We start from the raw sequence: 140,479 nt of genomic DNA on the forward strand, positions 1-140,479 counted from the left end.
GCACATAATGCGCAGGAAAGCATCTGGTGCATACGTACATTTAAAGATAAAATCTCTCCCAGTCAGCTCCCAAATAGAAGAACCTAAAAGATTTTTTTATAAAGCAAATTCCTTATGCATTTTCTGTTTCTGCATGTCAAAGAAAAAAAGAAAAAACATCTGGGCTCTTGCTCAGGCTGTTGCCTAGCACTGGCTGTTTGCGTCTCTCGCTTCAGGGCAGTGTCTTTTCATGAGGGCCACCAGACCTGCCTGGGAGAGGAGGGCAGGGAGGGCAGACACACTCAGAAGACAGAAAATGTGCTTTTATTGTGGCCATGAAGCGCGGGAGACCAAGGGTCAGTCTGATGACAGAAAACATGCTTTTATGGTGGACATGAAGTGCAAGAGCCCAGGGGTGGCAGAGCTTCAGCCGGTAAAAGGAAATGGGCACCTGTGAGGACAGAGTCAGAAAGCACAAAGGCAGCGAGAAGCACGGCTTACTGCCCCTTCCCTTGGGGAACATTTCTGACAAGGGATGGTTTACGGCTAAGTAGAGAGAGCGGTTGCAGGCACAGGCTGCCAGAAGGCTCTGGCACCTTACACCACCTTAAACCTCTCCACTCATCCTCCAGAAAGCAGCGGGAGCAGGCACGCTGGTGGCATCGCATCAGGCAGAGGTATAGCAGATCCACAAACCCCGGACAGCATGTCTCGCGGAGGAGGGTACTTCCTGATGGATCCGAGTAGCTGCTGTGCCTCTTTCCAGCATTCCATCTCTCATGGCATTCTGTGGGTTTGCCTTTTCCCCCAGAAGAAGACGTTACACGTAGAACTGGAATGCGTTAGGCACGTGCTTCATCACAGACATACCTAGCAAACACCTGCAGAAAGACAGGTTTGAAAAGCAAAGCCTCCTGCCGCGGAAGGCAGTGGTGCACCAGAGGGATATCTGCAGACTCTGTCTCAGGAGTGTGGAAGAAACTCTGGCAGGACTCAGCTGGCAATCCTTTTCTTGCCTGGACAGGGACATCAGGCAGCCTGCAGAATGCCCCCACACCCGCCTGTGTGAACATTGTCTTCCAAAGTCAGGCCCTTGGTAGAAGGGCTAAAGCGAACCAGCCAAAGGGATCTTCTCTGGGGAGCTGAAGCAGCAACTTGCCAGGCTGTCACTTCACTACCCCAGGGCACCCCTTGCCACCTGCTAACGCTGACATTTGTCGCTTAGGCACCTGCCGCTCTGCTTCCCGGCACCACAGAGACCTCGGCAGAGTTTGTAGAATCACAGAATCATAGAATCACCAGGCTGGAAAAGATCCACCGGATCATCGAGTCCAAGCATTCCTATCAAACACGAACCCATGCCCCTCACCACCTCGTCCACCTGTCCCTTAAACACCTCCAGGGAAGGTGACTCAACCACCTCCCTGGGCAGCTTCAGACCCTTTCCCCAAAGCACGGTGACAGAATCAGACTCTCTCCCTCTGATAAACTTCAAGAGAAAGTTTGTTCATTGACTCCTGCGAAGGTGTGATGAACCTTTGAAATAGTTTGTTCATTGACCCTTGTAAATAGCGTTTTGTATTTGCTCTAAGTAATGGACCCCGCTTTGTGCAGCATTTAAGTTAAAGGTAAACATGATGTTTTAGAATCATAGAATCATAGTATAACCAGGTTGGAAGAGACCCACTGGATCATCGACTCCAACCAGGGCTTTGGAGGGGAGGAAAACCACAAAAAAGAAGAAGAACATCATGTGACTTCGAGATAACCAATATCTGCTGAGGAGGTGAAGGAGAGGGCCTGGCAACAAGGAGAGACATGCACAGAGGAACGTCCTGTGACTTCGAGACAGCCAATGTCTACTGAGGAAGTAAAGGAGAAGGCCTAGCAACAAGGAGAGACACGCGAGCCTATAAAAGTCGAGGTCTGCTGGGGTGAGGGCGCACTGTGGAGAAGCGAAGGGCTTCCCCAGTCGCCCAGCGCTGTATTTGCCTGTCTGTCTTCTTGCTAATAAATTCTGATTCGACCTAATTGGACCAATTCCTATCTTTTACTGGGCTAAATTTATAACACTCCCCAAAGCACGGTGACAGCTTCAGATCCCCTCCCCAAAGAATGCTGGGGGCTGGTTTCCTCCCTCAAGGCATGTTGGGAGCTGGAGTCCCTCCCCCCAGCCTGGATGGGTTTGTGGTCACACTGCCATTTTCTCTATTGGCTGCCAGAACAAAGTTCCCTTAAGTGACCCAGATCAGGAGGATGGGGTCATCTTGTGGAAAACAGATGCTCGCAAGTCCTCCCTTTTTAATCCTATCCCAGACCCGAAGGCTTCTCCTGGTGCCTGCGTAGTCTGTGACTGCAGTTTCCCATCTCTGAGGGAAGAGGGGTTTGGCTGCCTGTTTGTAGCGCTGTCAGATTACAACAGACTTTGGGATCACAGAAGAGAACTGGACAGGGACAAGCAAACGCTCAAGGTAACTGCAAAACAGAGGTGGGGCAGTCTGTAATATTCCTGTCAGGATCAGGATCTGAAGTTAAAGGATGTTTCCATTTGGAGAGCTGAGTCCTCTGGGAGCTCCAGTCTCCAGAATCCCAAACCCCCCCAGTTAAACAGAGGTCAGCCCTGATGTTTCTTTCTGCTCCTCTCTAACAGAGTTTCTCTGGTCTCTTTCTTTGGTTGGGTTTTAATCTCTGGTAGGTGACCAAGCTCTTTTCCATCAAACCACTCACAAACCTGCCCCTTGCCCGCCTTCTGCTGGGGCCAAGGCAGAGGGATGAAGCCTCGTGCTCCAAGCAAGCCTGAAGCAAAGTTGAAGTGCTGAGAAGCTCCCCTGGTGAGCCCTGAGTCGGAGCACGCTTATCGAAGCCGTGGTGAGCTGCAGGAGCCCTGAACGCTGTTCATTGACGGAATGTGGTGGAAGATGGCACAGTGTATGTGGCAGCTGGGATTCAGGGGGTCCCTTAGCTTCGTGGCTGGATCGTTACTGTCCTTGCAGAGGGATGCTGGAATGCCCTGAGCGGTACAGGGGCGATTTCTGATCTGCAGCAGCAAATCTAATCATTAGGGGAGACAGAGCCTCCCTAGGTGGCATCTTTTGCTGGCTCTCCATCACCTTGTCACTGGCTTTTTGGGGCCCAGGCTGGAGGGACCCATAGGACGTGTGATGAGAATTCCATTCTCGATTTAATCAACCGGTCTTTATAGTTTGAAAGTGCACTACCTTGGTTTGTAGATATTGAAATGCTGTAATGGGATGAGGCAGTGCTTTTTTCCTGGACACTTAACTCCTGTTCATGCTGCAGTAAAGAAACACAAGGACAGCCTGGCCCTGGGAAGAAGGACTTGGCTTCTGGGAGGCTCAGAGCTGTCGATGAAGGAGAAAGGATACATCTGCAATTCTGTACTTTGCATCCTCTCGCCTCAGTTGGCATGGGAAGGCTGTGGACTTTTGTGCCTCTGGCTCAGGGCTCTCCCGTGGGCAGAGGGTTTTTCCAGATAACGCCCAGACAGCAAGAGATGAGGCTGTAGAGGGGCTGGAGTGACCTGGGCAGTGAGCGCCCTGCCAGGTATAGGATCTGGGCACGTGAGCCCTGGCCAGTTCTGCCCGCTGAGGGCTGCGTGCGAGCTCTCAGCCAGTCCCAGCTTGGCCTCCCAGGGTGGCCGCAGCTCCTTTCCGTGGCCGGATCCAGCTCAAGGGCAGTGGTGCTGGTGCTAGGCAATGATAGTGATGTTGGTAGTGGGGCAGTGATGGAGGTTCCCATCCTGCTGGCGTTGATGCCAATCAAGGTGGTATCACCCACTGGCACCCGCCACCTGGAGAGATGCCCCATCTCCCCATCCTCTCGGGGCATCTCCAGCCCAGCTAAGGTACCTGTCGGGTGGGCAGAGGCTGCGGGAACACCCACTCCCTCCCACTGTGCAAATGACCACAGGCAGAGAGAGGCGCTGCCAAGCAAAAACTCAACTCTTTTAATGAATTCAGGAAGAAATGGGGGTTTGGGAGAGGGCTGGGCTGGAGTGGGAGGGTGCAGGTCCTTGCGTCTGCATGAAATACACTGGGCCCTGGGAAGGGTGTGCAAGCAGTGCAGCTTTCCCAGGAGATTCCTTCCTGCTCTCTAAAGGGTCGTTTCCCTGTTGGGATGACCATAGGGAGCTGAATTTCCTCTGAGCTAAGCACGACTGCCGAGAGCACTGCTGCCTTTTTCCAAGGGCTCATTCTTCCCACGAGTCAGTATCAGGAAAACCCTCCTCTGTGCCAGGAGGGGCTCTGGGGGGAAGGTAGGTGGGACAGAGTCTGGAGAAGGAAGTGTAGGGTCAGCTGTGGGTTAGACAAATGGAAAAGTGAGTGCCAAGCCTGACAATATTCAAGAAGCATTTGACCAAAGCTCTCAGAGAGGAGTTGGATTCAATGATCATTGTGAGTCTCTTCAGACTCAGAACATTCTATGATTCTACACATTAAACCACTGATTGACCCGACCCACATGTAGGACCTTTCACTTGGCTTTGCTGAATCTCATGATGTTCACAGCCTTTTATTAATTTTTTTCTTAAAAATCTCCCTGCATAAGCTCACTCTGTCCTGTGTGTCTGTGAAGTTAAATGCTATGATCCAGCCCCTGGGGTCTGGCGTTTATGGGTGCCAGTTGGTGAAGTCAAGCAGAGTGTGTACGGAGCCCTGGCTTGTTGTGTCAGGAACAGGTGTGGGTCCCAGTGCAGCTCCTGGAGCGATTCAGGGTCGGTGTTTCTCAAAAACCCACCTCGTGTGGGGCCCCAGGCTGAGTGAGGCAAGCGAGAGGCTCTGTGAGGGTCTGCACCTTGCCCAGAACTGGTGGGATGGGCTGAGCGTGTGCATACAGCAGCAAGCCTCAGTCTGGCCAGCCGGGCTCTAGGGGGCTGGGGTCCGCGCTGGGCTGTCAGGTGGCAGAGGGTCCGTGCCGGCCCCTGGGGAGATGGCCGAGTGTGGGGTGCCTGTGGGAGAAAGGCGTGAGGGCTGCTTGTTTGCAGGGAGCACCAGGACGGAGCAGCCAGCGAGCAGGGGACCCGTGGGGTGGGCGAGAGGGCTGGGATCCAGGCAGGGGCACCGGGGGACAGAGGGGCCATGCCAGCGCTCAGGGGATCCTTGACCATGGCTGTGCTTGTGAGCACCCGAGAGTGTCGTGGCTGCGCCTGCACTGGTGACCTGGCTCTGCCACCCCAGGCAGGGATGTGGCTGTCTCTGAGTTTTATGTCAGTCCTGCAGCTGGGCACTGACTGAGCCTTTGGAAACTCTGCTCTGCTCCTCTCCGTCCGACACCCTCCCCTCCTTGGTGACCTGTGTGAGAAACCCTGCCAACTGTGGCTGAACCTCCAGATGACTCGGAGCTTGGGCCTCATTCCAGCCAGCACTGTCCTGCCAGCTCATGGTTTGTGCTTCCTTTTCAGTCCAAACTCTTTCAGCTGACATTCTCGCCATTTTCCTTCTGCGTGACACACTGCCCGGGGTCTCCAGGCAAAGTGATTCCTGAACTAGACCTTCTCCCCTTGCTGGAAATGAGAAGGATGCAGGCTCGAGCCAAGGGGGCCAAGCAGTCCAGCTTCTCGTGGGGCCAACACGGTGTGAGCAAATTTAGGGCTGATGCGCACAGAGCAACATCTCTGGCATGGCCACCCCCACCCCAGGGACACCCTGATTCCCTGAGCTTTTTGATGCATCCAATAGGAGGATGAAAACAAAGGTGCAAGAAGCTGTTGACTGCATTGGCTAAACAAGATGGTGTCCAGTGACATGACAAGGCTCGTCACACACAACATAGCTAATTAAAAAATCCGATTAGTTTCTACTGTGTGTGGTTTGTTCTTCAAAATAAGGTCCTAATTAATAACATGCCTGAATAATAACATTTTTATTAAATGGGAAAAAAAAAGTGTCCTGTATCACTGAGATTAAAGCTGTTATAAACTTAATCCGACTGGAATTAAATACAAGGGTCTCTGTCCACAGGAAGAATCCTGCCTACACCCCAAGCACATGGTATATTTTCTTGTCTTGTCCCAAGTGGTCAAAACCAATGTGGAGAAAAATGCTCTCTGGTTACTGGAGAGTGAAGGCAAGCACCAACAAGCCAGCCCTTGCAAAACTGCTCGTACCGTTCTGTATCGTTACATTCCTGTTCTCTGTATCTTTCCTTTGACAATGGATCTCTAAACTCAGCAGCTCTGCCACTCTGAGCTTTCATATTGTGTGCTGGAACTTCTGCATATCTGTTAAAATGATTCCTCTCTCCTTCCCCTTGAGGTCTTGTTCATTGAGGGTGAGAGTGGCCTCTAAATAGGGGAGACCTTGGCCGTGAACGGTGTCTTCTGTAGGGGGATGACCTTGATCTTGAACAGGGATCACCATGGGTTCTGGACCTGGTGCCAGATTTGTGACCTTTACCCCTGCAACGATACAGTGGAGATGGTGAGTTGGAATGAGATTCGGAACAACTGAAAGCTCAGGAGTAGGAGTGACTGCAGGGAGAACCTGGTCTGAACTCAGAGCAGGAATATGAACCTCTGGAGAGAGATGAAATGCTGGAGGGAGACTTGGACCTTAAAAAAAAAAAACAACAGACAAAAAAAAAAAGTTAATTCCAAAGAGTTCCTCTCCTCATTTTTTTCCTCCCATGTTTCATCTTTTATTCTCTCCATGTGGCTCTGTGAAAGCTACTGACGTAGCGCAGCTGCCAACTGAAGAACTCGATAACATTTCAGTTTCTGCTTACAAGACACAGCAGCAGAGAACCACGGGAGATAAAGGGAGATGAAGAGGATTTCTCTCACGTGATTCCTCCAAAGCACTTTGAGGTCATAGGCAGACACAGGAAATGCATCAACTGCCCCTGTTCAGGTTCCAGCTATTGCTAGTTGTTACAGAGAAGACTCAGGAAAAGAAGATTCCTGCTCCTTAACAACCGCTGCCATGTTCTAACTCTCTGTCAGCCGTCATCTGCCGCGTTTGAGCTGGCAACCTCCATAGGAAATGCCTGTCCCTGCTAATCCCTTGGATCATCCACTCCATCTCATGATCGAGAGGCAGAGTAGGGCTCTTCCTGATTCTTCCAGAAACTCTGCCTTTCTGTTATGGACACAGAAAGTAGTTACCTGCAAACTTAATGTTTCCACGCCTTTGGAATCTTTTCATATTCCATTGGTTCCTCACGAAACTCATTTGTAAATTTGTCAAGTTTGGACATCTTTGTTTCCCTGTTAAAACAAGTTGGACCTGTATTACAAAAAGCCACCAAGGAAAAAAGCCTGGCCAGTATGAGAATGTGTTCCCTGCCTGCAAATGCCAAAGGGGAAGATCCTGTTTAAGCAAAAACAGTTTAGAATTCCTACCACTTTTAGGGAAAGGTTTAGGATAACAATTACCCGGTTTCAGTTTGGTATGTTTACCCTCTGCAACAAAATAATTTTGGGAAAAAGACTGAGTTGCTTGTGCTTATGTCAGACACATGTTAGTGCAACTGCAGCCCAACCCGCTATCAGAACACAAAAATGAACAACAACGCAATTTCATTTGGAAAAATACATCCTCTTCTTTACGTATCCAGTGTCCTGTCACTGGAGAAGGAAGGGAAACAGCATCCTGGCTTGCATCAGCCACGCTGTGGCCAGCAGGACCAGGGACAGGATCCTCCCCCTGTACTTAGCATAGGGGAGATCACAAGTATATAAAGAGATAAACCAGACCCTCTGTCTCCAGGGGAGAGAAAGCACCTTAGCCATTTGAAACAGCTGAATTGAAGACATTCAAAAATGTTCGTAAAAGAACAGCATAGACTTTTCCAAGTATCTGCTCAATCGGTATCAACCAAGTGATTGATCGGGAGATTGATATCTTCTGCCCTATTGAGCCAGTATTCAAAGGCGTGGCTTTCCATCTCATCCTTTAATTATAGGTAGTTTTTATAAGTAATGATGTTTTCCTCAAAAAGCCTTCATTTTCCAGAGCCCTCCTTTCAGTCCTGCACTGGAGGTTTAGCTTGAATACTCTTACTGCAAGCACACCTTCTCTCTTTGAAAGCAAATTCCAGTTAAGCCATTTAAAAGTTAATCACCACTTGCATTCTCCACAACTGTGCACAATTATTCCCTTGTAAATCAGCTGTGGCAGAGGCTCTGTCTTATGGCCTCCTGTCACAGGATACAAACAGTAAGAGAGTGAGGGTCTGTAGGTACTCACGGTTCCCAGCCTGCTCTTCCACCTGCTGGGCACCTTCTCCTGCCTTGCTTGGGATGAGCTTTGGGAAGAGGAAAAAGAACAAGATCTCATTCATTTGAACTGAAGATAATGTTTTTACAGCAATCCTGCAGTGATGGTCACTCACCAGCTGTGGGCATGGATTGTCCTTGGGGGCCTGGGAGAACCGGTGCTGATGCTGCTGGTTGGAGTTGGACAGGAGAGCCCTTGAGAATAAATGCACACAGTTGGAAAACAAGCTCTGCTGAAATACAAGAATAACTGCATGTGTTGAAATAAAACTTCTATGCCTTTCCAACTGACCGAGAGGAAGATGGAGAAAGTCCAGGGACACTCACCAGAGCAGCAGGAGGTCTGAAAGCCACGAGGGCAGGAGGTGGAGGTGTCAGCGGTGGCTGTTCCTCTGGAACAGGATCTGAGGAGGTGGAGGATGGCTCCACCGGTAGCAAGGGAGGCTTTTTCTTCTTCTCTCTGGCATAAGCTTCCCTGGAGGAGGTGGAGGAGGAAAAAGAAAAAGGTTCTAGAGAGGTAAAGGAAAACTTCCTCAAGCTCTGCATTTATCAAAGGAAGAGAATGGATAGAATTCTAGTCTCTCCACATCAGCCTGCAAAAACACAGGCAGTCAGCTTCTCCTCCTCTTGTAGAGCCTAAGCACTAGAACATGGAGCCAGGAACTGTTCTCCCTCTGCAGAACTCTCCACCAAGGAGAAGCAAAAGCAGTTCAGCCTGTTTCAATGTGGGATCTGACAGAAGCCAGAGGGAGAGGCAATCTCAGTCCAGTAGCCCTTTGTTACATTTTGCAAGATGCCTTTGAAACACCAACCAGAAGTAAAATGCACTTTCCCAGAGAGCGACTGCACTGTGAGCATCACTGGCATGTTTTGCAGAAATAATCCTCAGTGCTCCACGAGTTTACCCAGCACCCAGGGCAGCCACAGCAGCCCCTGTGCCTGTAAGATCAGAAGGTGTCCCAGGTTCCCAGGTTAAGAGACAATGCCAATGCTTCCTCCCCTGCGATTACAGACGCTGGCCAGCTCGGGTGTGTTCCCACTCAGACATTTGCACGTTGTTTCTCTCCTCCCCTTTTGCTCAGTCCAATCAATTCCCTACTTACGCATTAAGGATTGGGATGACGTATTTCCCAGTGTTTGTCAGCATAGCCCCCTTTGTGTTGGGATCCTCCACCTCCATCAGGAAACTCCTTGGAATTCCTGTGCACTTCTTCATTCTGGGAACAGACCCAGGATGTCTGCCCTGTTCAGAACAGAAGTGCAGACAGATCTCGTCTTATGACTCATGCTGCCAATGATATTTCAACGATTACTGCCAGCAGCAAAGGCCCTTAATCCTCTCCTTTTACACAGCACAAGGGTTGTGAGACTGAAAGACCTCTTTTCCTGAATGTAGTAACAGACACGACGTTCCCAAGGCCTGAGCAGTGTTTTGAACTCAGTCGAGTTCCTTGGCTTAATGTCATGTTCTTAAGGGTGAAATATTCCTCAGCTCATCATCCCCTCAGAGCAGAGACACAAACCCGCTCCTCCTTCACAGCGCAGTTCTGAGCAAGAGCTGAAACCGGGGCTCTGAATCCGTCCCTGGAGGGACTGATATCCCCCAACTCTGTACGAAGGCTGAAGTCACACCTCATGCATTTGCAGTCAGTGACTGATGTGCAAGGGCACCAACACTCACCCAGAGACTTGGGTAATTAAAACATGCAAATATTCAGTTCACGGGGTCAACAGAAGCATCTTGGCTTTACAACAAATATTAAAACCCCTGAAGTGTAATTAAAGAGGTAAAACCAGACATATTTCCAGGAATATGGAAATAGATTAAGAACCCCATGAAAGCTCACAGAACGATATGTGGAATAAAGGTTCAAGGTATCCCTTGAATTTTGAAGGGCTCTGCAGCATCTCTGTGTAACCTCTGTCCTCAACCCCAGGAGACACAGTTCTTACGAGAACAGGTCATGGGTTTGTTTCCTCCCTGCCTGGGTAAGAAAATCCAAAGCTCAGTGACCCCAGAAGTGCCCCGCAGTCTTACCCCATCGTCTGGGCCGTTCCTGATGGAGTGGCCAGGTTTTCCACAATGGAACCAAGTATTTGATGACAGAGGTGTCTTCACGTAACTAAAAGGTTAGGGGAAGAAAAGAAAACATGGCTATGTATGTGTCTGTTCTCATCAAACAAAGATCTCTACCATTTTTACATCATCTTCAAAGGACAGATTGGACATTATCAACACCTACTTGATGGGGTCACAGTCCTGGCAAGACTGGATCATCATCGCTTTTATTTTATCTTCTTCAGATGCGTCAGCGCCGGCTAGGTTGGCCGTCTGTGAAATAAGGAATCATTGGACACACGTTAGAGACACATTTTAAACCCACACGGACAAAGCCAGCACAACTCACCCCCCCCGTAAAGAGCAGCACAGCGTGAGATGAAGTTGTGTGGAAACAGCTGCTGACATACAAGAGAGATATCCTGAAGATGTTCTGGGAGCCCTCAAACCATTTCATGATGGTTCTATTTCTGCTCACCTACGGGCAAAGAGAATCCTTGGACACTCAGGACCTCAGGCTGGGTTTGCCCCATCCATAAAGACTTGTGTGACTAACCCTGGTTTCTTCCAAGAGGACTGGAGCTACGTATGGAGAACATGATACCATCCAGTACTTTCACACTGACTGTTCAGATCCAGACTGTCTGAGGGAGCAGACATCCACTGCACCATTTAACCCAGAAAGATGCATGCAAGTGTCAGTATTTACATTTTGCAGCATTCAAAGGACACAACCGAGGAGTCGAGGGAGTCGTTTCCCTTGCCAGAATTCAGCTTCAGACATGGCAGCATTAAAAGGAATCAAACATTTTACAATCCTCAGCAAGACAAAAGTTCCTTTCAGTAGAAATTTGACCAACAGGTGCTGCAGGCGGTGCACATCTCCTCTATGAACTTCATCCTATTCAGTAATTTAACTACGGACAACAGAACCTGGCCCGTTTCCAGCTGAGTGTGTCCTTTTCACACACAAAGCGTAACAGGAACCTTACGCAGATCTGGGTCTTCCACTTGTTGAAGCCAGCTGGTTCCTTAAAGGCTTATGTATTCAAAAGTTGTTTTTATTACACACTAGTCCAAGTACAAGCAGGGTCTAAGGGCGTGACTGCGTATCAGCTGGACATTCAAATACCGCTCGTTCAGACCCACCACTCTGGGTTTTGTTTCTGTCTACATTCACTCACAAAAGCAAGCAACACCTTTCAACATTTTACACCTTGTTGGTTCATAGACATTGTTTTCCCTCAGCAGTAACAGAATCCAGATCAACATCTATGAAATCATTCCAATAACACTGACAGGAGTCCTTAAAGGTACTTGACTGATGTGTTTGAACAAAAAAGGTTTACACAACACATCTAAACCCATAAAGAATAACTAGGAGTAGACCCACATTCAAAGCTGGCATTGAATAGAGAAGAATAGAAAACAAAAATCTTGTAACAGAATCACAGAAACACTAGATTGTAAATGACCCACAGGATCCTCAAGTCCAACCATTTCTATCAATGACTAAACCATGCCCCTCAGAACCTCATCCACCCATTCTTTAAGTACCTCCAGGGAAGGTGACTCAACCACCTCCCTGGGCAGCCTGTTCCAGTGCCCAATGACCCTTTCTATGAATTTTTTTTTCCTGATGTCCAGCCTAAACCTCCCCTGGTGGAGCTTAAGGCCATTCCCTCTTTTCCTGTCCCCTGTCACCTGGGAGAAGAGCCCAGCTCCCTCCTCTCTACAACCTCTTTTCAGGGAGTTGTAGAGAGCAATGAGGTCTCCCCTCAGCCTCCTCTTCTCCAGGCTAAACACCCCCAGCTCTCTCAGCCGTTCCTCATAAGGCCTGTTCTCCAGCCCCTTCACCAGCTTCGTTGCTCTTCTCTGAACTCGCTCCAGAGCCTCAACATCCTTCCTGTGGTGAGGGGCCCAGAACTGAACACAGGATTTGAGGAGCGGTCTCACCAGTGCTGAGTCCAGAGGGAGAAGAACCTCCCTGGAGCTGCTGGTCATGCCGTTTCTGATCCAAGCCAAGGTGCCATTGGCCTTTTACAACCCATTGCTTCCTCACTGAGCCAGCTCGTGCTCGAGAGGGCAGAGGCACTCACAGGGTTTAGCTGCTTTATCTTGCGCTCCTATATTTTTCTGAAATAATTAATTTTGTTCTTTTCCCCAAAATGTACCCCAATTCATTTCTGCAGTGAGAGAGGGAAGAAGTTTCCAGTGGGAGGAGATTTCTCAGGCTTGGAATTAACTTTCTATTCAGCAGGAGGAACACTCCTCTGCATTGAACTCTGCCTTCTCCCATCTCTGCAACCCGACAGACTCGTCATTTAACGTGCCAGCCCTGCGCCTGCTCTTGCAGAGCGATCACTGGTGCTGCCCCAGACAAAGTCACACTTGGTAGAGCAAAAACCACAATTGGCTGCACAGCAAAACTCGGCTGCTGTCACATTTGCTTACGTGCCACACACACACTGGTGCATTCCTGAGAACAAGGAGGGACAGGGACACCATTCAAAGAGTGCACGGCCACACAAATCCCATTGCCTTGTCTGCAGTTTGTGTCCTACAACTGATGAAATCATGGCACATTCCAAGAAGGGATCTAGAACTGTCATGACTAGAAATTCAGAAATAGCCAGGCCATTGTCCAAGCTCCAGCAACGCTTCTATTCTGGCTGGGCAGTGTCCCTGCCCCCAAAATGTCCATCACTCACACCAATTCAATTCTGCTGTAACAACTGGGCTCGTCTACAACGCAAAATCAATGAAACTAATGAAGACACAACATTGAGGCTGAGAAGGTTCTCCCCCTCTCTCTTCCCAGTTTGGGAACTGCTTGTTACAGGGCAGGATCAGAACAGACACTCATTGTAAAGGTAAAACACATAAATTTAATCATAAAAAAAGTTTTGTGCACATTGCAGTAGTTCTCAGTGACAGAGCACAGTATCAGATCTAAAAATATGAAGCAAAACCTCTTTTTTTAGCCTTTAATGAGAATATTCTCTATGTACCTTAATCAGTTTGGCCAAAGCCATCGGTGCCAAGGAGTCATAAACCTGTGTCAAGAAAATCAAACACAGAGTCAAATTCTACTACGCAAACACAGCCACAGAGAACCTTTGCTCTGCTCTGAAAGCCTGCATTGTATCCTCTGCGTGGGACTGAAAGAGGCATTTCCAGCCTGGCGTCATTTGTATTTGTTCACAACAAAGCCCAAACCTCTGGCAGCGTTAAGAGTGCTGTGAGGTTAATAAGAAGAGGCTGAAATAAGCACACCAGCTTCAGATCAGCTCGTTGCTCCACAACAGCTCAGAGAGGGATGCCTTTCAAATGCTCACAGCAGCATTGGAGTCGAAGGGGAGAGGCAGCTGCCAATTTTCAGCTAAAATGTATTTTTAAAAATAGTTCCGTTTATTTGTTTACAGACATGGGATTGGTGTTTCAACACACGCTGGTGAACTAAGGCAAAATAGCATCAATGCAGCAAGAACTGCTCCTCTGTGGGGTTTGTTATCCTCTTCAAAAACCATCATGCAAAAGTAGTCTTGAAAACCAAAAGCTGAGTGATACAGTGTGCAAATGGCAAAAGACCACTCCAAACCATCTGAGTGGCCAGGAAAAAAAGAACAGCAGAAGCTGTACAGACAGACAGATGCAGACAGACAGACGCAGAGCATGGGACTGTGTTCAGCTGTGCAAACCTTGAACCTGCAAGACCTAAACACAATTGCACATTCCCCATGTGACATAGAGCCATACAAGGAATATTCCAGCATATTCTGGGTGAAATACAATGCATTGTCACATTGCCAGCCACAAATGCCACTATTCACATGTGAATGGTGCAAATGATGGCGTTTCTCCATTTCTGCAGTGCTGAATCCAATCTATTCTATTTACAACATATTCTGTGTTTTACTGGAAAATATAATAAGTTCATGCTTGGAGAATTCCTACAAGGCTTCATTATTTAGAAATCAATGCGGAGAGAAGTGCGAGGCTGTGTTTTTACATACTGCTTTTGGTGTTCCACGTACTGGCTCCGTTCCACTTCTAGAAAGAAGAAAGAAAGGAGATCAGATCTTAAAATTAAGTACACGCTTGTACCCAACATATAGCAGTGAATACCCATTATGAAACCTGAGCATCAAACACTATGTTCTGATGATTCAGGGAATGTGGAAATTCATTCACATGCAGAAACTGTTCTCTCTTGGTGCATTCAGTGCAACTAAAAACCAAAACAAACCCAAGTGCCATTTCTGGCTTTTCACTAATGGCTCTGAGACTGACAGACTCAGAAGACAACAGTGCAAGAGGAAGCCCTCCAGTGTTTTCTCTCTGCTACATTAATAGCGAAACCATGAAGTCTCTATGACAGCTTGTGTTCTCAAATCATCAACCATTACAAAGAGGTACCAGGCAGAGCCCTTTAGTTTCTAAGAAGCAGCAGTGGTGGTCTGGACACTTCCAAGTGCAAGTTTGCTACGTGAACAAAGCCACTTTTGATGCCAGCAGCGCCTCTTCTTGCATTTTAGGGCAGCACTGCAGGACCCGGAGAGAGACCATCCAACCAGACCCAGAGGATGCACAGACAGGACAGCGCTGAGTACGCGTGTTGAAATGAACCCTAGAGCCAGGCTCTCTTTATAAGCAAAACACTGCAGTGTTGAGATTTCCTAGGGAGTGCCTGAAAGCCTTGCAACAACCACTGCAGTGACAGGCCCCCAGTTTACATCCAGAGACCAGCATCTCTAGAGTTCATTGATTGAGAACCGACACCACTAAGACATGGCAAAACCGCAAGCTAAAATTATCTCCCGGCTGTGCTGGAAAGGGGGGATTTGTCAAAAGGCTGGGAAACAGGACCATCCAAACCCTGCTGGTGTCGCTGAGGTAGAACCGGGCTCTGTGAATGCATCACTGACAGCAATAATCTGATACTCAGTCCTGAACATCTGTAATTGCAATCAATAACACAATTCTCTGTCCTCCGTAAATCTCAGGAATAAAGAATTAAAACCTGGAGCACAGATGTCAGCTCAGGGTAAAAAAAGTCCAAGGAAGATAACCAGGAGAATTTGTCAAGGTGCTAAACTGCTCAGTGATTTTCAAGCTCGGACAGAATTCCCTACTCCTCTATCATACTGGCACAAAAGGCAAAAGACTTAAGGATGATGTTTCTTTTGTCTAAACCATATTGTCTTTAGGGAACTCACTGGAATGCCTTAGGAATGAAACTTTGTGTTTGCGTTGTTCACCAGCTGGCAGCCCTTGGTCTTTTCTCTACTCCCCTGCTTTGGGGTGTAGGAATACCCTACCCCCTCCTCCTGGTGCAGAAATAGCCAAACACGACTATCAGACTCTTCTGAGATGGGAACAAATAGCAAGGAGGCACTCAAATGCCATCCTGTCTGTACTATAAAAGCAAGAAAGCCAAGACACATAATAAGGAACCCCTCCAGGCAGAGGAAACAGGATCTACCAATTGGGTCTCAGAACAACCAATCCCAAGAGCCAATCCAACACAACCATCTTAAAAGTCACCATTGATGGAGTTGGCACCCCATGCCCCAGCAGGACTAAAAATGTAAGTCTGCTTTGGGAGAGATCCATTAAAATCTACCGCATAACAGCAGCAATTAACCGCAGCTTTAAAAAGAAAGACATAGTGTGAGCGTCTCTGGAAACTAATCTCCATACAGAAAGGTAACAAGGAAACCACTACAAAGAACCCAAGGCTGTAGGGAAACTCACGGAACAGAGGGCTTGCTGGCAGCTTTAACTCCTCCAGCAGGGATTCTTCTAACGATGACCGATGAGTTCCTGGGAACCAGGGTGTTCTCATCTGTGTATTCTGAAAGCAACATAAACACAGAGAAAAAATCAGTCAGGTGGTACGAATGTCTATTATTGTGCAATTCCAGAGCATGGCAGAGAACCCCTTTACTGACAGAGAAGCACAATTTGATGCCACCTTGGGTGAGTTCTATGAGCTTCAGGCAATCAGCTGTCCCAGTTAAACACCATGAGTTCTTCCCGTTCACATTTTGCAGAGCAGAGAGAATCAAATGCAATCACTGATGTTGAGAGCCTCTAAAAGCCTTTAGGGAATGGTGTGGGCCTGAAGCTCTGCAGGATTTGCCTTAGCTTACACCACCTTCATCTCAGCACGAGGAAAGCCTTTTGACAATATTTACACAGAGCCCAAAGAAAACAACAGCCTGAGACTCTTGGACTTGAAACTGCTTTGGCTTGAAATGCAAAGCGCACTCCAGAAGAACAGTTTTTATGCTGCAATCACACGGGCTGGATGTGATGGAATATTTAAAAGCACCGTCAGCAGCCATTCCCTGGGATCTGCTCCACTGTTTGGAATACTGAAAGCTCTGACCTTTGAACGCTGAATCAGAAGGAAGGGCTGAAAACCAAAGGCACCATCTCTCCAACCAAGCTGTTGGGGTGCTCTTGCTTAGAGATCACACACAAAACACGAACATTTCACAATTTGTACCCCATTTTTCAGTACATTGTTCTTACAAGCAGGAACCTCTCTCAGACCAAAACACCCTGCACAGAAGACACCAGGTCAGCACTGAAATGCACATTTCACTGTCAGTTCCATATGACAGAGTGCTTCTTCAGAAAACTGAGTAATCATTGAGATGAAACCATTTCCTGCTCTTCCCCCTCAGGAATCACACGGCAGCTGCCTATGGACTATAGAGAAGTTCCAAACTCTAGGAGAAAGGGCGGTGACTGATGGGAAAAGGAGCAGGTGAGAGGACTCCCAACAATCAGAACAAGTTGGCCTCTTTCACCCAAAATCCATTTGGTTTCCTAGGTCATCGCAACATCTCATCAGGTCTCCTGCAAAGACAAATTTCTAAAGAACCAACACTTTACGTCCACATGTAAGAATTCCAAACACCCCATGGAGGTAGAAATTCCTGGTCTAGTTTTTTCTTCTATCTTTATTGCCAAAAACTTTTGTGAACAATCCCCGTCGCCCAGCATCCACGTGTTTTCCTATGCCTGCCCTGTGTGTAACGGAAAGATCTGGAGATCAGAAGAGCAATCAGGAAAGAACAGCTCTGCGAGGACACAGTACAAGTGACAGCTCCTGGTCATGGCCAAATCCCATCATCACTTCCCACCACACTTAATCCCCAGCACCACTTGCCCTCCCGTCCCCTTCCCCTCCAGTGGGATGGGCCCCAGGCTGACTCACACTGTCTGGGGCTGACCCACAAAGAGCAGAGAGCAGCTCCCACAGCTGTGGCTGCTGTGGGGCATCTGCAATGCTGCCAGCTGGGGGTCTCTGAGCCCTGCACCCACCGCCCAACGCACCTTCTCCAGTCTGCGCGTTGGAGACCTGCAGGTCAGACCTGGACGCCTTCAGCTTCTCCCGAGACATAATCTGGCGCTTGAGGTCTCCCAGGGAGATGTCAAGGCCGCTGAAGGTGACGGTATCATAGTTCAGCCTGGAGAAGAACTTGTAGTGGACGCACGGCATGGTCAGGGCCAGGCGGTGCCTGTTCTGTGCCTCTAACCCAGCAGACTCGGAGCTGTGGGGCTCTGCTCCTCTCTCTGCAGCAACTCCTGATCCGGAGTGTGGGATGCACGGGCTTGTGGGCCAGTGGCACGCTGGCCACGGGCTACGGCCTCTGTGATATCATCCTCTGTGATGCTGACCTGTTGCCTTGGAGACATCTCTGCTGTCAAGGGCAAAGCACACTCTGGATTCACTCTCCAGGACGATCTGGAGGACGCAGGTGGTCTCGCCACTGGGAGCTGCCTGCACCTTTCTCAGTGCGTGAAAACCAAAGCATTTTGGCTGTGGTTTTGCTGTTGCAGTGCCCGGTGCCAGTTCCACTGGAACTGAAAGTCTGTCTCCGTGAAGGGTAGGTCAGGTCTGCTTCTGTGCAGTCATTGCTCGATTTTTAATCTCCATGGAAGGGCCTCTATTTCTTCACAGTGTTGTCAGCTCTTCTTTTCCTGCTTTCTGGATAAATTCTGCTGGGAAACATCCAGAGCCCAGAGGCTTCCCCTTCTGGTTTAACTCTGCCAGCCTCGCCCGGTGCTCCCTCTCCCCGATCGTATTTATTTCCCAAGTGCTGCATTGCTGACTGCAGGGTTTGTACGGAGGCATCCTGGCCTGGCAGCTGAAGCTCCATTCCAATTTAGCTGCCTGCTTGTTTGCTCTGTGATCCGTAAGGATGGACTTCAACTCCAGCCTCGACTGCTACTGCTTCTGAGATTTGACAGCGCAACCTTTCCAGGGAGGAGGCAGAGGAGGCAGGGAGCAGCAGTGCTGCAGGGTCTATCCATGCAGAGCATGGAGGCTGCCACTTGGGAGTTGTCCTCATCTCTCTTCTGTTGGAGACAAGAAGCAGATGGTCCCCAGAACAGACCGTCCTGGGTGCAGGAAGCCGGGAACATCCAGAGAATTCACAGAAAGAAGGGGAAATTGGTTCCAGCATCAGGGTGAGGTGAAGTGAAAGTGATGAGTACCCTGGTGACCAGTGTCTAGGGATCGCTGGAGCTCTTTTTGTGTGTTCTGCTGGGAGAGCAGATAGGAATTACCAGAGAGGATGGAAAACCATCCTGTTCATGCAAACAGAAATACCTGAAGGCATTTATCAACTTTAACCTTCCTGTAACCTTCCGCATGATTGTTTGACCACGGTTTCTGTTTCTCCTTCCAGAGATCAGCCCAGGGTCTGCAAAATGCATTTCTGCTTCCACGAAGTGGTGCTCGATGCTGTACCTGCAGCAGTGGGACTTCTTGGCTGCTGCTGGATCTACTCTCATAAAAAGAAGCAGGGAAATGGTCATAAAAAAACCTCCCTGCTGTCAGCAGAATCGATGATGTCCGGTTCCCACAGAGAGAGCAGGAGGGAGGAACTTGAAATGTGTGAGAAGGAGCTGGTGGTGATGAAGCCTCACCTTGACCAGCAAAATGAGCAGCTCCACAGAGCATGGCCAGACTTCAAAAGGGATCAAGAGGAGCTGCAGCTGCAGAAGGTCTCCTTCCACTTCGATCTGGAAAGGCTTCGTACAGCCTGGGAGGAACTGAAGAGGGAGAAGAAACAATTCCACCTTCAGTGGGAGCAATTCCCTGAAACGCATCAGGAGCCTGACCACATTCAGGTAAATGCTGCTCAGGTCGGTGCCCTGCAGGGAACTCCTGGGCATGCCCGGGCCAGCTGCGTGCCAGCAGCAATCGACTAAGGCCAAGCATAAGGTCCTACAGCTGGGTTGGGCAATCCCTGATTTCAGTACAGGATGGGAGATGATGTGATAGAGAACAGCCCCGAGGAGAAGGGCTTGGGGGTGCTGGCTGATGAGAAGCTCAACATGAGCCAGGGAAAGTCATGGAACAGGTGATCTTGAGTGCGATCATGAAGCACATGCAGGAGAACCGGGTGATCAGGCCCAGTCAACATGGGCTCATGAAAGGCAGGTCTTGCCAAACTAACCTGATCACCTTCTATGACAAAGTGACTCGGCTGCTGGATGAGGGAAAGGCTGTGGATGGATCTTCCTGGACTTCAGCAAAGCCTTTGACACAGTTTCCCACAGCATTCTGCTTCAGAAACTGTCACCTCTGGCCTGGACAGGCGCACGCTCTCCTGGGTGGAAAACTGGTTGGATGGAGGGCCCAGAGAGTGGTGGGAAATGGAGTTAACTCCAGCTGGAGGCCAGTGACAAGTGGTGTCCCCAGGGCTCAGTGCTGGGTCCAGCCCTGTTCAGTGTCTTTATCAATGACCTGGATGAAGGCATCGAGTGCACCCTTAGCAAGTTTGCAGACGACACTAAGCTGGGTGGAAGTGTCGATCTGCTGGAGGGTCGGGAGGCTCCAAAGGGATCCGAACAGGCTGGACCACTGGGCTGAGACCGACGGCATGAGGTTTAACAAGGCCAAATGCCGGGTCCTGCACTTGGGGCACAACAACCCTGAGCAGCTCCAGACTAGGAGAAGTCTGGCTGGAAACTGCCTGGAGGAGAAGGACCTGGGGGTGTTGGTTGACAGCGACTGACCATGAGCCAGCAGTGTGCCCAGGTGGCCAAGAAGGCCAATGGCATCTTGGCTTGGATCAGAAACAGCGTGGCCAGCAGGTCCAGGGAGGTTCTTCTCCCTCTGGACTCAGCACTGGTGAGACCGCTCCTGGAATCCTGTGTTCAGTTCTGGGCCCCTCACCACAAGAAGGATGTTGAGGCTCTGGAGCGAGTCCAGAGAAGAGCAACGAGGCTGGTGAAGGGGCTGGAGAACAGGCGTTATGAGGAGCGGCTGAGAGAGCTGGGGGTGTTTAGCCTGGAGAAGAGGAGGCTGAGGGGAGACCTCATTGCTCTCTGCAACTGCCTGAAAGGAGGTTGTAGAGAGGAGGGAGCTGGGCTCTTCTCCCAGGTGACAGGGGACAGGAAAAGAGGGAATGGCCTTAAGCTCCACCAGGGGAGGTTTAGGCTGGACATTAGGAAAATTTTTTTCACAGAAAGGGTCATTGGGCACTGGAACAGGCTGCCCAGGGAGGTGGTTGAGTCACCTTCCCTGGAGGGGTTTAAGGGACGGGTGGACGAGGTGCTGAGGGACATGGTTTAGTGTTTGATATGAATGGTTGGACTAGATGATCTGGTGGGCCTCTTCCAATCTGGTGATTCTCTGATTCTATGATTCTGTGAGCTGACAATGTGTGCTTGCAGGCCAGAAAGCCAACCGTGTCCTGGCCTGCATCAAAAGAAGTGTTCTCACGGGAGGTGATTCTGTCCATACCCATCGCACAGGGGCTGGAACTAGATGGTATTTAAGGTCCCTTCCAACCCAAACTGTTCTATGAATCTGTGGTTCTACGATTCCTTGGCCTTCTGCCCCTGATCCTTTGCAGGAACGATGCAGGGTGAGCCTTGGCCTTGAGATCTAAGAGAATATTTGCCCTTAGCTTGTAGGAGCAGAAGCAACTGGAGCTTCACAGGACAACCAGGGCGATTTCACAAAGGAGGTTCCTCAGGAGCTTTGGGCCCAAGTGGCTGCAGGTGAAGAGGACGCCTATGGCAGCACCTACTGCCAAATGCATGTGGTGTTGAAGATGCAGCTCATGGAGATGAAAATTGCAAACACCCACCTGGCTGAAGAAAATGCTCATCTCCGTAGCCAGATGGATTTGATAGATGAGGTTCTTGCTGAAAATGCTGACCTGAAAATGAAACTCATGCAGGTGGCAGGGGTGCTGGAAGAGGCAGAGCAGGACTTGAAAGAATCAACAACTGGAGAAGGAGCATGAGGACACAAAGTTATCACTCCAGAGGAAATCAGAAGGCGCGTGTTTGCAGAGGGCTCAGACAGAAGAAAGCAGGGAACAGAAAGGAACCCTGCTGGTGGTTCAAGCCCAGCTGAGTGAACTGAATGATGGCTTTCTGAAGCCTAATGAACAATGGCAGCAGCTCTTTCCGGAACTGGAACAGCTGGAAAGATCCAACCACTTAACTTCCAGGCTGCCCCAGGATACCCTGGCAGCAGACACGGAGTCCATCCTCCTGGAGGCTATGAGAAAACAGCCAGCAAAGCTTCGAGCATTCATAGCTCGATACAGCTATGATCCTTTCAATGGTCCAAATGAGCAGCCGGAACTGGAGCTTCCTCTTGTTGCTGGACAATGTGTTTACATCTTTGGAGATGTGGATGAAGGTGGTTGGTATGTGGGAGAGCTGACAGACGGCACCAGAGGATTCGTCCCCTCTAACCTTGTAGAAGAGGTGTCCAACGATGAACCACCTGATGACACAGGAGCCTCTCCAGGAACAAGTGACTGGGAGTAGGACACAGCAAAGAAAACTCTGTGAAATAAAGGAGGTTTTAGACAAAAGCATCATAAAAGCCCAACCCCTCAAATACTCTGTATGGTGATTAAGAAAGATACATCACCAAGTGTTTTCTTATCATCAACCAGATCTGCAGTCACTGGGAAGGGGGCATTTTCTTTTTCACAGCGAGCATTTGGAGAGGCAATTGGGAAGCCCACACAGTGTGTCAACTTGTGGATGAGTTCTCCCAGCCATCGCTGCAAGGGACCTAGCTTTCATGTAATTGAATTAACAAATTACATCATTCCAAAATGCCAAGCCTAACCCCAGCTGCCTGGCATGAGCTCCTAGAAGGCTGCCCATCACAAACATCTCCTTCTTCAGCTGGCGAGTTTGTCACACAATGCCCTCCACCACCACCCCAGGCAAGCCTGTCATATTCTCCTTGCTCAGGAGCAGAGGGGACACAACCTGGAGACAGGACTCAGCCTGGTGGTGGGAGACAGTGGGTCCTGCCCATCCTGAGCCGCACAGAGAACACAGGAGGCTGAGTGCAGCCAGGTCTTTATTTGCTACAGATCCTCTGCACTGCATTATAAGGCCACAGGGAAAAAAAAAATGTTTATAATAAAAAGTCCTGCCACCTCCTTGCCCGCTGGAGAGGCCTCTGCATGGAACAAGCCCACAGCCAGAATAAGCTGAAGGAGAATACTATACAGGAGCATTTACACCTTTGATAAACAGACACACAGACCCAGTTGCACCCCATCATGTGCACAGGACCAAGTCTTGTGCTTGAGGAGACAATGGACACCCTGGCACAGCCTCCCCTGCCCCTTGCCGAGGGGATCACGCTGCTAGGACGGCCTGGGGGCAATGCCATGCAGTGCTGCCAGACCAGGGCTATCATCGGGGCTCCGGCCCCACAGCTGGGCAAGGACACGTCTGTGCCCCATGGGGCAGCACTGCACACCGCGACAGTGACGCCCCCCTGCCCCTCAGCCCTCCCTGAGCCCCATGGGGCCATCCCTGGGGGCAACGAGGGCTCGGGTTCGCTCTACAGACAGGGGAAACTGTAGAGCGGGCTCTTTCCTTCCTGGCAGGGCCTCGGAAAAGCACCTTTGTGCCCTGGGAAAGCCTGTTCCCCCCAGTCCTTGCAGGATGCCCTGGGAAGCACAGACCCCTCAAGCACCGCAGGTCGGTCCCTGCTGTGCCCCTGCCCGTAGAAGCTGCTCCCCTGGGCTCAGGGCCCGCTCCCCCCTGGGCCCGGCTCCCCCTCCACCACGCTGGCTCCCCAAAGCACGGTGACAGCTTGAGACCCTCTCCCCAAAGCACAGTGACAGATTCAGACACTCACCCCAAAGCATGATAACAGATTCAGAAATTCTCCCCAAAGAATGCTGGGAGCTGGTTTCCTCCCTCAAGGCATGTTGGGAGCTGGAGTCCCTCCCCCCAGCCTGGATGGGTTTGTGGTCACGCTGCCATTTTCTCTATTGGCTGCCAGAACAAAGTTCCCTTAAGTGACCCAGATCAGGAGGATGGGGTCATTTTGTGGAAATCAGATGCTCGCAAGTCCTCTGTGTTTAATCCTATCCCAGACCCGAAGGCTTCTCCTGGTGCCGGCGTCATCTGTGACTGCAGTTTCCCATCTCTGAGGGAAGAGGGGTTTGGCTGCTTGTTTGTAGCGCTGACTGTCAGATTACAACAGACTTTGGGATCACAGAAGAGAACTGGACAGGGACAAGCAAACGCTCTCACTCGAAAGAATCCTCAGGAAAGTCGATGGGGTGAGGGCCCCATTCCGATTAAATAGACCTTTCCCAGGCAGCCAGTGAGGATGGGGATGGGAGCACATGGACCAATTTGGTCTCAGGGTCATTGTCAGGAATTCTCCATGCAGGAATTTGCCGATGCAGAAGTGCTGACCAGAGGGATTTGGTTAGGGATGTGAAACACCATCACGGTCCCATCGCTTCTGGCTCTTTTCGTACTCACTCTGCATCTGGTTGTACCATTCTCCTTGTGGCATCTGCTGAAGGATGGCAAGACACACCTCAGCATCATGTTATTCCCAACATGATGATTGCACATTGACGGGGCTGAAAACCAGTGGTATTTGGGGGTCTTTCAAAAACCCTAAGTTCTGTGCTCCCAAATGCTGAGAACAATGTTGTGGATCATTCCTTAAAGAAGCTCAATTCAAACATTTTATTCAGCCAAACCTGGAGGTATCCAAGCCCCAGGGAGCCCTTTGTCACAGCCAGGCATGTCTTTCTTGATGCAAATGCTTGACTAGGGAGTCTTGGTTTTGCCCTTTCCAGGAATGATGGCACTGACTCTTCTCCTTTCTTTTCTGCAGCTGCACTTCTTCTATAGCCCCTTCTTCCACAGAGATCAGCCCAGCCTCCTCAGGATGTGCAGGGAAAGCCCTGGGGAACGAGAGCGAGCTGCAGCCCCACGGAGCCCAAGGCAGGGGGGCAAATGCACAAAGAAGAGATGAGGTGATGCTCTGGCAGTGGCAGGAGGTGCAGAGGAGGAGAATGGACCCCAGAACTGCGCAGCCTCCAACCTCAGAGCAACCAATCCATGGGCTGACCCCGATGCCCCAAGCACCAGTGCTGGTCCAGCCCCAGCCAGACGGCACCACAGCCACAGCCCTGATGGAGTCCAGGAGGCAGCTCCAGCTCGTCCTTCACCTCCACCTCAGCACCACTCACCTCCTGCCCCACTCTTCATTGGGCCCCCTCCACGACCAGATTGGTGGCCCAATCCCGATGCTGGGCAGGCGCCCAGGAATGACTGGATTCCATCCTGCCCTCCAGAGCTGGCGAGGGATGGACCACCAGCACCTGGTGCCACTCCCCGGCCAACACCACCGCACCACCCAGCTCCAATCTCCCACCACTGCCCAACCTGCTTCTGCCCACCAAACACCCCGGCTGCCGGCTGAGGGGATGGACGTTAGTTGGGGCCCGACTAGAAACAGCAGGAATCTTTGGAATTGATTGACGTAGTTTTAGAAACATGTTAATCTAGGAATAAGTAATGTAATGTAATATTGTTTGGTGTCAATAACAAAGCTTTTGAAGTTCATTTTTGTAATGAGCCTGCATTTCTTTATGGGGTTGTTGTTACCTGAGTGCAGGACCCAGTGCTGATATGCGTTGGTCCCCATCCTGTAGCCCTCAGCGCATGAGTCCAACCACACCGAAGTCCCTTCAGAGTCATCTTTTCCTTGAGCAGATTGATAGTCCTGCCCAACTTGATGTCACCTGCAAATGGACTGAGGGAGCTCTCCATAGTCTTTAATATTGATAAAGAGATTAAACAGAAATAGCCCCATCACAGAACCTCTGCGACACCCCAGCTGACTGGTTATGACTTGTGAACTCTGCTCACTCTCTGATCTCCAATTTCAGATGCTGGCAGCTAGACGTATGCATACCTTCATTGTGTTCCTTATAAATAGGTGCAGAGAAACACCCAGATGTCAGAGGGATAACAATAGAAGTGACAGAGCAACAAGCTTTTGCGCAACAAGTAACCTTCACTTCTTCAAGCTTGTCACATCCATGTCCTAACATCCAGAATAATAACTTCTTTCCAGCCTCGAGCCATTCCCCTCACAGATGTGTACATAGCTGCTGCTAGCACCCTGGGTCATTTCTCCTATAACACTTCTCAGGGGCCCTGGTCCATGAAACAAAGAGAAGGGTTGAGTTTCTCTTCTGTTCCTGGGCTCTATAAAGCTAATGAGATGGTTTAGCCAGGTAGCTGAACTTGCCTGAATTCTGAGACATTCCTGGGATTTCTGTGGGGCTGGAGAGGGACAAGACTCACTCCCTGAGAAGGGCTGCAGCGATTTTGCAGGTCACGAAGCCAAGCAGTGAGTCTGTTCGGCATGAAGCGCTAGAGATCTGTCCCATAGCTCACCCACCTACGTCCCAAGCAAGTCCAGAGAAGCCTTCCTGGCTCTGAGTAAGCCTTCAAACCCCTGAACCTTGGCTGGTCCTACAGCACTAATTTTGCATAAATGTCTGATGCAATACGGTGTCACATTCTCCATCCTGGTTTTTGGCTCAGGCTGGCGAGACAGCCAGTGCAGACCATCTGCACCGTTCTTCCTCCTCGCCCTCTGCACTCATCCCCAGCATGCTTTCTCTTGGGAGTGAAACACTTCTTCTGCCCTGGAGCACCGTTCCACCCATCTGACCTTCCTGTGAGCCAGGAGCTTCCACAGCTGCTTCCAAGGACACGAAGGCAGAGAGCTCCCAGCTCCTGCTGGCTGTCACTCTGCCAATCCTCCCGCCAGCAGCCGTTTGGGGAAGGAGCGTTGCCATTGCAGGTAGCATCCAGGGGCCAAAGCCTTCCAGGAAAATGTAATCGCTTCCAATAAGCACAAATGCAATATAGAGGAGAGCTTTGTGGCTAGAGATTACAAAGCCCAGAGGCCACGTGTGCTCAGCAGCTCTCTTCAGTCTGGAACAGAGCAGGGAGGCTGGCAGCTCCTATCCATTCTGCTGCTCGCCTGGAGCTGTTCCATGCCAGAAGAAGAGTGTGGACCATTCTCTGTCAACACGGCCGAGCCAGGCTGAGCACAGATCCTCAGCCTGTGAGGGTTGCCTGGCTTCTGGCTATCAGCTGGGGCTGGGGACTGAGGGGAGAAGGCTGGATCTCTGCAGCCTTGACAAGAGCAGCTCAAGTTTTCAGATGAGTTGTTCAGCTAGAGACACTTTCACACCACCTTTACACTTCAGGTTAATCATCTGCCCAAGAAAGAAGATGTAACAAGTGATGCTGTTGTCCTGCTGCGCACCAGTCACCCACAGGCAGGAACCGAAGGGCCAGCAGCATCGAGGAGCATCTCTTATCCGAAAGGTGCCAGTGAGCCCTTGGTACCCGGTCTTCAAACAAGTATTTTACATTCTGAATTGTGGAAGCTGGGAGCTGACTGCAGCTCTGCAGATCCCTGGACCAACCGCTGCAGTTGGCCCCTAGTTAAGAGCAGCCTCACTGTGTGTGACAGAGCATGGAGGTCTCCTTCCCTTCTACAGAACAGGGTCTGCTCAGGATGGGGTCAACAGCAAAAGGATTGTCTGAAAACCCATCTTTTTGGGAACTTGTGTCCCACGTTCCCCCAGAGCTGTTTGTCTATCACTGCCAGCTGCTGTCATGCTGGTTCTACTGCTCTGGTCCATTTGCTGTGAACCTGGAAAGAGGAAAAGCTTTTGCCTCCTTGGCTGAGAGATGATGCCAGCTAGCAGGACAAGGTGGTTTTCTCCTGTGTCATCCTGAGTCAAGGTGAGGGAAGTGCCAACATCTGAGATTTCATAAAGGATTCCACCGGAACTTGTCTTGGAAAGTGAGAGTCTAACAATGCTCATGAGATTAGTCTCCTTTCCAAATCTGATTTCAAAGTATTCATCTTTTTGAAAAGTTTCATGATAATTAGCTTCAATTTCCAAACAAGAGGTCAGTTGAACTGGAAAATAGATTATTTTTTTCTTCTTTGAGAACATCAAAACACTTTGTTTTGACAACTTCAGAACTCCTTCCAATTTTTTTATGAGTCAATAAATTAATCAAAAGCGACCTTCTCTAAAAGTAATGTCAGCTTTGAAAAAAATCAGTATTTTCCAGTGGAAAAAATACAATTAATCCAAAAATTTCTACCGTGCTTTCAGCCTGACTTCTTGTCTGTGTGCCTCTCCTACACTGCATTCCCAATAATGACGATCTGAACTGGATTAATTAAAATAGGCAAGGAGACAAAGTCAGGAGCCGTTCCAGCCTAGGCAGAAAAATATGCAGTTTCTGAGATAGATTGAGAATGTTTTTCTTTTTCCTTGTTTCTACCAGTCAGAGGTTGAGCAGACTTCATGGTGTGGTGTCCACAGGGAGAGTTCCCTTTTCTGCAGCCTGTGACCCTTGAAATCCACCCCCCCCTTTCACCAAGCATGCGTTCCCTATTCATTCCCATTTTCCCCAAACCCAGGCTTTGGCTACCGAGCCTATAAACACAACTTCATCGCTGATGCAGTCCAGGAGGTGCTTTAAAAAATCCTTACACCTCACTGAGACTTCACTTGAGCAACTCGGCTGGGAGCAGGCAGCAATCCAGGATATATGTGCGTGAGTCTGGAGTAACTCCACTGTTTGCAGTGGGTGTGTAAAGGCGCATTAGAAGTGGAGTCTGTAGGAAAGCTCTGGTTTCTGTAGGATTTGTTTACGCTGAAGAGACTGAGAGGGAAGTGAGGACACTGATACCAGCAAGCAAAACTCTGTGGCAAGATCTGTGCAGTGACTGATTGTGATATTCTGTGAGCTTGGATTTGGGAGGATCCACCTTTTCTGGCATCTCCTTGCACTACAGAGTGCAGGATGCAGTACTCACAGCCCAAAGGGAGGAGTTTAATCCTCCTTGTGCTGGTGCCCAGGGGTTTGCCTGGGTGTCTCATGCAGCAGTGGCAAAACCAGCAAACCAGCCAGAGAGAGGATGTGGTGCCCCTCCTCACACACACCATGCATTCAAATAGCTCTTTCCTCCCAAACAAGGTGGCCTCACCCATGCTTCCCATAGGGAAAAAGCCTCCCTCCCCTAAGCTGCACTGTGGGAAGACACCAACTGGATTGAGGCAGAACCATGCAGGGGCTGGACTCACCGTTTACCCTGCAGCCCATGCCTGTGCCTGTTTTATTTCACCTGCATTAGCTATGTGGCCACAGAGGTTTGGGGCAGATGGGCAGAGGGTTTCTGGTTGCCAGTGGCACTGAAACAGAAGAATTATTTCTTCTGTGAATACAGCGCCTTGTGTGAGCCAACCCAGAGAGAGTAGGATGGTAGTGATGTACTGGGTAAATATGCCTACTCCACCTGTCCGTGGTGTTAATATAAAGCAGCCACAAACTCCATAATCCATGTGACTGCCTTAAGATCACCCTACGTGTAAGGAGTGGCTGAGGTGGCAAAGAGTAAGCAGTGCAGTGTTTTGCAGAGGATACAGACATCACACAACCAATATGATCTAGTGAAGCCGTTTTATTCCGAGTTCACAATACATTTATACTTCTCTTTAGCAGAGGCAGCCATGGTGTTACAAGCTGATTCGTCAGTTCTCCTTTAGCAGTAAACAATCATTGTTTACATACATTATTATGCTTTCCCATGAGAAACGGCTCTGTGAGCACTCTGGTCTACAAAGGAACAAGTCAGGGACTGCTGAGGGAAGCTTCCCGAGAAATGAGAGAAGTACAAGACAGAGCAACTTTCTAATGATACAGAGAGAAACCTTAAAGAAAACGTGTCCTCTACAGTAACTAATTCTTTTGCAAGGCTAGCTTTATTCAGGTGCAAAAGCTGGGTTGTGCACGTCTAAATATCCGTGCCCATTTTGATCTAAAAACTCCTCAACATTTAGACCTAGCTTCGGGATATGTAAAGTAGAGTTTAGTTCCACTCTGTGAACAGACCCTAAGTTTAGCATAGTTTTGTTTAGTGGCGTTTTGTTTTGTAAATTGATTTTTTTTTCACCTGAAGTGGAAACAGTTCAGCAAACCTCAAGATTTGCAAGCAGATTGTGCTGACTGTGAGGATAAGTTTGTGGACTGAGTTTTGTATCTGCTTGAAACTATATCAAAATATCAAACAGCAAGCTAAGATGCTGCTGTTGCTCATTTTACTTTAATTAAAAGTTCCTGCAGAAGATCAGACTAATTAAGGCTGTCTCCAAGGACCTAAAAAATGCACAATCTTGATCTTTTCAGGTGGAAGTGCAACAGAAGTTTGTGCCTGAATTTTCCTTTGCAGAACCAGCTGCATTAGAGACCTGGTAAAGAAAATTTCAGGTGATTCTATAGGATGGACACAGGAGTTTAAGCAGGAGCTGTGGTCCATCATGAACCTTGGCTCCCAAAACACTACCGATACAAATATAAATCGTCTCTCTTGTTGGCACCACTCCACTTTGTATTAGTAATGGCTTTTGGTATATTTTCCCAAACAGCTTCTGGATATTTTCCAACTATCCCAGAAGAATGTAGTATATACTACTTCTGTACAGAGAGCCACAGAGTAATTTAAGTTGGCTACGATCTCTGCAGGTCCTGCCCCTGCTCCTTTCACAATTTGATTGGTTTGCTGAGTGCTTTGATTATTCAAGTTCTGATCATCTCCAGGCTGGAGACCCCACAGCCTTTCTGGGCAGCTCATTCTCCTGTCTGATCTCCCTGATCAAATAATCTGAAGATTGTTTTCTTCCTCTGTGCAGATGGCATCTCCTTTCCTGCAGCTGGTGTCTGCTGCCTCCTGCCTTGGCTGGGCAGCTCTGAGAAGAGTCTGGCTGGGTGTTGACTGCAACTACCCACAAGATAATGGAAGAGCCCACCAGCTTCCCTGTTTAGCCTGTCTTATTTACTGAAGGCAAGGGAAGCCCAGCTCCCACAACCTCTCCTGGTGTGCCACGGGCCCCAGTTCCCTGCCCATGTTGGTGGCCTTTCCTCTGCTGCACTCCCTCCAGTCCGGCAGCAACATCTCTCCTGGGCTGGGGAACCCACAGGTTCTACTCAAGAGTAAATCTCTTGCTTTTGCTTTCCAACGTATATTTAAATTCTTTCAGCACAGAATTTATTTCTACCTTCACTCTACATTTCTATATGATTTCTGTCCTTAGAGTGAGGTCAGTAGTATTTATTATTGCATCTCATAAGTTTGGATTTATTAACAACATAAGGGAAACAATTTTTTCAACCCTTACTCTGGGTTTGATGACTGGGAAAAGAGACAAAAACTTGTTCTTTTCTGATCCTGTGTGGTCACGTATGATTTGGGCCCAACTAACTCCTGCAAGCGAATCCTACACTGATTCCTCAACCGTCAGTGACAGTTGAAAATAGAAATAATTATGAATAGCGTTCAATGCAAAATGTGGGCTGCTTCTCTGTGTTTCAATTCCCAGTCCCTCTCTAATCTGGCATCCAAGCAGCTGTAACCACCTTATTTTCTAAAACTGGGAGATTCAGAAGGTATGCATGACATCTTTTACAGGTGATAAAAAGCAGTTAACCAAATAGCCCCATAATCTTTAATAATAATCTCCATTTTTCTGACACTTTGCAAATATTTTTGGACATTCAGACATAAAATTTATATTGAACTAACAAAGATTAATTTGGTCTTCTGTTAGAAGAGTATAATAAAACATGAGAAAATTTATTTTGATGGGCCCAGGTGTCTTCTAAAACATACAAGGACTCCATCCTTTTACTGTTACTTTCCGTATGTTCTTAAAGAAAAAGGTCAAACATGAAGGGAAAAGGGAAGAATTAGGAGAACTCCAGCCGGTTTGGGAGATCTGATTTTAGTGGTGTTTTGTTAGGCTTTTCCCTGGGATGCTGATTAATTAAAATAATAACAATGGGAGACTGAGATGGCAGCTGATAGTTTGAGCCCGGGGGGAGCACCAGAGCCGGGCAGCTCAGCCTACAAAGCTGGGGAGCAGCCGTGCTTCTAGGGAGGGTGTTTCTTCAGCTCTTACTGAAGTGTGCTGAAATTCAATATATCTCTTCAATGAAACTTTGGAGAAATAAAGGGCTTGATGCTTCTGACTGGAGATAAATATCTCTGCTAAATGACCTGATCTCAGAGGGTTAGAGGGCTGCAGTTTAAACATCAGCACTCTCAGGCTACTAGAAACAGAGACGGCATCATTTTGCCTATCTTAGATGATCTCAGCTGAGGAGACATAAAAATACAATAACTACTGAAAAACATTTGTTCGGCAGGGATTATTCTTGAAATTATCTACTCTTTGGCTTTCTCATTCCCAAAATTGTATTCCTATTTTCAGGCTTCAAAATGATGTAATATACCAATTAAAAAAATGACATTGATAAACCACAAATCAAAGCTGTGGATCTCTTCTCTCATCTGTACCATTCTTCAATTATTTAATAATAAAAGGGAACTACTGAAGGTCGGCTCACTCAGGGGTTTTTCTTTGCACAGCACTGGTCTAAGCAGAAATCTTCCCTTCCATGGTTGTGTTTAGTTTCCACAGTTGTTAAGGCTTGCAAGTGATCACAATTTTTCCTTAATCGTGAGACAAATTTCTTTTGGGAACCAGTCATGGATTTCCAAACCTAGAATAGAAATTAATGTCGCTGAACATTATCTAGTGTGGTGGTAGTGAGAGTATTGTTATGCAGGTACAGATTATTTATCCAGAATCTCATTGCTACCTGTATTTGTAGTTTTTTTTAGCATCTTCTAAGAATTACGTTCAACAACTGGTGCAAATACTGATTGAACCTAAGGAATTAATGGTGTTGCTTCCACGCCTGTCATGCGAGAGCAAGCCTCTATCTCCGTGGCAGCTTTGCCTGCTCTTCAGCTCCAGAAAGTACCTTAAACTTTCATGTGTCAGCATGAAAAAAATCCTTTGCTCTTTTAAAATGTTAACCTAGTTTTGGTCATCCAGGAATACTAGAAAAATACACCAGGGCAGAGTACTGGTCCTGCATGTAGAAATTTAGCCAGGGCTTGTAGCAGAAACCTATCATCTCCTGAGCATGAGATGCTCAGAAGTCCACTGGGCAAAGAGCCCCAGCAGCTTCTTTTGCTACTGGGTGAGCAGTGCCTGTAAACATTTTACCATACTAATTACCGCATTAATATGTAAGTATGCTAGGGTTGGTCAAAGTAATCAAGAGCCTGTAGCTTCCATGTATAGGATTCCTGGAATGCCTGCTTCTACCACAGCTAGATGTCAGCATTAACATTTAGGAGACTCTAGTTCTCTCTGGGCGTAGACTTCTGCCGGGGTTAGAAAGTTACTCTGATGCCTTGGACCTTCTGGGAAGTGGTTTTTGGAATGATCAAGACTAAAGTAGCGTGAAGGTCTGAAGCACTGCAAATAAAGGTCTCCCCAGAGGTGTGTGCCTGAACTGAATGAAAATGGATGCTTCCTGATGCCTCTGCAGTCTGACGCAGGTCAGGGTTACGATACAGGATTTTGTCCTGCAGAGGCTGACGAATTTGAAGGCTTATTTTCAGAAAGATTGTAAAGCTGAATGGAGAATTATTTCCAAAGGGTTGCTAAATTTTGCATCTAAGTGGACTCTCAGCTTTAATGAAACCATTAAGGTAGGACTCGATCAGAAGAAGGACAGATTTAGGGTTACATTAAACTAGCTCCCGCAGAAATACCACAGTTTCAGTCAGGAAGTTCAGATGGCTCATGACTGATCTTCAGATGATTTGAGTTATGATATTTTTGATCTTTATTTTAGTGCATGACTTCTAGCATTTCAAGGTGATGCATTGTTTTTTAATCTAGTAGAGAAATGAATAAATTAAAATCTATCCGGCCTATCATTGGATCTGGAGATTGCAGCAATGAAATGCATTAAGTTATTTTTGTTTTCCTATCAGAAAATACTACTGGCTAAAGAAAGTGCCAAGTAGAATTTTGCAAAACTGGTTTACCCAGAAGCTATAAATTTTCATGTATATTTTTTTGGCTACACTAAGATTTACATAAGTAATAATATAAAATGAAGCAACAATACGCTTTCTTTTGAAAGTCAGTAGGAAAAAACTGAGTACTGTTTGGCCTCATTAAAAGAAAAAAATAATGCTTATGACAGACTTGTGTGGGTGAAATCAGAGACAAGGAAGAGAAGTCACATAAAAACTGCAGATTTTGTCTATTGTTTTATCTTCAGTTTCTTTGTTATGCCACTAAAAAGAGCAGTGCATATTAAGGGAGGATACTGGTGTTTCCTCAGAAACATAGCCTTTAAGGTTAAATACCAGCAGAACATTTATCCAAGACATTCTTATTCCTTGCAAACTTGAAATAATTTAAAAGATCCGTGGCAGACCTGCCTGTACTGAATGTCACAGCAACACAGAGCTAAAGCAGGAATTCAGCCTATAAAAATGAAGAACATACACACCATTAGGACTCTGAGTAAGCAATTCACAAGGTTATTATGAAGGCTGTATTTTCCATTTTGTCAGAGAAACAGCAATGTTTTTAAAAGTATTGAAAATAAAGACAAATGTAATTTTGATTTAAGCGTTTAACTAAGGAATTTTGGTGTAAGTGGGAAGAAGTATGTCTTCAAATACTTTTCTAATCATTTGTACCAAATAGAATTTAGTAAAGCACTTTCTGACAACAGTCTGCTTTTTCAAGTCTTCTGGTCAACTAGATAATATTCAAAGGTACATCGTAAAAGTAAAAGTAAAATGCCTAGAATATGTGCTTTCTATTTCCATTACTTGCATGCTAAATGGCATTTGGTATCAGTAAGACTGTTCTTCAGATGAGAGGGAAAAATCATACGGTTTAGATTAAAAAAATACATTGTTTATGCCCTTTGGATGACTCCTGACTTCACTAAACAACCTGATTACTCAAGTAGTTCAGAATGTTTAATTTCTGTTTGACAGTAATTTTCATCTGTCTCACTTAAAGTAAAACTACAAGCACTTTCCAACAGGTGAGCATGGACTGACAGCCAAATTGCCAAAATGCCACCTGCTGCTGTTTAAATAGATAAAAGAGCCAGTGATGTGTTGATTGTGAACAGAAAATGGACAGACAGGGAATTTTTTTCAACAGAGTGAATGTTTTCCAGAGTGACCAAACATCCAAAGAAATAAATAGTAAGGCCTTGCACGAGGGACAGGAGCTCCTGTTTGTTTCATGATGTGAGGTCCGCTGCCCCGGCAAGACAAGTGGGCTATTCCTCCCAGGAAAAAAAGGCCTGCAAAGCCCCATTTGAAAGCTCTGCTGTGCAGCCAGGCAGGCGACGTGTCATGTATTATAATAAAACCTGTTTGCCCTGGAACATGGTCTGCACAGATGATGTTTTAAAAATTTAATAAATCTGGATGGTTCAGGCACTTTAACTATATATTTACTAGATATAAACATTCAAGATGGATTAGAACACAAAGTATTTTATTTCTTGTTATTTCTTTCAGCTTTGTTTGTTGTTTTACTGCTCTTACAAAAAAAGCATGCGCCATGGGAAGGCGTACCTTGCGTTTATGCTGACTGCCCCCAGGAACCCTTACTGGCTTGTGTGTTTACCTCGCACACAAATAAAGCACATACAGATTTGAACTCTGTCACTTGGATACTGCTGGAAAGAAAAAACAAGTCACTTTGGCCCACTCTTCCCCAGAGATTTGTCTTACTTAGGCTCTCAAGCTGCATGCAGTATGTTTTCTAGAACACAGAGCCTGATTATATCAATCATAAGAAGGGCAGGAGGACATATGTAATGCTGTTTGTCTATCTTGCAGCTTGGGAATTGTCACCCATGCTTTTTGCTCCTCTTTCCTCTTGTCTCACGTTTTCTCCTGTTTTTTCTTGAGATTTGGTTTCTGATTCTCTGCAGCAAGAAGCAGACAGCATCCAAGCAGCAGGCTCACAATGGAAGGATGCACATCACGTAACAGAAGAACTCATTAACACGGGTTATTGTAGAGGTCAAACATCTAAATGGATTAAAAAGATTACAGAGGTTATGTCCACTGTGGGCTATGAAATGCAGCAACTTGGTGTCACTTTGCCTTGTAGGTCCCTGTATCTATTACACGCAGAAATGTATACAAGGAATAATCCTTTTGTGCCATTTCTTTATGCTTTTCTGAACATCTCTATTACTTGTCATTGAGAAAAAGGGGTGTGCTTGGATCAATCTCTGCTGTGTTCCAATAAGCCTCTTTCTCTTGCAGAAGATCTAGTCAAGCTAAATCTGAACTTCTACAGGCAGTCCTATATTCTTCTGTGTGACTCTTTTCCTAATCATTCCCTATGGTCTGCATAGGAGAGCTTCTAACTGAACATGCTGCTTTTGGTAAACTCTGTCCTTAAGTGCTCAGTTCCTAGGTCAAAGCTGAAGGTTTTGCTGGGTGGAAAGATACCCAGTGTCAGCAAGAGCAGGCTTATTCTGAGAGAGAGGATGAGCTGGGACCCAAGGGTGACACAGCAGGGCAGTCACCCCAGCAAGCAGGACACAATCCCAAAACACCAGGGGACACAGGTGAGTCACTCTTAGGGTCCACTGACAGTCCCTCACATGTGAGGTAATGCAATAAATCCAGTGCCCACCAAGTGATACCAGTCAGGAGCAGCAGGAGTCGGGGCTCAGGACATGACTACAAGATAGGGCTGAAGTTCCTCTAGGAAAACTAGTCATCAAGTCAGGACAGCAAAGGACAAGGCTAGGTATGACCTTCACCTTCAGCACAACTCAAACCCCTGAGCTTAAACAAGCCATGAGAATAATCTGGATGGGAGGAAGACCAAAGTGAATGTGGCCGTAATAATGAAGGTCAACTGGTAGTCCAGGTTCATTTGCAGAGTTAGCCCATTGTCTCAGGTATTGTATTGTGGGTTGGTTTATTTTTCCTTTTCCTGATCATCGGTAGGATTCTAATATAACTTGGAGGGGTAGATGAAACCGTGGTAAGATTAAATGACATAGATCACAATCTGAGTAAAAATGATATGGGTTCTTGTGACACTTGGTAGATGAATTCAAGCTCCCCATGCCCTTTTAGTAGACAGAGTTATTACTGTCTCACTAATCAGTAAAAGTTACATAACAGTGTGTGTTAACAGTCAGAAGGAAGTCTGCAATAACCAAATAATTTTACTCTCTGGGACTTCTAAGTCAATATCTGCAGCAATAATAGGCAAATAGTAACAATTAAAACAAATGGAAAAAATAAACCAATGAAACCTGTAACCAATCTGAGGGAATGTCTTAAACCAAGTTCTACACTTTTTTGTATTCAAAGGATTTTCAGGCATGTGCGTTAGCTCAAATCAGAGTAAATTTAGCTTGTGTTTCAAAATAGAACACCACAGCATATTTTGACATAAATTCTAACTACACATTTAACATTTAATAGAAGAAGATTAACTTCTTTGTAATGTCCAGAGTGGTTTCTACATCTGTTATAAATAAAAAGAAAAGCTAACTTAAATAGCTTCTGTCATGTCCACTACATGATGACTGATCTTTTTTAACACTAGTTTTAAAAATTAACATGCAATTTTGTGACAATTTCAGAGACCTAGTAACTGCTTAATTTTAAATCTTAATTGATCAAGTAGTTTTCACTGTGTCCAGACCTTTAAAATGTCTTATTGCATATAAATAAGGATTTGGTCCTTTAGTGTGGCTGTAGCTCCTGCAGAGGGAGATGGTGATTTGGGGGATTTGGACACTCTCAAAACTGGGACCGTTCTCTGGACCCGATTACTTTAATAACTGTCTACTGCTTCGTAAAGGTCTCTGCTAAAGTGGATTAAATCAAGAAGTCCAGTGATGTAGAAACACAGAATTGTGTTTCTGAGGTTCGTCCAGGAAATCTGAAACTCTTCTGATCTAGAAACACTGCAAATCTTGGATGAGTGTTTTTGTAAACTGCCTGTTTGTTTTTACAGGAATTGATACTGATGTTTCACATTACAGCCTGGAGAAGAGAAGGCTCTGGGGACACCTTATAGCAGCCTTCAAGTACTTAAAGAGGGCTTACAGGAGGAAAGATGGGGACGGGCTCTTTATCAGGGGGTGAAGTGATAGGACAAGGAGGGGGAATGGTTTTAAACTAAGGAAGGATAGATTTAGACTGAAATTTTTTACAGTGAAAGTGGTGAAACACTGGAACAGGTTGCCCAGGGAGGCAGTAGAAGTCCCATACTTGGAAATATTCAAGGTCAGGTTGGATGGGGCTCTGAGCAACCTGATCTAGATAAAGATGTCTCTGCTTCGGCAGGGGCTTGGACTAGATGACCTGTAAAGGTCCCTTCCAACCAAAGCACTTTGTGAGTCTTTTAATCTATGATATGATACTTTTCAGTCATATAGGACTCTTGGTTGTACCATACAAGAGTCTGATAGCAGCTCCTTAGGTAAAGATGAATTCTGAGAATAGGCTTAAGATTAAACATCCTTTCTGTCAAGAGAAGCTGGTGCTCTTGTGGGTAGTGATTAAGCTTGTGATTAAGCAACATCAGTCTTTGAGTGCTTTAAAGTTTATTTACAGAATTTTCTCTGATTTTTCTTTATAATATTCAGTTTAACCCTGACCTTTCACGATGCTTAGGCAAAAGTGCAGATACCACAGCACCAGTAAAATGAAGGAAGCCATAAAAATAGCATCGATATATAGTATAATAGGAAACCAACAGTAAACTGACTTGAAGAGGTGAACTAGAACTGTCAATGTAAAACCCTGGCCCCAGTGCTGACCTGAGGGTTAGTTCCATTACTGGCAGCCAGGCAGAGAGGAAGAACAGGCAGAGACAGAAGCTCAGATTTTTATTTTTTTTTTTGAGGGGGTGGTGACAAACATGGGAACAGAAACTGGGTTTATACAGTATCAGCTTATCAAAGTTAGTATCTCTGTTCTAATTATATTGTGTAACTAATTGTATCAGAAAAGGCCTGTAAGCTTGACTTGCTTTCCGTAATCATTTTTTCTTAGAAGCTCTGAATAACGTCTCAAATGTATATTTTATGAAGAAGCCCGGATGCAGTTTTCTTGTTTCACGTAGCATCCTTCAATTTCCTGTGCCATCTGAGTTTTAAAATAATATATTTCAAAACATTTTCATATGTTTTTGATAATATCATGATCAAAATTGGCTTAAGAGATGTGGAGTATTGTTTGGCAGAGACAAATAGATGGAACAACCTCCACAGCTGGTATTGTATATCTGCAATATCTCTATTGCAGACTTCTGAACTTGCAAGAATAGTAACAATTAACTGTTATCTATGGCAAGGGAAAGCGCATATTACCAGTTTATGTACTATTACAAATTCTAGTTGATTTACATGGCTTTAAATTTTTCCCTCTATAGCTGTTCTCTGTTCTCCTTTGTCATTCACACACATACAGTCTCCTTTCTCCTGCATCATTCTGGAAGCAGCACAAGCAAGCTGATCAAATGGAAGCTGGTACTTCTTGCCTTAAAAAAAAAAAGGTAACATGATCAAAAATTTTCTTCGAGAACTGATAAACTGAAAATTGAACACTATCATTTGACTTTATTGGGAAAAGAAAAGAAGAAAAACCTATTTAATAAGGCATACATTTTCTGATTAAACTACTGTTGAACAAAGAAATTGTTGAAAATTCTGGCATGAAAAGCTTCTGGCATGTTAGCTCTTACATTTTACAAACAACACAGTAAATAATATTTTTCTATAACTTAGAGGAGGAACAAATATATGTAGATGGGCAGACAGCCATACTCAATGAATATCGTATTTTTTTTGCTGAGAAAAGCAAAAGACTGCTGAGAAATTCTGTACATCTGGCACTTAAAACACAAAGAATGTCTTTCCATGTTAAAAACCTTTCTGAGTGACTTAGAGCTCAACACATAACATTAAAAATAGGGACCAACATTCTCATTATATTCCTGTAGGATTAGGTGCTGAAACATCACTGAAGACCTGGTCTCTCTTGCCTATTTCTTCAAGGCTTTGAATATGTCTTTGAGTGAAGCTATGAACTAAATGTATACAAAATATTTGAGGAATTGTAGCCTTTCCAATTCCCAGTACTGACTTACTGCTCCCTCACCCTCAGGTTGAACCAGCACTTCTGAGCTCACGATTTAAGTCCCTGCAAGGTATAAAAAGCCAAAGCAAGAGAACTAGACAAGATGATCTGAGACTGCAACTTGGAGGATGAATAACAGAAGTGTGATAAGCATATACTTTTGGAACTACATGGTAACATACTGTCCTGCCTTGATTTTGAAATGTCCATGCACTTCATAAACACAGTATTTCTAATCACTTCCAGAACAGTAAAGGGAAAAAAACAGAAGAACTTCTTTCTCTTCTTGCCTGCATAGATCTTAAAGATCAAATCAGGTAATAGTTAAAATATTTCCAGCCCCCAAATTAAATCTTGAAAGGGAACACCAACAGATGCAAGTTAAACAAAACACCTGGACACTTTACTTCCCAAGTTACTGTGCTCTATACTCTAGTTCAATAAGTTTAAATAGGAAAGCACTTGTAGGCTGATAACTGAGCTGTAGGGCATATGTGCTTCATGAAATCCCACCATAAGCACTGTTCAAGCATAAATCTAACATACAACAAAGCCTTAATCAGAGTCTTCAAGAGAACGTTGGGAAATGTATTCAATTCCTGGATAATAATGCTCAGCTATTATTTCACCTTTCCTTCTTTTTATTTTTCCCCTCTACTCTCCTGGTGAGTTCTTCTCTTCCTTGCTGTCTTCCTCGTTTCTTTTGTTCTGTGCAGGGTTTTGTATCACGTGTTGAAACCACAGTACTTAAGACAAAAAAAAAAAAAAATCTCTTGCTGATGGTTTAGTCAGCATTCCTTTAAGTGTTGTCCAGTTACAGTTTTTCCCTCTCACTTCTTGCTTGTCATGCTTGTTATTTTTTAGAATAGTGTATTTTGTCCTGCTCTAAAAAGCCATAATTATGCCATTTTTCAATAAGAGGACTCAATTTATTTTATACAATTGTATTTTAAGCTTGAACATCCAGCTGCAAAGGCAGCACGAAAATGGGCTTGTACATGGCAACCTTTTTTGCCTGCATTTGCGGTTGCCCACATCATAGCTGAGTATGTGTCAATGGAGACGTGAACATATTTCAGTCTCCCAAACATTGTTACATGTGTCACATCCGTTTGCCATAGTTCTCATGCTTGAATACCTTGAGGGTTTGTTGCAGAATGAGAGTGAGATTGAAAAGGTTGACAATCTGCACAGGACTGGACAATTTGTTTTGCTGCTTTATGAGTTAAATTAAATTGTTTGTGTAAAGCCTTAGCTGACTGGTGGAAAAAATCATGAGAGAGTTTTGCTTGCTCAATTGAATTGGGCAGTGGTGTAGTTGTGGATATTCCAATTACATTTGCTAATTTATCTGCTCTCATGTTTCCTTCTGCAGCAAATCCTGGCAGTGAGGTATGACTGCGAGTATGTAAAATACAATAAACATGTTTCCTACAGCTCAACAAAAGCCACAAATGTTTTAACAACAAAAGCAATGATTCAGATAATACATGTTTCAGATATGCTCTTTCCATTCGTCGAACTAAACCAACAACATAAATAGAATCTGATACCACATTAAGTGGTATCTGTTGCCACGTTTCAAAAGCTAAAATGACAGCTGCCAATTCTGCCAGTTGTGGTCATCCTTCAGTTGTAGTCATTTTTTCATGCCAGGTGTTATCACTATACCAAGTAACCACTGCCTGGCCTGTTTTCCCTGAACCATCTGTAAAGACAGTTAAGCCTTGGACTGGCTGGTCTTGACACAACGGTTTTTCAAAAATCTCGATTTGTTGACAAAAGGTAAATAATTTATGAGAGGGTAAATGGTTGTTTACTTGTCCGATAAAATCTTCTAGCGATGCCTGTAATTCAAAGCTGTTTTGAATGCTCCATTGCAAATAATCTGTTGTTATTGGCAAATATATTGTTGCTGGGCTTTGTGCACTGAGTTCCATAAGTCGAGTTCATCCCTTTTTTATTAAAAGAGCAAACATGTCTATGTGAGTGACTAAAGTTTTGTGTGGTTGGTGTGGTAAAAAGATCCATTCAATTATTCGAAGAGGGTCCGATCGATGTTGATCCCACTGACCAATAATAGCTATTGGTTGTGAGGGTTGATTACATAAATATATGTTAAATGGTAAATTAGGGTCGTATCGATAAACTTGTCACTGGGAGATAAGTTGTTCAATTGCTTTATGCGCTTCGGCTGTCAGCTCTTGTGGTGCTGTAAGTTCTGTAGATCCTTATAATAATTCAAATAAAGGTTGCATTAACTCATTTGAAATTCCTACTGTAGTACGTATCCAGTTGATGTTCCCGACAAGTTGCTGAACATCATTTAGAGTCTTGACATTTTTGTTCAGCTGAACTTGCTGTGGTTGGACAGAATGGTCAAAAATAACATTTCTGAGATATTTCCAGGGTGCCATTGTTTGGATTTTTTCTGGTGCAATTTGCAATCCTCGGTTTTGCCAAAAGGCTCTAAGATCATGCATACTGGCCATGAGTGTTTCTATATCTTGCCCTGCAATGAGGATGTCATCCATGTAATGGTAACATATTAATTGCGGATATTTTTGTTGAAAAGGTTGCAGAGCTAGTGCCACGTATGCTCGACAGATGGTTGGAGAGTTTTTCATTCCTTGTGGCAGCACAGTCCATTGATAACGGCGCTGTGGTCGACTTCTATTGATTGTTGAAAATGCAAATCTTTTACTATCCTTTGGATGTAATGGAATAGTGAAAAAAACAGTCCTTTAAATCAAGAATAATTATGTCCCATTGTTTTGGTATCATTATCGGTGATGGAAGACCAGGCTGAAGTGGTCCCATATCTTCCAAAATATTGTTGATTGCTCGGAGGTCGTGTATGAGCCTCCACTTGCCTGATTTCTTTTTGATTACAAACACAGGTGTGTTCCAAGGGCTGGTTGAAGGGATAATGTGTCCTTGTTCTTCTTGTTCTGCTATCAACTGTTCTAGGGCGGCTAATTTTTCTGTTGATATGGGCCATTGGTCCATCCATACAGGTTGCTCTGTTTCCCACGTTAAGTTTGAACAAAAGAAAATTAGAAGTGCTTTACGGAGTCACAGTCCATTGCCATATCCAGGGAAGAGCCGGGTGAGGACGGTCTGCAGTGTTTTGTTCACTTGCATGGTGTAGTTCTTGCCAAGCGGCAGCGGGTCCGGCGCCGCCTGCGGGCCCGGCCTGCACCCCGAGCCAGAGCCAGCTCTGCAGCAGAGGTGCTTGGCCGGTCGAGGTTTTGCAAGGCTGCCGCTTCACAAAACACTCCCCACTTTTGTTGCCGTAATAATTTTTGTGCAGGTGTCAGGATCATTGTAGCGAGCTGTTTACAGTCAAAAGGTGTAATTGTATTGCCTGACAGTACATTCTCCAAAAGGGATTGAGCGTAGGGAGAGGTGAGTCCCCACGTGGTAACAGTTTTCCTCAGCTCCTTTATCACATCCCAGTTAAAAGGAGTCCACTCATTGGGTGCATTCTGGCGTACGATAACTGGGAATGCAGAGGGAAGAGCATGGCCATCTGCTAATGCATCACGCTTTATCTTCTCCCAGTTACGGGCAGGATTTTTGGGTGTCGACTCTGAGGGGCTAAAATTAGGGGGCACAAGCACAGGTGACACACGGCGTCTGTTCAGTTAGATCAATTAAAGGTTGTTCTGTCCCTGATACGTCGTTAGAGTTGGAATCGCTTGCAGCCTTTTTGGCATCCCAAGCAGCAATTGTGTCCTTAACTAAACGCCAAGTCATCATCATAGAGGTAGCATTAGCATCACCACAAGAAGCCGCCTCCCAGATTAAATTGCCCGTTTCTGTCCATGTTTTTGGTCGGAATACTAGGGCACCATCCAACGGGGCTCCATTGTTACGAAGCCATTTCAGCAAAATGTGTATATTAGTCTCATCATATTTGATTCCTCTTCGAAGGAATTGGGAGCAGTAACTTAACTATTGCCTCTTGCTCTGTTGATGCACCCTGCCCCATGATTACTCAGCTCCTCACTTGTCGTCTTGACGGTGATGCCCAGGAACGTGTGAGGAGTCAGTCGGTCCTGCCGATGACCCTGTCGGAGCTGAGATTCCTGCTGGACGCTGATCGCGTTGAATACCCCATCAAATCAGGGTCACCATTTTGTGGGAATGAAACGCTGAGACGGACTCCAGATAGATGTAAAAGTGGAGACTTTTATTGTTGGAACTTACAGGTTTATATACCTTTGCTCATCTGTCCTCATTGGCCCAGGCCTATTGTCCACGCGCTCACAATCACCAGCAGCAACATTTGGTTGGCTGTCCTCCAAAACCCCACACGCTGCCTGTAAGCGCTGTCTCCACCCTGATTTGCATCTCTGATGTTCACCTCTTTGTTCAGCTTCCCACTCTTACAACCCAAGGTCAGTTCAAGAACCCCAAGTCAAAAGTATCCAACAGGTCAACCTTGCTATCACTGATTCCTACATCTACAGACTTTCTAAAGCTTTTCTTATATATTTTTTACTTTTCAGTAGAGCCCATGACACAGTTTCCCACAGCATTCTGCTTAGGAAGCTGTCAGCCTCTGGCCTGGACAGGCGCACGCTCTCCTGGGTGGAACACTGGTTGGATGGAGGGCCCAGAGAGTGGTGGGAGATGGAGTTAACTCCAGCTGGAGGCCAGTGACAAGTGGTGTCCCCAGGGCTCAGTGCTGGGTCCAGCCCTGTTCAATGTCTTTATCAATGACCTGGATGAAGGCATCGAGTGCACCCTTAGCAAGTTTGCAGACGACACTAAGCTGGGTGGAAGCGTGGATCTGCTGGAGGGTCGGGAGGCTCCAAAGGGATCCGAACAGGCTGGACCACTGGGCTGAGACCGACGGCATGAGGTTTGTCAAGGCTAAATACTGGGTCCTGCACTTGGGGCACAACAACCCTGAGCAGCTCCAGACTAGGAGAAGTCTGGCTGGAAACTGCCTGGAGGAGAAGGACCTGGGGGTGTTGGTTGACAGCGACTGAACATGAGCCAGCAGTGGCCCAGGTGGCCAAGAAGGCCAATGGCATCTTGGCTTGGATCAGAAACGGCGTGACCAGCAGGTCCAGGGAGGTTCTTCTCCCTCTGGACTCAGCACTGGTGAGACCGCTCCTGGAATGCTGTGTTCAGTTCTGGGCCCCTCACCACAAGAAGGATGTTGAGGCTCTGGAGCGAGTCCAGAGAAGAGCAACGAGGCTGCTGAAGGGGCTGGAGAACAGGCCTTATGGTGGACTCGGCACTGAGGGACGTGGTTTAGTGATTGATAGGAGTGGTTGGATTTGATGATCCTGTGGGTCTTTTCCAACCGGGTGATTCTATGATTCTATCATTCTCAGTTCCTAGGGAATGGAAAAGTCTAGGTAGAGGGCAAGATGAAATACTATGCAAGTAATAACACTAAAGCCCTAAACTCCTGCTTGTTATAAAACTGAGAACACACGGGGGAAAAAAATGTTCTAAATTTGGACCCCTGATTTTATATCAAAAGCAGAAAAGCGTGGAGTCCTTTCAACCATCAAAGCAATATTGTATATTTTCGCAAACTGAAGAGAAGTGCAAAACACTACTGAAAGCAGCCTTTGGAATGTGATTTTCCCCTCTACTTATTCTCCACTGGGATTATATGAAATTTTGTCTGTGAAAAACTGCAGACGGAAGAACCTCCTAAGTCACATGTGATTAGGAACTGGGGAATGCACAGATCTCATGGTGCTAATAAATCCCCATGGTGCTAATAAACCGTTCTACTGCTGCTCTATAGAAAAGTGTTAATCATCAGGAGATACTGCTTAGGGTCAGAACTGTGTAAGTGAAACTATTGCTTAAAAGCCTGTATTGGCAGTACCTAAAGATTAGGAGGAGCTGCAAGAACTTCTTCAAATCAGGAGCCGATTAAGCTAGGGAAATACAACCTACTGACTAGGAGACTTTCTTACATGATACAGAAATGGTTAAAGAGAGGATGCAATCAGAAATTTGCTCAAGCAAGTGCTGTCAGGGGTATCCCAGGTAGTTTGGAATAATAAAGATGAAAGTGCATTTCAGTCTGGATGAGGATTTTTCAACAGTCCCACATCTGAAAACAAGTCTGTTTATTTTTCCTTCTAAACAATATAACATCCATCCTCTATTAATTCCAGTTGCGTATTTAACACTGCTGAAAGGCAGAAGATTTCCTTTGCAGTTCACAGCAGCTCTCCTTCAGTATTGCTACCAACGTGGCTGATATTTCAAGTACTTGGCAAAGTGAACTCATCTTTCCTTCAGCTCTTCGACCCTTCCATGTTCTCGCTGCTGGAGATGCTGCCACTTTCTGCAGAGATTCCTCCAGCTCGTGTCCATGTTCATCTGCCCAATTTGCCAAATTTCTGTCTGAGAATTAATACAATTCAATCTTTGTATCTGTGCTACAAGCCTTTCTCCTTTCCTTGCGTTGCACGATTTTTTGAATGCTTTCTGAAGAATATACAAGCTGCACACATCATATGAGCCGTTTCTTCTTTCTCTATGTGATTGTTTCCCTGTATTTTTATAAGGCAGGAGAACAGGAGCTGCAAAGCCATGTCAGTATAGGCTTATGTGCATTATTAAATTATCATTATCCCATCCCATAGCTGAGCACCACAAGAACTGAGGAGACATTGCAGCTGCTTAACAGCTGTAGGAATTCCAGCCCTAGAGACCTAGGTGAATGCAAGATTACTGTGTACTTGATGTCCTTTTCCACAGTTATTATTTATGTAATTAGGATTAACAGAGGAACAAAAAAAAAAAAGCTCTTGACAAATAATATACCCGCAAAATAACAAACTGCAGTGCTGTTCGACACTAGGATTCCTCCCTGCTGAGCCACTACTTACACAGAAGCTTGCAATAAGAAATTTCCTCTCCTTGTACTCCTTTCCTAGTTGAGCAAGAGGAGTGCACAATGATGCCTTTCACAGACTCCTCTTGCTCTTGTCTTCTCCCTGCGCACACCAGCATTCAGCAGAGTTGCACCCCGGGCTCTGCCAGGCTCTTGGAGGCAGGCAGAGGAGTAAGTTTAAAGGTTTAAATCACGGTTTAAAGGTTTAATAATTTGTTGTGGCTGTGTTTGTTCTTCCCAGACTGCCTTGGCTGATACAACTCTAAGAATAAAAAAAACAACCTGAAAACCAACTAAACCAAAAATCTAGGGTCCCCATTGCTCTGGTTAGCCACATGGAGTCTCTGCAGATGGGAGCAGGAGCAAACAATCGTCCTTTCTCTCTTCTCTCCAGGACTGATCACACTGTAGTCTGAATTTTGAAGCATTTGCTTCTCCCTTCTAGGAGCCATAGGAAATCACACAGTCTGCAAAGGGGACTGAGAGAACTCCATGCAGGGAGGTTTAAGTTAACGGAGCATAGCAGAGAGAAGAAAGGCTTGTTTTCCCTCTTTCCATCCAGAAAGATCCCATAAGGACAAAAATCACTGAATCAAAACTGGATTTACAAGAGACTTGAAGTGAAAGCACTAGGATTCAGAGAAGAAAGGTAATCCACACTTGGCTCTGCCCAAGGCAAAGCTGACACGGTCACATCTGAGAAGAAGCAATTAACACCCTGTGGTCTCTTAAAACAAGATGGGAAGAAAACAAGGTGAGGGATGCTTTGGAGGACCAACAGGAGACCCACAGCAGCCCCACAGCAGCAGGTCCTGTTTCTCTGCTGAGGAAGCTTGAGCTGGAGGCAGAGAGGCATAGACAGGACCCCTCACCAGCTGCTGCCACCAGCTCTTCTCCATCCTGAGTCCACATTCAGGGAATGCGTGAGCAGCTGCAGCACAACCGAACGGCCAGTGCTGGAGCAACGCGCCACATCCCAGGGAATCTGCAAAGGGTCACCAAGAATTGTTTCCTCTTGGTCTTGTTTTTGTTTAAGGGGAAGGCTGGTGAAGTGCTGGGAGGGGTGGGGGCAATACTGCGTTGCTTTCCTGCGGATTTCACTAAGATGATGCAGCTTGCATTTTGTTGATGGGAGCATCACGGAATCAAACACAGAGATCAATATGATGAGTGAGTGTTCACTTTATTGAGCTTAGCTATTTCTTTATAAACCCTTTTCGGTTACATAACTGGGTGCCCACGAGGGTATCCACAGTGTATTCCTGGTTAAAGGTAGATGTCCATAAGGCTATTACTAACATATTATTGACTAAACTACTGCACATGCTAAGAAACCAAGTTACACTAAAATTAACTATGTTGATAGTTCTCTTTAATTATTTTTCTTTCAGCTGGTGCTTGTTCCCACTGAACTAGCTGCTGCATTCCTCCCAGCTGGCCCCTGTTTATCGTTTGGCTCTCTGTTTCAAGGCCTTGTTATAGTTGTTCAGTATTAAACAATCTCACAGCATCTGGGCCTTGTTCTCTGTAGAATGTTCCCACAGTGTTTCAATTGATTTATGAGTGTAAACACACACAGAGGTCTGTACCAGCTCAACCAAGGCAATTCAAAACCTGATGTTAGCTTAATAGGTTCGAGGTTCACTACAAGCAAAACTTAAATACATCTCCAGAAGAGTGGCATACTGAGCTTTGTCTGGTGCTTCAAAGGCACACGTCCAGGCCAATGTCCTTGGTCCCTGCCGTGCAGACCACTAGAGCAACCAACCCAGAAGGACACCTATGTGACAACTGAGGTCTCTTCACGGGGTGTTCAAAGTCTGTAATACTGGATTTAGGGTTTTCAAATGTGATCCATTTGCCCCAGCTGGAACCACTTGACCTGCAAAGTACCTTGTTAGTACCTTTCCCTTTCTATATTAAAACCTCATATAGCAAAAAAACCAGTGTCAAAGTCACATACAACTTGTTTCCTGCAAATAGAAAGCCAGGAGATGGTTAAGATTCAAGTTCATCATTACCCACACTCCTTATGTACAGAGGCTTCAATAAAAGCTTTTGATTTAGCCCATCTTACTTGGTAACTTGATTTTCTTGTTCTTAATAAATTCTTTCTGACCTGAAAACAACTTTCCTTCCCCACTAGTATAACATAAGTACCTTAATTAAATGGATGTGAACTGAACCTCATACCTGCTAGCAGGGGTGAGCACACCAAACTGGGAAAAATAACATCTCGTTCCACTGATCTCATGCTCATTTGCAGCCTGGATAGGAGCCAAGACTTTCACAAATGTGCCCTCACTGCTATTTCACAGAATCACAGAATCACAGAATAACCAGGTTGGAAGAGACCCACCGGATCATCGAGTCCAACCATTCCTACCAAACACTAAACCATATCCCTCAGCACCTCGTCCACCCGTGCCTTAAACACCTCCAGGGAAGGTGACTCAACCACCTCCCTGGGCAGCCTGTTCCAGTGCCCAATGACCCTTTCTGTAAAGAATTTTTTCCTAACGTCTAGCCTAAACCTCCCCTGGCGGAGCTTGAGGCCATTCCCTCTCGTCCTGTCCCCTGTCACTTGGGAGAAGAGGCCAGCACCCTCCTCTCTACAACCTCCTTTCAGGTAGTTGTAGAGAGCAATGAGGTCACCCCTCAGCCTCCTCTTCTCCAGGCTAAACACCCCCAGCTCTCTCAGCCGCTCCTCATAAGGCCTGTTCTCCAGCCCTTTCACCAGCTTTGTTGCTCTTCTCTGGACTCTCTCCAGAGCCTCAACATCCTTCTTATTGTGAGGGGCCCAGAACTGAACACAGTATTCGAGGAGCGGTCTCACCAGTGCCGAGTACAGAGGGAGGATAACCTCCCTGGACCTGCTGGTCACGCCGTTTCTGATACAAGCCAAGATGCCATTGGCCTTCTTGGCCACCTGGGCACACTGCTGCCTCATATTCAGTCGGCTGTCAACCAACACCCCCAGGTCCCTCTCCTCCAGGCAGCTTTCTAGACAGACTTCTCCCAGTCTGTAGCACTGCATAGGGTTGTTGTGCCCCAAGTGCAGGACCCGGCATTTGGCCTTGTTAAACCTCATGCCATTGGACTCTGCCCAGCGGTCCGGCCTGTTCAGATCCCTTTGCAGAGCCTCCCGACCCTCCAGCAGATCGACACTTCCACCCAGCTTAGTGTCGTCCGCAAACTTGCTCAGGGTGCACTCGATGCCTTCATCCAGATCATTGATGAAGACATTGAACAGGGCTGGACCCAGCACTGAGCCCTGGGGAACCCCACTTGTCACTGGCCTCCAGCTGGATTTCACACCATTTACCACCACTCTCTGGGCCCGGCCATCCAACCAGTTTTCCACCCAGGAGAGTGTGCGCCTGTCCAGCCCAGAGGCTGACAGTTTCTCAAGCAGAACGCTGTGAGAAACTGTGTCAAAGGCTTTGCTGAAGTCCAGGAAGACCACATCCACAGCCTTTCCCTCATCCAGTAGCCGGGTCACTTTGTCATAGAAGGCGATCAGGTTAGTCTGGCAAGACCTGCCTTTTGTGAACCCATGTTGACTGGGCCTGATCACCCGGTTCTCTTGCATGTGCTTCATGATAGCACTCAAGATCACCTGTTCCATGACTTTCCCTGGCACTGAGGTCAGACTGACAGGCCTGTAGTTTCCTGGGTCCTCCCTGCGGCCCTTTTTGTAGATGGGCACAACATCAGCCAGCCTCCAGTCCAGTGGGACTTCCCCAGTCTTCCAGGACTGTTGGAAGATGATGGAAAGATCACAATATCCCAAGCCCATTTCCAAGTCCCCACCCCACCCTTATGCCCCAGCCTATCTCCACGTCCCCAACTCAACTCCACTTCCCCAGCCCATCTCCATGTCCTCATCCCATCTCCACTTCTCTGCCCCATCTCATATCCTCACCTGATCTCTGCGTCCCAGTCCAGGTACAGGATCTGAGCTCATATCCACATCTCCAGCCAAGCTCCCTTTCCCCAGTCCACTTTAATGTCCTCAGACCATCTCCACATCCCCAGCCCATATCCCCATCCCCATCCCTTCTCTACCTGCCAGGCCATCTTTACATCCAATGCCCATCTCTACTTCCCATCCAATTTCCACATGCCAAGCAAAGACCCATTTCCCCAGCCAATCTCTACATGCCAGCCAATCTCCAAGTCATCACCACATCTCCACAGACCAAGCCCATCTCAACATCCCCAGCCCACCTCCACGCTGCCAGCCCTCTCCACGTCCCAGCCCACCCCTGTACCCCAGTCATCCTCCATAGATCCCGGGCACTGCTGCCCCCTCTTAGGGAGCAGAGGGTGTCCTTGTTGCGTCCCCAGGGATTTTAGGCTGTGAAGGCACCCAGGGGTTGCCCTCAGCAGGTGGGCACATGCCTCCAGCCAGCGATGCCCCGGCCACTGGGGACAAGGTGCTGGGCCATATTGTTTTCCGTGGGAGCTGCCCACTGCAGCGCCCCAGGAGGGAGGGGTGCAGCAAGTGTAATTCATGCCCGATGTTGCCAGCCCTCCTTCAACATCTCCTCTGCACATAATGCGCAGGAAAGCATCTGGTGCATACGTACATTTAAAGATAAAATCTCTCCCAGTCAGCTCCCAAATAGAAGAACCTAAAAGATTTTTTTATAAAGCAAATTCCTTATGCATTTTCTGTTTCTGCATGTCAAAGAAAAAAAGAAAAAACATCTGGGCTCTTGCTCAGGCTGTTGCCTAGCACTGGCTGTTTGCGTCTCTCGCTTCAGGGCAGTGTCTTTTCATGAGGGCCACCAGACCTGCCTGGGAGAGGAGGGCAGGGAGGGCAGACACACTCAGAAGACAGAAAATGTGCTTTTATTGTGGCCATGAAGCGCGGGAGACCAAGGGTCAGTCTGATGACAGAAAACATGCTTTTATGGTGGACATGAAGTGCAAGAGCCCAGGGGTGGCAGAGCTTCAGCCGGTAAAAGGAAATGGGCACCTGTGAGGACAGAGTCAGAAAGCACAAAGGCAGCGAGAAGCACGGCTTACTGCCCCTTCCCTTGGGGAACATTTCTGACAAGGGATGGTTTACGGCTAAGTAGAGAGAGCGGTTGCAGGCACAGGCTGCCAGAAGGCTCTGGCACCTTACACCACCTTAAACCTCTCCACTCATCCTCCAGAAAGCAGCGGGAGCAGGCACGCTGGTGGCATCGCATCAGGCAGAGGTATAGCAGATCCACAAACCCCGGACAGCATGTCTCGCGGAGGAGGGTACTTCCTGATGGATCCGAGTAGCTGCTGTGCCTCTTTCCAGCATTCCATCTCTCATGGCATTCTGTGGGTTTGCCTTTTCCCCCAGAAGAAGACGTTACACGTAGAACTGGAATGCGTTAGGCACGTGCTTCATCACAGACATACCTAGCAAACACCTGCAGAAAGACAGGTTTGAAAAGCAAAGCCTCCTGCCGCGGAAGGCAGTGGTGCACCAGAGGGATATCTGCAGACTCTGTCTCAGGAGTGTGGAAGAAACTCTGGCAGGACTCAGCTGGCAATCCTTTTCTTGCCTGGACAGGGACATCAGGCAGCCTGCAGAATGCCCCCACACCCGCCTGTGTGAACATTGTCTTCCAAAGTCAGGCCCTTGGTAGAAGGGCTAAAGCGAACCAGCCAAAGGGATCTTCTCTGGGGAGCTGAAGCAGCAACTTGCCAGGCTGTCACTTCACTACCCCAGGGCACCCCTTGCCACCTGCTAACGCTGACATTTGTCGCTTAGGCACCTGCCGCTCTGCTTCCCGGCACCACAGAGACCTCGGCAGAGTTTGTAGAATCACAGAATCATAGAATCACCAGGCTGGAAAAGATCCACCGGATCATCGAGTCCAAGCATTCCTATCAAACACGAACCCATGCCCCTCACCACCTCGTCCACCTGTCCCTTAAACACCTCCAGGGAAGGTGACTCAACCACCTCCCTGGGCAGCTTCAGACCCTTTCCCCAAAGCACGGTGACAGAATCAGACTCTCTCCCTCTGATAAACTTCAAGAGAAAGTTTGTTCATTGACTCCTGCGAAGGTGTGATGAACCTTTGAAATAGTTTGTTCATTGACCCTTGTAAATAGCGTTTTGTATTTGCTCTAAGTAATGGACCCCGCTTTGTGCAGCATTTAAGTTAAAGGTAAACATGATGTTTTAGAATCATAGAATCATAGTATAACCAGGTTGGAAGAGACCCACTGGATCATCGACTCCAACCAGGGCTTTGGAGGGGAGGAAAACCACAAAAAAGAAGAAGAACATCATGTGACTTCGAGATAACCAATATCTGCTGAGGAGGTGAAGGAGAGGGCCTGGCAACAAGGAGAGACATGCACAGAGGAACGTCCTGTGACTTCGAGACAGCCAATGTCTACTGAGGAAGTAAAGGAGAAGGCCTAGCAACAAGGAGAGACACGCGAGCCTATAAAAGTCGAGGTCTGCTGGGGTGAGGGCGCACTGTGGAGAAGCGAAGGGCTTCCCCAGTCGCCCAGCGCTGTATTTGCCTGTCTGTCTTCTTGCTAATAAATTCTGATTCGACCTAATTGGACCAATTCCTATCTTTTACTGGGCTAAATTTATAACACTCCCCAAAGCACGGTGACAGCTTCAGATCCCCTCCCCAAAGAATGCTGGGAGCTGGTTTCCTCCCTCAAGGCATGTTGGGGGCTGGTTTCCTCCCTCAAGGCATGTTGGGAGCTGGAGTCCCTCCCCCCAGCCTGGATGGGTTTGTGGTCACACTGCCATTTTCTCTATTGGCTGCCAGAACAAAGTTCCCTTACGTGACCCAGATCAGGAGGATGGGGTCATCTTGTGGAAAACAGATGCTCGCAAGTCCTCCCTTTTTAATCCTATCCCAGACCCGAAGGCTTCTCCTGGTGCCTGCGTAGTCTGTGACTGCAGTTTCCCATCTCTGAGGGAAGAGGGGTTTGGCTGCCTGTTTGTAGCGCTGTCAGATTACAACAGACTTTGGGATCACAGAAGAGAACTGGACAGGGACAAGCAAACGCTCAAGGTAACTGCAAAACAGAGGTGGGGCAGTCTGTAATATTCCTGTCAGGATCAGGATCTGAAGTTAAAGGATGTTTCCATTTGGAGAGCTGAGTCCTCTGGGAGCTCCAGTCTCCAGAATCCCAAACCCCCCCAGTTAAACAGAGGTCAGCCCTGATGTTTCTTTCTGCTCCTCTCTAACAGAGTTTCTCTGGTCTCTTTCTTTGGTTGGGTTTTAATCTCTGGTAGGTGACCAAGCTCTTTTCCATCAAACCACTCACAAACCTGCCCCTTGCCCGCCTTCTGCTGGGGCCAAGGCAGAGGGATGAAGCCTCGTGCTCCAAGCAAGCCTGAAGCAAAGTTGAAGTGCTGAGAAGCTCCCCTGGTGAGCCCTGAGTCGGAGCACGCTTATCGAAGCCGTGGTGAGCTGCAGGAGCCCTGAACGCTGTTCATTGACGGAATGTGGTGGAAGATGGCACAGTGTATGTGGCAGCTGGGATTCAGGGGGTCCCTTAGCTTCGTGGCTGGATCGTTACTGTCCTTGCAGAGGGATGCTGGAATGCCCTGAGCGGTACAGGGGCGATTTCTGATCTGCAGCAGCAAATCTAATCATTAGGGGAGACAGAGCCTCCCTAGGTGGCATCTTTTGCTGGCTCTCCATCACCTTGTCACTGGCTTTTTGGGGCCCAGGCTGGAGGGACCCATAGGACGTGTGATGAGAATTCCATTCTCGATTTAATCAACCGGTCTTTATAGTTTGAAAGTGCACTACCTTGGTTTGTAGATATTGAAATGCTGTAATGGGATGAGGCAGTGCTTTTTTCCTGGACACTTAACTCCTGTTCATGCTGCAGTAAAGAAACACAAGGACAGCCTGGCCCTGGGAAGAAGGACTTGGCTTCTGGGAGGCTCAGAGCTGTCGATGAAGGAGAAAGGATACATCTGCAATTCTGTACTTTGCATCCTCTCGCCTCAGTTGGCATGGGAAGGCTGTGGACTTTTGTGCCTCTGGCTCAGGGCTCTCCCGTGGGCAGAGGGTTTTTCCAGATAACGCCCAGACAGCAAGAGATGAGGCTGTAGAGGGGCTGGAGTGACCTGGGCAGTGAGCGCCCTGCCAGGTATAGGATCTGGGCACGTGAGCCCTGGCCAGTTCTGCCCGCTGAGGGCTGCGTGCGAGCTCTCAGCCAGTCCCAGCCTGGCCTCCCAGGGTGGCCGCAGCTCCTTTCCGTGGCCGGATCCAGCTCAAGGGCAGTGGTGCTGGTGCTAGGCAATGATAGTGATGTTGGTAGTGGGGCAGTGATGGAGGTTCCCATCCTGCTGGCGTTGATGCCAATCAAGGTGGTATCACCCACTGGCACCCGCCACCTGGAGAGATGCCCCATCTCCCCATCCTCTCGGGGCATCTCCAGCCCAGCTAAGGTACCTGTCGGGTGGGCAGAGGCTGCGGGAACACCCACTCCCTCCCACTGTGCAAATGACCACAGGCAGAGAGAGGCGCTGCCAAGCAAAAACTCAACTCTTTTAATGAATTCAGGAAGAAATGGGGGTTTGGGAGAGGGCTGGGCTGGAGTGGGAGGGTGCAGGTCCTTGCGTCTGCATGAAATACACTGGGCCCTGGGAAGGGTGTGCAAGCAGTGCAGCTTTCCCAGGAGATTCCTTCCTGCTCTCTAAAGGGTCGTTTCCCTGTTGGGATGACCATAGGGAGCTGAATTTCCTCTGAGCTAAGCACGACTGCCGAGAGCACTGCTGCCTTTTTCCAAGGGCTCATTCTTCCCACGAGTCAGTATCAGGAAAACCCTCCTCTGTGCCAGGAGGGGCTCTGGGGGGAAGGTAGGTGGGACAGAGTCTGGAGAAGGAAGTGTAGGGTCAGCTGTGGGTTAGACAAATGGAAAAGTGAGTGCCAAGCCTGACAATATTCAAGAAGCATTTGACCAAAGCTCTCAGAGAGGAGTTGGATTCAATGATCATTGTGAGTCTCTTCAGACTCAGAACATTCTATGATTCTACACATTAAACCACTGATTGACCCGACCCACATGTAGGACCTTTCACTTGGCTTTGCTGAATCTCATGATGTTCACAGCCTTTTATTAATTTTTTTCTTAAAAATCTCCCTGCATAAGCTCACTCTGTCCTGTGTGTCTGTGAAGTTAAATGCTATGATCCAGCCCCTGGGGTCTGGCGTTTATGGGTGCCAGTTGGTGAAGTCAAGCAGAGTGTGTACGGAGCCCTGGCTTGTTGTGTCAGGAACAGGTGTGGGTCCCAGTGCAGCTCCTGGAGCGATTCAGGGTCGGTGTTTCTCAAAAACCCACCTCGTGTGGGGCCCCAGGCTGAGTGAGGCAAGCGAGAGGCTCTGTGAGGGTCTGCACCTTGCCCAGAACTGGTGGGATGGGCTGAGCGTGTGCATACAGCAGCAAGCCTCAGTCTGGCCAGCCGGGCTCTAGGGGGCTGGGGTCCGCGCTGGGCTGTCAGGTGGCAGAGGGTCCGTGCCGGCCCCTGGGGAGATGGCCGAGTGTGGGGTGCCTGTGGGAGAAAGGCGTGAGGGCTGCTTGTTTGCAGGGAGCACCAGGACGGAGCAGCCAGCGAGCAGGGGACCCGTGGGGTGGGCGAGAGGGCTGGGATCCAGGCAGGGGCACCGGGGGACAGAGGGGCCATGCCAGCGCTCAGGGGATCCTTGACCATGGCTGTGCTTGTGAGCACCCGAGAGTGTCGTGGCTGCGCCTGCACTGGTGACCTGGCTCTGCCACCCCAGGCAGGGATGTGGCTGTCTCTGAGTTTTATGTCAGTCCTGCAGCTGGGCACTGACTGAGCCTTTGGAAACTCTGCTCTGCTCCTCTCCGTCCGACACCCTCCCCTCCTTGGTGACCTGTGTGAGAAACCCTGCCAACTGTGGCTGAACCTCCAGATGACTCGGAGCCTGGGCCTCATTCCAGCCAGCACTGTCCTGCCAGCTCATGGTTTGTGCTTCCTTTTCAGTCCAAACTCTTTCAGCTGACATTCTCGCCATTTTCCTTCTGCGTGACACACTGCCCGGGGTCTCCAGGCAAAGTGATTCCTGAACTAGACCTTCTCCCCTTGCTGGAAATGAGAAGGATGCAGGCTCGAGCCAAGGGGGCCAAGCAGTCCAGCTTCTCGTGGGGCCAACACGGTGTGAGCAAATTTAGGGCTGATGCGCACAGAGCAACATCTCTGGCATGGCCACCCCCACCCCAGGGACACCCTGATTCCCTGAGCTTTTTGATGCATCCAATAGGAGGATGAAAACAAAGGTGCAAGAAGCTGTTGACTGCATTGGCTAAACAAGATGGTGTCCAGTGACATGACAAGGCTCGTCACACACAACATAGCTAATTAAAAAATCCGATTAGTTTCTACTGTGTGTGGTTTGTTCTTCAAAATAAGGTCCTAATTAATAACATGCCTGAATAATAACATTTTTATTAAATGGGAAAAAAAAAGTGTCCTGTATCACTGAGATTAAAGCTGTTATAAACTTAATCCGACTGGAATTAAATACAAGGGTCTCTGTCCACAGGAAGAATCCTGCCTACACCCCAAGCACATGGTATATTTTCTTGTCTTGTCCCAAGTGGTCAAAACCAATGTGGAGAAAAATGCTCTCTGGTTACTGGAGAGTGAAGGCAAGCACCAACAAGCCAGCCCTTGCAAAACTGCTCGTACCGTTCTGTATCGTTACATTCCTGTTCTCTGTATCTTTCCTTTGACAATGGATCTCTAAACTCAGCAGCTCTGCCACTCTGAGCTTTCATATTGTGTGCTGGAACTTCTGCATATCTGTTAAAATGATTCCTCTCTCCTTCCCCTTGAGGTCTTGTTCATTGAGGGTGAGAGTGGCCTCTAAATAGGGGAGACCTTGGCCGTGAACGGTGTCTTCTGTAGGGGGATGACCTTGATCTTGAACAGGGATCACCATGGGTTCTGGACCTGGTGCCAGATTTGTGACCTTTACCCCTGCAACGATACAGTGGAGATGGTGAGTTGGAATGAGATTCGGAACAACTGAAAGCTCAGGAGTAGGAGTGACTGCAGGGAGAACCTGGTCTGAACTCAGAGCAGGAATATGAACCTCTGGAGAGAGATGAAATGCTGGAGGGAGACTTGGACCTTAAAAAAAAAAAACAACAGACAAAAAAAAAAAGTTAATTCCAAAGAGTTCCTCTCCTCATTTTTTTCCTCCCATGTTTCATCTTTTATTCTCTCCATGTGGCTCTGTGAAAGCTACTGACGTAGCGCAGCTGCCAACTGAAGAACTCGATAACATTTCAGTTTCTGCTTACAAGACACAGCAGCAGAGAACCACGGGAGATAAAGGGAGATGAAGAGGATTTCTCTCACGTGATTCCTCCAAAGCACTTTGAGGTCATAGGCAGACACAGGAAATGCATCAACTGCCCCTGTTCAGGTTCCAGCTATTGCTAGTTGTTACAGAGAAGACTCAGGAAAAGAAGATTCCTGCTCCTTAACAACCGCTGCCATGTTCTAACTCTCTGTCAGCCGTCATCTGCCGCGTTTGAGCTGGCAACCTCCATAGGAAATGCCTGTCCCTGCTAATCCCTTGGATCATCCACTCCATCTCATGATCGAGAGGCAGAGTAGGGCTCTTCCTGATTCTTCCAGAAACTCTGCCTTTCTGTTATGGACACAGAAAGTAGTTACCTGCAAACTTAATGTTTCCACGCCTTTGGAATCTTTTCATATTCCATTGGTTCCTCACGAAACTCATTTGTAAATTTGTCAAGTTTGGACATCTTTGTTTCCCTGTTAAAACAAGTTGGACCTGTATTACAAAAAGCCACCAAGGAAAAAAGCCTGGCCAGTATGAGAATGTGTTCCCTGCCTGCAAATGCCAAAGGGGAAGATCCTGTTTAAGCAAAAACAGTTTAGAATTCCTACCACTTTTAGGGAAAGGTTTAGGATAACAATTACCCGGTTTCAGTTTGGTATGTTTACCCTCTGCAACAAAATAATTTTGGGAAAAAGACTGAGTTGCTTGTGCTTATGTCAGACACATGTTAGTGCAACTGCAGCCCAACCCGCTATCAGAACACAAAAATGAACAACAACGCAATTTCATTTGGAAAAATACATCCTCTTCTTTACGTATCCAGTGTCCTGTCACTGGAGAAGGAAGGGAAACAGCATCCTGGCTTGCATCAGCCACGCTGTGGCCAGCAGGACCAGGGACAGGATCCTCCCCCTGTACTTAGCATAGGGGAGATCACAAGTATATAAAGAGATAAACCAGACCCTCTGTCTCCAGGGGAGAGAAAGCACCTTAGCCATTTGAAACAGCTGAATTGAAGACATTCAAAAATGTTCGTAAAAGAACAGCATAGACTTTTCCAAGTATCTGCTCAATCGGTATCAACCAAGTGATTGATCGGGAGATTGATATCTTCTGCCCTATTGAGCCAGTATTCAAAGGCGTGGCTTTCCATCTCATCCTTTAATTATAGGTAGTTTTTATAAGTAATGATGTTTTCCTCAAAAAGCCTTCATTTTCCAGAGCCCTCCTTTCAGTCCTGCACTGGAGGTTTAGCTTGAATACTCTTACTGCAAGCACACCTTCTCTCTTTGAAAGCAAATTCCAGTTAAGCCATTTAAAAGTTAATCACCACTTGCATTCTCCACAACTGTGCACAATTATTCCCTTGTAAATCAGCTGTGGCAGAGGCTCTGTCTTATGGCCTCCTGTCACAGGATACAAACAGTAAGAGAGTGAGGGTCTGTAGGTACTCACGGTTCCCAGCCTGCTCTTCCACCTGCTGGGCACCTTCTCCTGCCTTGCTTGGGATGAGCTTTGGGAAGAGGAAAAAGAACAAGATCTCATTCATTTGAACTGAAGATAATGTTTTTACAGCAATCCTGCAGTGATGGTCACTCACCAGCTGTGGGCATGGATTGTCCTTGGGGGCCTGGGAGAACCGGTGCTGATGCTGCTGGTTGGAGTTGGACAGGAGAGCCCTTGAGAATAAATGCACACAGTTGGAAAACAAGCTCTGCTGAAATACAAGAATAACTGCATGTGTTGAAATAAAACTTCTATGCCTTTCCAACTGACCGAGAGGAAGATGGAGAAAGTCCAGGGACACTCACCAGAGCAGCAGGAGGTCTGAAAGCCACGAGGGCAGGAGGTGGAGGTGTCAGCGGTGGCTGTTCCTCTGGAACAGGATCTGAGGAGGTGGAGGATGGCTCCACCGGTAGCAAGGGAGGCTTTTTCTTCTTCTCTCTGGCATAAGCTTCCCTGGAGGAGGTGGAGGAGGAAAAAGAAAAAGGTTCTAGAGAGGTAAAGGAAAACTTCCTCAAGCTCTGCATTTATCAAAGGAAGAGAATGGATAGAATTCTAGTCTCTCCACATCAGCCTGCAAAAACACAGGCAGTCAGCTTCTCCTCCTCTTGTAGAGCCTAAGCACTAGAACATGGAGCCAGGAACTGTTCTCCCTCTGCAGAACTCTCCACCAAGGAGAAGCAAAAGCAGTTCAGCCTGTTTCAATGTGGGATCTGACAGAAGCCAGAGGGAGAGGCAATCTCAGTCCAGTAGCCCTTTGTTACATTTTGCAAGATGCCTTTGAAACACCAACCAGAAGTAAAATGCACTTTCCCAGAGAGCGACTGCACTGTGAGCATCACTGGCATGTTTTGCAGAAATAATCCTCAGTGCTCCACGAGTTTACCCAGCACCCAGGGCAGCCACAGCAGCCCCTGTGCCTGTAAGATCAGAAGGTGTCCCAGGTTCCCAGGTTAAGAGACAATGCCAATGCTTCCTCCCCTGCGATTACAGACGCTGGCCAGCTCGGGTGTGTTCCCACTCAGACATTTGCACGTTGTTTCTCTCCTCCCCTTTTGCTCAGTCCAATCAATTCCCTACTTACGCATTAAGGATTGGGATGACGTATTTCCCAGTGTTTGTCAGCATAGCCCCCTTTGTGTTGGGATCCTCCACCTCCATCAGGAAACTCCTTGGAATTCCTGTGCACTTCTTCATTCTGGGAACAGACCCAGGATGTCTGCCCTGTTCAGAACAGAAGTGCAGACAGATCTCGTCTTATGACTCATGCTGCCAATGATATTTCAACGATTACTGCCAGCAGCAAAGGCCCTTAATCCTCTCCTTTTACACAGCACAAGGGTTGTGAGACTGAAAGACCTCTTTTCCTGAATGTAGTAACAGACACGACGTTCCCAAGGCCTGAGCAGTGTTTTGAACTCAGTCGAGTTCCTTGGCTTAATGTCATGTTCTTAAGGGTGAAATATTCCTCAGCTCATCATCCCCTCAGAGCAGAGACACAAACCCGCTCCTCCTTCACAGCGCAGTTCTGAGCAAGAGCTGAAACCGGGGCTCTGAATCCGTCCCTGGAGGGACTGATATCCCCCAACTCTGTACGAAGGCTGAAGTCACACCTCATGCATTTGCAGTCAGTGACTGATGTGCAAGGGCACCAACACTCACCCAGAGACTTGGGTAATTAAAACATGCAAATATTCAGTTCACGGGGTCAACAGAAGCATCTTGGCTTTACAACAAATATTAAAACCCCTGAAGTGTAATTAAAGAGGTAAAACCAGACATATTTCCAGGAATATGGAAATAGATTAAGAACCCCATGAAAGCTCACAGAACGATATGTGGAATAAAGGTTCAAGGTATCCCTTGAATTTTGAAGGGCTCTGCAGCATCTCTGTGTAACCTCTGTCCTCAACCCCAGGAGACACAGTTCTTACGAGAACAGGTCATGGGTTTGTTTCCTCCCTGCCTGGGTAAGAAAATCCAAAGCTCAGTGACCCCAGAAGTGCCCCGCAGTCTTACCCCATCGTCTGGGCCGTTCCTGATGGAGTGGCCAGGTTTTCCACAATGGAACCAAGTATTTGATGACAGAGGTGTCTTCACGTAACTAAAAGGTTAGGGGAAGAAAAGAAAACATGGCTATGTATGTGTCTGTTCTCATCAAACAAAGATCTCTACCATTTTTACATCATCTTCAAAGGACAGATTGGACATTATCAACACCTACTTGATGGGGTCACAGTCCTGGCAAGACTGGATCATCATCGCTTTTATTTTATCTTCTTCAGATGCGTCAGCGCCGGCTAGGTTGGCCGTCTGTGAAATAAGGAATCATTGGACACACGTTAGAGACACATTTTAAACCCACACGGACAAAGCCAGCACAACTCACCCCCCCCGTAAAGAGCAGCACAGCGTGAGATGAAGTTGTGTGGAAACAGCTGCTGACATACAAGAGAGATATCCTGAAGATGTTCTGGGAGCCCTCAAACCATTTCATGATGGTTCTATTTCTGCTCACCTACGGGCAAAGAGAATCCTTGGACACTCAGGACCTCAGGCTGGGTTTGCCCCATCCATAAAGACTTGTGTGACTAACCCTGGTTTCTTCCAAGAGGACTGGAGCTACGTATGGAGAACATGATACCATCCAGTACTTTCACACTGACTGTTCAGATCCAGACTGTCTGAGGGAGCAGACATCCACTGCACCATTTAACCCAGAAAGATGCATGCAAGTGTCAGTATTTACATTTTGCAGCATTCAAAGGACACAACCGAGGAGTCGAGGGAGTCGTTTCCCTTGCCAGAATTCAGCTTCAGACATGGCAGCATTAAAAGGAATCAAACATTTTACAATCCTCAGCAAGACAAAAGTTCCTTTCAGTAGAAATTTGACCAACAGGTGCTGCAGGCGGTGCACATCTCCTCTATGAACTTCATCCTATTCAGTAATTTAACTACGGACAACAGAACCTGGCCCGTTTCCAGCTGAGTGTGTCCTTTTCACACACAAAGCGTAACAGGAACCTTACGCAGATCTGGGTCTTCCACTTGTTGAAGCCAGCTGGTTCCTTAAAGGCTTATGTATTCAAAAGTTGTTTTTATTACACACTAGTCCAAGTACAAGCAGGGTCTAAGGGCGTGACTGCGTATCAGCTGGACATTCAAATACCGCTCGTTCAGACCCACCACTCTGGGTTTTGTTTCTGTCTACATTCACTCACAAAAGCAAGCAACACCTTTCAACATTTTACACCTTGTTGGTTCATAGACATTGTTTTCCCTCAGCAGTAACAGAATCCAGATCAACATCTATGAAATCATTCCAATAACACTGACAGGAGTCCTTAAAGGTACTTGACTGATGTGTTTGAACAAAAAAGGTTTACACAACACATCTAAACCCATAAAGAATAACTAGGAGTAGACCCACATTCAAAGCTGGCATTGAATAGAGAAGAATAGAAAACAAAAATCTTGTAACAGAATCACAGAAACACTAGATTGTAAATGACCCACAGGATCCTCAAGTCCAACCATTTCTATCAATGACTAAACCATGCCCCTCAGAACCTCATCCACCCATTCTTTAAGTACCTCCAGGGAAGGTGACTCAACCACCTCCCTGGGCAGCCTGTTCCAGTGCCCAATGACCCTTTCTATGAATTTTTTTTTCCTGATGTCCAGCCTAAACCTCCCCTGGTGGAGCTTAAGGCCATTCCCTCTTTTCCTGTCCCCTGTCACCTGGGAGAAGAGCCCAGCTCCCTCCTCTCTACAACCTCTTTTCAGGGAGTTGTAGAGAGCAATGAGGTCTCCCCTCAGCCTCCTCTTCTCCAGGCTAAACACCCCCAGCTCTCTCAGCCGTTCCTCATAAGGCCTGTTCTCCAGCCCCTTCACCAGCTTCGTTGCTCTTCTCTGAACTCGCTCCAGAGCCTCAACATCCTTCCTGTGGTGAGGGGCCCAGAACTGAACACAGGATTTGAGGAGCGGTCTCACCAGTGCTGAGTCCAGAGGGAGAAGAACCTCCCTGGAGCTGCTGGTCATGCCGTTTCTGATCCAAGCCAAGGTGCCATTGGCCTTTTACAACCCATTGCTTCCTCACTGAGCCAGCTCGTGCTCGAGAGGGCAGAGGCACTCACAGGGTTTAGCTGCTTTATCTTGCGCTCCTATATTTTTCTGAAATAATTAATTTTGTTCTTTTCCCCAAAATGTACCCCAATTCATTTCTGCAGTGAGAGAGGGAAGAAGTTTCCAGTGGGAGGAGATTTCTCAGGCTTGGAATTAACTTTCTATTCAGCAGGAGGAACACTCCTCTGCATTGAACTCTGCCTTCTCCCATCTCTGCAACCCGACAGACTCGTCATTTAACGTGCCAGCCCTGCGCCTGCTCTTGCAGAGCGATCACTGGTGCTGCCCCAGACAAAGTCACACTTGGTAGAGCAAAAACCACAATTGGCTGCACAGCAAAACTCGGCTGCTGTCACATTTGCTTACGTGCCACACACACACTGGTGCATTCCTGAGAACAAGGAGGGACAGGGACACCATTCAAAGAGTGCACGGCCACACAAATCCCATTGCCTTGTCTGCAGTTTGTGTCCTACAACTGATGAAATCATGGCACATTCCAAGAAGGGATCTAGAACTGTCATGACTAGAAATTCAGAAATAGCCAGGCCATTGTCCAAGCTCCAGCAACGCTTCTATTCTGGCTGGGCAGTGTCCCTGCCCCCAAAATGTCCATCACTCACACCAATTCAATTCTGCTGTAACAACTGGGCTCGTCTACAACGCAAAATCAATGAAACTAATGAAGACACAACATTGAGGCTGAGAAGGTTCTCCCCCTCTCTCTTCCCAGTTTGGGAACTGCTTGTTACAGGGCAGGATCAGAACAGACACTCATTGTAAAGGTAAAACACATAAATTTAATCATAAAAAAAGTTTTGTGCACATTGCAGTAGTTCTCAGTGACAGAGCACAGTATCAGATCTAAAAATATGAAGCAAAACCTCTTTTTTTAGCCTTTAATGAGAATATTCTCTATGTACCTTAATCAGTTTGGCCAAAGCCATCGGTGCCAAGGAGTCATAAACCTGTGTCAAGAAAATCAAACACAGAGTCAAATTCTACTACGCAAACACAGCCACAGAGAACCTTTGCTCTGCTCTGAAAGCCTGCATTGTATCCTCTGCGTGGGACTGAAAGAGGCATTTCCAGCCTGGCGTCATTTGTATTTGTTCACAACAAAGCCCAAACCTCTGGCAGCGTTAAGAGTGCTGTGAGGTTAATAAGAAGAGGCTGAAATAAGCACACCAGCTTCAGATCAGCTCGTTGCTCCACAACAGCTCAGAGAGGGATGCCTTTCAAATGCTCACAGCAGCATTGGAGTCGAAGGGGAGAGGCAGCTGCCAATTTTCAGCTAAAATGTATTTTTAAAAATAGTTCCGTTTATTTGTTTACAGACATGGGATTGGTGTTTCAACACACGCTGGTGAACTAAGGCAAAATAGCATCAATGCAGCAAGAACTGCTCCTCTGTGGGGTTTGTTATCCTCTTCAAAAACCATCATGCAAAAGTAGTCTTGAAAACCAAAAGCTGAGTGATACAGTGTGCAAATGGCAAAAGACCACTCCAAACCATCTGAGTGGCCAGGAAAAAAAGAACAGCAGAAGCTGTACAGACAGACAGATGCAGACAGACAGACGCAGAGCATGGGACTGTGTTCAGCTGTGCAAACCTTGAACCTGCAAGACCTAAACACAATTGCACATTCCCCATGTGACATAGAGCCATACAAGGAATATTCCAGCATATTCTGGGTGAAATACAATGCATTGTCACATTGCCAGCCACAAATGCCACTATTCACATGTGAATGGTGCAAATGATGGCGTTTCTCCATTTCTGCAGTGCTGAATCCAATCTATTCTATTTACAACATATTCTGTGTTTTACTGGAAAATATAATAAGTTCATGCTTGGAGAATTCCTACAAGGCTTCATTATTTAGAAATCAATGCGGAGAGAAGTGCGAGGCTGTGTTTTTACATACTGCTTTTGGTGTTCCACGTACTGGCTCCGTTCCACTTCTAGAAAGAAGAAAGAAAGGAGATCAGATCTTAAAATTAAGTACACGCTTGTACCCAACATATAGCAGTGAATACCCATTATGAAACCTGAGCATCAAACACTATGTTCTGATGATTCAGGGAATGTGGAAATTCATTCACATGCAGAAACTGTTCTCTCTTGGTGCATTCAGTGCAACTAAAAACCAAAACAAACCCAAGTGCCATTTCTGGCTTTTCACTAATGGCTCTGAGACTGACAGACTCAGAAGACAACAGTGCAAGAGGAAGCCCTCCAGTGTTTTCTCTCTGCTACATTAATAGCGAAACCATGAAGTCTCTATGACAGCTTGTGTTCTCAAATCATCAACCATTACAAAGAGGTACCAGGCAGAGCCCTTTAGTTTCTAAGAAGCAGCAGTGGTGGTCTGGACACTTCCAAGTGCAAGTTTGCTACGTGAACAAAGCCACTTTTGATGCCAGCAGCGCCTCTTCTTGCATTTTAGGGCAGCACTGCAGGACCCGGAGAGAGACCATCCAACCAGACCCAGAGGATGCACAGACAGGACAGCGCTGAGTACGCGTGTTGAAATGAACCCTAGAGCCAGGCTCTCTTTATAAGCAAAACACTGCAGTGTTGAGATTTCCTAGGGAGTGCCTGAAAGCCTTGCAACAACCACTGCAGTGACAGGCCCCCAGTTTACATCCAGAGACCAGCATCTCTAGAGTTCATTGATTGAGAACCGACACCACTAAGACATGGCAAAACCGCAAGCTAAAATTATCTCCCGGCTGTGCTGGAAAGGGGGGATTTGTCAAAAGGCTGGGAAACAGGACCATCCAAACCCTGCTGGTGTCGCTGAGGTAGAACCGGGCTCTGTGAATGCATCACTGACAGCAATAATCTGATACTCAGTCCTGAACATCTGTAATTGCAATCAATAACACAATTCTCTGTCCTCCGTAAATCTCAGGAATAAAGAATTAAAACCTGGAGCACAGATGTCAGCTCAGGGTAAAAAAAGTCCAAGGAAGATAACCAGGAGAATTTGTCAAGGTGCTAAACTGCTCAGTGATTTTCAAGCTCGGACAGAATTCCCTACTCCTCTATCATACTGGCACAAAAGGCAAAAGACTTAAGGATGATGTTTCTTTTGTCTAAACCATATTGTCTTTAGGGAACTCACTGGAATGCCTTAGGAATGAAACTTTGTGTTTGCGTTGTTCACCAGCTGGCAGCCCTTGGTCTTTTCTCTACTCCCCTGCTTTGGGGTGTAGGAATACCCTACCCCCTCCTCCTGGTGCAGAAATAGCCAAACACGACTATCAGACTCTTCTGAGATGGGAACAAATAGCAAGGAGGCACTCAAATGCCATCCTGTCTGTACTATAAAAGCAAGAAAGCCAAGACACATAATAAGGAACCCCTCCAGGCAGAGGAAACAGGATCTACCAATTGGGTCTCAGAACAACCAATCCCAAGAGCCAATCCAACACAACCATCTTAAAAGTCACCATTGATGGAGTTGGCACCCCATGCCCCAGCAGGACTAAAAATGTAAGTCTGCTTTGGGAGAGATCCATTAAAATCTACCGCATAACAGCAGCAATTAACCGCAGCTTTAAAAAGAAAGACATAGTGTGAGCGTCTCTGGAAACTAATCTCCATACAGAAAGGTAACAAGGAAACCACTACAAAGAACCCAAGGCTGTAGGGAAACTCACGGAACAGAGGGCTTGCTGGCAGCTTTAACTCCTCCAGCAGGGATTCTTCTAACGATGACCGATGAGTTCCTGGGAACCAGGGTGTTCTCATCTGTGTATTCTGAAAGCAACATAAACACAGAGAAAAAATCAGTCAGGTGGTACGAATGTCTATTATTGTGCAATTCCAGAGCATGGCAGAGAACCCCTTTACTGACAGAGAAGCACAATTTGATGCCACCTTGGGTGAGTTCTATGAGCTTCAGGCAATCAGCTGTCCCAGTTAAACACCATGAGTTCTTCCCGTTCACATTTTGCAGAGCAGAGAGAATCAAATGCAATCACTGATGTTGAGAGCCTCTAAAAGCCTTTAGGGAATGGTGTGGGCCTGAAGCTCTGCAGGATTTGCCTTAGCTTACACCACCTTCATCTCAGCACGAGGAAAGCCTTTTGACAATATTTACACAGAGCCCAAAGAAAACAACAGCCTGAGACTCTTGGACTTGAAACTGCTTTGGCTTGAAATGCAAAGCGCACTCCAGAAGAACAGTTTTTATGCTGCAATCACACGGGCTGGATGTGATGGAATATTTAAAAGCACCGTCAGCAGCCATTCCCTGGGATCTGCTCCACTGTTTGGAATACTGAAAGCTCTGACCTTTGAACGCTGAATCAGAAGGAAGGGCTGAAAACCAAAGGCACCATCTCTCCAACCAAGCTGTTGGGGTGCTCTTGCTTAGAGATCACACACAAAACACGAACATTTCACAATTTGTACCCCATTTTTCAGTACATTGTTCTTACAAGCAGGAACCTCTCTCAGACCAAAACACCCTGCACAGAAGACACCAGGTCAGCACTGAAATGCACATTTCACTGTCAGTTCCATATGACAGAGTGCTTCTTCAGAAAACTGAGTAATCATTGAGATGAAACCATTTCCTGCTCTTCCCCCTCAGGAATCACACGGCAGCTGCCTATGGACTATAGAGAAGTTCCAAACTCTAGGAGAAAGGGCGGTGACTGATGGGAAAAGGAGCAGGTGAGAGGACTCCCAACAATCAGAACAAGTTGGCCTCTTTCACCCAAAATCCATTTGGTTTCCTAGGTCATCGCAACATCTCATCAGGTCTCCTGCAAAGACAAATTTCTAAAGAACCAACACTTTACGTCCACATGTAAGAATTCCAAACACCCCATGGAGGTAGAAATTCCTGGTCTAGTTTTTTCTTCTATCTTTATTGCCAAAAACTTTTGTGAACAATCCCCGTCGCCCAGCATCCACGTGTTTTCCTATGCCTGCCCTGTGTGTAACGGAAAGATCTGGAGATCAGAAGAGCAATCAGGAAAGAACAGCTCTGCGAGGACACAGTACAAGTGACAGCTCCTGGTCATGGCCAAATCCCATCATCACTTCCCACCACACTTAATCCCCAGCACCACTTGCCCTCCCGTCCCCTTCCCCTCCAGTGGGATGGGCCCCAGGCTGACTCACACTGTCTGGGGCTGACCCACAAAGAGCAGAGAGCAGCTCCCACAGCTGTGGCTGCTGTGGGGCATCTGCAATGCTGCCAGCTGGGGGTCTCTGAGCCCTGCACCCACCGCCCAACGCACCTTCTCCAGTCTGCGCATTGGAGACCTGCAGGTCAGACCTGGACGCCTTCAGCTTCTCCCGAGACATAATCTGGCGCTTGAGGTCTCCCAGGGAGATGTCAAGGCCGCTGAAGGTGACGGTATCATAGTTCAGCCTGGAGAAGAACTTGTAGTGGACGCACGGCATGGTCAGGGCCAGGCGGTGCCTGTTCTGTGCCTCTAACCCAGCAGACTCGGAGCTGTGGGGCTCTGCTCCTCTCTCTGCAGCAACTCCTGATCCGGAGTGTGGGATGCACGGGCTTGTGGGCCAGTGGCACGCTGGCCACGGGCTACGGCCTCTGTGATATCATCCTCTGTGATGCTGACCTGTTGCCTTGGAGACATCTCTGCTGTCAAGGGCAAAGCACACTCTGGATTCACTCTCCAGGACGATCTGGAGGACGCAGGTGGTCTCGCCACTGGGAGCTGCCTGCACCTTTCTCAGTGCGTGAAAACCAAAGCATTTTGGCTGTGGTTTTGCTGTTGCAGTGCCCGGTGCCAGTTCCACTGGAACTGAAAGTCTGTCTCCGTGAAGGGTAGGTCAGGTCTGCTTCTGTGCAGTCATTGCTCGATTTTTAATCTCCATGGAAGGGCCTCTATTTCTTCACAGTGTTGTCAGCTCTTCTTTTCCTGCTTTCTGGATAAATTCTGCTGGGAAACATCCAGAGCCCAGAGGCTTCCCCTTCTGGTTTAACTCTGCCAGCCTCGCCCGGTGCTCCCTCTCCCCGATCGTATTTATTTCCCAAGTGCTGCATTGCTGACTGCAGGGTTTGTACGGAGGCATCCTGGCCTGGCAGCTGAAGCTCCATTCCAATTTAGCTGCCTGCTTGTTTGCTCTGTGATCCGTAAGGATGGACTTCAACTCCAGCCTCGACTGCTACTGCTTCTGAGATTTGACAGCGCAACCTTTCCAGGGAGGAGGCAGAGGAGGCAGGGAGCAGCAGTGCTGCAGGGTCTATCCATGCAGAGCATGGAGGCTGCCACTTGGGAGTTGTCCTCATCTCTCTTCTGTTGGAGACAAGAAGCAGATGGTCCCCAGAACAGACCGTCCTGGGTGCAGGAAGCCGGGAACATCCAGAGAATTCACAGAAAGAAGGGGAAATTGGTTCCAGCATCAGGGTGAGGTGAAGTGAAAGTGATGAGTACCCTGGTGACCAGTGTCTAGGGATCGCTGGAGCTCTTTTTGTGTGTTCTGCTGGGAGAGCAGATAGGAATTACCAGAGAGGATGGAAAACCATCCTGTTCATGCAAACAGAAATACCTGAAGGCATTTATCAACTTTAACCTTCCTGTAACCTTCCGCATGATTGTTTGACCACGGTTTCTGTTTCTCCTTCCAGAGATCAGCCCAGGGTCTGCAAAATGCATTTCTGCTTCCACGAAGTGGTGCTCGATGCTGTACCTGCAGCAGTGGGACTTCTTGGCTGCTGCTGGATCTACTCTCATAAAAAGAAGCAGGGAAATGGTCATAAAAAAACCTCCCTGCTGTCAGCAGAATCGATGATGTCCGGTTCCCACAGAGAGAGCAGGAGGGAGGAACTTGAAATGTGTGAGAAGGAGCTGGTGGTGATGAAGCCTCACCTTGACCAGCAAAATGAGCAGCTCCACAGAGCATGGCCAGACTTCAAAAGGGATCAAGAGGAGCTGCAGCTGCAGAAGGTCTCCTTCCACTTCGATCTGGAAAGGCTTGGTACAGCCTGGGAGGAACTGAAGAGGGAGAAGAAACAATTCCACCTTCAGTGGGAGCAATTCCCTGAAACGCATCAGGAGCCTGACCACATTCAGGTAAATGCTGCTCAGGTCGGTGCCCTGCAGGGAACTCCTGGGCATGCCCGGGCCAGCTGCGTGCCAGCAGCAATCGACTAAGGCCAAGCATAAGGTCCTACAGCTGGGTTGGGCAATCCCTGATTTCAGTACAGGATGGGAGATGATGTGATAGAGAACAGCCCCGAGGAGAAGGGCTTGGGGGTGCTGGCTGATGAGAAGCTCAACATGAGCCAGGGAAAGTCATGGAACAGGTGATCTTGAGTGCGATCATGAAGCACATGCAGGAGAACCGGGTGATCAGGCCCAGTCAACATGGGCTCATGAAAGGCAGGTCTTGCCAAACTAACCTGATCACCTTCTATGACAAAGTGACTCGGCTGCTGGATGAGGGAAAGGCTGTGGATGGATCTTCCTGGACTTCAGCAAAGCCTTTGACACAGTTTCCCACAGCATTCTGCTTCAGAAACTGTCACCTCTGGCCTGGACAGGCGCACGCTCTCCTGGGTGGAAAACTGGTTGGATGGAGGGCCCAGAGAGTGGTAGGAAATGGAGTTAACTCCAGCTGGAGGCCAGTGACAAGTGGTGTCCCCAGGGCTCAGTGCTGGGTCCAGCCCTGTTCAGTGTCTTTATCAATGACCTGGATGAAGGCATCGAGTGCACCCTTAGCAAGTTTGCAGACGACACTAAGCTGGGTGGAAGTGTCGATCTGCTGGAGGGTCGGGAGGCTCCAAAGGGATCCGAACAGGCTGGACCACTGGGCTGAGACCGACGGCATGAGGTTTAACAAGGCCAAATGCCGGGTCCTGCACTTGGGGCACAACAACCCTGAGCAGCTCCAGACTAGGAGAAGTCTGGCTGGAAACTGCCTGGAGGAGAAGGACCTGGGGGTGTTGGTTGACAGCGACTGACCATGAGCCAGCAGTGTGCCCAGGTGGCCAAGAAGGCCAATGGCATCTTGGCTTGGATCAGAAACAGCGTGGCCAGCAGGTCCAGGGAGGTTCTTCTCCCTCTGGACTCAGCACTGGTGAGACCGCTCCTGGAATCCTGTGTTCAGTTCTGGGCCCCTCACCACAAGAAGGATGTTGAGGCTCTGGAGCGAGTCCAGAGAAGAGCAACGAGGCTGGTGAAGGGGCTGGAGAACAGGCGTTATGAGGAGCGGCTGAGAGAGCTGGGGGTGTTTAGCCTGGAGAAGAGGAGGCTGAGGGGAGACCTCATTGCTCTCTGCAACTACCTGAAAGGAGGTTGTAGAGAGGAGGGAGCTGGGCTCTTCTCCCAGGTGACAGGGGACAGGAAAAGAGGGAATGGCCTTAAGCTCCACCAGGGGAGGTTTAGGCTGGACATTAGGAAAATTTTTTTCACAGAAAGGGTCATTGGGCACTGGAACAGGCTGCCCAGGGAGGTGGTTGAGTCACCTTCCCTGGAGGGGTTTAAGGGACGGGTGGACGAGGTGCTGAGGGACATGGTTTAGTGTTTGATATGAATGGTTGGACTAGATGATCTGGTGGGCCTCTTCCAATCTGGTGATTCTCTGATTCTATGATTCTGTGAGCTGACAATGTGTGCTTGCAGGCCAGAAAGCCAACCGTGTCCTGGCCTGCATCAAAAGAAGTGTGTTCACGGGAGGTGATTCTGTCCATACCCATCGCACAGGGGCTGGAACTAGATGGTATTTAAGGTCCCTTCCAACCCAAACTGTTCTATGAATCTGTGGTTCTACGATTCCTTGGCCTTCTGCCCCTGATCCTTTGCAGGAACGATGCAGGGTGAGCCTTGGCCTTGAGATCTAAGAGAATATTTGCCCTTAGCTTGTAGGAGCAGAAGCAACTGGAGCTTCACAGGACAACCAGGGCGATTTCACAAAGGAGGTTCCTCAGGAGCTTTGGGCCCAAGTGGCTGCAGGTGAAGAGGACGCCTATGGCAGCACCTACTGCCAAATGCATGTGGTGTTGAAGATGCAGCTCATGGAGATGAAAATTGCAAACACCCACCTGGCTGAAGAAAATGCTCATCTCCGTAGCCAGATGGATTTGATAGATGAGGTTCTTGCTGAAAATGCTGACCTGAAAATGAAACTCATGCAGGTGGCAGGGGTGCTGGAAGAGGCAGAGCAGGACTTGAAAGAATCAACAACTGGAGAAGGAGCATGAGGACACAAAGTTATCACTCCAGAGGAAATCAGAAGGCGCGTGTTTGCAGAGGGCTCAGACAGAAGAAAGCAGGGAACAGAAAGGAACCCTGCTGGTGGTTCAAGCCCAGCTGAGTGAACTGAATGATGGCTTTCTGAAGCCTAATGAACAATGGCAGCAGCTCTTTCCGGAACTGGAACAGCTGGAAAGATCCAACCACTTAACTTCCAGGCTGCCCCAGGATACCCTGGCAGCAGACACGGAGTCCATCCTCCTGGAGGCTATGAGAAAACAGCCAGCAAAGCTTCGAGCATTCATAGCTCGATACAGCTATGATCCTTTCAATGGTCCAAATGAGCAGCCGGAACTGGAGCTTCCTCTTGTTGCTGGACAATGTGTTTACATCTTTGGAGATGTGGATGAAGGTGGTTGGTATGTGGGAGAGCTGACAGACGGCACCAGAGGATTCGTCCCCTCTAACCTTGTAGAAGAGGTGTCCAACGATGAACCACCTGATGACACAGGAGCCTCTCCAGGAACAAGTGACTGGGAGTAGGACACAGCAAAGAAAACTCTGTGAAATAAAGGAGGTTTTAGACAAAAGCATCATAAAAGCCCAACCCCTCAAATACTCTGTATGGTGATTAAGAAAGATACATCACCAAGTGTTTTCTTATCATCAACCAGATCTGCAGTCACTGGGAAGGGGGCATTTTCTTTTTCACAGCGAGCATTTGGAGAGGCAATTGGGAAGCCCACACAGTGTGTCAACTTGTGGATGAGTTCTCCCAGCCATCGCTGCAAGGGACCTAGCTTTCATGTAATTGAATTAACAAATTACATCATTCCAAAATGCCAAGCCTAACCCCAGCTGCCTGGCATGAGCTCCTAGAAGGCTGCCCATCACAAACATCTCCTTCTTCAGCTGGCGAGTTTGTCACACAATGCCCTCCACCACCACCCCAGGCAAGCCTGTCATATTCTCCTTGCTCAGGAACAGAGGGGACACAACCTGGAGACAGGACTCAGCCTGGTGGTGGGAGACAGTGGGTCCTGCCCATCCTGAGCCGCACAGAGAACACAGGAGGCTGAGTGCAGCCAGGTCTTTATTTGCTACAGATCCTCTGCACTGCATTATAAGGCCACAGGGAAAAAAAAAATGTTTATAATAAAAAGTCCTGCCACCTCCTTGCCCGCTGGAGAGGCCTCTGCATGGAACAAGCCCACAGCCAGAATAAGCTGAAGGAGAATACTATACAGGAGCATTTACACCTTTGATAAACAGACACACAGACCCAGTTGCACCCCATCATGTGCACAGGACCAAGTCTTGTGCTTGAGGAGACAATGGACACCCTGGCACAGCCTCCCCTGCCCCTTGCCGAGGGGATCACGCTGCTAGGACGGCCTGGGGGCAATGCCATGCAGTGCTGCCAGACCAGGGCTATCATCGGGGCTCCGGCCCCACAGCTGGGCAAGGACACGTCTGTGCCCCATGGGGCAGCACTGCACACCGCGACAGTGACGCCCCCCTGCCCCTCAGCCCTCCCTGAGCCCCATGGGGCCATCCCTGGGGGCAACGAGGGCTCGGGTTCGCTCTACAGACAGGGGAAACTGTAGAGCGGGCTCTTTCCTTCCTGGCAGGGCCTCGGAAAAGCACCTTTGTGCCCTGGGAAAGCCTGTTCCCCCCAGTCCTTGCAGGATGCCCTGGGAAGCACAGACCCCTCAAGCACCGCAGGTCGGTCCCTGCTGTGCCCCTGCCCGTAGAAGCTGCTCCCCTGGGCTCAGGGCCCGCTCCCCCCTGGGCCCGGCTCCCCCTCCACCACGCTGGCTCCCCAAAGCACGGTGACAGCTTGAGACCCTCTCCCCAAAGCACAGTGACAGATTCAGACACTCACCCCAAAGCATGATAACAGATTCAGAAATTCTCCCCAAAGAATGCTGGGAGCTGGTTTCCTCCCTCAAGGCATGTTGGGAGCTGGAGTCCCTCCCCCCAGCCTGGATGGGTTTGTGGTCACGCTGCCATTTTCTCTATTGGCTGCCAGAACAAAGTTCCCTTAAGTGACCCAGATCAGGAGGATGGGGTCATTTTGTGGAAATCAGATGCTCGCAAGTCCTCTGTGTTTAATCCTATCCCAGACCCGAAGGCTTCTCCTGGTGCCGGCATCATCTGTGACTGCAGTTTCCCATCTCTGAGGGAAGAGGGGTTTGGCTGCTTGTTTGTAGCGCTGACTGTCAGATTACAACAGACTTTGGGATCACAGAAGAGAACTGGACAGGGACAAGCAAACGCTCTCACTCGAAAGAATCCTCAGGAAAGTCGATGGGGTGAGGGCCCCATTCCGATTAAATAGACCTCTCCCAGGCAGCCAGTGAGGATGGGGATGGGAGCACATGGACCAATTTGGTCTCAGGGTCATTGTCAGGAATTCTCCATGCAGGAATTTGCCGATGCAGAAGTGCTGACCAGAGGGATTTGGTTAGGGATGTGAAACACCATCACGGTCCCATCGCTTCTGGCTCTTTTCGTACTCACTCTGCATCTGGTTGTACCATTCTCCTTGTGGCATCTGCTGAAGGATGGCAAGACACACCTCAGCATCATGTTATTCCCAACATGATGATTGCACATTGACGGGGCTGAAAACCAGTGGTATTTGGGGTTCTTTCAAAAACCCTAAGTTCTGTGCTCCCAAATGCTGAGAACAATGTTGTGGATCATTCCTTAAAGAAGCTCAATTCAAACATTTTATTCAGCCAAACCTGGAGGTATCCAAGCCCCAGGGAGCCCTTTGTCACAGCCAGGCATGTCTTTCTTGATGCAAATGCTTGACTAGGGAGTCTTGGTTTTGCCCTTTCCAGGAATGATGGCACTGACTCTTCTCCTTTCTTTTCTGCAGCTGCACTTCTTCTATAGCCCCTTCTTCCACAGAGATCAGCCCAGCCTCCTCAGGATGTGCAGGGAAAGCCCTGGGGAACGAGAGCGAGCTGCAGCCCCACGGAGCCCAAGGCAGGGGGGCAAATGCACAAAGAAGAGATGAGGTGATGCTCTGGCAGTGGCAGGAGGTGCAGAGGAGGAGAATGGACCCCAGAACTGCGCAGCCTCCAACCTCAGAGCAACCAATCCATGGGCTGACCCCGATGCCCCAAGCACCAGTGCTGGTCCAGCCCCAGCCAGACGGCACCACAGCCACAGCCCTGATGGAGTCCAGGAGGCAGCTCCAGCTCGTCCTTCACCTCCACCTCAGCACCACTCACCTCCTGCCCCACTCTTCATTGGGCCCCCTCCACGACCAGATTGGTGGCCCAATCCCGATGCTGGGCAGGCGCCCAGGAATGACTGGATTCCATCCTGCCCTCCAGAGCTGGCGAGGGATGGACCACCAGCACCTGGTGCCACTCCCCGGCCAACACCACCGCACCACCCAGCTCCAATCTCCCACCACTGCCCAACCTGCTTCTGCCCACCAAACACCCCGGCTGCCGGCTGAGGGGATGGACGTTAGTTGGGGCCCGACTAGAAACAGCAGGAATCTTTGGAATTGATTGACGTAGTTTTAGAAACATGTTAATCTAGGAATAAGTAATGTAATGTAATATTGTTTGGTGTCAATAACAAAGCTTTTGAAGTTCATTTTTGTAATGAGCCTGCATTTCTTTATGGGGTTGTTGTTACCTGAGTGCAGGACCCAGTGCTGATATGCGTTGGTCCCCATCCTGTAGCCCTCAGCGCATGAGTCCAACCACACCGAAGTCCCTTCAGAGTCATCTTTTCCTTGAGCAGATTGATAGTCCTGCCCAACTTGATGTCACCTGCAAATGGACTGAGGGAGCTCTCCATAGTCTTTAATATTGATAAAGAGATTAAACAGAAATAGCCCCATCACAGAACCTCTGCGACACCCCAGCTGACTGGTTATGACTTGTGAACTCTGCTCACTCTCTGATCTCCAATTTCAGATGCTGGCAGCTAGACGTATCCATACCTTCATTGTGTTCCTTATAAATAGGTGCAGAGAAACACCCAGATGTCAGAGCAACAAGCTTTTGCGCAACAAGTAACCTTCACTTCTTCAAGCTTGTCACATCCATGTCCTAACATCCAGAATAATAACTTCTTTCCAGCCTCGAGCCATTCCCCTCACAGATGTGTACATAGCTGCTGCTAGCACCCTGGGTCATTTCTCCTATAACACTTCTCAGGGGCCCTGGTCCATGAAACAAAGAGAAGGGTTGAGTTTCTCTTCTGTTCCTGGGCTCTATAAAGCTAATGAGATGGTTTAGCCAGGTAGCTGAACTTGCCTGAATTCTGAGACATTCCTGGGATTTCTGTGGGGCTGGAGAGGGACAAGACTCACTCCCTGAGAAGGGCTGCAGCGATTTTGCAGGTCACGAAGCCAAGCAGTGAGTCTGTTCGGCATGAAGCGCTAGAGATCTGTCCCATAGCTCACCCACCTACGTCCCAAGCAAGTCCAGAGAAGCCTTCCTGGCTCTGAGTAAGCCTTCAAACCCCTGAACCTTGGCTGGTCCTACAGCACTAATTTTGCATAAATGTCTGATGCAATACGGTGTCACATTCTCCATCCTGGTTTTTGGCTCAGGCTGGCGAGACAGCCAGTGCAGACCATCTGCACCGTTCTTCCTCCTCGCCCTCTGCACTCATCCCCAGCATGCTTTCTCTTGGGAGTGAAACACTTCTTCTGCCCTGGAGCACCGTTCCACCCATCTGACCTTCCTGTGAGCCAGGAGCTTCCACAGCTGCTTCCAAGGACACGAAGGCAGAGAGCTCCCAGCTCCTGCTGGCTGTCACTCTGCCAATCCTCCCGCCAGCAGCCGTTTGGGGAAGGAGCGTTGCCATTGCAGGTAGCATCCAGGGGCCAAAGCCTTCCAGGAAAATGTAATCGCTTCCAATAAGCACAAATGCAATATAGAGGAGAGCTTTGTGGCTAGAGATTACAAAGCCCAGAGGCCACGTGTGCTCAGCAGCTCTCTTCAGTCTGGAACAGAGCAGGGAGGCTGGCAGCTCCTATCCATTCTGCTGCTCGCCTGGAGCTGTTCCATGCCAGAAGAAGAGTGTGGACCATTCTCTGTCAACACGGCCGAGCCAGGCTGAGCACAGATCCTCAGCCTGTGAGGGTTGCCTGGCTTCTGGCTATCAGCTGGGGCTGGGGACTGAGGGGAGAAGGCTGGATCTCTGCAGCCTTGACAAGAGCAGCTCAAGTTTTCAGATGAGTTGTTCAGCTAGAGACACTTTCACACCACCTTTACACTTCAGGTTAATCATCTGCCCAAGAAAGAAGATGTAACAAGTGATGCTGTTGTCCTGCTGCGCACCAGTCACCCACAGGCAGGAACCGAAGGGCCAGCAGCATCGAGGAGCATCTCTTATCCGAAAGGTGCCAGTGAGCCCTTGGTACCCGGTCTTCAAACAAGTATTTTACATTCTGAATTGTGGAAGCTCGGAGCTGACTGCAGCTCTGCAGATCCCTGGACCAACCGCTGCAGTTGGCCCCTAGTTAAGAGCAGCCTCACTGTGTGTGACAGAGCATGGAGGTCTCCTTCCCTTCTACAGAACAGGGTCTGCTCAGGATGGGGTCAACAGCAAAAGGATTGTCTGAAAACCCATCTTTTTGGGAACTTGTGTCCCACGTTCCCCCAGAGCTGTTTGTCTATCACTGCCAGCTGCTGTCATGCTGGTTCTACTGCTCTGGTCCATTTGCTGTGAACCTGGAAAGAGGAAAAGCTTTTGCCTCCTTGGCTGAGAGATGATGCCAGCTAGCAGGACAAGGTGGTTTTCTCCTGTGTCATCCTGAGTCAAGGTGAGGGAAGTGCCAACATCTGAGATTTCATAAAGGATTCCACCGGAACTTGTCTTAGAAAGTGAGAGTCTAACAATGCTCATGAGATTAGTCTCCTTTCCAAATCTGATTTCAAAGTATTCATCTTTTTGAAAAGTTTCATGATAATTAGCTTCAATTTCCAAACAAGAGGTCAGTTGAACTGGAAAATAGATTATTTTTTTCTTCTTTGAGAACATCAAAACACTTTGTTTTGACAACTTCAGAACTCCTTCCAATTTTTTTATGAGTCAATAAATTAATCAAAAGCGACCTTCTCTAAAAGTAATGTCAGCTTTGAAAAAAATCAGTATTTTCCAGTGGAAAAAATACAATTAATCCAAAAATTTCTACCGTGCTTTCAGCCTGACTTCTTGTCTGTGTGCCTCTCCTACACTGCATTCCCAATAATGACGATCTGAACTGGATTAATTAAAATAGGCAAGGAGACAAAGTCAGGAGCCGTTCCAGCCTAGGCAGAAAAATATGCAGTTTCTGAGATAGATTGAGAATGTTTTTCTTTTTCCTTGTTTCTACCAGTCAGAGGTTGAGCAGACTTCATGGTGTGGTGTCCACAGGGAGAGTTCCCTTTTCTGCAGCCTGTGACCCTTGAAATCCACCCCCCCCTTTCACCAAGCATGCGTTCCCTATTCATTCCCATTTTCCCCAAACCCAGGCTTTGGCTACCGAGCCTATAAACACAACTTCATCGCTGATGCAGTCCAGGAGGTGCTTTAAAAAATCCTTACACCTCACTGAGACTTCACTTGAGCAACTCGGCTGGGAGCAGGCAGCAATCCAGGATATATGTGCGTGAGTCTGGAGTAACTCCACTGTTTGCAGTGGGTGTGTAAAGGCGCATTAGAAGTGGAGTCTGTAGGAAAGCTCTGGTTTCTGTAGGATTTGTTTACGCTGAAGAGACTGAGAGGGAAGTGAGGACACTGATACCAGCAAGCAAAACTCTGTGGCAAGATCTGTGCAGTGACTGATTGTGATATTCTGTGAGCTTGGATTTGGGAGGATCCACCTTTTCTGGCATCTCCTTGCACTACAGAGTGCAGCATGCAGTACTCACAGCCCAAAGGGAGGAGTTTAATCCTCCTTGTGCTGGTGCCCAGGGGTTTGCCTGGGTGTCTCATGCAGCAGTGGCAAAACCAGCAAACCAGCCAGAGAGAGGATGTGGTGCCCCTCCTCACACACACCATGCATTCAAATAGCTCTTTCCTCCCAAACAAGGTGGCCTCACCCATGCTTCCCATAGGGAAAAAGCCTCCCTCCCCTAAGCTGCACTGTGGGAAGACACCAACTGGATTGAGGCAGAACCATGCAGGGGCTGGACTCACCGTTTACCCTGCAGCCCATGCCTGTGCCTGTTTTATTTCACCTGCATTAGCTATGTGGCCACAGAGGTTTGGGGCAGATGGGCAGAGGGTTTCTGGTTGCCAGTGGCACTGAAACAGAAGAATTATTTCTTCTGTGAATACAGCGCCTTGTGTGAGCCAACCCAGAGAGAGTAGGATGGTAGTGATGTACTGGGTAAATATGCCTACTCCAGCTGTCCGTGGTGTTAATATAAAGCAGCCACAAACTCCATAATCCATGTGACTGCCTTAAGATCACCCTACGTGTAAGGAGTGGCTGAGGTGGCAAAGAGTAAGCAGTGCAGTGTTTTGCAGAGGATACAGACATCACACAACCAATATGATCTAGTGAAGCCGTTTTATTCTGAGTTCACAATACATTTATACTTCTCTTTAGCAGAGGCAGCCATGGTGTTACAAGCTGATTCGTCAGTTCTCCTTTAGCAGTAAACAATCATTGTTTACATACATTATTATGCTTTCCCATGAGAAACGGCTCTGTGAGCACTCTGGTCTACAAAGGAACAAGTCAGGGACTGCTGAGGGAAGCTTCCCGAGAAATGAGAGAAGTACAAGACAGAGCAACTTTCTAATGATACAGACAGAAACCTTAAAGAAAACGTGTCCTCTACAGTAACTAATTCTTTTGCAAGGCTAGCTTTATTCAGGTGCAAAAGCTGGGTTGTGCACGTCTAAATATCCGTGCCCATTTTGATCTAAAAACTCCTCAACATTTAGAGCTAGCTTCGGGATATGTAAAGTAGAGTTTAGTTCCACTCTGTGAACAGACCCTAAGTTTAGCATAGTTTTGTTTAGTGGCGTTTTGTTTTGTAAATTGATTTTTTTTTCACCTGAAGTGGAAACAGTTCAGCAAACCTCAAGATTTGCAAGCAGATTGTGCTGACTGTGAGGATAAGTTTGTGGACTGAGTTTTGTATCTGCTTGAAACTATATCAAAATATCAAACAGCAAGCTAAGATGCTGCTGTTGCTCATTTTACTTTAATTAAAAGTTCCTGCAGAAGATCAGACTAATTAAGGCTGTCTCCAAGGACCTAAAAAAATGCACAATCTTGATCTTTTCAGGTGGAAGTGCAACAGAAGTTTGTGCCTGAATTTTCCTTTGCAGAACCAGCTGCATTAGAGACCTGGTAAAGAAAATTTCAGGTGATTCTATAGGATGGACACAGGAGTTTAAGCAGGAGCTGTGGTCCATCATGAACCTTGGCTCCCAAAACACTACCGATACAAATATAAATCGTCTCTCTTGTTGGCACCACTCCACTTTGTATTAGTAATGGCTTTTGGTATATTTTCCCAAACAGCTTCTGGATATTTTCCAAATATCCCAGAAGAATGTAGTATATACTACTTCTGTACAGAGAGCCACAGAGTAATTTAAGTTGGCTACGATCTCTGCAGGTCCTGCCCCTGCTCCTTTCACAATTTGATTGGTTTGCTGAGTGCTTTGATTATTCAAGTTCTGATCATCTCCAGGCTGGAGACCCCACAGCCTTTCTGGGCAGCTCATTCTCCTGTCTGATCTCCCTGATCAAATAATCTGAAGATTGTTTTCTTCCTCTGTGCAGATGGCATCTCCTTTCCTGCAGCTGGTGTCTGCTGCCTCCTGCCTTGGCTGGGCAGCTCTGAGAAGAGTCTGGCTGGGTGTTGACTGCAACTACCCACAAGATAATGGAAGAGCCCACCAGCTTCCCTGTTTAGCCTGTCTTATTTACTGAAGGCAAGGGAAGCCCAGCTCCCACAACCTCTCCTGGTGTGCCACGGGCCCCAGTTCCCTGCCCATGTTGGTGGCCTTTCCTCTGCTGCACTCCCTCCAGTCCGGCAGCAACATCTCTCCTGGGCTGGGGAACCCACAGGTTCTACTCAAGAGTAAATCTCTTGCTTTTGCTTTCCAACGTATATTTAAATTCTTTCAGCACAGAATTTATTTCTACCTTCACTCTACATTTCTATATGATTTCTGTCCTTAGAGTGAGGTCAGTAGTATTTATTATTGCATCTCATAAGTTTGGATTTATTAACAACATAAGGGAAACAATTTTTTCAACCCTTACTCTGGGTTTGATGACTGGGAAAAGAGACAAAAACTTGTTCTTTTCTGATCCTGTGTGGTCACGTATGATTTGGGCCCAACTAACTCCTGCAAGCGAATCCTACACTGATTCCTCAACCGTCAGTGACAGTTGAAAATAGAAATAATTATGAATAGCGTTCAATGCAAAATGTGGGCTGCTTCTCTGTGTTTCAATTCCCAGTCCCTCTCTAATCTGGCATCCAAGCAGCTGTAACCACCTTATTTTCTAAAACTGGGAGATTCAGAAGGTATGCATGACATCTTTTACAGGTGATAAAAAGCAGTTAACCAAATAGCCCCATAATCTTTAATAATAATCTCCATTTTTCTGACACTTTGCAAATATTTTTGGACATTCAGACATAAAATTTATATTGAACTAACAAAGATTAATTTGGTCTTCTGTTAGAAGAGTATAATAAAACATGAGAAAATTTATTTTGATGGGCCCAGGTGTCTTCTAAAACATACAAGGACTCCATCCTTTTACTGTTACTTTCCGTATGTTCTTAAAGAAAAAGGTCAAACATGAAGGGAAAAGGGAAGAATTAGGAGAACTCCAGCCGGTTTGGGAGATCTGATTTTAGTGGTGTTTTGTTAGGCTTTTCCCTGGGATGCTGATTAATTAAAATAATAACAATGGGAGACTGAGATGGCAGCTGATAGTTTGAGCCCGGGGGGAGCACCAGAGCCGGGCAGCTCAGCCTACAAAGCTGGGGAGCAGCCGTGCTTCTAGGGAGGGTGTTTCTTCAGCTCTTACTGAAGTGTGCTGAAATTCAATATATCTCTTCAATGAAACTTTGGAGAAATAAAGGGCTTGATGCTTCTGACTGGAGATAAATATCTCTGCTAAATGACCTGATCTCAGAGGGTTAGAGGGCTGCAGTTTAAACATCAGCACTCTCAGGCTACTAGAAACAGAGACGGCATCATTTTGCCTATCTTAGATGATCTCAGCTGAGGAGACATAAAAATACAATAACTACTGAAAAACATTTGTTCGGCAGGGATTATTCTTGAAATTATCTACTCTTTGGCTTTCTCATTCCCAAAATTGTATTCCTATTTTCAGGCTTCAAAATGATGTAATATACCAATTAAAAAAATGACATTGATAAACCACAAATCAAAGCTGTGGATCTCTTCTCTCATCTGTACCATTCTTCAATTATTTAATAATAAAAGGGAACTACTGAAGGTCGGCTCACTCAGGGGTTTTTCTTTGCACAGCACTGGTCTAAGCAGAAATCTTCCCTTCCATGGTTGTGTTTAGTTTCCACAGTTGTTAAGGCTTGCAAGTGATCACAATTTTTCCTTAATCGTGAGACAAATTTCTTTTGGGAACCAGTCATGGATTTCCAAACCTAGAATAGAAATTAATGTCGCTGAACATTATCTAGTGTGGTGGTAGTGAGAGTATTGTTATGCAGGTACAGATTATTTATCCAGAATCTCATTGCTACCTGTATTTGTAGTTTTTTTTAGCATCTTCTAAGAATTACGTTCAACAACTGGTGCAAATACTGATTGAACCTAAGGAATTAATGGTGTTGCTTCCACGCCTGTCATGCGAGAGCAAGCCTCTATCTCCGTGGCAGCTTTGCCTGCTCTTCAGCTCCAGAAAGTACCTTAAACTTTCATGTGTCAGCATGAAAAAAATCCTTTGCTCTTTTAAAATGTTAACCTAGTTTTGGTCATCCAGGAATACTAGAAAAATACACCAGGGCAGAGTACTGGTCCTGCATGTAGAAATTTAGCCAGGGCTTGTAGCAGAAACCTATCATCTCCTGAGCATGAGATGCTCAGAAGTCCACTGGGCAAAGAGCCCCAGCAGCTTCTTTTGCTACTGGGTGAGCAGTGCCTGTAAACATTTTACCATACTAATTACCGCATTAATATGTAAGTATGCTAGGGTTGGTCAAAGTAATCAAGAGCCTGTAGCTTCCATGTATAGGATTCCTGGAATGCCTGCTTCTACCACAGCTAGATGTCAGCATTAACATTTAGGAGACTCTAGTTCTCTCTGGGCGTAGACTTCTGCCGGGGTTAGAAAGTTACTCTGATGCCTTGGACCTTCTGGGAAGTGGTTTTTGGAATGATCAAGACTAAAGTAGCGTGAAGGTCTGAAGCACTGCAAATAAAGGTCTCCCCAGAGGTGTGTGCCTGAACTGAATGAAAATGGATGCTTCCTGATGCCTCTGCAGTCTGACGCAGGTCAGGGTTACGATACAGGATTTTGTCCTGCAGAGGCTGACGAATTTGAAGGCTTATTTTCAGAAAGATTGTAAAGCTGAATGGAGAATTATTTCCAAAGGGTTGCTAAATTTTGCATCTAAGTGGACTCTCAGCTTTAATGAAACCATTAAGGTAGGACTCGATCAGAAGAAGGACAGATTTAGGGTTACATTAAACTAGCTCCCGCAGAAATACCACAGTTTCAGTCAGGAAGTTCAGATGGCTCATGACTGATCTTCAGATGATTTGAGTTATGATATTTTTGATCTTTATTTTAGTGCATGACTTCTAGCATTTCAAGGTGATGCATTGTTTTTTAATCTAGTAGAGAAATGAATAAATTAAAATCTATCCGGCCTATCATTGGATCTGGAGATTGCAGCAATGAAATGCATTAAGTTATTTTTGTTTTCCTATCAGAAAATACTACTGGCTAAAGAAAGTGCCAAGTAGAATTTTGCAAAACTGGTTTACCCAGAAGCTATAAATTTTCATGTATATTTTTTTGGCTACACTAAGATTTACATAAGTAATAATATAAAATGAAGCAACAATACGCTTTCTTTTGAAAGTCAGTAGGAAAAAACTGAGTACTGTTTGGCCTCATTAAAAGAAAAAAATAATGCTTATGACAGACTTGTGTGGGTGAAATCAGAGACAAGGAAGAGAAGTCACATAAAAACTGCAGATTTTGTCTATTGTTTTATCTTCAGTTTCTTTGTTATGCCACTAAAAAGAGCAGTGCATATTAAGGGAGGATACTGGTGTTTCCTCAGAAACATAGCCTTTAAGGTTAAATACCAGCAGAACATTTATCCAAGACATTCTTATTCCTTGCAAACTTGAAATAATTTAAAAGATCCGTGGCAGACCTGCCTGTACTGAATGTCACAGCAACACAGAGCTAAAGCAGGAATTCAGCCTATAAAAATGAAGAACATACACACCATTAGGACTCTGAGTAAGCAATTCACAAGGTTATTATGAAGGCTGTATTTTCCATTTTGTCAGAGAAACAGCAATGTTTTTAAAAGTATTGAAAATAAAGACAAATGTAATTTTGATTTAAGCGTTTAACTAAAGAATTTTGGTGTAAGTGGGAAGAAGTATGTCTTCAAATACTTTTCTAATCATTTGTACCAAATAGAATTTAGTAAAGCACTTTCTGACAACAGTCTGCTTTTTCAAGTCTTCTGGTCAACTAGATAATATTCAAAGGTACATTGTAAAAGTAAAAGTAAAATGCCTAGAATATGTGCTTTCTATTTCCATTACTTGCATGCTAAATGGCATTTGGTATCAGTAAGACTATTCTTCAGATGAGAGGGAAAAATCATACGGTTTAGATTAAAAAAATACATTGTTTATGCCCTTTGGATGACTCCTGACTTCACTAAACAACCTGATTACTCAAGTAGTTCAGAATGTTTAATTTCTGTTTGACAGTAATTTTCATCTGTCTCACTTAAAGTAAAACTACAAGCACTTTCCAACAGGTGAGCATGGACTGACAGCCAAATTGCCAAAATGCCACCTGCTGCTGTTTAAATAGATAAAAGAGCCAGTGATGTGTTGATTGTGAACAGAAAATGGACAGACAGGGAATTTTTTTCAACAGAGTGAATGTTTTCCAGAGTGACCAAACATCCAAAGAAATAAATAGTAAGGCCTTGCACGAGGGACAGGAGCTCCTGTTTGTTTCATGATGTGAGGTCCGCTGCCCCGGCAAGACAAGTGGGCTATTCCTCCCAGGAAAAAAAGGCCTGCAAAGCCCCATTTGAAAGCTCTGCTGTGCAGCCAGGCAGGCGACGTGTCATGTATTATAATAAAACCTGTTTGCCCTGGAACATGGTCTGCACAGATGATGTTTTAAAAATTTAATAAATCTGGATGGTTCAGGCACTTTAACTATATATTTACTAGATAAACATTCAAGATGGATTAGAACACAAAGTATTTTATTTCTTGTTATTTCTTTCAGCTTTGTTTGTTGTTTTACTGCTCTTACAAAAAAAGCATGCGCCATGGGAAGGCGTGCCTTGCATTTATGCTGACTGCCCCCAGGAACCCTTACTGGCTTGTGTGTTTACCTCGCACACAAATAAAGCACATACAGATTTGAACTCTGTCACTTGGATACTGCTGGAAAGAAAAAACAAGTCACTTTGGCCCACTCTTCCCCAGAGATTTGTCTTACTTAGGCTCTCAAGCTGCATGCAGTATGTTTTCTAGAACACAGAGCCTGATTATATCAATCATAAGAAGGGCAGGAGGACATATGTAATGCTGTTTGTCTATCTTGCAGCTTGGGAATTGTCACCCATGCTTTTTGCTCCTCTTTCCTCTTGTCTCACGTTTTCTCCTGTTTTTTCTTGAGATTTGGTTTCTGATTCTCTGCAGCAAGAAGCAGACAGCATCCAAGCAGCAGGCTCACAATGGAAGGATGCACATCACGTAACAGAAGAACTCATTAACACGGGTTATTGTAGAGGTCAAACATCTAAATGGATTAAAAAGATTACAGAGGTTATGTCCACTGTGGGCTATGAAATGCAGCAACTTGGTGTCACTTTGCCTTGTAGGTCCCTGTATCTATTACACGCAGAAATGTATACAAGGAATAATCCTTTTGTGCCATTTCTTTATGCTTTTCTGAACATCTCTATTACTTGTCATTGAGAAAAAGGGGTGTGCTTGGATCAATCTCTGCTGTGTTCCAATAAGCCTCTTTCTCTTGCAGAAGATCTAGTCAAGCTAAATCTGAACTTCTACAGGCAGTCCTATATTCTTCTGTGTGACTCTTTTCCTAATCATTCCCTATGGTCTGCATAGGAGAGCTTCTAACTGAACATGCTGCTTTTGGTAAACTCTGTCCTTAAGTGCTCAGTTCCTAGGTCAAAGCTGAAGGTTTTGCTGGGTGGAAAGATACCCAGTGTCAGCAAGAGCAGGCTTATTCTGAGAGAGAGGATGAGCTGGGACCCAAGGGTGACACAGCAGGGCAGTCACCCCAGCAAGCAGGACACAATCCCAAAACACCAGGGGACACAGGTGAGTCACTCTTAGGGTCCACTGACAGTCCCTCACATGTGAGGTAATGCAATAAATCCAGTGCCCACCAAGTGATACCAGTCAGGAGCAGCAGGAGTCGGGGCTCAGGACATGACTACAAGATAGGGCTGAAGTTCCTCTAGGAAAACTAGTCATCAAGTCAGGACAGCAAAGGACAAGGCTAGGTATGACCTTCACCTTCAGCACAACTCAAACCCCTGAGCTTAAACAAGCCATGAGAATAATCTGGATGGGAGGAAGACCAAAGTGAATGTGGCCGTAATAATGAAGGTCAACTGGTAGTCCAGGTTCATTTGCAGAGTTAGCCCATTGTCTCAGGTATTGTATTGTGGGTTGGTTTATTTTTCCTTTTCCTGATCATCGGTAGGATTCTAATATAACTTGGAGGGGTAGATGAAACCGTGGTAAGATTAAATGACATAGATCACAATCTGAGTAAAAATGATATGGGTTCTTGTGACACTTGGTAGATGAATTCAAGCTCCCCATGCCCTTTTAGTAGACAGAGTTATTACTGTCTCACTAATCAGTAAAAGTTACATAACAGTGTGTGTTAACAGTCAGAAGGAAGTCTGCAATAACCAAATAATTTTACTCTCTGGGACTTCTAAGTCAATATCTGCAGCAATAATAGGCAAATAGTAACAATTAAAACAAATGGAAAAAATAAACCAATGAAACCTGTAACCAATCTGAGGGAATGTCTTAAACCAAGTTCTACACTTTTTTGTATTCAAAGGATTTTCAGGCATGTGCGTTAGCTCAAATCAGAGTAAATTTAGCTTGTGTTTCAAAATAGAACACCACAGCATATTTTGACATAAATTCTAACTACACATTTAACATTTAATAGAAGAAGATTAACTTCTTTGTAATGTCCAGAGTGGTTTCTACATCTGTTATAAATAAAAAGAAAAGCTAACTTAAATAGCTTCTGTCATGTCCACTACATGATGACTGATCTTTTTTAACACTAGTTTTAAAAATTAACATGCAATTTTGTGACAATTTCAGAGACCTAGTAACTGCTTAATTTTAAATCTTAATTGATCAAGTAGTTTTCACTGTGTCCAGACCTTTAAAATGTCTTATTGCATATAAATAAGGATTTGGTCCTTTAGTGTGGCTGTAGCTCCTGCAGAGGGGATGGTGATTTGGGGGATTTGGACACTCTCAAAACTGGGACCGTTCTCTGGACCCGATTACTTTAATAACTGTCTACTGCTTCGTAAAGGTCTCTGCTAAAGTGGATTAAATCAAGAAGTCCAGTGATGTAGAAACACAGAATTGTGTTTCTGAGGTTCATCCAGGAAATCTGAAACTCTTCTGATCTAGAAACACTGCAAATCTTGGGTGAGTGTTTTTGTAAACTGCCTGTTTGTTTTTACAGGAATTGATACTGATGTTTCACATTACAGCCTGGAGAAGAGAAGGCTCTGGGGACACCTTATAGCAGCCTTCAAGTACTTAAAGAGGGCTTACAGGAGGAAAGATGGGGACGGGCTCTTTATCAGGGGGTGAAGTGATAGGACAAGGAGGGGGAATGGTTTTAAACTAAGGAAGGATAGATTTAGACTGAAATTTTTTACAGTGAAAGTGGTGAAACACTGGAACAGGTTGCCCAGGGAGGCAGTAGAAGTCCCATACTTGGAAATATTCAAGGTCAGGTTGGATGGGGCTCTGAGCAACCTGATCTAGATAAAGATGTCTCTGCTTCGGCAGGGGCTTGGACTAGATGACCTGTAAAGGTCCCTTCCAACCAAAGCACTTTGTGAGTCTTTTAATCTATGATATGATACTTTTCAGTCATATAGGACTCTTGGTTGTACCATACAAGAGTCTGATAGCAGCTCCTTAGGTAAAGATGAATTCTGAGAATAGGCTTAAGATTAAACATCCTTTCTGTCAGAGAAGCTGGTGCTCTTGTGGGTAGTGATTAAGCTTGTGATTAAGCAACATCAGTCTTTGAGTGCTTTAAAGTTTATTTACAGAATTTTCTCTGATTTTTCTTTATAATATTCAGTTTAACCCTGACCTTTCACGATGCTTAGGCAAAAGTGCAGATACCACAGCACCAGTAAAATGAAGGAAGCCATAAAAATAGCATCGATATATAGTATAATAGGAAACCAACAGTAAACTGACTTGAAGAGGTGAACTAGAACTGTCAATGTAAAACCCTGGCCCCAGTGCTGACCTGAGGGTTAGTTCCATTACTGGCAGCCAGGCAGAGAGGAAGAACAGGCAGAGACAGAAGCTCAGATTTTTATTTTTTTTTTTGAGGGGGTGGTGACAAACATGGGAACAGAAACTGGGTTTATACAGTATCAGCTTATCAAAGTTAGTATCTCTGTTCTAATTATATTGTGTAACTAATTGTATCAGAAAAGGCCTGTAAGCTTGACTTGCTTTCCGTAATCATTTTTTCTTAGAAGCTCTGAATAACGTCTCAAATGTATATTTTATGAAGAAGCCCGGATGCAGTTTTCTTGTTTCACGTAGCATCCTTCAATTTCCTGTGCCATCTGAGTTTTAAAATAATATATTTCAAAACATTTTCATATGTTTTTGATAATATCATGATCAAAATTGGCTTAAGAGATGTGGAGTATTGTTTGGCAGAGACAAATAGATGGAACAACCTCCACAGCTGGTATTGTATATCTGCAATATCTCTATTGCAGACTTCTGAACTTGCAAGAATAGTAACAATTAACTGTTATCTATGGCAAGGGAAAGCGCATATTACCAGTTTATGTACTATTACAAATTCTAGTTGATTTACATGGCTTTAAATTTTTCCCTCTATAGCTGTTCTCTGTTCTCCTTTGTCATTCACACACATACAGTCTCCTTTCTCCTGCATCATTCTGGAAGCAGCACAAGCAAGCTGATCAAATGGAAGCTGGTACTTCTTGCCTTAAAAAAAAAAAGGTAACATGATCAAAAATTTTCTTCGAGAACTGATAAACTGAAAATTGAACACTATCATTTGACTTTATTGGGAAAAGAAAAGAAGAAAAACCTATTTAATAAGGCATACATTTTCTGATTAAACTACTGTTGAACAAAGAAATTGTTGAAAATTCTGGCATGAAAAGCTTCTGGCATGTTAGCTCTTACATTTTACAAACAACACAGTAAATAATATTTTTCTATAACTTAGAGGAGGAACAAATATATGTAGATGGGCAGACAGCCATACTCAATGAATATCGTATTTTTTTTGCTGAGAAAAGCAAAAGACTGCTGAGAAATTCTGTACATCTGGCACTTAAAACACAAAGAATGTCTTTCCATGTTAAAAACCTTTCTGAGTGACTTAGAGCTCAACACATAACATTAAAAATAGGGACCAACATTCTCATTATATTCCTGTAGGATTAGGTGCTGAAACATCACTGAAGACCTGGTCTCTCTTGCCTATTTCTTCAAGGCTTTGAATATGTCTTTGAGTGAAGCTATGAACTAAATGTATACAAAATATTTGAGGAATTGTAGCCTTTCCAATTCCCAGTACTGACTTACTGCTCCCTCACCCTCAGGTTGAACCAGCACTTCTGAGCTCACGATTTAAGTCCCTGCAAGGTATAAAAAGCCAAAGCAAGAGAACTAGACAAGATGATCTGAGACTGCAACTTGGAGGATGAATAAAAGAAGTGTGATAAGCATATACTTTTGGAACTACATGGTAACATACTGTCCTGCCTTGATTTTGAAATGTCCATGCACTTCATAAACACAGTATTTCTAATCACTTCCAGAACAGTAAAGGGAAAAAAACAGAAGAACTTCTTTCTCTTCTTGCCTGCATAGATCTTAAAGATCAAATCAGGTAATAGTTAAAATATTTCCAGCCCCCAAATTAAATCTTGAAAGGGAACACCAACAGATGCAAGTTAAACAAAACACCTGGACACTTTACTTCCCAAGTTACTGTGCTCTATACTCTACTTCAATAAGTTTAAATAGGAAAGCACTTGTAGGCTGATAACTGAGCTGTAGGGCATATGTGCTTCATGAAATCCCACCATAAGCACTGTTCAAGCATAAATCTAACATACAACAAAGCCTTAATCAGAGTCTTCAAGAGAACGTTGGGAAATGTATTCAATTCCTGGATAATAATGCTCAGCTATTATTTCACCTTTCCTTCTTTTTATTTTTCCCCTCTACTCTCCTGGTGAGTTCTTCTCTTCCTTGCTGTCTTCCTCGTTTCTTTTGTTCTGTGCAGGGTTTTGTATCACGTGTTGAAACCACAGTACTTAAGACAAAAAAAAAAAAAAATCTCTTGCTGATGGTTTAGTCAGCATTCCTTTAAGTGTTGTCCAGTTACAGTTTTTCCCTCTCACTTCTTGCTTGTCATGCTTGTTATTTTTTAGAATAGTGTATTTTGTCCTGCTCTAAAAAGCCATAATTATGCCATTTTTCAATAAGAGGACTCAATTTATTTTATACAATTGTATTTTAAGCTTGAACATCCAGCTGCAAAGGCAGCACGAAAATGGGCTTGTACATGGCAACCTTTTTTGCCTGCATTTGCGGTTGCCCACATCATAGCTGAGTATGTGTCAATGGAGACGTGAACATATTTCAGTCTCCCAAACATTGTTACATGTGTCACATCCGTTTGCCATAGTTCTCATGCTTGAATACCTTGAGGGTTTGTTGCAGAATGAGAGTGAGATTGAAAAGGTTGACAATCTGCACAGGACTGGACAATTTGTTTTGCTGCTTTATGAGTTAAATTAAATTGTTTGTGTAAAGCCTTAGCTGACTGGTGGAAAAAATCATGAGAGAGTTTTGCTTGCTCAATTGAATTGGGCAGTGGTGTAGTTGTGGATATTCCAATTACATTTGCTAATTTATCTGCTCTCATGTTTCCTTCTGCAGCAAATCCTGGCAGTGAGGTATGACTGCGAGTATGTAAAATACAATAAACATGTTTCCTACAGCTCAACAAAAGCCACAAATGTTTTAACAACAAAAGCAATGATTCAGATAATACATGTTTCAGATATGCTCTTTCCATTCGTCGAACTAAACCAACAACATAAATAGAATCTGATACCACATTAAGTGGTATCTGTTGCCACGTTTCAAAAGCTAAAATGACAGCTGCCAATTCTGCCAGTTGTGGTCATCCTTCAGTTGTAGTCATTTTTTCATGCCAGGTGTTATCACTATACCAAGTAACCACTGCCTGGCCTGTTTTCCCTGAACCATCTGTAAAGACAGTTAAGCCTTGGACTGGCTGGTCTTGACACAACGGTTTTTCAAAAATCTCGATTTGTTGACAAAAGGTAAATAATTTATGAGAGGGTAAATGGTTGTTTACTTGTCCGATAAAATCTTCTAGCGATGCCTGTAATTCAAAGCTGTTTTGAATGCTCCATTGCAAATAATCTGTTGTTATTGGCAAATATATTGTTGCTGGGCTTTGTGCACTGAGTTCCATAAGTCGAGTTCATCCCTTTTTTATTAAAAGAGCAAACATGTCTATGTGAGTGACTAAAGTTTTGTGTGGTTGGTGTGGTAAAAAGATCCATTCAATTATTCGAAGAGGGTCCGATCGATGTTGATCCCACTGACCAATAATAGCTATTGGTTGTGAGGGTTGATTACATAAATATATGTTAAATGGTAAATTAGGGTCGTATCGATAAACTTGTCACTGGGAGATAAGTTGTTCAATTGCTTTATGCGCTTCGGCTGTCAGCTCTTGTGGTGCTGTAAGTTCTGTAGATCCTTATAATAATTCAAATAAAGGTTGCATTAACTCATTTGAAATTCCTACTGTAGTACGTATCCAGTTGATGTTCCCGACAAGTTGCTGAACATCATTTAGAGTCTTGACATTTTTGTTCAGCTGAACTTGCTGTGGTTGGACAGAATGGTCAAAAATAACATTTCTGAGATATTTCCAGGGTGCCATTGTTTGGATTTTTTCTGGTGCAATTTGCAATCCTCGGTTTTGCCAAAAGGCTCTAAGATCATGCATACTGGCCATGAGTGTTTCTATATCTTGCCCTGCAATGAGGATGTCATCCATGTAATGGTAACATATTAATTGCGGATATTTTTGTTGAAAAGGTTGCAGAGCTAGTGCCACGTATGCTCGACAGATGGTTGGAGAGTTTTTCATTCCTTGTGGCAGCACAGTCCATTGATAACGGCGCTGTGGTCGACTTCTATTGATTGTTGAAAATGCAAATCTTTTACTATCCTTTGGATGTAATGGAATAGTGAAAAAAACAGTCCTTTAAATCAAGAATAATTATGTCCCATTGTTTTGGTATCATTATCGGTGATGGAAGACCAGGCTGAAGTGGTCCCATATCTTCCAAAATATTGTTGATTGCTCGGAGGTCGTGTATGAGCCTCCACTTGCCTGATTTCTTTTTGATTACAAACACAGGTGTGTTCCAAGGGCTGGTTGAAGGGATAATGTGTCCTTGTTCTTCTTGTTCTGCTATCAACTGTTCTAGGGCGGCTAATTTTTCTGTTGATATGGGCCATTGGTCCATCCATACAGGTTGCTCTGTTTCCCACGTTAAGTTTGAACAAAAGAAAATTAGAAGTGCTTTACGGAGTCACAGTCCATTGCCATATCCAGGGAAGAGCCGGGTGAGGACGGTCTGCAGTGTTTTGTTCACTTGCATGGTGTAGTTCTTGCCAAGCGGCAGCGGGTCCGGCGCCGCCTGCGGGCCCGGCCTGCACCCCGAGCCAGAGCCAGCTCTGCAGCAGAGGTGCTTGGCCGGTCGAGGTTTTGCAAGGCTGCCGCTTCACAAAACACTCCCCACTTTTGTTGCCGTAATAATTTTTGTGCAGGTGTCAGGATCATTGTAGCGAGCTGTTTACAGTCAAAAGGTGTAATTGTATTGCCTGACAGTACATTCTCCAAAAGGGATTGAGCGTAGGGAGAGGTGAGTCCCCACGTGGTAACAGTTTTCCTCAGCTCCTTTATCACATCCCAGTTAAAAGGAGTCCACTCATTGGGTGCATTCTGGCGTACGATAACTGGGAATGCAGAGGGAAGAGCATGGCCATCTGCTAATGCATCACGCTTTATCTTCTCCCAGTTACGGGCAGGATTTTTGGGTGTCGACTCTGAGGGGCTAAAATTAGGGGGCACAAGCACAGGTGACACACGGCGTCTGTTCAGTTAGATCAATTAAAGGTTGTTCTGTCCCTGATACGTCGTTAGAGTTGGAATCGCTTGCAGCCTTTTTGGCATCCCAAGCAGCAATTGTGTCCTTAACTAAACGCCAAGTCATCATCATAGAGGTAGCATTAGCATCACCACAAGAAGCCGCCTCCCAGATTAAATTGCCCGTTTCTGTCCATGTTTTTGGTCGGAATACTAGGGCACCATCCAACGGGGCTCCATTGTTACGAAGCCATTTCAGCAAAATGTGTATATTAGTCTCATCATATTTGATTCCTCTTCGAAGGAATTGGGAGCAGTAACTTAACTATTGCCTCTTGCTCTGTTGATGCACCCTGCCCCATGATTACTCAGCTCCTCACTTGTCGTCTTGACGGTGATGCCCAGGAACGTGTGAGGAGTCAGTCGGTCCTGCCGATGACCCTGTCGGAGCTGAGATTCCTGCTGGACGCTGATCGCGTTGAATACCCCATCAAATCAGGGTCACCATTTTGTGGGAATGAAACGCTGAGACGGACTCCAGATAGATGTAAAAGTGGAGACTTTTATTGTTGGAACTTACAGGTTTATATACCTTTGCTCATCTGTCCTCATTGGCCCAGGCCTATTGTCCACGCGCTCACAATCACCAGCAGCAACATTTGGTTGGCTGTCCTCCAAAACCCCACACGCTGCCTGTAAGCGCTGTCTCCACCCTGATTTGCATCTCTGATGTTCACCTCTTTGTTCAGCTTCCCACTCTTACAACCCAAGGTCAGTTCAAGAACCCCAAGTCAAAAGTATCCAACAGGTCAACCTTGCTATCACTGATTCCTACATCTACAGACTTTCTAAAGCTTTTCTTATATATTTTTTACTTTTCAGTAGAGCCCATGACACAGTTTCCCACAGCATTCTGCTTAGGAAGCTGTCAGCCTCTGGCCTGGACAGGCGCACGCTCTCCTGGGTGGAACACTGGTTGGACGGAGGGCCCAGAGAGTGGTGGGAGATGGAGTTAACTCCAGCTGGAGGCCAGTGACAAGTGGTGTCCCCAGGGCTCAGTGCTGGGTCCAGCCCTGTTCAATGTCTTTATCAATGACCTGGATGAAGGCATCGAGTGCACCCTTAGCAAGTTTGCAGACGACACTAAGCTGGGTGGAAGCGTGGATCTGCTGGAGGGTCGGGAGGCTCCAAAGGGATCCGAACAGGCTGGACCACTGGGCTGAGACCGACGGCATGAGGTTTGTCAAGGCTAAATACTGGGTCCTGCACTTGGGGCACAACAACCCTGAGCAGCTCCAGACTAGGAGAAGTCTGGCTGGAAACTGCCTGGAGGAGAAGGACCTGGGGGTGTTGGTTGACAGCGACTGAACATGAGCCAGCAGTGGCCCAGGTGGCCAAGAAGGCCAATGGCATCTTGGCTTGGATCAGAAACAGCGTGACCAGCAGGTCCAGGGAGGTTCTTCTCCCTCTGGACTCAGCACTGGTGAGACCGCTCCTGGAATCCTGTGTTCAGTTCTGGGCCCCTCACCACAAGAAGGATGTTGAGGCTCTGGAGCGAGTCCAGAGAAGAGCAACGAGGCTGCTGAAGGGGCTGGAGAACAGGCCTTATGGTGGACTCGGCACTGAGGGACGTGGTTTAGTGATTGATAGGAGTGGTTGGATTTGATGATCCTGTGGGTCTTTTCCAACCGGGTGATTCTATGATTCTATCATTCTCAGTTCCTAGGGAATGGAAAAGTCTAGGTAGAGGGCAAGATGAAATACTATGCAAGTAATAACACTAAAGCCCTAAACTCCTGCTTGTTATAAAACTGAGAACACACGGGGGAAAAAAATGTTCTAAATTTGGACCCCTGATTTTATATCAAAAGCAGAAAAGCGTGGAGTCCTTTCAACCATCAAAGCAATATTGTATATTTTCGCAAACTGAAGAGAAGTGCAAAACACTACTGAAAGCAGCCTTTGGAATGTGATTTTCCCCTCTACTTATTCTCCACTGGGATTATATGAAATTTTGTCTGTGAAAAACTGCAGACGGAAGAACCTCCTAAGTCACATGTGATTAGGAACTGGGGAATGCACAGATCTCATGGTGCTAATAAATCCCCATGGTGCTAATAAACCGTTCTACTGCTGCTCTATAGAAAAGTGTTAATCATCAGGAGATACTGCTTAGGGTCAGAACTGTGTAAGTGAAACTATTGCTTAAAAGCCTGTATTGGCAGTACCTAAAGATTAGGAGGAGCTGCAAGAACTTCTTCAAATCAGGAGCCGATTAAGCTAGGGAAATACAACCTACTGACTAGGAGACTTTCTTACATGATACAGAAATGGTTAAAGAGAGGATGCAATCAGAAATTTGCTCAAGCAAGTGCTGTCAGGGGTATCCCAGGTAGTTTGGAATAATAAAGATGAAAGTGCATTTCAGTCTGGATGAGGATTTTTCAACAGTCCCACATCTGAAAACAAGTCTGTTTATTTTTCCTTCTAAACAATATAACATCCATCCTCTATTAATTCCAGTTGCGTATTTAACACTGCTGAAAGGCAGAAGATTTCCTTTGCAGTTCACAGCAGCTCTCCTTCAGTATTGCTACCAACGTGGCTGATATTTCAAGTACTTGGCAAAGTGAACTCATCTTTCCTTCAGCTCTTCGACCCTTCCATGTTCTCGCTGCTGGAGATGCTGCCACTTTCTGCAGAGATTCCTCCAGCTCGTGTCCATGTTCATCTGCCCAATTTGCCAAATTTCTGTCTGAGAATTAATACAATTCAATCTTTGTATCTGTGCTACAAGCCTTTCTCCTTTCCTTGCGTTGCACGATTTTTTGAATGCTTTCTGAAGAATATACAAGCTGCACACATCATATGAGCCGTTTCTTCTTTCTCTATGTGATTGTTTCCCTGTATTTTTATAAGGCAGGAGAACAGGAGCTGCAAAGCCATGTCAGTATAGGCTTATGTGCATTATTAAATTATCATTATCCCATCCCATAGCTGAGCACCACAAGAACTGAGGAGACATTGCAGCTGCTTAACAGCTGTAGGAATTCCAGCCCTAGAGACCTAGGTGAATGCAAGATTACTGTGTACTTGATGTCCTTTTCCACAGTTATTATTTATGTAATTAGGATTAACAGAGGAACAAAAAAAAAAAAGCTCTTGACAAATAATATACCCGCAAAATAACAAACTGCAGTGCTGTTCGACACTAGGATTCCTCCCTGCTGAGCCACTACTTACACAGAAGCTTGCAATAAGAAATTTCCTCTCCTTGTACTCCTTTCCTAGTTGAGCAAGAGGAGTGCACAATGATGCCTTTCACAGACTCCTCTTGCTCTTGTCTTCTCCCTGCGCACACCAGCATTCAGCAGAGTTGCACCCCGGGCTCTGCCAGGCTCTTGGAGGCAGGCAGAGGAGTAAGTTTAAAGGTTTAAATCACGGTTTAAAGGTTTAATAATTTGTTGTGGCTGTGTTTGTTCTTCCCAGACTGCCTTGGCTGATACAACTCTAAGAATAAAAAAAACAACCTGAAAACCAACTAAACCAAAAATCTAGGGTCCCCATTGCTCTGGTTAGCCACATGGAGTCTCTGCAGATGGGAGCAGGAGCAAACAATCGTCCTTTCTCTCTTCTCTCCAGGACTGATCACACTGTAGTCTGAATTTTGAAGCATTTGCTTCTCCCTTCTAGGAGCCATAGGAAATCACACAGTCTGCAAAGGGGACTGAGAGAACTCCATGCAGGGAGGTTTAAGTTAACGGAGCATAGCAGAGAGAAGAAAGGCTTGTTTTCCCTCTTTCCATCCAGAAAGATCCCATAAGGACAAAAATCACTGAATCAAAACTGGATTTACAAGAGACTTGAAGTGAAAGCACTAGGATTCAGAGAAGAAAGGTAATCCACACTTGGCTCTGCCCAAGGCAAAGCTGACACGGTCACATCTGAGAAGAAGCAATTAACACCCTGTGGTCTCTTAAAACAAGATGGGAAGAAAACAAGGTGAGGGATGCTTTGGAGGACCAACAGGAGACCCACAGCAGCCCCACAGCAGCAGGTCCTGTTTCTCTGCTGAGCAAGCTTGAGCTGGAGGCAGAGAGGCATAGACAGGACCCCTCACCAGCTGCTGCCACCAGCTCTTCTCCATCCTGAGTCCACATTCAGGGAATGCGTGAGCAGCTGCAGCACAACCGAACGGCCAGTGCTGGAGCAACGCGCCACATCCCAGGGAATCTGCAAAGGGTCACCAAGAATTGTTTCCTCTTGGTCTTGTTTTTGTTTAAGGGGAAGGCTGGTGAAGTGCTGGGAGGGGTGGGGGCAATACTGCGTTGCTTTCCTGCGGATTTCACTAAGATGATGCAGCTTGCATTTTGTTGATGGGAGCATCACGGAATCAAACACAGAGATCAATATGATGAGTGAGTGTTCACTTTATTGAGCTTAGCTATTTCTTTATAAACCCTTTTCGGTTACATAACTGGGTGCCCACGAGGGTATCCACAGTGTATTCCTGGTTAAAGGTAGATGTCCATAAGGCTATTACTAACATATTATTGACTAAACTACTGCACATGCTAAGAAACCAAGTTACACTAAAATTAACTATGTTGATAGTTCTCTTTAATTATTTTTCTTTCAGCTGGTGCTTGTTCCCACTGAACTAGCTGCTGCATTCCTCCCAGCTGGCCCCTGTTTATCGTTTGGCTCTCTGTTTCAAGGCCTTGTTATAGTTGTTCAGTATTAAACAATCTCACAGCATCTGGGCCTTGTTCTCTGTAGAATGTTCCCACAGTGTTTCAATTGATTTATGAGTGTAAACACACACAGAGGTCTGTACCAGCTCAACCAAGGCAATTCAAAACCTGATGTTAGCTTAATAGGTTCGAGGTTCACTACAAGCAAAACTTAAATACATCTCCAGAAGAGTGGCATACTGAGCTTTGTCTGGTGCTTCAAAGGCACACGTCCAGGCCAATGTCCTTGGTCCCTGCCGTGCAGACCACTAGAGCAACCAACCCAGAAGGACACCTATGTGACAACTGAGGTCTCTTCACAGGGTGTTCAAAGTCTGTAATACTGGATTTAGGGTTTTCAAATGTGATCCATTTGCCCCAGCTGGAACCACTTGACCTGCAAAGTACCTTGTTAGTACCTTTCCCTTTCTATATTAAAACCTCATATAGCAAAAAAACCAGTGTCAAAGTCACATACAACTTGTTTCCTGCAAATAGAAAGCCAGGAGATGGTTAAGATTCAAGTTCATCATTACCCACACTCCTTATGTACAGAGGCTTCAATAAAAGCTTTTGATTTAGCCCATCTTACTTGGTAACTTGATTTTCTTGTTCTTAATAAATTCTTTCTGACCTGAAAACAACTTTCCTTCCCCACTAGTATAACATAAGTACCTTAATTAAATGGATGTGAACTGAACCTCATACCTGCTAGCAGGGGTGAGCACACCAAACTGGGAAAAATAACATCTCGTTCCACTGATCTCATGCTCATTTGCAGCCTGGATAGGAGCCAAGACTTTCACAAATGTGCCCTCACTGCTATTTCACAGAATCACAGAATCACAGAATAACCAGGTTGGAAGAGACCCACCGGATCATCGAGTCCAACCATTCCTACCAAACACTAAACCATATCCCTCAGCACCTCGTCCACCCGTGCCTTAAACACCTCCAGGGAAGGTGACTCAACCACCTCCCTGGGCAGCCTGTTCCAGTGCCCAATGACCCTTTCTGTAAAGAATTTTTTCCTAACGTCTAGCCTAAACCTCCCCTGGCGGAGCTTGAGGCCATTCCCTCTCGTCCTCTCCCCTGTCACTTGGGAGAAGAGGCCAGCACCCTCCTCTCTACAACCTCCTTTCAGGTAGTTGTAGAGAGCAATGAGGTCACCCCTCAGCCTCCTCTTCTCCAGGCTAAACACCCCCAGCTCTCTCAGCCGCTCCTCATAAGGCCTGTTCTCCAGCCCTTTCACCAGCTTTGTTGCTCTTCTCTGGACTCTCTCCAGAGCCTCAACATCCTTCTTATTGTGAGGGGCCCAGAACTGAACACAGTATTCGAGGAGCGGTCTCACCAGTGCCGAGTACAGAGGGAGGATAACCTCCCTGGACCTGCTGGTCACGCCGTTTCTGATACAAGCCAAGATGCCATTGGCCTTCTTGGCCACCTGGGCACACTGCTGCCTCATATTCAGTCGGCTGTCAACCAACACCCCCAGGTCCCTCTCCTCCAGGCAGCTTTCTAGACAGACTTCTCCCAGTCTGTAGCACTGCATAGGGTTGTTGTGCCCCAAGTGCAGGACCCGGCATTTGGCCTTGTTAAACCTCATGCCATTGGACTCTGCCCAGCGGTCCGGCCTGTTCAGATCCCTTTGCAGAGCCTCCCGACCCTCCAGCAGATCGACACTTCCACCCAGCTTAGTGTCGTCCGCAAACTTGCTCAGGGTGCACTCGATGCCTTCATCCAGATCATTGATGAAGACATTGAACAGGGCTGGACCCAGCACTGAGCCCTGGGGAACCCCACTTGTCACTGGCCTCCAGCTGGATTTCACACCATTTACCACCACTCTCTGGGCCCGGCCATCCAACCAGTTTTCCACCCAGGAGAGTGTGCGCCTGTCCAGCCCAGAGGCTGACAGTTTCTCAAGCAGAACGCTGTGAGAAACTGTGTCAAAGGCTTTGCTGAAGTCCAGGAAGACCACATCCACAGCCTTTCCCTCATCCAGTAGCCGGGTCACTTTGTCATAGAAGGCGATCAGGTTAGTCTGGCAAGACCTGCCTTTTGTGAACCCATGTTGACTGGGCCTGATCACCCGGTTCTCTTGCATGTGCTTCATGATAGCACTCAAGATCACCTGTTCCATGACTTTCCCTGGCACTGAGGTCAGACTGACAGGCCTGTAGTTTCCTGGGTCCTCCCTGCGGCCCTTTTTGTAGATGGGCACAACATCAGCCAGCCTCCAGTCCAGTGGGACTTCCCCAGTCTTCCAGGACTGTTGGAAGATGATGGAAAGATCACAATATCCCAAGCCCATTTCCAAGTCCCCACCCCACCCTTATGCCCCAGCCTATCTCCACGTCCCCAACTCAACTCCACTTCCCCAGCCCATCTCCATGTCCTCACCCCATCTCCACTTCTCTGCCCCATCTCATATCCTCACCTGATCTCTGCGTCCCAGTCCAGGTACAGGATCTGAGCTCATATCCACATCTCCAGCCAAGCTCCCTTTCCCCAGTCCACTTTAATGTCCTCAGACCATCTCCACATCCCCAGCCCATATCCCCATCCCCATCCCTTCTCTACCTGCCAGGCCATCTTTACATCCAATGCCCATCTCTACTTCCCATCCAATTTCCACATGCCAAGCAAAGACCCATTTCCCCAGCCAATCTCTACATGCCAGCCAATCTCCAAGTCATCACCACATCTCCACAGACCAAGCCCATCTCAACATCCCCAGCCCACCTCCACGCTGCCAGCCCTCTCCACGTCCCAGCCCACCCCTGTACCCCAGTCATCCTCCATAGATCCCGGGCACTGCTGCCCCCTCTTAGGGAGCAGAGGGTGTCCTTGTTGCGTCCCCAGGGATTTTAGGCTGTGAAGGCACCCAGGGGTTGCCCTCAGCAGGTGGGCACATGCCTCCAGCCAGCGATGCCCCGGCCACTGGGGACAAGGTGCTGGGCCATATTGTTTTCCGTGGGAGCTGCCCACTGCAGCGCCCCAGGAGGGAGGGGTGCAGCAAGTGTAATTCATGCCCGATGTTGCCAGCCCTCCTTCAACATCTCCTCTGCACATAATGCGCAGGAAAGCATCTGGTGCATACGTACATTTAAAGATAAAATCTCTCCCAGTCAGCTCCCAAATAGAAGAACCTAAAAGATTTTTTTATAAAGCAAATTCCTTATGCATTTTCTGTTTCTGCATGTCAAAGAAAAAAAGAAAAAACATCTGGGCTCTTGCTCAGGCTGTTGCCTAGCACTGGCTGTTTGCGTCTCTCGCTTCAGGGCAGTGTCTTTTCATGAGGGCCACCAGACCTGCCTGGGAGAGGAGGGCAGGGAGGGCAGACACACTCAGAAGACAGAAAATGTGCTTTTATTGTGGCCATGAAGCGCGGGAGACCAAGGGTCAGTCTGATGACAGAAAACATGCTTTTATGGTGGACATGAAGTGCAAGAGCCCAGGGGTGGCAGAGCTTCAGCCGGTAAAAGGAAATGGGCACCTGTGAGGACAGAGTCAGAAAGCACAAAGGCAGCGAGAAGCACGGCTTACTGCCCCTTCCCTTGGGGAACATTTCTGACAAGGGATGGTTTACGGCTAAGTAGAGAGAGCGGTTGCAGGCACAGGCTGCCAGAAGGCTCTGGCACCTTACACCACCTTAAACCTCTCCACTCATCCTCCAGAAAGCAGCGGGAGCAGGCACGCTGGTGGCATCGCATCAGGCAGAGGTATAGCAGATCCACAAACCCCGGACAGCATGTCTCGCGGAGGAGGGTACTTCCTGATGGATCCGAGTAGCTGCTGTGCCTCTTTCCAGCATTCCATCTCTCATGGCATTCTGTGGGTTTGCCTTTTCCCCCAGAAGAAGACGTTACACGTAGAACTGGAATGCGTTAGGCACGTGCTTCATCACAGACATACCTAGCAAACACCTGCAGAAAGACAGGTTTGAAAAGCAAAGCCTCCTGCCGCGGAAGGCAGTGGTGCACCAGAGGGATATCTGCAGACTCTGTCTCAGGAGTGTGGAAGAAACTCTGGCAGGACTCAGCTGGCAATCCTTTTCTTGCCTGGACAGGGACATCAGGCAGCCTGCAGAATGCCCCCACACCCGCCTGTGTGAACATTGTCTTCCAAAGTCAGGCCCTTGGTAGAAGGGCTAAAGCGAACCAGCCAAAGGGATCTTCTCTGGGGAGCTGAAGCAGCAACTTGCCAGGCTGTCACTTCACTACCCCAGGGCACCCCTTGCCACCTGCTAACGCTGACATTTGTCGCTTAGGCACCTGCCGCTCTGCTTCCCGGCACCACAGAGACCTCGGCAGAGTTTGTAGAATCACAGAATCATAGAATCACCAGGCTGGAAAAGATCCACCGGATCATCGAGTCCAAGCATTCCTATCAAACACGAACCCATGCCCCTCACCACCTCGTCCACCTGTCCCTTAAACACCTCCAGGGAAGGTGACTCAACCACCTCCCTGGGCAGCTTCAGACCCTTTCCCCAAAGCACGGTGACAGAATCAGACTCTCTCCCTCTGATAAACTTCAAGAGAAAGTTTGTTCATTGACTCCTGCGAAGGTGTGATGAACCTTTGAAATAGTTTGTTCATTGACCCTTGTAAATAGCGTTTTGTATTTGCTCTAAGTAATGGACCCCGCTTTGTGCAGCATTTAAGTTAAAGGTAAACATGATGTTTTAGAATCATAGAATCATAGTATAACCAGGTTGGAAGAGACCCACTGGATCATCGACTCCAACCAGGGCTTTGGAGGGGAGGAAAACCACAAAAAAGAAGAAGAACATCATGTGACTTCGAGATAACCAATATCTGCTGAGGAGGTGAAGGAGAGGGCCTGGCAACAAGGAGAGACATGCACAGAGGAACGTCCTGTGACTTCGAGACAGCCAATGTCTACTGAGGAAGTAAAGGAGAAGGCCTAGCAACAAGGAGAGACACGCGAGCCTATAAAAGTCGAGGTCTGCTGGGGTGAGGGCGCACTGTGGAGAAGCGAAGGGCCTCCCCAGTCGCCCAGCGCTGTATTTGCTTGTCTGTCTTCTTGCTAATAAATTCTGATTCGACCTAATTGGACCAATTCCTATCTTTTACTGGGCTAAATTTATAACACTCCCCAAAGCACGGTGACAGCTTCAGATCCCCTCCCCAAAGAATGCTGGGAGCTGGTTTCCTCCCTCAAGGCATGTTGGGAGCTGGAGTCCCTCCTCCCAGCCTGGATGGGTTTGTGGTCACACTGCCATTTTCTCTATTGGCTGCCAGAACAAAGTTCCCTTACGTGACCCAGATCAGGAGGATGGGGTCATCTTGTGGAAAACAGATGCTCGCAAGTCCTCCCTTTTTAATCCTATCCCAGACCCGAAGGCTTCTCCTGGTGCCTGCGTAGTCTGTGACTGCAGTTTCCCATCTCTGAGGGAAGAGGGGTTTGGCTGCCTGTTTGTAGCGCTGTCAGATTACAACAGACTTTGGGATCACAGAAGAGAACTGGACAGGGACAAGCAAACGCTCAAGGTAACTGCAAAACAGAGGTGGGGCAGTCTGTAATATTCCTGTCAGGATCAGGATCTGAAGTTAAAGGATGTTTCCATTTGGAGAGCTGAGTCCTCTGGGAGCTCCAGTCTCCAGAATCCCAAACCCCCCCAGTTAAACAGAGGTCAGCCCTGATGTTTCTTTCTGCTCCTCTCTAACAGAGTTTCTCTGGTCTCTTTCTTTGGTTGGGTTTTAATCTCTGGTAGGTGACCAAGCTCTTTTCCATCAAACCACTCACAAACCTGCCCCTTGCCCGCCTTCTGCTGGGGCCAAGGCAGAGGGATGAAGCCTCGTGCTCCAAGCAAGCCTGAAGCAAAGTTGAAGTGCTGAGAAGCTCCCCTGGTGAGCCCTGAGTCGGAGCACGCTTATCGAAGCCGTGGTGAGCTGCAGGAGCCCTGAACGCTGTTCATTGACGGAATGTGGTGGAAGATGGCACAGTGTATGTGGCAGCTGGGATTCAGGGGGTCCCTTAGCTTCGTGGCTGGATCGTTACTGTCCTTGCAGAGGGATGCTGGAATGCCCTGAGCGGTACAGGGGCGATTTCTGATCTGCAGCAGCAAATCTAATCATTAGGGGAGACAGAGCCTCCCTAGGTGGCATCTTTTGCTGGCTCTCCATCACCTTGTCACTGGCTTTTTGGGGCCCAGGCTGGAGGGACCCATAGGACGTGTGATGAGAATTCCATTCTCGATTTAATCAACCGGTCTTTATAGTTTGAAAGTGCACTACCTTGGTTTGTAGATATTGAAATGCTGTAATGGGATGAGGCAGTGCTTTTTTCCTGGACACTTAACTCCTGTTCATGCTGCAGTAAAGAAACACAAGGACAGCCTGGCCCTGGGAAGAAGGACTTGGCTTCTGGGAGGCTCAGAGCTGTCGATGAAGGAGAAAGGATACATCTGCAATTCTGTACTTTGCATCCTCTCGCCTCAGTTGGCATGGGAAGGCTGTGGACTTTTGTGCCTCTGGCTCAGGGCTCTCCCGTGGGCAGAGGGTTTTTCCAGATAACGCCCAGACAGCAAGAGATGAGGCTGTAGAGGGGCTGGAGTGACCTGGGCAGTGAGCGCCCTGCCAGGTATAGGATCTGGGCACGTGAGCCCTGGCCAGTTCTGCCCGCTGAGGGCTGCGTGCGAGCTCTCAGCCAGTCCCAGCTTGGCCTCCCAGGGTGGCCGCAGCTCCTTTCCGTGGCCGGATCCAGCTCAAGGGCAGTGGTGCTGGTGCTAGGCAATGATAGTGATGTTGGTAGTGGGGCAGTGATGGAGGTTCCCATCCTGCTGGCGTTGATGCCAATCAAGGTGGTATCACCCACTGGCACCCGCCACCTGGAGAGATGCCCCATCTCCCCATCCTCTCGGGGCATCTCCAGCCCAGCTAAGGTACCTGTCGGGTGGGCAGAGGCTGCGGGAACACCCACTCCCTCCCACTGTGCAAATGACCACAGGCAGAGAGAGGCGCTGCCAAGCAAAAACTCAACTCTTTTAATGAATTCAGGAAGAAATGGGGGTTTGGGAGAGGGCTGGGCTGGAGTGGGAGGGTGCAGGTCCTTGCGTCTGCATGAAATACACTGGGCCCTGGGAAGGGTGTGCAAGCAGTGCAGCTTTCCCAGGAGATTCCTTCCTGCTCTCTAAAGGGTCGTTTCCCTGTTGGGATGACCATAGGGAGCTGAATTTCCTCTGAGCTAAGCACGACTGCCGAGAGCACTGCTGCCTTTTTCCAAGGGCTCATTCTTCCCACGAGTCAGTATCAGGAAAACCCTCCTCTGTGCCAGGAGGGGCTCTGGGGGGAAGGTAGGTGGGACAGAGTCTGGAGAAGGAAGTGTAGGGTCAGCTGTGGGTTAGACAAATGGAAAAGTGAGTGCCAAGCCTGACAATATTCAAGAAGCATTTGACCAAAGCTCTCAGAGAGGAGTTGGATTCAATGATCATTGTGAGTCTCTTCAGACTCAGAACATTCTATGATTCTACACATTAAACCACTGATTGACCCGACCCACATGTAGGACCTTTCACTTGGCTTTGCTGAATCTCATGATGTTCACAGCCTTTTATTAATTTTTTTCTTAAAAATCTCCCTGCATAAGCTCACTCTGTCCTGTGTGTCTGTGAAGTTAAATGCTATGATCCAGCCCCTGGGGTCTGGCGTTTATGGGTGCCAGTTGGTGAAGTCAAGCAGAGTGTGTACGGAGCCCTGGCTTGTTGTGTCAGGAACAGGTGTGGGTCCCAGTGCAGCTCCTGGAGCGATTCAGGGTCGGTGTTTCTCAAAAACCCACCTCGTGTGGGGCCCCAGGCTGAGTGAGGCAAGCGAGAGGCTCTGTGAGGGTCTGCACCTTGCCCAGAACTGGTGGGATGGGCTGAGCGTGTGCATACAGCAGCAAGCCTCAGTCTGGCCAGCCGGGCTCTAGGGGGCTGGGGTCCGCGCTGGGCTGTCAGGTGGCAGAGGGTCCGTGCCGGCCCCTGGGGAGATGGCCGAGTGTGGGGTGCCTGTGGGAGAAAGGCGTGAGGGCTGCTTGTTTGCAGGGAGCACCAGGACGGAGCAGCCAGCGAGCAGGGGACCCGTGGGGTGGGCGAGAGGGCTGGGATCCAGGCAGGGGCACCGGGGGACAGAGGGGCCATGCCAGCGCTCAGGGGATCCTTGACCATGGCTGTGCTTGTGAGCACCCGAGAGTGTCGTGGCTGCGCCTGCACTGGTGACCTGGCTCTGCCACCCCAGGCAGGGATGTGGCTGTCTCTGAGTTTTATGTCAGTCCTGCAGCTGGGCACTGACTGAGCCTTTGGAAACTCTGCTCTGCTCCTCTCCGTCCGACACCCTCCCCTCCTTGGTGACCTGTGTGAGAAACCCTGCCAACTGTGGCTGAACCTCCAGATGACTCGGAGCTTGGGCCTCATTCCAGCCAGCACTGTCCTGCCAGCTCATGGTTTGTGCTTCCTTTTCAGTCCAAACTCTTTCAGCTGACATTCTCGCCATTTTCCTTCTGCGTGACACACTGCCCGGGGTCTCCAGGCAAAGTGATTCCTGAACTAGACCTTCTCCCCTTGCTGGAAATGAGAAGGATGCAGGCTCGAGCCAAGGGGGCCAAGCAGTCCAGCTTCTCGTGGGGCCAACACGGTGTGAGCAAATTTAGGGCTGATGCGCACAGAGCAACATCTCTGGCATGGCCACCCCCACCCCAGGGACACCCTGATTCCCTGAGCTTTTTGATGCATCCAATAGGAGGATGAAAACAAAGGTGCAAGAAGCTGTTGACTGCATTGGCTAAACAAGATGGTGTCCAGTGACATGACAAGGCTCGTCACACACAACATAGCTAATTAAAAAATCCGATTAGTTTCTACTGTGTGTGGTTTGTTCTTCAAAATAAGGTCCTAATTAATAACATGCCTGAATAATAACATTTTTATTAAATGGGAAAAAAAAAGTGTCCTGTATCACTGAGATTAAAGCTGTTATAAACTTAATCCGACTGGAATTAAATACAAGGGTCTCTGTCCACAGGAAGAATCCTGCCTACACCCCAAGCACATGGTATATTTTCTTGTCTTGTCCCAAGTGGTCAAAACCAATGTGGAGAAAAATGCTCTCTGGTTACTGGAGAGTGAAGGCAAGCACCAACAAGCCAGCCCTTGCAAAACTGCTCGTACCGTTCTGTATCGTTACATTCCTGTTCTCTGTATCTTTCCTTTGACAATGGATCTCTAAACTCAGCAGCTCTGCCACTCTGAGCTTTCATATTGTGTGCTGGAACTTCTGCATATCTGTTAAAATGATTCCTCTCTCCTTCCCCTTGAGGTCTTGTTCATTGAGGGTGAGAGTGGCCTCTAAATAGGGGAGACCTTGGCCGTGAACGGTGTCTTCTGTAGGGGGATGACCTTGATCTTGAACAGGGATCACCACGGGTTCTGGACCTGGTGCCAGATTTGTGACCTTTACCCCTGCAACGATACAGTGGAGATGGTGAGTTGGAATGAGATTCGGAACAACTGAAAGCTCAGGAGTAGGAGTGACTGCAGGGAGAACCTGGTCTGAACTCAGAGCAGGAATATGAACCTCTGGAGAGAGATGAAATGCTGGAGGGAGACTTGGACCTTAAAAAAAAAAAACAACAGACAAAAAAAAAAAGTTAATTCCAAAGAGTTCCTCTCCTCATTTTTTTCCTCCCATGTTTCATCTTTTATTCTCTCCATGTGGCTCTGTGAAAGCTACTGACGTAGCGCAGCTGCCAACTGAAGAACTCGATAACATTTCAGTTTCTGCTTACAAGACACAGCAGCAGAGAACCACGGGAGATAAAGGGAGATGAAGAGGATTTCTCTCACGTGATTCCTCCAAAGCACTTTGAGGTCATAGGCAGACACAGGAAATGCATCAACTGCCCCTGTTCAGGTTCCAGCTATTGCTAGTTGTTACAGAGAAGACTCAGGAAAAGAAGATTCCTGCTCCTTAACAACCGCTGCCATGTTCTAACTCTCTGTCAGCCGTCATCTGCCGCGTTTGAGCTGGCAACCTCCATAGGAAATGCCTGTCCCTGCTAATCCCTTGGATCATCCACTCCATCTCATGATCGAGAGGCAGAGTAGGGCTCTTCCTGATTCTTCCAGAAACTCTGCCTTTCTGTTATGGACACAGAAAGTAGTTACCTGCAAACTTAATGTTTCCACGCCTTTGGAATCTTTTCATATTCCATTGGTTCCTCACGAAACTCATTTGTAAATTTGTCAAGTTTGGACATCTTTGTTTCCCTGTTAAAACAAGTTGGACCTGTATTACAAAAAGCCACCAAGGAAAAAAGCCTGGCCAGTATGAGAATGTGTTCCCTGCCTGCAAATGCCAAAGGGGAAGATCCTGTTTAAGCAAAAACAGTTTAGAATTCCTACCACTTTTAGGGAAAGGTTTAGGATAACAATTACCCGGTTTCAGTTTGGTATGTTTACCCTCTGCAACAAAATAATTTTGGGAAAAAGACTGAGTTGCTTGTGCTTATGTCAGACACATGTTAGTGCAACTGCAGCCCAACCCGCTATCAGAACACAAAAATGAACAACAACGCAATTTCATTTGGAAAAATACATCCTCTTCTTTACGTATCCAGTGTCCTGTCACTGGAGAAGGAAGGGAAACAGCATCCTGGCTTGCATCAGCCACGCTGTGGCCAGCAGGACCAGGGACAGGATCCTCCCCCTGTACTTAGCATAGGGGAGATCACAAGTATATAAAGAGATAAACCAGACCCTCTGTCTCCAGGGGAGAGAAAGCACCTTAGCCATTTGAAACAGCTGAATTGAAGACATTCAAAAATGTTCGTAAAAGAACAGCATAGACTTTTCCAAGTATCTGCTCAATCGGTATCAACCAAGTGATTGATCGGGAGATTGATATCTTCTGCCCTATTGAGCCAGTATTCAAAGGCGTGGCTTTCCATCTCATCCTTTAATTATAGGTAGTTTTTATAAGTAATGATGTTTTCCTCAAAAAGCCTTCATTTTCCAGAGCCCTCCTTTCAGTCCTGCACTGGAGGTTTAGCTTGAATACTCTTACTGCAAGCACACCTTCTCTCTTTGAAAGCCAATTCCAGTTAAGCCATTTAAAAGTTAATCACCACTTGCATTCTCCACAACTGTGCACAATTATTCCCTTGTAAATCAGCTGTGGCAGAGGCTCTGTCTTATGGCCTCCTGTCACAGGATACAAACAGTAAGAGAGTGAGGGTCTGTAGGTACTCACGGTTCCCAGCCTGCTCTTCCACCTGCTGGGCACCTTCTCCTGCCTTGCTTGGGATGAGCTTTGGGAAGAGGAAAAAGAACAAGATCTCATTCATTTGAACTGAAGATAATGTTTTTACAGCAATCCTGCAGTGATGGTCACTCACCAGCTGTGGGCATGGATTGTCCTTGGGGGCCTGGGAGAACCGGTGCTGATGCTGCTGGTTGGAGTTGGACAGGAGAGCCCTTGAGAATAAATGCACACAGTTGGAAAACAAGCTCTGCTGAAATACAAGAATAACTGCATGTGTTGAAATAAAACTTCTATGCCTTTCCAACTGACCGAGAGGAAGATGGAGAAAGTCCAGGGACACTCACCAGAGCAGCAGGAGGTCTGAAAGCCACGAGGGCAGGAGGTGGAGGTGTCAGCGGTGGCTGTTCCTCTGGAACAGGATCTGAGGAGGTGGAGGATGGCTCCACCGGTAGCAAGGGAGGCTTTTTCTTCTTCTCTCTGGCATAAGCTTCCCTGGAGGAGGTGGAGGAGGAAAAAGAAAAAGGTTCTAGAGAGGTAAAGGAAAACTTCCTCAAGCTCTGCATTTATCAAAGGAAGAGAATGGATAGAATTCTAGTCTCTCCACATCAGCCTGCAAAAACACAGGCAGTCAGCTTCTCCTCCTCTTGTAGAGCCTAAGCACTAGAACATGGAGCCAGGAACTGTTCTCCCTCTGCAGAACTCTCCACCAAGGAGAAGCAAAAGCAGTTCAGCCTGTTTCAATGTGGGATCTGACAGAAGCCAGAGGGAGAGGCAATCTCAGTCCAGTAGCCCTTTGTTACATTTTGCAAGATGCCTTTGAAACACCAACCAGAAGTAAAATGCACTTTCCCAGAGAGCGACTGCACTGTGAGCATCACTGGCATGTTTTGCAGAAATAATCCTCAGTGCTCCACGAGTTTACCCAGCACCCAGGGCAGCCACAGCAGCCCCTGTGCCTGTAAGATCAGAAGGTGTCCCAGGTTCCCAGGTTAAGAGACAATGCCAATGCTTCCTCCCCTGCGATTACAGACACTGGCCAGCTCGGGTGTGTTCCCACTCAGACATTTGCACGTTGTTTCTCTCCTCCCCTTTTGCTCAGTCCAATCAATTCCCTACTTACGCATTAAGGATTGGGATGACGTATTTCCCAGTGTTTGTCAGCATAGCCCCCTTTGTGTTGGGATCCTCCACCTCCATCAGGAAACTCCTTGGAATTCCTGTGCACTTCTTCATTCTGGGAACAGACCCAGGATGTCTGCCCTGTTCAGAACAGAAGTGCAGACAGATCTCGTCTTATGACTCATGCTGCCAATGATATTTCAACGATTACTGCCAGCAGCAAAGGCCCTTAATCCTCTCCTTTTACACAGCACAAGGGTTGTGAGACTGAAAGACCTCTTTTCCTGAATGTAGTAACAGACACGACGTTCCCAAGGCCTGAGCAGTGTTTTGAACTCAGTCGAGTTCCTTGGCTTAATGTCATGTTCTTAAGGGTGAAATACTCCTCAGCTCATCATCCCCTCAGAGCAGAGACACAAACCCGCTCCTCCTTCACAGCGCAGTTCTGAGCAAGAGCTGAAACCGGGGCTCTGAATCCGTCCCTGGAGGGACTGATATCCCCCAACTCTGTACGAAGGCTGAAGTCACACCTCATGCATTTGCAGTCAGTGACTGATGTGCAAGGGCACCAACACTCACCCAGAGACTTGGGTAATTAAAACATGCAAATATTCAGTTCACGGGGTCAACAGAAGCATCTTGGCTTTACAACAAATATTAAAACCCCTGAAGTGTAATTAAAGAGGTAAAACCAGACATATTTCCAGGAATATGGAAATAGATTAAGAACCCCATGAAAGCTCACAGAACGATATGTGGAATAAAGGTTCAAGGTATCCCTTGAATTTTGAAGGGCTCTGCAGCATCTCTGTGTAACCTCTGTCCTCAACCCCAGGAGACACAGTTCTTACGAGAACAGGTCATGGGTTTGTTTCCTCCCTGCCTGGGTAAGAAAATCCAAAGCTCAGTGACCCCAGAAGTGCCCCGCAGTCTTACCCCATCGTCTGGGCCGTTCCTGATGGAGTGGCCAGGTTTTCCACAATGGAACCAAGTATTTGATGACAGAGGTGTCTTCACGTAACTAAAAGGTTAGGGGAAGAAAAGAAAACATGGCTATGTATGTGTCTGTTCTCATCAAACAAAGATCTCTACCATTTTTACATCATCTTCAAAGGACAGATTGGACATTATCAACACCTACTTGATGGGGTCACAGTCCTGGCAAGACTGGATCATCATCGCTTTTATTTTATCTTCTTCAGATGCGTCAGCGCCGGCTAGGTTGGCCGTCTGTGAAATAAGGAATCATTGGACACACGTTAGAGACACATTTTAAACCCACACGGACAAAGCCAGCACAACTCACCCCCCCCCGTAAAGAGCAGCACAGCGTGAGATGAAGTTGTGTGGAAACAGCTGCTGACATACAAGAGAGATATCCTGAAGATGTTCTGGGAGCCCTCAAACCATTTCATGATGGTTCTATTTCTGCTCACCTACGGGCAAAGAGAATCCTTGGACACTCAGGACCTCAGGCTGGGTTTGCCCCATCCATAAAGACTTGTGTGACTAACCCTGGTTTCTTCCAAGAGGACTGGAGCTACGTATGGAGAACATGATACCATCCAGTACTTTCACACTGACTGTTCAGATCCAGACTGTCTGAGGGAGCAGACATCCACTGCACCATTTAACCCAGAAAGATGCATGCAAGTGTCAGTATTTACATTTTGCAGCATTCAAAGGACACAACCGAGGAGTCGAGGGAGTCGTTTCCCTTGCCAGAATTCAGCTTCAGACATGGCAGCATTAAAAGGAATCAAACATTTTACAATCCTCAGCAAGACAAAAGTTCCTTTCAGTAGAAATTTGCCCAACAGGTGCTGCAGGCGGTGCACATCTCCTCTATGAACTTCATCCTATTCAGTAATTTAACTACGGACAACAGAACCTGGCCTGTTTCCAGCTGAGTGTGTCCTTTTCACACACAAAGCGTAACAGGAACCTTACGCAGATCTGGGTCTTCCACTTGTTGAAGCCAGCTGGTTCCTTAAAGGCTTATGTATTCAAAAGTTGTTTTTATTACACACTAGTCCAAGTACAAGCAGGGTCTAAGGGCGTGACTGCGTATCAGCTGGACATTCAAATACCGCTCGTTCAGACCCACCACTCTGGGTTTTGTTTCTGTCTACATTCACTCACAAAAGCAAGCAACACCTTTCAACATTTTACACCTTGTTGGTTCATAGACATTGTTTTCCCTCAGCAGTAACAGAATCCAGATCAACATCTATGAAATCATTCCAATAACACTGACAGGAGTCCTTAAAGGTACTTGACTGATGTGTTTGAACAAAAAAGGTTTACACAACACATCCAAACCCATAAAGAATAACTAGGAGTAGACCCACATTCAAAGCTGGCATTGAATAGAGAAGAATAGAAAACAAAAATCTTGTAACAGAATCACAGAAACACTAGATTGTAAATGACCCACAGGATCCTCAAGTCCAACCATTTCTATCAATGACTAAACCATGCCCCTCAGAACCTCATCCACCCATTCTTTAAGTACCTCCAGGGAAGGTGACTCAACCACCTCCCTGGGCAGCCTGTTCCAGTGCCCAATGACCCTTTCTATGAATTTTTTTTTCCTGATGTCCAGCCTAAACCTCCCCTGGTGGAGCTTAAGGCCATTCCCTCTTTTCCTGTCCCCTGTCACCTGGGAGAAGAGCCCAGCTCCCTCCTCTCTACAACCTCTTTTCAGGGAGTTGTAGAGAGCAATGAGGTCTCCCCTCAGCCTCCTCTTCTCCAGGCTAAACACCCCCAGCTCTCTCAGCCGTTCCTCATAAGGCCTGTTCTCCAGCCCCTTCACCAGCTTCGTTGCTCTTCTCTGAACTCGCTCCAGAGCCTCAACATCCTTCCTGTGGTGAGGGGCCCAGAACTGAACACAGGATTTGAGGAGCGGTCTCACCAGTGCTGAGTCCAGAGGGAGAAGAACCTCCCTGGAGCTGCTGGTCATGCCGTTTCTGATCCAAGCCAAGGTGCCATTGGCCTTTTACAACCCATTGCTTCCTCACTGAGCCAGCTCGTGCTCGAGAGGGCAGAGGCACTCACAGGGTTTAGCTGCTTTATCTTGCGCTCCTATATTTTTCTGAAATAATTAATTTTGTTCTTTTCCCCAAAATGTACCCCAATTCATTTCTGCAGTGAGAGAGGGAAGAAGTTTCCAGTGGGAGGAGATTTCTCAGGCTTGGAATTAACTTTCTATTCAGCAGGAGGAACACTCCTCTGCATTGAACTCTGCCTTCTCCCATCTCTGCAACCCGACAGACTCGTCATTTAACGTGCCAGCCCTGCGCCTGCTCTTGCAGAGCGATCACTGGTGCTGCCCCAGACAAAGTCACACTTGGTAGAGCAAAAACCACAATTGGCTGCACAGCAAAACTCGGCTGCTGTCACATTTGCTTACGTGCCACACACACACTGGTGCATTCCTGAGAACAAGGAGGGACAGGGACACCATTCAAAGAGTGCACGGCCACACAAATCCCATTGCCTTGTCTGCAGTTTGTGTCCTACAACTGATGAAATCATGGCACATTCCAAGAAGGGATCTAGAACTGTCATGACTAGAAATTCAGAAATAGCCAGGCCATTGTCCAAGCTCCAGCAACGCTTCTATTCTGGCTGGGCAGTGTCCCTGCCCCCAAAATGTCCATCACTCACACCAATTCAATTCTGCTGTAACAACTGGGCTCGTCTACAACGCAAAATCAATGAAACTAATGAAGACACAACATTGAGGCTGAGAAGGTTCTCCCCCTCTCTCTTCCCAGTTTGGGAACTGCTTGTTACAGGGCAGGATCAGAACAGACACTCATTGTAAAGGTAAAACACATAAATTTAATCATAAAAAAAGTTTTGTGCACATTGCAGTAGTTCTCAGTGACAGAGCACAGTATCAGATCTAAAAATATGAAGCAAAACCTCTTTTTTTAGCCTTTAATGAGAATATTCTCTATGTACCTTAATCAGTTTGGCCAAAGCCATCGGTGCCAAGGAGTCATAAACCTGTGTCAAGAAAATCAAACACAGAGTCAAATTCTACTACGCAAACACAGCCACAGAGAACCTTTGCTCTGCTCTGAAAGCCTGCATTGTATCCTCTGCGTGGGACTGAAAGAGGCATTTCCAGCCTGGCGTCATTTGTATTTGTTCACAACAAAGCCCAAACCTCTGGCAGCGTTAAGAGTGCTGTGAGGTTAATAAGAAGAGGCTGAAATAAGCACACCAGCTTCAGATCAGCTCGTTGCTCCACAACAGCTCAGAGAGGGATGCCTTTCAAATGCTCACAGCAGCATTGGAGTCGAAGGGGAGAGGCAGCTGCCAATTTTCAGCTAAAATGTATTTTTAAAAATAGTTCCGTTTATTTGTTTACAGACATGGGATTGGTGTTTCAACACACGCTGGTGAACTAAGGCAAAATAGCATCAATGCAGCAAGAACTGCTCCTCTGTGGGGTTTGTTATCCTCTTCAAAAACCATCATGCAAAAGTAGTCTTGAAAACCAAAAGCTGAGTGATACAGTGTGCAAATGGCAAAAGACCACTCCAAACCATCTGAGTGGCCAGGAAAAAAAGAACAGCAGAAGCTGTACAGACAGACAGATGCAGACAGACAGACGCAGAGCATGGGACTGTGTTCAGCTGTGCAAACCTTGAACCTGCAAGACCTAAACACAATTGCACATTCCCCATGTGACATAGAGCCATACAAGGAATATTCCAGCATATTCTGGGTGAAATACAATGCATTGTCACATTGCCAGCCACAAATGCCACTATTCACATGTGAATGGTGCAAATGATGGCGTTTCTCCATTTCTGCAGTGCTGAATCCAATCTATTCTATTTACAACATATTCTGTGTTTTACTGGAAAATATAATAAGTTCATGCTTGGAGAATTCCTACAAGGCTTCATTATTTAGAAATCAATGCGGAGAGAAGTGCGAGGCTGTGTTTTTACATACTGCTTTTGGTGTTCCACGTACTGGCTCCGTTCCACTTCTAGAAAGAAGAAAGAAAGGAGATCAGATCTTAAAATTAAGTACACGCTTGTACCCAACATATAGCAGTGAATACCCATTATGAAACCTGAGCATCAAACACTATGTTCTGATGATTCAGGGAATGTGGAAATTCATTCACATGCAGAAACTGTTCTCTCTTGGTGCATTCAGTGCAACTAAAAACCAAAACAAACCCAAGTGCCATTTCTGGCTTTTCACTAATGGCTCTGAGACTGACAGACTCAGAAGACAACAGTGCAAGAGGAAGCCCTCCAGTGTTTTCTCTCTGCTACATTAATAGCGAAACCATGAAGTCTCTATGACAGCTTGTGTTCTCAAATCATCAACCATTACAAAGAGGTACCAGGCAGAGCCCTTTAGTTTCTAAGAAGCAGCAGTGGTGGTCTGGACACTTCCAAGTGCAAGTTTGCTACGTGAACAAAGCCACTTTTGATGCCAGCAGCGCCTCTTCTTGCATTTTAGGGCAGCACTGCAGGACCCGGAGAGAGACCATCCAACCAGACCCAGAGGATGCACAGACAGGACAGCGCTGAGTACGCGTGTTGAAATGAACCCTAGAGCCAGGCTCTCTTTATAAGCAAAACACTGCAGTGTTGAGATTTCCTAGGGAGTGCCTGAAAGCCTTGCAACAACCACTGCAGTGACAGGCCCCCAGTTTACATCCAGAGACCAGCATCTCTAGAGTTCATTGATTGAGAACCGACACCACTAAGACATGGCAAAACCGCAAGCTAAAATTATCTCCCGGCTGTGCTGGAAAGGGGGGATTTGTCAAAAGGCTGGGAAACAGGACCATCCAAACCCTGCTGGTGTCGCTGAGGTAGAACCGGGCTCTGTGAATGCATCACTGACAGCAATAATCTGATACTCAGTCCTGAACATCTGTAATTGCAATCAATAACACAATTCTCTGTCCTCCGTAAATCTCAGGAATAAAGAATTAAAACCTGGAGCACAGATGTCAGCTCAGGGTAAAAAAAGTCCAAGGAAGATAACCAGGAGAATTTGTCAAGGTGCTAAACTGCTCAGTGATTTTCAAGCTCGGACAGAATTCCCTACTCCTCTATCATACTGGCACAAAAGGCAAAAGACTTAAGGATGATGTTTCTTTTGTCTAAACCATATTGTCTTTAGGGAACTCACTGGAATGCCTTAGGAATGAAACTTTGTGTTTGCGTTGTTCACCAGCTGGCAGCCCTTGGTCTTTTCTCTACTCCCCTGCTTTGGGGTGTAGGAATACCCTACCCCCTCCTCCTGGTGCAGAAATAGCCAAACACGACTATCAGACTCTTCTGAGATGGGAACAAATAGCAAGGAGGCACTCAAATGCCATCCTGTCTGTACTATAAAAGCAAGAAAGCCAAGACACATAATAAGGAACCCCTCCAGGCAGAGGAAACAGGATCTACCAATTGGGTCTCAGAACAACCAATCCCAAGAGCCAATCCAACACAACCATCTTAAAAGTCACCATTGATGGAGTTGGCACCCCATGCCCCAGCAGGACTAAAAATGTAAGTCTGCTTTGGGAGAGATCCATTAAAATCTACCGCATAACAGCAGCAATTAACCGCAGCTTTAAAAAGAAAGACATAGTGTGAGCGTCTCTGGAAACTAATCTCCATACAGAAAGGTAACAAGGAAACCACTACAAAGAACCCAAGGCTGTAGGGAAACTCACGGAACAGAGGGCTTGCTGGCAGCTTTAACTCCTCCAGCAGGGATTCTTCTAACGATGACCGATGAGTTCCTGGGAACCAGGGTGTTCTCATCTGTGTATTCTGAAAGCAACATAAACACAGAGAAAAAATCAGTCAGGTGGTACGAATGTCTATTATTGTGCAATTCCAGAGCATGGCAGAGAACCCCTTTACTGACAGAGAAGCACAATTTGATGCCACCTTGGGTGAGTTCTATGAGCTTCAGGCAATCAGCTGTCCCAGTTAAACACCATGAGTTCTTCCCGTTCACATTTTGCAGAGCAGAGAGAATCAAATGCAATCACTGATGTTGAGAGCCTCTAAAAGCCTTTAGGGAATGGTGTGGGCCTGAAGCTCTGCAGGATTTGCCTTGGCTTACACCACCTTCATCTCAGCACGAGGAAAGCCTTTTGACAATATTTACACAGAGCCCAAAGAAAACAACAGCCTGAGACTCTTGGACTTGAAACTGCTTTGGCTTGAAATGCAAAGCACACTCCAGAAGAACAGTTTTTATGCTGCAATCACACGGGCTGGATGTGATGGAATATTTAAAAGCACCGTCAGCAGCCATTCCCTGGGATCTGCTCCACTGTTTGGAATACTGAAAGCTCTGACCTTTGAACGCTGAATCAGAAGGAAGGGCTGAAAACCAAAGGCACCATCTCTCCAACCAAGCTGTTGGGGTGCTCTTGCTTAGAGATCACACACAAAACACGAACATTTCACAATTTGTACCCCATTTTTCAGTACATTGTTCTTACAAGCAGGAACCTCTCTCAGACCAAAACACCCTGCACAGAAGACACCAGGTCAGCACTGAAATGCACATTTCACTGTCAGTTCCATATGACAGAGTGCTTCTTCAGAAAACTGAGTAATCATTGAGATGAAACCATTTCCTGCTCTTCCCCCTCAGGAATCACACGGCAGCTGCCTATGGACTATAGAGAAGTTCCAAACTCTAGGAGAAAGGGCGGTGACTGATGGGAAAAGGAGCAGGTGAGAGGACTCCCAACAATCAGAACAAGTTGGCCTCTTTCACCCAAAATCCATTTGGTTTCCTAGGTCATCGCAACATCTCATCAGGTCTCCTGCAAAGACAAATTTCTAAAGAACCAACACTTTACGTCCACATGTAAGAATTCCAAACACCCCATGGAGGTAGAAATTCCTGGTCTAGTTTTTTCTTCTATCTTTATTGCCAAAAACTTTTGTGAACAATCCCCGTCGCCCAGCATCCACGTGTTTTCCTACGCCTGCCCTGTGTGTAACGGAAAGATCTGGAGATCAGAAGAGCAATCAGGAAAGAACAGCTCTGCGAGGACACAGTACAAGTGACAGCTCCTGGTCATGGCCAAATCCCATCATCACTTCCCACCACACTTAATCCCCAGCACCACTTGCCCTCCCGTCCCCTTCCCCTCCAGTGGGATGGGCCCCAGGCTGACTCACACTGTCTGGGGCTGACCCACAAAGAGCAGAGAGCAGCTCCCACAGCTGTGGCTGCTGTGGGGCATCTGCAATGCTGCCAGCTGGGGGTCTCTGAGCCCTGCACCCACCGCCCAACGCACCTTCTCCAGTCTGCGCGTTGGAGACCTGCAGGTCAGACCTGGACGCCTTCAGCTTCTCCCGAGACATAATCTGGCGCTTGAGGTCTCCCAGGGAGATGTCAAGGCCGCTGAAGGTGACGGTATCATAGTTCAGCCTGGAGAAGAACTTGTAGTGGACGCACGGCATGGTCAGGGCCAGGCGGTGCCTGTTCTGTGCCTCTAACCCAGCAGACTCGGAGCTGTGGGGCTCTGCTCCTCTCTCTGCAGCAACTCCTGATCCGGAGTGTGGGATGCACGGGCTTGTGGGCCAGTGGCACGCTGGCCACGGGCTACGGCCTCTGTGATATCATCCTCTGTGATGCTGACCTGTTGCCTTGGAGACATCTCTGCTGTCAAGGGCAAAGCACACTCTGGATTCACTCTCCAGGACGATCTGGAGGACGCAGGTGGTCTCGCCACTGGGAGCTGCCTGCACCTTTCTCAGTGCGTGAAAACCAAAGCATTTTGGCTGTGGTTTTGCTGTTGCAGTGCCCGGTGCCAGTTCCACTGGAACTGAAAGTCTGTCTCCGTGAAGGGTAGGTCAGGTCTGCTTCTGTGCAGTCATTGCTCGATTTTTAATCTCCATGGAAGGGCCTCTATTTCTTCACAGTGTTGTCAGCTCTTCTTTTCCTGCTTTCTGGATAAATTCTGCTGGGAAACATCCAGAGCCCAGAGGCTTCCCCTTCTGGTTTAACTCTGCCAGCCTCGCCCGGTGCTCCCTCTCCCCGATCGTATTTATTTCCCAAGTGCTGCATTGCTGACTGCAGGGTTTGTACGGAGGCATCCTGGCCTGGCAGCTGAAGCTCCATTCCAATTTAGCTGCCTGCTTGTTTGCTCTGTGATCCGTAAGGATGGACTTCAACTCCAGCCTCGACTGCTACTGCTTCTGAGATTTGACAGCGCAACCTTTCCAGGGAGGAGGCAGAGGAGGCAGGGAGCAGCAGTGCTGCAGGGTCTATCCATGCAGAGCATGGAGGCTGCCACTTGGGAGTTGTCCTCATCTCTCTTCTGTTGGAGACAAGAAGCAGATGGTCCCCAGAACAGACCGTCCTGGGTGCAGGAAGCCGGGAACATCCAGAGAATTCACAGAAAGAAGGGGAAATTGGTTCCAGCATCAGGGTGAGGTGAAGTGAAAGTGATGAGTACCCTGGTGACCAGTGTCTAGGGATCGCTGGAGCTCTTTTTGTGTGTTCTGCTGGGAGAGCAGATAGGAATTACCAGAGAGGATGGAAAACCATCCTGTTCATGCAAACAGAAATACCTGAAGGCATTTATCAACTTTAACCTTCCTGTAACCTTCCGCATGATTGTTTGACCACGGTTTCTGTTTCTCCTTCCAGAGATCAGCCCAGGGTCTGCAAAATGCATTTCTGCTTCCACGAAGTGGTGCTCGATGCTGTACCTGCAGCAGTGGGACTTCTTGGCTGCTGCTGGATCTACTCTCATAAAAAGAAGCAGGGAAATGGTCATAAAAAAACCTCCCTGCTGTCAGCAGAATCGATGATGTCCGGTTCCCACAGAGAGAGCAGGAGGGAGGAACTTGAAATGTGTGAGAAGGAGCTGGTGGTGATGAAGCCTCACCTTGACCAGCAAAATGAGCAGCTCCACAGAGCATGGCCAGACTTCAAAAGGGATCAAGAGGAGCTGCAGCTGCAGAAGGTCTCCTTCCACTTCGATCTGGAAAGGCTTGGTACAGCCTGGGAGGAACTGAAGAGGGAGAAGAAACAATTCCACCTTCAGTGGGAGCAATTCCCTGAAACGCATCAGGAGCCTGACCACATTCAGGTAAATGCTGCTCAGGTCGGTGCCCTGCAGGGAACTCCTGGGCATGCCCGGGCCAGCTGCGTGCCAGCAGCAATCGACTAAGGCCAAGCATAAGGTCCTACAGCTGGGTTGGGCAATCCCTGATTTCAGTACAGGATGGGAGATGATGTGATAGAGAACAGCCCCGAGGAGAAGGGCTTGGGGGTGCTGGCTGATGAGAAGCTCAACATGAGCCAGGGAAAGTCATGGAACAGGTGATCTTGAGTGCGATCATGAAGCACATGCAGGAGAACCGGGTGATCAGGCCCAGTCAACATGGGCTCATGAAAGGCAGGTCTTGCCAAACTAACCTGATCACCTTCTATGACAAAGTGACTCGGCTGCTGGATGAGGGAAAGGCTGTGGATGGATCTTCCTGGACTTCAGCAAAGCCTTTGACACAGTTTCCCACAGCATTCTGCTTCAGAAACTGTCACCTCTGGCCTGGACAGGCGCACGCTCTCCTGGGTGGAAAACTGGTTGGATGGAGGGCCCAGAGAGTGGTGGGAAATGGAGTTAACTCCAGCTGGAGGCCAGTGACAAGTGGTGTCCCCAGGGCTCAGTGCTGGGTCCAGCCCTGTTCAATGTCTTTATCAATGACCTGGATGAAGGCATCGAGTGCACCCTTAGCAAGTTTGCAGACGACACTAAGCTGGGTGGAAGTGTCGATCTGCTGGAGGGTCGGGAGGCTCCAAAGGGATCCGAACAGGCTGGACCACTGGGCTGAGACCGACGGCATGAGGTTTAACAAGGCCAAATGCCGGGTCCTGCACTTGGGGCACAACAACCCTGAGCAGCTCCAGACTAGGAGAAGTCTGGCTGGAAACTGCCTGGAGGAGAAGGACCTGGGGGTGTTGGTTGACAGCGACTGACCATGAGCCAGCAGTGTGCCCAGGTGGCCAAGAAGGCCAATGGCATCTTGGCTTGGATCAGAAACAGCGTGGCCAGCAGGTCCAGGGAGGTTCTTCTCCCTCTGGACTCAGCACTGGTGAGACCGCTCCTGGAATCCTGTGTTCAGTTCTGGGCCCCTCACCACAAGAAGGATGTTGAGGCTCTGGAGCGAGTCCAGAGAAGAGCAACGAGGCTGGTGAAGGGGCTGGAGAACAGGCGTTATGAGGAGCGGCTGAGAGAGCTGGGGGTGTTTAGCCTGGAGAAGAGGAGGCTGAGGGGAGACCTCATTGCTCTCTGCAACTACCTGAAAGGAGGTTGTAGAGAGGAGGGAGCTGGGCTCTTCTCCCAGGTGACAGGGGACAGGAAAAGAGGGAATGGCCTTAAGCTCCACCAGGGGAGGTTTAGGCTGGACATTAGGAAAATTTTTTTCACAGAAAGGGTCATTGGGCACTGGAACAGGCTGCCCAGGGAGGTGGTTGAGTCACCTTCCCTGGAGGGGTTTAAGGGACGGGTGGACGAGGTGCTGAGGGACATGGTTTAGTGTTTGATATGAATGGTTGGACTAGATGATCTGGTGGGCCTCTTCCAATCTGGTGATTCTCTGATTCTATGATTCTGTGAGCTGACAATGTGTGCTTGCAGGCCAGAAAGCCAACCGTGTCCTGGCCTGCATCAAAAGAAGTGTGTTCACGGGAGGTGATTCTGTCCATACCCATCGCACAGGGGCTGGAACTAGATGGTATTTAAGGTCCCTTCCAACCCAAACTGTTCTATGAATCTGTGGTTCTACGATTCCTTGGCCTTCTGCCCCTGATCCTTTGCAGGAACGATGCAGGGTGAGCCTTGGCCTTGAGATCTAAGAGAATATTTGCCCTTAGCTTGTAGGAGCAGAAGCAACTGGAGCTTCACAGGACAACCAGGGCGATTTCACAAAGGAGGTTCCTCAGGAGCTTTGGGCCCAAGTGGCTGCAGGTGAAGAGGACGCCTATGGCAGCACCTACTGCCAAATGCATGTGGTGTTGAAGATGCAGCTCATGGAGATGAAAATTGCAAACACCCACCTGGCTGAAGAAAATGCTCATCTCCGTAGCCAGATGGATTTGATAGATGAGGTTCTTGCTGAAAATGCTGACCTGAAAATGAAACTCATGCAGGTGGCAGGGGTGCTGGAAGAGGCAGAGCAGGACTTGAAAGAATCAACAACTGGAGAAGGAGCATGAGGACACAAAGTTATCACTCCAGAGGAAATCAGAAGGCGCGTGTTTGCAGAGGGCTCAGACAGAAGAAAGCAGGGAACAGAAAGGAACCCTGCTGGTGGTTCAAGCCCAGCTGAGTGAACTGAATGATGGCTTTCTGAAGCCTAATGAACAATGGCAGCAGCTCTTTCCGGAACTGGAACAGCTGGAAAGATCCAACCACTTAACTTCCAGGCTGCCCCAGGATACCCTGGCAGCAGACACGGAGTCCATCCTCCTGGAGGCTATGAGAAAACAGCCAGCAAAGCTTCGAGCATTCATAGCTCGATACAGCTATGATCCTTTCAATGGTCCAAATGAGCAGCCGGAACTGGAGCTTCCTCTTGTTGCTGGACAATGTGTTTACATCTTTGGAGATGTGGATGAAGGTGGTTGGTATGTGGGAGAGCTGACAGACGGCACCAGAGGATTCGTCCCCTCTAACCTTGTAGAAGAGGTGTCCAACGATGAACCACCTGATGACACAGGAGCCTCTCCAGGAACAAGTGACTGGGAGTAGGACACAGCAAAGAAAACTCTGTGAAATAAAGGAGGTTTTAGACAAAAGCATCATAAAAGCCCAACCCCTCAAATACTCTGTATGGTGATTAAGAAAGATACATCACCAAGTGTTTTCTTATCATCAACCAGATCTGCAGTCACTGGGAAGGGGGCATTTTCTTTTTCACAGCGAGCATTTGGAGAGGCAATTGGGAAGCCCACACAGTGTGTCAACTTGTGGATGAGTTCTCCCAGCCATCGCTGCAAGGGACCTAGCTTTCATGTAATTGAATTAACAAATTACATCATTCCAAAATGCCAAGCCTAACCCCAGCTGCCTGGCATGAGCTCCTAGAAGGCTGCCCATCACAAACATCTCCTTCTTCAGCTGGCGAGTTTGTCACACAATGCCCTCCACCACCACCCCAGGCAAGCCTGTCATATTCTCCTTGCTCAGGAGCAGAGGGGACACAACCTGGAGACAGGACTCAGCCTGGTGGTGGGAGACAGTGGGTCCTGCCCATCCTGAGCCGCACAGAGAACACAGGAGGCTGAGTGCAGCCAGGTCTTTATTTGCTACAGATCCTCTGCACTGCATTATAAGGCCACAGGGAAAAAAAAAATGTTTATAATAAAAAGTCCTGCCACCTCCTTGCCCGCTGGAGAGGCCTCTGCATGGAACAAGCCCACAGCCAGAATAAGCTGAAGGAGAATACTATACAGGAGCATTTACACCTTTGATAAACAGACACACAGACCCAGTTGCACCCCATCATGTGCACAGGACCAAGTCTTGTGCTTGAGGAGACAATGGACACCCTGGCACAGCCTCCCCTGCCCCTTGCCGAGGGGATCACGCTGCTAGGACGGCCTGGGGGCAATGCCATGCAGTGCTGCCAGACCAGGGCTATCATCGGGGCTCCGGCCCCACAGCTGGGCAAGGACACGTCTGTGCCCCATGGGGCAGCACTGCACACCGCGACAGTGACGCCCCCCTGCCCCTCAGCCCTCCCTGAGCCCCATGGGGCCATCCCTGGGGGCAACGAGGGCTCGGGTTCGCTCTACAGACAGGGGAAACTGTAGAGCGGGCTCTTTCCTTCCTGGCAGGGCCTCGGAAAAGCACCTTTGTGCCCTGGGAAAGCCTGTTCCCCCCAGTCCTTGCAGGATGCCCTGGGAAGCACAGACCCCTCAAGCACCGCAGGTCGGTCCCTGCTGTGCCCCTGCCCGTAGAAGCTGCTCCCCTGGGCTCAGGGCCCGCTCCCCCCTGGGCCCGGCTCCCCCTCCACCACGCTGGCTCCCCAAAGCACGGTGACAGCTTGAGACCCTCTCCCCAAAGCACAGTGACAGATTCAGACACTCACCCCAAAGCATGATAACAGATTCAGAAATTCTCCCCAAAGAATGCTGGGAGCTGGTTTCCTCCCTCAAGGCATGTTGGGAGCTGGAGTCCCTCCCCCCAGCCTGGATGGGTTTGTGGTCACGCTGCCATTTTCTCTATTGGCTGCCAGAACAAAGTTCCCTTAAGTGACCCAGATCAGGAGGATGGGGTCATTTTGTGGAAATCAGATGCTCGCAAGTCCTCTGTGTTTAATCCTATCCCAGACCCGAAGGCTTCTCCTGGTGCCGGCGTCATCTGTGACTGCAGTTTCCCATCTCTGAGGGAAGAGGGGTTTGGCTGCTTGTTTGTAGCGCTGACTGTCAGATTACAACAGACTTTGGGATCACAGAAGAGAACTGGACAGGGACAAGCAAACGCTCTCACTCGAAAGAATCCTCAGGAAAGTCGATGGGGTGAGGGCCCCATTCCGATTAAATAGACCTTTCCCAGGCAGCCAGTGAGGATGGGGATGGGAGCACATGGACCAATTTGGTCTCAGGGTCATTGTCAGGAATTCTCCATGCAGGAATTTGCCGATGCAGAAGTGCTGACCAGAGGGATTTGGTTAGGGATGTGAAACACCATCACGGTCCCATCGCTTCTGGCTCTTTTCGTACTCACTCTGCATCTGGTTGTACCATTCTCCTTGTGGCATCTGCTGAAGGATGGCAAGACACACCTCAGCATCATGTTATTCCCAACATGATGATTGCACATTGACGGGGCTGAAAACCAGTGGTATTTGGGGTTCTTTCAAAAACCCTAAGTTCTGTGCTCCCAAATGCTGAGAACAATGTTGTGGATCATTCCTTAAAGAAGCTCAATTCAAACATTTTATTCAGCCAAACCTGGAGGTATCCAAGCCCCAGGGAGCCCTTTGTCACAGCCAGGCATGTCTTTCTTGATGCAAATGCTTGACTAGGGAGTCTTGGTTTTGCCCTTTCCAGGAATGATGGCACTGACTCTTCTCCTTTCTTTTCTGCAGCTGCACTTCTTCTATAGCCCCTTCTTCCACAGAGATCAGCCCAGCCTCCTCAGGATGTGCAGGGAAAGCCCTGGGGAACGAGAGCGAGCTGCAGCCCCACGGAGCCCAAGGCAGGGGGGCAAATGCACAAAGAAGAGATGAGGTGATGCTCTGGCAGTGGCAGGAGGTGCAGAGGAGGAGAATGGACCCCAGAACTGCGCAGCCTCCAACCTCAGAGCAACCAATCCATGGGCTGACCCCGATGCCCCAAGCACCAGTGCTGGTCCAGCCCCAGCCAGACGGCACCACAGCCACAGCCCTGATGGAGTCCAGGAGGCAGCTCCAGCTCGTCCTTCACCTCCACCTCAGCACCACTCACCTCCTGCCCCACTCTTCATTGGGCCCCCTCCACGACCAGATTGGTGGCCCAATCCCGATGCTGGGCAGGCGCCCAGGAATGACTGGATTCCATCCTGCCCTCCAGAGCTGGCGAGGGATGGACCACCAGCACCTGGTGCCACTCCCCGGCCAACACCACCGCACCACCCAGCTCCAATCTCCCACCACTGCCCAACCTGCTTCTGCCCACCAAACACCCCGGCTGCCGGCTGAGGGGATGGACGTTAGTTGGGGCCCGACTAGAAACAGCAGGAATCTTTGGAATTGATTGACGTAGTTTTAGAAACATGTTAATCTAGGAATAAGTAATGTAATGTAATATTGTTTGGTGTCAATAACAAAGCTTTTGAAGTTCATTTTTGTAATGAGCCTGCATTTCTTTATGGGGTTGTTGTTACCTGAGTGCAGGACCCAGTGCTGATATGCGTTGGTCCCCATCCTGTAGCCCTCAGCGCATGAGTCCAACCACACCGAAGTCCCTTCAGAGTCATCTTTTCCTTGAGCAGATTGATAGTCCTGCCCAACTTGATGTCACCTGCAAATGGACTGAGGGAGCTCTCCATAGTCTTTAATATTGATAAAGAGATTAAACAGAAATAGCCCCATCACAGAACCTCTGCGACACCCCAGCTGACTGGTTATGACTTGTGAACTCTGCTCACTCTCTGATCTCCAATTTCAGATGCTGGCAGCTAGACGTATGCATACCTTCATTGTGTTCCTTATAAATAGGTGCAGAGAAACACCCAGATGTCAGAGGGATAACAATAGAAGTGACAGAGCAACAAGCTTTTGCGCAACAAGTAACCTTCACTTCTTCAAGCTTGTCAGATCCATGTCCTAACATCCAGAATAATAACTTCTTTCCAGCCTCGAGCCATTCCCCTCACAGATGTGTACATAGCTGCTGCTAGCACCCTGGGTCATTTCTCCTATAACACTTCTCAGGGGCCCTGGTCCATGAAACAAAGAGAAGGGTTGAGTTTCTCTTCTGTTCCTGGGCTCTATAAAGCTAATGAGATGGTTTAGCCAGGTAGCTGAACTTGCCTGAATTCTGAGACATTCCTGGGATTTCTGTGGGGCTGGAGAGGGACAAGACTCACTCCCTGAGAAGGGCTGCAGCGATTTTGCAGGTCACGAAGCCAAGCAGTGAGTCTGTTCGGCATGAAGCGCTAGAGATCTGTCCCATAGCTCACCCACCTACGTCCCAAGCAAGTCCAGAGAAGCCTTCCTGGCTCTGAGTAAGCCTTCAAACCCCTGAACCTTGGCTGGTCCTACAGCACTAATTTTGCATAAATGTCTGATGCAATACGGTGTCACATTCTCCATCCTGGTTTTTGGCTCAGGCTGGCGAGACAGCCAGTGCAGACCATCTGCACCGTTCTTCCTCCTTGCCCTCTGCACTCATCCCCAGCATGCTTTCTCTTGGGAGTGAAACACTTCTTCTGCCCTGGAGCACCGTTCCACCCATCTGACCTTCCTGTGAGCCAGGAGCTTCCACAGCTGCTTCCAAGGACACGAAGGCAGAGAGCTCCCAGCTCCTGCTGGCTGTCACTCTGCCAATCCTCCCGCCAGCAGCCGTTTGGGGAAGGAGCGTTGCCATTGCAGGTAGCATCCAGGGGCCAAAGCCTTCCAGGAAAATGTAATCGCTTCCAATAAGCACAAATGCAATATAGAGGAGAGCTTTGTGGCTAGAGATTACAAAGCCCAGAGGCCACGTGTGCTCAGCAGCTCTCTTCAGTCTGGAACAGAGCAGGGAGGCTGGCAGCTCCTATCCATTCTGCTGCTCGCCTGGAGCTGTTCCATGCCAGAAGAAGAGTGTGGACCATTCTCTGTCAACACGGCCGAGCCAGGCTGAGCACAGATCCTCAGCCTGTGAGGGTTGCCTGGCTTCTGGCTATCAGCTGGGGCTGGGGACTGAGGGGAGAAGGCTGGATCTCTGCAGCCTTGACAAGAGCAGCTCAAGTTTTCAGATGAGTTGTTCAGCTAGAGACACTTTCACACCACCTTTACACTTCAGGTTAATCATCTGCCCAAGAAAGAAGATGTAACAAGTGATGCTGTTGTCCTGCTGCGCACCAGTCACCCACAGGCAGGAACCGAAGGGCCAGCAGCATCGAGGAGCATCTCTTATCCGAAAGGTGCCAGTGAGCCCTTGGTACCCGGTCTTCAAACAAGTATTTTACATTCTGAATTGTGGAAGCTCGGAGCTGACTGCAGCTCTGCAGATCCCTGGACCAACCGCTGCAGTTGGCCCCTAGTTAAGAGCAGCCTCACTGTGTGTGACAGAGCATGGAGGTCTCCTTCCCTTCTACAGAACAGGGTCTGCTCAGGATGGGGTCAACAGCAAAAGGATTGTCTGAAAACCCATCTTTTTGGGAACTTGTGTCCCACGTTCCCCCAGAGCTGTTTGTCTATCACTGCCAGCTGCTGTCATGCTGGTTCTACTGCTCTGGTCCATTTGCTGTGAACCTGGAAAGAGGAAAAGCTTTTGCCTCCTTGGCTGAGAGATGATGCCAGCTAGCAGGACAAGGTGGTTTTCTCCTGTGTCATCCTGAGTCAAGGTGAGGGAAGTGCCAACATCTGAGATTTCATAAAGGATTCCACCGGAACTTGTCTTGGAAAGTGAGAGTCTAACAATGCTCATGAGATTAGTCTCCTTTCCAAATCTGATTTCAAAGTATTCATCTTTTTGAAAAGTTTCATGATAATTAGCTTCAATTTCCAAACAAGAGGTCAGTTGAACTGGAAAATAGATTATTTTTTTCTTCTTTGAGAACATCAAAACACTTTGTTTTGACAACTTCAGAACTCCTTCCAATTTTTTTATGAGTCAATAAATTAATCAAAAGCGACCTTCTCTAAAAGTAATGTCAGCTTTGAAAAAAATCAGTATTTTCCAGTGGAAAAAATACAATTAATCCAAAAATTTCTACCGTGCTTTCAGCCTGACTTCTTGTCTGTGTGCCTCTCCTACACTGCATTCCCAATAATGACGATCTGAACTGGATTAATTAAAATAGGCAAGGAGACAAAGTCAGGAGCCGTTCCAGCCTAGGCAGAAAAATATGCAGTTTCTGAGATAGATTGAGAATGTTTTTCTTTTTCCTTGTTTCTACCAGTCAGAGGTTGAGCAGACTTCATGGTGTGGTGTCCACAGGGAGAGTTCCCTTTTCTGCAGCCTGTGACCCTTGAAATCCACCCCCCCCTTTCACCAAGCATGCGTTCCCTATTCATTCCCATTTTCCCCAAACCCAGGCTTTGGCTACCGAGCCTATAAACACAACTTCATCGCTGATGCAGTCCAGGAGGTGCTTTAAAAAATCCTTACACCTCACTGAGACTTCACTTGAGCAACTCGGCTGGGAGCAGGCAGCAATCCAGGATATATGTGCGTGAGTCTGGAGTAACTCCACTGTTTGCAGTGGGTGTGTAAAGGCGCATTAGAAGTGGAGTCTGTAGGAAAGCTCTGGTTTCTGTAGGATTTGTTTACGCTGAAGAGACTGAGAGGGAAGTGAGGACACTGATACCAGCAAGCAAAACTCTGTGGCAAGATCTGTGCAGTGACTGATTGTGATATTCTGTGAGCTTGGATTTGGGAGGATCCACCTTTTCTGGCATCTCCTTGCACTACAGAGTGCAGCATGCAGTACTCACAGCCCAAAGGGAGGAGTTTAATCCTCCTTGTGCTGGTGCCCAGGGGTTTGCCTGGGTGTCTCATGCAGCAGTGGCAAAACCAGCAAACCAGCCAGAGAGAGGATGTGGTGCCCCTCCTCACACACACCATGCATTCAAATAGCTCTTTCCTCCCAAACAAGGTGGCCTCACCCATGCTTCCCATAGGGAAAAAGCCTCCCTCCCCTAAGCTGCACTGTGGGAAGACACCAACTGGATTGAGGCAGAACCATGCAGGGGCTGGACTCACCGTTTACCCTGCAGCCCATGCCTGTGCCTGTTTTATTTCACCTGCATTAGCTATGTGGCCACAGAGGTTTGGGGCAGATGGGCAGAGGGTTTCTGGTTGCCAGTGGCACTGAAACAGAAGAATTATTTCTTCTGTGAATACAGCGCCTTGTGTGAGCCAACCCAGAGAGAGTAGGATGGTAGTGATGTACTGGGTAAATATGCCTACTCCACCTGTCCGTGGTGTTAATATAAAGCAGCCACAAACTCCATAATCCATGTGACTGCCTTAAGATCACCCTACGTGTAAGGAGTGGCTGAGGTGGCAAAGAGTAAGCAGTGCAGTGTTTTGCAGAGGATACAGACATCACACAACCAATATGATCTAGTGAAGCCGTTTTATTCCGAGTTCACAATACATTTATACTTCTCTTTAGCAGAGGCAGCCATGGTGTTACAAGCTGATTCGTCAGTTCTCCTTTAGCAGTAAACAATCATTGTTTACATACATTATTATGCTTTCCCATGAGAAACGGCTCTGTGAGCACTCTGGTCTACAAAGGAACAAGTCAGGGACTGCTGAGGGAAGCTTCCCGAGAAATGAGAGAAGTACAAGACAGAGCAACTTTCTAATGATACAGAGAGAAACCTTAAAGAAAACGTGTCCTCTACAGTAACTAATTCTTTTGCAAGGCTAGCTTTATTCAGGTGCAAAAGCTGGGTTGTGCACGTCTAAATATCCGTGCCCATTTTGATCTAAAAACTCCTCAACATTTAGACCTAGCTTCGGGATATGTAAAGTAGAGTTTAGTTCCACTCTGTGAACAGACCCTAAGTTTAGCATAGTTTTGTTTAGTGGCGTTTTGTTTTGTAAATTGATTTTTTTTTCACCTGAAGTGGAAACAGTTCAGCAAACCTCAAGATTTGCAAGCAGATTGTGCTGACTGTGAGGATAAGTTTGTGGACTGAGTTTTGTATCTGCTTGAAACTATATCAAAATATCAAACAGCAAGCTAAGATGCTGCTGTTGCTCATTTTACTTTAATTAAAAGTTCCTGCAGAAGATCAGACTAATTAAGGCTGTCTCCAAGGACCTAAAAAATGCACAATCTTGATCTTTTCAGGTGGAAGTGCAACAGAAGTTTGTGCCTGAATTTTCCTTTGCAGAACCAGCTGCATTAGAGACCTGGTAAAGAAAATTTCAGGTGATTCTATAGGATGGACACAGGAGTTTAAGCAGGAGCTGTGGTCCATCATGAACCTTGGCTCCCAAAACACTACCGATACAAATATAAATCGTCTCTCTTGTTGGCACCACTCCACTTTGTATTAGTAATGGCTTTTGGTATATTTTCCCAAACAGCTTCTGGATATTTTCCAACTATCCCAGAAGAATGTAGTATATACTACTTCTGTACAGAGAGCCACAGAGTAATTTAAGTTGGCTACGATCTCTGCAGGTCCTGCCCCTGCTCCTTTCACAATTTGATTGGTTTGCTGAGTGCTTTGATTATTCAAGTTCTGATCATCTCCAGGCTGGAGACCCCACAGCCTTTCTGGGCAGCTCATTCTCCTGTCTGATCTCCCTGATCAAATAATCTGAAGATTGTTTTCTTCCTCTGTGCAGATGGCATCTCCTTTCCTGCAGCTGGTGTCTGCTGCCTCCTGCCTTGGCTGGGCAGCTCTGAGAAGAGTCTGGCTGGGTGTTGACTGCAACTACCCACGAGATAATGGAAGAGCCCACCAGCTTCCCTGTTTAGCCTGTCTTATTTACTGAAGGCAAGGGAAGCCCAGCTCCCACAACCTCTCCTGGTGTGCCACGGGCCCCAGTTCCCTGCCCATGTTGGTGGCCTTTCCTCTGCTGCACTCCCTCCAGTCCGGCAGCAACATCTCTCCTGGGCTGGGGAACCCACAGGTTCTACTCAAGAGTAAATCTCTTGCTTTTGCTTTCCAACGTATATTTAAATTCTTTCAGCACAGAATTTATTTCTACCTTCACTCTACATTTCTATATGATTTCTGTCCTTAGAGTGAGGTCAGTAGTATTTATTATTGCATCTCATAAGTTTGGATTTATTAACAACATAAGGGAAACAATTTTTTCAACCCTTACTCTGGGTTTGATGACTGGGAAAAGAGACAAAAACTTGTTCTTTTCTGATCCTGTGTGGTCACGTATGATTTGGGCCCAACTAACTCCTGCAAGCGAATCCTACACTGATTCCTCAACCGTCAGTGACAGTTGAAAATAGAAATAATTATGAATAGCGTTCAATGCAAAATGTGGGCTGCTTCTCTGTGTTTCAATTCCCAGTCCCTCTCTAATCTGGCATCCAAGCAGCTGTAACCACCTTATTTTCTAAAACTGGGAGATTCAGAAGGTATGCATGACATCTTTTACAGGTGATAAAAAGCAGTTAACCAAATAGCCCCATAATCTTTAATAATAATCTCCATTTTTCTGACACTTTGCAAATATTTTTGGACATTCAGACATAAAATTTATATTGAACTAACAAAGATTAATTTGGTCTTCTGTTAGAAGAGTATAATAAAACATGAGAAAATTTATTTTGATGGGCCCAGGTGTCTTCTAAAACATACAAGGACTCCATCCTTTTACTGTTACTTTCCGTATGTTCTTAAAGAAAAAGGTCAAACATGAAGGGAAAAGGGAAGAATTAGGAGAACTCCAGCCGGTTTGGGAGATCTGATTTTAGTGGTGTTTTGTTAGGCTTTTCCCTGGGATGCTGATTAATTAAAATAATAACAATGGGAGACTGAGATGGCAGCTGATAGTTTGAGCCCGGGGGGAGCACCAGAGCCGGGCAGCTCAGCCTACAAAGCTGGGGAGCAGCCGTGCTTCTAGGGAGGGTGTTTCTTCAGCTCTTACTGAAGTGTGCTGAAATTCAATATATCTCTTCAATGAAACTTTGGAGAAATAAAGGGCTTGATGCTTCTGACTGGAGATAAATATCTCTGCTAAATGACCTGATCTCAGAGGGTTAGAGGGCTGCAGTTTAAACATCAGCACTCTCAGGCTACTAGAAACAGAGACGGCATCATTTTGCCTATCTTAGATGATCTCAGCTGAGGAGACATAAAAATACAATAACTACTGAAAAACATTTGTTCGGCAGGGATTATTCTTGAAATTATCTACTCTTTGGCTTTCTCATTCCCAAAATTGTATTCCTATTTTCAGGCTTCAAAATGATGTAATATACCAATTAAAAAAATGACATTGATAAACCACAAATCAAAGCTGTGGATCTCTTCTCTCATCTGTACCATTCTTCAATTATTTAATAATAAAAGGGAACTACTGAAGGTCGGCTCACTCAGGGGTTTTTCTTTGCACAGCACTGGTCTAAGCAGAAATCTTCCCTTCCATGGTTGTGTTTAGTTTCCACAGTTGTTAAGGCTTGCAAGTGATCACAATTTTTCCTTAATCGTGAGACAAATTTCTTTTGGGAACCAGTCATGGATTTCCAAACCTAGAATAGAAATTAATGTCGCTGAACATTATCTAGTGTGGTGGTAGTGAGAGTATTGTTATGCAGGTACAGATTATTTATCCAGAATCTCATTGCTACCTGTATTTGTAGTTTTTTTTAGCATCTTCTAAGAATTACGTTCAACAACTGGTGCAAATACTGATTGAACCTAAGGAATTAATGGTGTTGCTTCCATGCCTGTCATGCAAGAGCAAGCCTCTATCTCCGTGGCAGCTTTGCCTGCTCTTCAGCTCCAGAAAGTACCTTAAACTTTCATGTGTCAGCATGAAAAAAATCCTTTGCTCTTTTAAAATGTTAACCTAGTTTTGGTCATCCAGGAATACTAGAAAAATACACCAGGGCAGAGTACTGGTCCTGCATGTAGAAATTTAGCCAGGGCTTGTAGCAGAAACCTATCATCTCCTGAGCATGAGATGCTCAGAAGTCCACTGGGCAAAGAGCCCCAGCAGCTTCTTTTGCTACTGGGTGAGCAGTGCCTGTAAACATTTTACCATACTAATTACCGCATTAATATGTAAGTATGCTAGGGTTGGTCAAAGTAATCAAGAGCCTGTAGCTTCCATGTATAGGATTCCTGGAATGCCTGCTTCTACCACAGCTAGATGTCAGCATTAACATTTAGGAGACTCTAGTTCTCTCTGGGCGTAGACTTCTGCCGGGGTTAGAAAGTTACTCTGATGCCTTGGACCTTCTGGGAAGTGGTTTTTGGAATGATCAAGACTAAAGTAGCGTGAAGGTCTGAAGCACTGCAAATAAAGGTCTCCCCAGAGGTGTGTGCCTGAACTGAATGAAAATGGATGCTTCCTGATGCCTCTGCAGTCTGACGCAGGTCAGGGTTACGATACAGGATTTTGTCCTGCAGAGGCTGACGAATTTGAAGGCTTATTTTCAGAAAGATTGTAAAGCTGAATGGAGAATTATTTCCAAAGGGTTGCTAAATTTTGCATCTAAGTGGACTCTCAGCTTTAATGAAACCATTAAGGTAGGACTCGATCAGAAGAAGGACAGATTTAGGGTTACATTAAACTAGCTCCCGCAGAAATACCACAGTTTCAGTCAGGAAGTTCAGATGGCTCATGACTGATCTTCAGATGATTTGAGTTATGATATTTTTGATCTTTATTTTAGTGCATGACTTCTAGCATTTCAAGGTGATGCATTGTTTTTTAATCTAGTAGAGAAATGAATAAATTAAAATCTATCCGGCCTATCATTGGATCTGGAGATTGCAGCAATGAAATGCATTAAGTTATTTTTGTTTTCCTATCAGAAAATACTACTGGCTAAAGAAAGTGCCAAGTAGAATTTTGCAAAACTGGTTTACCCAGAAGCTATAAATTTTCATGTATATTTTTTTGGCTACACTAAGATTTACATAAGTAATAATATAAAATGAAGCAACAATACGCTTTCTTTTGAAAGTCAGTAGGAAAAAACTGAGTACTGTTTGGCCTCATTAAAAGAAAAAAATAATGCTTATGACAGACTTGTGTGGGTGAAATCAGAGACAAGGAAGAGAAGTCACATAAAAACTGCAGATTTTGTCTATTGTTTTATCTTCAGTTTCTTTGTTATGCCACTAAAAAGAGCAGTGCATATTAAGGGAGGATACTGGTGTTTCCTCAGAAACATAGCCTTTAAGGTTAAATACCAGCAGAACATTTATCCAAGACATTCTTATTCCTTGCAAACTTGAAATAATTTAAAAGATCCGTGGCAGACCTGCCTGTACTGAATGTCACAGCAACACAGAGCTAAAGCAGGAATTCAGCCTATAAAAATGAAGAACATACACACCATTAGGACTCTGAGTAAGCAATTCACAAGGTTATTATGAAGGCTGTATTTTCCATTTTGTCAGAGAAACAGCAATGTTTTTAAAAGTATTGAAAATAAAGACAAATGTAATTTTGATTTAAGCGTTTAACTAAAGAATTTTGGTGTAAGTGGGAAGAAGTATGTCTTCAAATACTTTTCTAATCATTTGTACCAAATAGAATTTAGTAAAGCACTTTCTGACAACAGTCTGCTTTTTCAAGTCTTCTGGTCAACTAGATAATATTCAAAGGTACATTGTAAAAGTAAAAGTAAAATGCCTAGAATATGTGCTTTCTATTTCCATTACTTGCATGCTAAATGGCATTTGGTATCAGTAAGACTATTCTTCAGATGAGAGGGAAAAATCATACGGTTTAGATTAAAAAAATACATTGTTTATGCCCTTTGGATGACTCCTGACTTCACTAAACAACCTGATTACTCAAGTAGTTCAGAATGTTTAATTTCTGTTTGACAGTAATTTTCATCTGTCTCACTTAAAGTAAAACTACAAGCACTTTCCAACAGGTGAGCATGGACTGACAGCCAAATTGCCAAAATGCCACCTGCTGCTGTTTAAATAGATAAAAGAGCCAGTGATGTGTTGATTGTGAACAGAAAATGGACAGACAGGGAATTTTTTTCAACAGAGTGAATGTTTTCCAGAGTGACCAAACATCCAAAGAAATAAATAGTAAGGCCTTGCACGAGGGACAGGAGCTCCTGTTTGTTTCATGATGTGAGGTCCGCTGCCCCGGCAAGACAAGTGGGCTATTCCTCCCAGGAAAAAAAGGCCTGCAAAGCCCCATTTGAAAGCTCTGCTGTGCAGCCAGGCAGGCGACGTGTCATGTATTATAATAAAACCTGTTTGCCCTGGAACATGGTCTGCACAGATGATGTTTTAAAAATTTAATAAATCTGGATGGTTCAGGCACTTTAACTATATATTTACTAGATAAACATTCAAGATGGATTAGAACACAAAGTATTTTATTTCTTGTTATTTCTTTCAGCTTTGTTTGTTGTTTTACTGCTCTTACAAAAAAAGCATGCGCCATGGGAAGGCGTACCTTGCGTTTATGCTGACTGCCCCCAGGAACCCTTACTGGCTTGTGTGTTTACCTCGCACACAAATAAAGCACATACAGATTTGAACTCTGTCACTTGGATACTGCTGGAAAGAAAAAACAAGTCACTTTGGCCCACTCTTCCCCAGAGATTTGTCTTACTTAGGCTCTCAAGCTGCATGCAGTATGTTTTCTAGAACACAGAGCCTGATTATATCAATCATAAGAAGGGCAGGAGGACATATGTAATGCTGTTTGTCTATCTTGCAGCTTGGGAATTGTCACCCATGCTTTTTGCTCCTCTTTCCTCTTGTCTCACGTTTTCTCCTGTTTTTTCTTGAGATTTGGTTTCTGATTCTCTGCAGCAAGAAGCAGACAGCATCCAAGCAGCAGGCTCACAATGGAAGGATGCACATCACGTAACAGAAGAACTCATTAACACGGGTTATTGTAGAGGTCAAACATCTAAATGGATTAAAAAGATTACAGAGGTTATGTCCACTGTGGGCTATGAAATGCAGCAACTTGGTGTCACTTTGCCTTGTAGGTCCCTGTATCTATTACACGCAGAAATGTATACAAGGAATAATCCTTTTGTGCCATTTCTTTATGCTTTTCTGAACATCTCTATTACTTGTCATTGAGAAAAAGGGGTGTGCTTGGATCAATCTCTGCTGTGTTCCAATAAGCCTCTTTCTCTTGCAGAAGATCTAGTCAAGCTAAATCTGAACTTCTACAGGCAGTCCTATATTCTTCTGTGTGACTCTTTTCCTAATCATTCCCTATGGTCTGCATAGGAGAGCTTCTAACTGAACATGCTGCTTTTGGTAAACTCTGTCCTTAAGTGCTCAGTTCCTAGGTCAAAGCTGAAGGTTTTGCTGGGTGGAAAGATACCCAGTGTCAGCAAGAGCAGGCTTATTCTGAGAGAGAGGATGAGCTGGGACCCAAGGGTGACACAGCAGGGCAGTCACCCCAGCAAGCAGGACACAATCCCAAAACACCAGGGGACACAGGTGAGTCACTCTTAGGGTCCACTGACAGTCCCTCACATGTGAGGTAATGCAATAAATCCAGTGCCCACCAAGTGATACCAGTCAGGAGCAGCAGGAGTCGGGGCTCAGGACATGACTACAAGATAGGGCTGAAGTTCCTCTAGGAAAACTAGTCATCAAGTCAGGACAGCAAAGGACAAGGCTAGGTATGACCTTCACCTTCAGCACAACTCAAACCCCTGAGCTTAAACAAGCCATGAGAATAATCTGGATGGGAGGAAGACCAAAGTGAATGTGGCCGTAATAATGAAGGTCAACTGGTAGTCCAGGTTCATTTGCAGAGTTAGCCCATTGTCTCAGGTATTGTATTGTGGGTTGGTTTATTTTTCCTTTTCCTGATCATCGGTAGGATTCTAATATAACTTGGAGGGGTAGATGAAACCGTGGTAAGATTAAATGACATAGATCACAATCTGAGTAAAAATGATATGGGTTCTTGTGACACTTGGTAGATGAATTCAAGCTCCCCATGCCCTTTTAGTAGACAGAGTTATTACTGTCTCACTAATCAGTAAAAGTTACATAACAGTGTGTGTTAACAGTCAGAAGGAAGTCTGCAATAACCAAATAATTTTACTCTCTGGGACTTCTAAGTCAATATCTGCAGCAATAATAGGCAAATAGTAACAATTAAAACAAATGGAAAAAATAAACCAATGAAACCTGTAACCAATCTGAGGGAATGTCTTAAACCAAGTTCTACACTTTTTTGTATTCAAAGGATTTTCAGGCATGTGCGTTAGCTCAAATCAGAGTAAATTTAGCTTGTGTTTCAAAATAGAACACCACAGCATATTTTGACATAAATTCTAACTACACATTTAACATTTAATAGAAGAAGATTAACTTCTTTGTAATGTCCAGAGTGGTTTCTACATCTGTTATAAATAAAAAGAAAAGCTAACTTAAATAGCTTCTGTCATGTCCACTACATGATGACTGATCTTTTTTAACACTAGTTTTAAAAATTAACATGCAATTTTGTGACAATTTCAGAGACCTAGTAACTGCTTAATTTTAAATCTTAATTGATCAAGTAGTTTTCACTGTGTCCAGACCTTTAAAATGTCTTATTGCATATAAATAAGGATTTGGTCCTTTAGTGTGGCTGTAGCTCCTGCAGAGGGAGATGGTGATTTGGGGGATTTGGACACTCTCAAAACTGGGACCGTTCTCTGGACCCGATTACTTTAATAACTGTCTACTGCTTCGTAAAGGTCTCTGCTAAAGTGGATTAAATCAAGAAGTCCAGTGATGTAGAAACACAGAATTGTGTTTCTGAGGTTCGTCCAGGAAATCTGAAACTCTTCTGATCTAGAAACACTGCAAATCTTGGGTGAGTGTTTTTGTAAACTGCCTGTTTGTTTTTACAGGAATTGATACTGATGTTTCACATTACAGCCTGGAGAAGAGAAGGCTCTGGGGACACCTTATAGCAGCCTTCAAGTACTTAAAGAGGGCTTACAGGAGGAAAGATGGGGACGGGCTCTTTATCAGGGGGTGAAGTGATAGGACAAGGAGGGGGAATGGTTTTAAACTAAGGAAGGATAGATTTAGACTGAAATTTTTTACAGTGAAAGTGGTGAAACACTGGAACAGGTTGCCCAGGGAGGCAGTAGAAGTCCCATACTTGGAAATATTCAAGGTCAGGTTGGATGGGGCTCTGAGCAACCTGATCTAGATAAAGATGTCTCTGCTTCGGCAGGGGCTTGGACTAGATGACCTGTAAAGGTCCCTTCCAACCAAAGCACTTTGTGAGTCTTTTAATCTATGATATGATACTTTTCAGTCATATAGGACTCTTGGTTGTACCATACAAGAGTCTGATAGCAGCTCCTTAGGTAAAGATGAATTCTGAGAATAGGCTTAAGATTAAACATCCTTTCTGTCAGAGAAGCTGGTGCTCTTGTGGGTAGTGATTAAGCTTGTGATTAAGCAACATCAGTCTTTGAGTGCTTTAAAGTTTATTTACAGAATTTTCTCTGATTTTTCTTTATAATATTCAGTTTAACCCTGACCTTTCACGATGCTTAGGCAAAAGTGCAGATACCACAGCACCAGTAAAATGAAGGAAGCCATAAAAAT

The 140,479-nt window shown here is 46.9% G+C and overlaps 6 protein-coding genes across 6 annotated transcripts; all 6 read right to left on the reverse strand.

Annotated features, from left to right (window-relative positions):
- Positions 1-7,110: 7,110 nt before the first annotated feature.
- On the reverse strand, positions 7,111-14,140 carry LOC138725316 (E3 ubiquitin-protein ligase RBBP6-like). Its single transcript, XM_069866112.1, has 8 exons — positions 14,108-14,140; positions 13,286-13,363; positions 10,459-10,547; positions 10,254-10,338; positions 9,319-9,458; positions 8,543-8,690; positions 8,187-8,244; positions 7,111-7,223 (listed from the first exon to the last, which is right to left on the reverse strand). Exons 1-8 carry the CDS (start codon positions 14,138-14,140, stop codon positions 7,111-7,113), a joined length of 744 nt encoding a protein of 247 aa, XP_069722213.1.
- A 111-nt stretch (positions 14,141-14,251) lies between these two features.
- Positions 14,252-17,790, reverse strand: LOC138725317 (E3 ubiquitin-protein ligase RBBP6-like). The gene is made up of 3 exons (XM_069866113.1): positions 17,625-17,790; positions 16,032-16,131; positions 14,252-14,327 (listed from the first exon to the last, which is right to left on the reverse strand). The coding sequence occupies exons 1-3, from the start codon at positions 17,788-17,790 to the stop codon at positions 14,252-14,254; spliced, it is 342 nt and encodes a 113-aa protein (XP_069722214.1).
- Positions 17,791-59,266: 41,476 nt separating this feature from the next.
- On the reverse strand, positions 59,267-65,279 carry LOC138725318 (E3 ubiquitin-protein ligase RBBP6-like). The gene is made up of 7 exons (XM_069866114.1): positions 65,247-65,279; positions 64,425-64,502; positions 61,598-61,686; positions 61,393-61,477; positions 60,458-60,597; positions 59,682-59,829; positions 59,267-59,383 (listed from the first exon to the last, which is right to left on the reverse strand). Exons 1-7 carry the CDS (start codon positions 65,277-65,279, stop codon positions 59,267-59,269), a joined length of 690 nt encoding a protein of 229 aa, XP_069722215.1.
- Positions 65,280-65,390: 111 nt separating this feature from the next.
- Positions 65,391-68,929, reverse strand: LOC138725319 (E3 ubiquitin-protein ligase RBBP6-like). The gene is made up of 3 exons (XM_069866115.1): positions 68,764-68,929; positions 67,171-67,270; positions 65,391-65,466 (listed from the first exon to the last, which is right to left on the reverse strand). The coding sequence occupies exons 1-3, from the start codon at positions 68,927-68,929 to the stop codon at positions 65,391-65,393; spliced, it is 342 nt and encodes a 113-aa protein (XP_069722216.1).
- Positions 68,930-93,863: 24,934 nt separating this feature from the next.
- LOC138725321 (E3 ubiquitin-protein ligase RBBP6-like) lies at positions 93,864-116,363 on the reverse strand. Its single transcript, XM_069866116.1, has 8 exons — positions 116,331-116,363; positions 115,509-115,586; positions 112,681-112,769; positions 112,476-112,560; positions 111,541-111,680; positions 110,765-110,912; positions 103,072-103,217; positions 93,864-93,984 (listed from the first exon to the last, which is right to left on the reverse strand). The coding sequence occupies exons 1-8, from the start codon at positions 116,361-116,363 to the stop codon at positions 93,864-93,866; spliced, it is 840 nt and encodes a 279-aa protein (XP_069722217.1).
- Positions 116,364-116,474: 111 nt separating this feature from the next.
- LOC138725322 (E3 ubiquitin-protein ligase RBBP6-like) lies at positions 116,475-120,013 on the reverse strand. The gene is made up of 3 exons (XM_069866117.1): positions 119,848-120,013; positions 118,255-118,354; positions 116,475-116,550 (listed from the first exon to the last, which is right to left on the reverse strand). Exons 1-3 carry the CDS (start codon positions 120,011-120,013, stop codon positions 116,475-116,477), a joined length of 342 nt encoding a protein of 113 aa, XP_069722218.1.
- Between the last annotated feature and the right edge of the window lie 20,466 nt (positions 120,014-140,479).

Source organism: Phaenicophaeus curvirostris, chromosome 11 (assembly GCF_032191515.1).
Source record: "Phaenicophaeus curvirostris isolate KB17595 chromosome 11, BPBGC_Pcur_1.0, whole genome shotgun sequence".
Lineage (NCBI taxonomy): Eukaryota > Metazoa > Chordata > Aves > Cuculiformes > Cuculidae > Phaenicophaeus > Phaenicophaeus curvirostris.

Coding starts and splice junctions, on each gene's coding strand:
- LOC138725319 (XM_069866115.1), bottom strand. CDS start 68,929: ATGCCGTGCGTCCACTACAAGTTCTTCTCCAGGCTGAACTATGATACC. Junction 67,271..68,763: donor CAATGCGCAGACTGGAGAAG/GTGCGTTGGGCG, acceptor TGTTGCTTTCAG/AATACACAGATGAGAACACC. Junction 65,467..67,170: donor GCCAGCAAGCCCTCTGTTCC/GTGAGTTTCCCT, acceptor TCTTCTTTCTAG/AAGTGGAACGGAGCCAGTAC.
- LOC138725317 (XM_069866113.1), bottom strand. CDS start 17,790: ATGCCGTGCGTCCACTACAAGTTCTTCTCCAGGCTGAACTATGATACC. Junction 16,132..17,624: donor CAACGCGCAGACTGGAGAAG/GTGCGTTGGGCG, acceptor TGTTGCTTTCAG/AATACACAGATGAGAACACC. Junction 14,328..16,031: donor GCCAGCAAGCCCTCTGTTCC/GTGAGTTTCCCT, acceptor TCTTCTTTCTAG/AAGTGGAACGGAGCCAGTAC.
- LOC138725318 (XM_069866114.1), bottom strand. CDS start 65,279: ATGGAGAAACGCCATCATTTGCACCATTCACAT. Junction 61,687..64,424: donor CTTTGGCCAAACTGATTAAG/GTACATAGAGAA, acceptor CTTATTTCACAG/ACGGCCAACCTAGCCGGCGC. Junction 59,384..59,681: donor TCAGACCTCCTGCTGCTCTG/GTGAGTGTCCCT, acceptor CTCTTCCCAAAG/CTCATCCCAAGCAAGGCAGG.
- LOC138725316 (XM_069866112.1), bottom strand. CDS start 14,140: ATGGAGAAACGCCATCATTTGCACCATTCACAT. Junction 10,548..13,285: donor CTTTGGCCAAACTGATTAAG/GTACATAGAGAA, acceptor CTTATTTCACAG/ACGGCCAACCTAGCCGGCGC. Junction 8,245..8,542: donor TCAGACCTCCTGCTGCTCTG/GTGAGTGTCCCT, acceptor CTCTTCCCAAAG/CTCATCCCAAGCAAGGCAGG.
- LOC138725321 (XM_069866116.1), bottom strand. CDS start 116,363: ATGGAGAAACGCCATCATTTGCACCATTCACAT. Junction 115,587..116,330: donor ATCATTTGCACCATTCACAT/GTGAATAGTGGC, acceptor TTTGCGTAGTAG/AATTTGACTCTGTGTTTGAT. Junction 111,681..112,475: donor GGAACGGCCCAGACGATGGG/GTAAGACTGCGG, acceptor TGTTCTGAACAG/GGCAGACATCCTGGGTCTGT.
- LOC138725322 (XM_069866117.1), bottom strand. CDS start 120,013: ATGCCGTGCGTCCACTACAAGTTCTTCTCCAGGCTGAACTATGATACC. Junction 118,355..119,847: donor CAACGCGCAGACTGGAGAAG/GTGCGTTGGGCG, acceptor TGTTGCTTTCAG/AATACACAGATGAGAACACC. Junction 116,551..118,254: donor GCCAGCAAGCCCTCTGTTCC/GTGAGTTTCCCT, acceptor TCTTCTTTCTAG/AAGTGGAACGGAGCCAGTAC.